Below are 122889 nucleotides of genomic sequence, written 5' to 3'. Positions count from 1 at the left end.
GAGGATAGAAAACCACATCACTATGTCTTTACATACAGATCTTGCTTTTTTTGAATTCATACATCTCATGGACGCATGCCCATTATTATGAATTTTGACACGTCCATCTTCAAGTATTTGTTGCATTCGGTCGTGTCATGTCTTTATCAGTCTTCCTAGTTTTTTACATCTATCCACATTGTGTCGTAAATCTTTCATTCTGTCTATTTGCTCCACATGTCCAAACGAATGTAGCACCCCTTCCTTATAAAATTTTGTCCATAATGCTTGTCTCGGCTTTGCATACAATGCATCTCGATATTTATACGGGCCTGCCACACACTTAACGAGTGGCATGGGAAGTAGCGAGGAAAGGAGGCAGAGACGTAGTGTGGCAACATTACTCGTCATGCTGCACGTCATGCTCCTCGTCGTGCCCACCGCTCCCTATTTTGTCGGTTTTTGAGTGCGAGTCAAAGGACCGGCAATATAAGCACGAGTGGTTAGCCACATAATCGCGCGGTAGCAGTACACATGTGATACACATCAAGCGCTCACATAAGACGCACGCATCATTTTTGTATGACATTGATATAATTAGCTATACTAGCATAGCGCGCACGCTGTCAGTTTCATCGTCCATTGTATAGAAAAACACAGTCCAATATTGCACTATCCCTGGACAGGCACCTGAAGTGTAAGATTGACCACATTGCCTTCAAGAAACAGATGATCCAGTTACGCTGCATTTGTACAAAAAACGCAGGGTGTGGAGGGTAAAATGATGATGACCACTTATCTACAAAGATATAGACATACTCAAAATATTGTTGACACAGCAGCATAACACAATGTTTTTACCTTAGGAAACAAAGCAACTTGTGTAAGAAGTATAAAAATATAATATTTTCATTTTAATTCCTATATATTTTAAGTGATAATTAACAATTTTAACCCAGATTTATAATCACATTATTTTATTGGTAGTACCCATGTTAAATATACCAAAATTCGATTTCCAATGGTTATAAAAAGGGTTTGTACTATATAAAATCATGTTTGATATTAAAACAAGATCAGAAAAAAAAAACATGTGGAACAAAAATTAATATATTTATATTAACAGGTTCATACTGATTTTTTGTTGTTGTGAAATTAAATGTAGGGGCATTGGGATACAAAAATATATCACAATTACAAATTAATATAAAAGTACACAATTAAATCAATATCAAATACTGCGTATAACAATACTGGCTTTATTTATTTTTTTGCTACACTAGTGCCACTGCGTGTAGAACAAGAACTAAAATGAAAAAAAAAAAAAAAAAAACATTGTGATGATTTGGCAAATTTCGCAATTCATTCAACAAGAATGACATAATGGTCTGTAAATAATTTTAAGATGCATCTTTCTTTGGTTAACTTTAAATTTGAAACTTTCTGTAGCCAGAAACAAAGATAATAAAAAGAAAATATTTATTGCACGGAAGATGCAAATTGAAATTTTGCCACCATTTTTTTTCAATCTGACAGCAGTTGCTCATAGACAATTTCATAGATTTCAACGTAATAGGACGAGTATTTACTGAAGACGAGTGATACGAAAATAAACAAGAAACAAGACACCTAAGTTATAAATTCATAATAAACTTCAATTACAATGTTTGTTGAAACATTTAAAAAATTTATCGAACACGGATAAAGCATTATTTTTTTAAAATACAGTTCTTGCGCACAACACGGGGTTCTAGAATGGCGCACTTTGCCAGTATTTTTACAAACATTACTTGACTTCACCAATGGACGAAGTAACAAAATACTATATTTTCAGTAGCGATAATTAATTTACCTATGTTATATGAGTATCACAATTAGCAGTGGTATGTACATTGTTGTCACATTCGGGCGCCATCCAAAACGTCATTGCAACATTTAAAGGGGATTTAAATCCGTGGCTAAAATACATTCTATAGGACATAAATGATAACGAATAAACTGGTAAATAAATACCAACCAAACGCTCATCAAAGTTTCAATAAATATTTTTTTATCTCTGTAATATCATAAACACATCTGTTGAGTGTGAAAGTAATACATAAAATAAAAATAAATTTTTGAAATTTAACCGGACTGCTTTTTATTTATGGTTTGATTTCTGAAAACGACACTAGCCACTGGACCATAAGTCGATTCTGAAATTGATAACTGTATTTTAAATATCACATTTATTTGAAGTGATGATTTTAAATAAGCCCTTTTAACCAAAGTAATGATCAATTAAAATGTATTAATGAAACGTATTAATTCCATTGATGGTGTTGGTTTGTTTAATAATTTCTAAAGACAATTTTAATTACGTAGAATTAATAAAAACAAACGAGCAAAGTGACCATAAATAAATAAAGTTTTGGGTAGAAAACATTATTTACTTATAAACTTGGTCCTGCTGCTAACGGCAAACAAAGCCTGTATATCCAATCCAATAAAAACAATTATATTTGGCCTAATTTTAATAGGGCCGCTTCTGAGTATTCTAAATCAAAGATATTCCATCAATTAATTTATTATTAATTTGTAAGCTAAACTAACTAAATAAATCACTGAAAATACACATTGAATGAAGATTTTCCATCACAAAATATACATGAATTAATTTTAAGCTCAATTCAATGGGAAAATTATTCAAAACATGTGCCATTTTACACGGAACTTAATTAGAAAAAAATGTCCCAAAAATTCAAACAATAAATTAATCATCTTAAATTTTTAAAATCAATCTTAAAATTATGTACATTTGGGTCTTCACGTGGCGCTGAGTTATTTAGAGTTACAACAGTAGTCAACATATGGGAATTTCATTTTTAAAAACTAATATCAGTGTTTTTGCATTGTCTATTAGCTGTGTAACATTCATTTGAAAGTATTTTTTCAGTCACAGATTGAAAAATAATAATTAAATGGCTTCCAATGATGCGAATTTACAAAGTGAATTGACGTATACGTTCATTAGCAGATGTAACTGGATACTAAACGAAAGCTCAGAACAAAAGTGTTTACTCAACAACTTAGTATCAAAAGTGGATCAATCAATGTTTAATCGAATGCGACTAAGAATAAATAAAAACCCAATGTTCTATATATATATATAAAGTACAATGCGTGTTATACTATTATTACACTTTCTAATTGTTTTCATTTCATTCACTTTATCACCACTGCGAATCAGATCCGCGCAATTTACAATGTTTAATATTTCCGACATCTATAGAGGATTACATCCTTCCAGCATAAATTTAGCAATTTGTTAACACTAGGCGAATCTCAGGAGCGGCTGGGACATTCCAGCAATCAGAAACAAAGTATTTTAGAAACACCAAATCAATTATAGGTGCTGCCACGTGGTGGTGAGATTGTTATTAGACTCAATGTTTCGGGCAATTTCCTCGTGGATGCGATGGCTGAGCCACAGCATTTGCAGTTTGGAGTAGGTGTCTCGGCAGAGGACGAGAGGGTTTCCGCGTCGGAGACCCTGGTCTGTTTCTCCGTAGCGGTCGACGTACGGGGGAGGCACGACGCAGCCCTTTGAGGGTGTGGCTAATAAGAGTACTTCACACTCGCGCACTCGAAGAAACACACCTGCCCCGGCGCCGCATACGGCCGCGTGGTACGTGCATGCACCTACCAGACTCTTGTTTAGCTCCATTTGGCAGCAGTAGCTTTGCGAGCAGAGCATCTTCCCGCACACGAGGCACATAGTCGGGTTCCGCGAGTCCTCGCGGTCCGAGTTCGGGCAGATGAACAGCGAAACAGCGTTGATCAGTTCGCTGTAATCGTTGGGGAGGGAGACGAGCGCGCATGGCATTCTCGGCTCCTTGATGATCGTGAGCGCGGACTGTCCGGCCAGGTATTTGCTCACTTCAGGATGAGACGCCCATTTCGAGGCGAGGGTAAAAGTAATAGGATCGTCGAATAAACCCTCAAATGTAGTCGGTAATCCAAGATAAGAGCACATGTTTTCGTAAGTGTCACCGCCCATGACCGTCAAATTATCGGGCGCCTTTTCGTCCGTTAAAAAGTGATAGAATAAACAACAGCCTCTTAAGAAAGCTCGGCACCCTAGTCTTATAACAGTCCAAACTGAGGATTCAACGAGCTCCGAATTATCTAGGTTGGTTCTGACGGATTTGAGAGTAGTTAGCAGGGAGTTAGTTCCCGCGAAACTTTCATCTTCCGTGTCCATAAGGGTGTCCTTGATGCAGATCTCGAAGTTGGAGGTGAGCATGACCTTGACAATGTGGGCCAGGAGGACGAGCTTGAGCACGTGGCGACCTTGGAGTGGGTGAATGGGCACGGGACAAGCGTCACCGTCATTCCCAAACAGCCCGGGGAGTGCCATGGTGAGGGCCAGAGCATATCCCAAGGAGTCCCACTGCAGTAAGCAGGGCTCACTGTGGATATTGAGTCCCAGCAACGGAGCCAGGAGTTGCAGCGCATAGCTACTAACCACCTCTTGTTTGGCTGTGGCAGTTCCGAGGACTCCCATGATCCTGGAGACAAATATACAAACTAATTATTATGCACAAACATTTCCCAATTTTTAAGATAATTTTTCAAAGAAATTGAACTGTCGAGAAAATGGAAGTCTAGGCTTTTACAGAGTTTTTGATCTGTCGTCGGCTGGTGATTACTTTACACATTGTGTAACATTTACAATTCTGCCATCTTTCCGATTCTGTCTAGGTGTACCGGTTTTGAAACCCACGCGAGTTGGTTTCCCATAGAGAATGGAAGAATAGGGAAAACTAGCAATATCTATTCTGCCTTATTAAACAAAATGGCAGCTTTTCTACAAAAATCGTAAAATTAATTGAATATGAGGTAATGTTCTATAAGAAATTTCGATCCATTCGATATAAAGGAAAAAGCAGTAAAAAATATGTTTCAGTATGAAAAATAATATAATCATTTAAAAAGTTTTTTAGGTAAAAACACAGAGTAGATAAATGATACATAAAGGTTGAAATTTAATTTAAAAGGTTGTTTAATTGACATACTGTGTTTGTACTTATGATCATTTACAGTTTTTTTTTAAAATAGCTGCCTTTTTGATTATGAGGGCAGTATTGTTAAAAGGGGTAAGTTTTAACAGATTGAAATAGATTGGTTTCCAAAATAGCCAAATTTTTATTCTCAATATTTAAAAATCAAACTCATTACAAAGAATTCGGCAGTGCAATTCTGAACTCTCTTGCTCGAGAAAGCGTTCAGATTACCAGCCCAGGTCTCATCCCAGACCTGAAGAGCATATTGTTATTGATTGAATAGTATAAATTCCAGTACCTGACGAGGGCTTGCAGGCAGTCCCCGTGGCGGCTGGACAGGTGGCCGAGCAGGGGACGCTCCAAAGCCGCGGCAATCTGCTCCACCGAGTGTAGCGTGTACGCCGCCCCTGCCCAGGCCAGGCTGAGCGCCCGCGGGTCTGCCTTGTCCGCGGCCGTATTCAGGGCGCGACTGTACATGGCCTAGGAAACAGAAATAACAATTTGGCATCACACCCATAGATAGCGTATTTCCTCGCTTATAGCTCTGTTCCCATGCTTTTCTGCATTAGACAGAATATTACAGCGATTGTAAGACCCCACCGGTTATAACTATCTTCATAGTATAATTTTCAGTCGGGAGGTGAAAAAGCCAAAAAAAAAAAAAAAAAAAACTAGCAGCAGAAACTAAAATGATATAAATAAAACCTTTTATATTAATGGTTGGTTGGAAGAAATTGCCATTTGGCAATAAGCTCGCTATTATACAAATATATTTATGTACAAAAAGTTAAATAAATAAAAAATAGAACAGTAAAATATAATAAAATATTGACTTACCATTGAGAATAGTGAAATGAGATCTGTGTGGTCCTCATCAAACACTTTAGTTTTCTGTGCTGGCGTTGGGAAGAGGGATGCAAATTGTTTACCTATATCACCCATTCTGTTCACCAGCTAAAATTAAATTAATTCATTAGAAACACAGAAAAAATATGAAATTATTAAAAATCTAAATTTGTTGCAACAGATAGGGAGAACATTGGACATAGTCAAAACATTGTTCAATCAAATTATTATCTATGAGATAACAGAAAGGTGCTAACATACATACACGTCATAAATGTCGATTGTCACATGTCGGCGACAAAAAATATTGAGTGTCTTTGTAGGTACAGTAAAACCTCGTTTTTACGTTCCTCGATTTTACATTTTCCCGGTTTTTACACCGAAATGTTCACGACCCATTTTTTTTCATACATTCTTATACAAATATTCCCCCAAATAACGTTTTTTACATTTTTCATAGACCCGGTTTTACGCTTAAAAAAAACTCGGAATTCATTTGATGTGTCAAAAACCCCAAAATTATGTCGTAATAATGATGACGCGGCCCGCGCGCCATGCGAATGAAGAATAAAAACAGGTAAACAACTAATAAAGGATAAATTATTGTCTTAACATAAATTCAAAGTAGGTGCAGGGTAAATTGACCTTTTCGTTTAAGTGTTCCTAGTTCCTATAAACCTTTAGGGTTAGTCTTAGTTTTCATTTGAACAAAAACATCGCATTGACTTGTACAAATCATGATACACACAAAGTTTTAATATCATTAAATTGCGATGTTTAAAACGTAACAATAATATTTAAAGTTATAAAAAAGATGGTTTAAAAAGCCGCGAACTATATGACAGTTGTTTTAAGTGATGCCATAGAAAAAAAGTGATACCGTATCAATAAAATTTCCCAACATTTAGGGGAAGAAAATATTTTATGTTATTTTATGCAAATTCAAAATTATATTTTGTTTTTTTTTTTACACATAAAATAATTTTAACATGCAGTTTTTAAATTAAATAAAAAACAGATTACATAATATTGTTTGAAAAAATATGAAAAGATTTTTAGTGAAATCATTGAAAATAGGTAAAAAAAATATTGACGATTTCCACTTATCACCGTTTTAACAATTTTTCTGGAAGTATATGTACACTATAGTGTAGCAAATCAATTTTATTTTTATGTAATTCCTATTTTTTCCATACATTTTTTATTTCCTCAGTTTTACACTTTTTTTCTTGCTCCCTTGAAAAAAGAAAAAGGGGGTTTTACTGTATTTTGATTTGATCACGGAAGGGTCACAGAGGTTCCGAGAGTTGGGCGTATTGTCGTAGAAAACAGGCAGTCGACGCTGTGAAAAAGTTGAATCAGCTTCAAACATGAATGACTTTTGGATTTAACTTTTGAAGATGAACCCCACAGTCGATAAGAAGGCTATCATGATACTCCTTCCGTTTATAGAGACTGGCTTATCAGCTTACGCCTACATTAAAAACAAGTTCAGAACTAGTCTGGAGGCCATTCTGGATCTCAGTATTCAATTGTGGGACATTAAACCATTCCTTTAAACCCTAATTTCAGTGCTACTATAAGTAAAACTGTTAAAAAAATAATCATTCTTTCTTTTCAAGTTGAACATTATGTCATGCAAACAATAAGGTGTCATGGGTCTTAAAAATGACATTTTTGTCAATTGACTCTTTTACTGTCGAGATTTTATCCGCCGAAAAAAAGGTAGATCAATTAGGGTTCTATAGCTAAAAATAAGGTTTATAAACATTTGGACAAACTCAAAATATCACTATAACTAGCTACTTACCAAGTCCACATGACAGGAGAAGTACATAATGTTGTTAGGGGGTTGGGGAGGAGGAGATGCGGTGGTCTCTGGCCGTACATGACAATGTATCTCTGTACAGGATTCCTCGCATTGGTACGTTGGACTCTGCTGAACCTGAATTTCATAAACACTCAATTATGACGATGATACCGTTTTTGTAGCAGAATGATTCTAGAGTGTTTAAAGAAAGGTTTATTTTTTCTCCAATAAATAGTAATGATAGGTACTACTTTATGTTAAAAAAAAAAAGAAGAAAGTTAACATTTTTTCGGGCGGGTGACTCCGGGCGTAGGAGCTGTAGCGTATTTTCATTTAGGGCGGGTGGCTCCTGTCAAAGGAGTTCTAATGGTTGCCAGGGCTCTTGTGCTACAATAACGATGAGATGGCCATGTTGTAATAAAGATTAGAAGAGCTCTCTCAGATAAAAAGACAAAGTGAGATTATTTTATTTTAGTAATGAGGAAGTTCAGTGGTTTTTAAAATATTTGTTGACAGACTATCAAACTAAGACAAAAAAAAAAACAGTTTTTTAATTACTCCTCGCGTGACATCACTATTTCTCTTTGGTGAGAGTGAGTGTCCTGATTGGTGAGTTGGCTTCCCGGAAACCAAAAATCGGTCACAACACTCAATCTAATCTAATCGATTTAGAAGAATTCATTATTTATTTTTTTCATAAATTTTAGAGAAACTTGGCCGTACAATTAAGTGCTCTAATTTTTACTGCACGTAAGAAATCATTTTTTTATATCCAATTTCCCATAGCACTGAACTTCCTGATCACAATCTCTCGCGTCTCTTACCCTGCAGTTGAGCACGGCCTGCAGGCAGACTGCCCACGTGTGGAAGGGCAGAGCGGGGGCCGGGGCATGGGGCGGGGGCTGAAGGGCGGACAGCGACGGCAGCAGCAACAGCACCGTGTTGGAGAGGCACTCGCAGAGCGGGCAGAGGAACTCCTGCTTGTCGATGTTGAAGGACGCCGGTTGGCGCAGGCGGTACGGCCTGTGGAAGAAAAATTGCATTACTAAATTTGAAATCATCAAATCGCAACTTCAATAAAATAGAGTAACTCAAAATAACCTCGATGGCTGGATATTTACACTAAAGTCTAGTACTAACATATCACAACAGAGACGAAGAACATTTTAGATAAGGGAATATAGAAGTCTAGGCATCCACAGGGCTGTCATTGGCTGGTTGAAGTGGCCACTAAACACACTGGTAACATTCACCATTCTGCCTATATGTGAACATCTATATTCCTTTGATTCTTCCACCTGTTAACAATTGCGAAGTTACAGAGCTGAAACCTCTACGTACCTCCTGTTTTCTCTGAGGATGACGTTCTCAAAGTATTTCTTCCAGCAGTGGCCGTGCATTACGTGACCGCATGTGGACACGTGTACTGCGGGCGCCAGCGCGGTCGGCAGGAAGGGAGAGCTGGCGTCCACAGGAGGGACTCCATTACTCCTGCAAGAGAAACAACACTAGTTGTATGGCAGTGTGACAATTAAGGTAATGAACCTTTTTCTTGGCAATGTATCCTACAGGATACATACGATTTATTTTTCTTTCATGAACTAAAACAAGAATTAAACAGCATTCAGTTAAATCGGCATTACAATATTATTAAATCCTAACTGAAAAAAATACCTTTTTTGTTTGGGATTCTGAAGCCTTTTCAACCATCAAATGGGTAAAAAAAAAATAAATTTTTCGTTCTGTCTAGATAAGGGTCGAATCAATCAACCAATTAACAATCACCTTCCCAGGAATTGAGCCCGGGTCATCCAGCATTACTTGATCGCTACGAGGTACACTTATCTCCAGTCGATTTTCCTTTTCAGGATTTTTACCTGAGTAGCCATCGAGCCCAAATACTCGTCCAGGAATGTCGTTCTATTAACACACAGAATGAGGAAGTTCATCATCATCATCATTCCCTTTCCGCACCTAATGGTGCATAGGGCACTGCATTGGTACACTAATCGCAGCGTATCTTGATCATTTTTGTTGGTGCATAGGGCACTGCATTGGTACACTAATCGCAGCGTATCTTGATCATTTTTGTTACATGAAGGTAAGATGATTAGTCTTACGCTTGAGGTACCAGTCCAGGGACTATAAAATATTCTAGTGTGAAAACACCCATTTAAATAAATATTTCACATCAACCGTGTCGGGAATCGAACCCGAGACCCTTTACATGGCAGGCTAACGTGCTGACCATTACACCACGAGGCCGACAAAATAGGGGAAGTTCAGTGGTTTTTAAAAAAAAAATTGTTATTAGATTTTTTTTCAATTTTTATATTTTAGCGCTACGATTTTTAAAAGTTAAGTATTTCTGAAATAATTCTGCGTGGGACGTCAGAGGTTCTTTTCCGGTTATTCTCGATCAGTTCTTCCCATCAGTCCATCCACAGCAAGCAAACCGGAAGTCTTCCATAACTCTCATATCATCATTCAAAGTAGTTCGCTTTCATTAAAATGTTTTTTTTTTCTTCCTTACACTTTCAGGAAACTTTGCCATCCAATTTAATGCTCCAATTTTTATCGCGCGCAAAAAAAATAATATTGCATCAAATTTGCTGAAGTTCCTTATTGTATTCACCCTTCCGAATGCATAGTTCATAGTTCAAATTCACTCCTATAAAATATCTTACATATTGCCAGATCACTAACGATATCGACATTTGAAGAGCAATCAGGCAGCTGAATATGATCACTTTGGAACCAAAATCTTTAACATCATTGAAACTATGTTTAAGAGACAAACACTCTCGCTATTAGAGTATCATGCCTGTGGGTTCCAGTTAGTTTACCTATCTTGCAGGAGTACGCTGGACTGTTGCACGAAGCCGGCCAGCACCAGTGGCGCCCCGTCTAGTCCTACAGCTGTGTCCTCTTGGCACAGGATACACGTGCACATCCTCTCCGCCAGCTCGGGAGTCTCCACCACTTCCATGGCTGCGTCTGGGGCGGCCTCTACCTTGGACGAGGACTGACTGCCTGTGGAGATTATATACATTAGAGGGATTTCAATTTTAAACAAACCGGTTTAATTTTAAATCTATAAAATACACCCTCAGAGTAATAACGCGTGCGCTGCCGCTTATAGAGCCACCCGAATGCAAAAATAAATGAAGTATGATTTTGGTCAAACTCGAAGTTAGTTTGCAGCAAAAAGACGGGCTGCGTTTGAGCAATGGAATGATAATGTGAACTCACTAGTATCAGTCTCCTGGAACAACTTGGCATTCTCCTTCATGAAGCTGTTCTGCATGGCCTGCATCTGCGCCATTATCTTGGCCCGCTTCTGGGCAGCCATCTTGGCTCGCCACTCTCTATCTAGATCTAAAACAAACACAAATTATACAGCACGCTTTAAAATTTAATTTTGGGGTGGTATTCCAAACGTTCTCGCGGCCATTTTATTTAGTATATTCACATACAAAATACACGAGAAAAACTGTTTTCTCAAGCCGCAAGAGCGGTTCAGAATAGCACCCCAAATTATCATGACACACATTTGAATGAATTTGAATTTTTTAAAAACGTTTAACTGAGGTAATGACAATGTATGGAGAAATGCTAATGAGGAAGTTCAGTGCCATGGGAAATTGGGTATGAAAAATATTTCCTTACACCCAGTAAAAATAAGAGCATTCAATTGTACGGCGAAGTTTTTTTAAATATTTTTTTTTTTTTTAATATTTAGGATCTTATGATTTGCTCAAATATTTCAATTTTGGAGTCCATTTTCAATGAGTTGGCATAGTTTGATAGTCCATTATCACATTATAAACAAAACACCAAACTTCCTCATTGGGGGGAATTTTAGAATGACAGCGTATGGAGAAATACGGGATCTGAATATATCGGCTTGAAAAGCAGGAAAATGTATATTGACTAATGTAAAAATGAGATTTTACTAATGGCGTTACCTAGCTACTGTTTTGGACACTGTCTTGCACAATATTATGGTAGAACATCTATTACTTAAAAAGCAATGAAATAACCTTTGGAGGTGTTGGAGCCAGTGTCTTGGGTGTTGTTCAGGGGTGAACTACTGGAAACTACTTCCCCCATAGTATCATCAGCCTCTCCTTCTGCACTTTGCTCCATGGTGGCCATAGATCTAGAACAAGAGGAAAACAATAAACATTTTATTTTTCTTTTGAAGTCAGATATAATATATTTCAGTCTACATTCATTTCGAAGGTTTCAAAAATTAGATACAGGTATTTAAAAATATCTCATCTTTTTCTTAATGTAACAGCACAGTTTGGAAAGAGATTTTTCGTAATTTTTTACTTCAAACAGTCTAGAATAAAAAAACATTTTGGGCTTAGATTGAGTCTATTCACAAACAATTTATTTTTAAAACCACTGAACTTCCTCATTGATTCTATGGACGCATAAAATCTTTGCTGCGTTAGTGTTGACAGTGCTCCGTAAGGACACTGATGATTATTCTCACAAGGTTTCCACTGTATTAATACAGGTCAAAAGCAAAGTTTTCTCTTAACACGATGCGGACCAATTAATCTTACCTGTACTTGTTGAGGGTCCAGGTCAGAAGGTCTTTGTGGGCATCCACGCGGGCGCTCTTGTGCAGCTCCTCCAGGAGAGCTGGAAGTCCAAGCTTGGCCGCACGCTCCGAGAACACGAGGAAGGGATACCGACCGCTGGATTCTTCATTCAGGGCCATGCACATCAGATGAAGTACCTACAGCAACATATTTATTTACATAAACTCAGAGCTTTCATGCTGTTATAAAAAAAACTAACCCACCCCTTTTCTCAAATATTCCCTTTAAACATAACATCACCATTTCCATGCCTAGGGGTGCATGGGAATTCTAATTGCAGTTAATATGGACATTTTTTTTTCACATACAAGGTGCGGTCATCAGTCTTACGCTTCAGGTGCCGGTTTAGGAAAAGAGAAAAATTGCAGTGTAGAACCACCCTTTAAACTAATAGTTCACGTTCATCCTATCAGAACTCAAACCTAGGACCTCAAGCATGGTGGGCGAACACGCCAACCACTACTCTTCAAGTCGGACTTATCTCCACTCAATTTTCATTTTTACTTGAGAGCAGCGGTCGAATCAAAAACGGATTCAGGATTCTGGTTCAATTTAAAACACATAACCGTATTGTCACACACGGGATTATTATTTATTTTTTATATAACTGAATAAAAAAAAACAAAAAACTGTGTAGCAGAGACAAACAAAAAGTAATGGTTAACAAGATTCCAATCCATCTTCATCCCACACGGTGTTAATGACGAAGAGATCTAAGAAAAGCCGGAAGATCTATCCCAAAGAATTTCAAGTTGTGTAACGAATTGACTAATCTACATATTCTGGACCATGGGGATATAAAAACAAAAGTTGCTCTTAGAAGATTTAATAAATAGCAAATTATAATATACATGTGATGAATTGTTCTAATGAATTGTTTTGAAATCTCAGTTATAAATAAATATGGAAACAGAGGAAGACGAGATGAATGCAAGATGGAAGTTTCAAAATTTTCTTTATATGTATCAACTAATAGGCACAATGCTATATTAATGTCTTCTGATTTTCATAAAGTTTTTATTTATTAAAAAAAAAACTTGTTTAGCATTATTTTATTTCCTTCCTCTCCTTCTGTATCCATAATAAATATAAATGTGAAATCTGAAACCTATCTTATTTCTTTTAATTGTTATCTTGTATTTGATTGAAGACTGTATGATTTCCATAATAAATAAATACATATCTAACTAAAACTCTAATAATTGATTTACACACCAATCACTGTACCGATGCTGTCCCGAGTAAGAAGGGTAAGAAGATGAACTAACCTTATGAAGCTGCATCTCGCTGAACGATCTCGCCCGCAGATCGGCACTTCGCACGAGGACCGTCTTCATGACGTGCAGCATCACATCACTCTGCAATAGGTCGGCCAGCATCGTAAAGCCGGGAGTCAACTTCACCAGGTCGGGGGGAGGGCAACACTCCAATTCCCCTGCAAAATGTAACAATTTTAATCGGAAATCTTTATAGAAAGATTATAATAAATATTTTTAATTTTATCACCAGTAACTCATTTCGTAAATATGGGATTACACAACTTCTTATTATTCGTTATAGGCAGGCAGACTGCTGGTATGTCCCGTGTACTGCTTTTTGTCTGCATTCTTCTTCCTTCAAAAAAGCATCCAAACGGTTTTTGAACCGGTTGACCGAAATGGAACTAGGCATGGCAATTTATTACAGTCTAAAACCACCCTGCTGGAAAGGAAGTTTTTCTTGGGATCGAGGTGGAATTGGGGACGATAAAGCTTCCAGTTATGACAGTTTTTTTTTTACTTGTTGAATCTTAGTTTTATTAAAAAATGTGACATGACAACAAAACACTTAACAAAGATTATTCACTATTACCCTTTGTTTGCGCATACCTCCACGCCTATCAAGTAAAAGAGCAATGCAGGGAATTCTAAAAACAAATAGCATAATTATGTTACTACTACGCATTGCTTAATTAATGTAGAATATATTTTTGATTTAATTTTCTTTCAATGGAGCCCTTACCAGCCAGCTTTTTCCTCTTCCTCTGAACCTCTTCACTCTTGGAGAGATCCTCTCGGGTGTAGTGGTAGAAGAACACATTGTACTCCGAGTAAAACTGCGGACGGAGGGTATACACACCGCGGCCCTGACCAGCGACTGGTTTCTTGAACTCAGCAACCTGCCAACAGTACAGACATATTGATGAGTCAATAGTTAAACATAGTTATATAGAAAGCAGCCAGCCCAAAATTTTGAAAAAATGATATATTGGTGAAATCAATCTGTTCTATGTTCAGCTAAAAACACCCAGGCCGATTTCATTCCTCTATCGTTCTTGCTCAAACTATAATGCTTTTTTCTCATCTATTGATATATTTAACATGCCCCTTAATTTATTTAAAAATAAATTAAGACTTATTCTTTCTGGCTGCGATATGCTCCCACTTGCTATTTAATGATGCTTACGCTTACACACACCTGAACACCTACTCCCACACAAATACACCTCTACACTTACTCTCATATAAATACACACAAACACACTTTTTTGTTGTACCACAATTTAATATGTATGATTTTTTATTTAGAAACTTCGCTGATCTGTTTTTAAACTGTATATTTTTGTATTATTAATTCATTGTTGACTGTTTGTTTCTGTAAAATAAATAAATGAAAGTGGATAAATACGAAAGAATTTTAATTTTATAAATTCATTAATTATTATAAATACCTGTAATAAAAAAATATGTTTTAATACAGAATGTCATCTCATACATTCAGAGTTTGTGTAAGGTATCATTCAATATTAGATCTGGCTGTTTTCTACAAAATGCATAATTTATATTAAATTATTTTTAAAGTTATTATAACAAATTAATTGTGTGATTCTTTACAATTAAGTAGACTAATATAAATATAAAATAATATGTTCAATACATAATGATACAACATACATCAGAGTTTTACTAGGGCTGGCTGTTTTCTGCAAAATGCACATCTTAGGTTGTGTGGTCATACAATTTTAAAACTACAAATTTTATTTTTATACTGTACCTCATCAATGACATTCTCCATCCCAGTTTCGTGTAGCTGGTCTTCAGGGAGGGTCTTGTTGAGCTCCGAGTGGCTGAGCGGTCGCACACAGAGCTGTTGGATGATCTCCTTCTTGGTCCTCTCCTCGGCTGTCACCTCTCCTACCCCGGCTACGTGGCGCTCGCCAATAACTAGAATTGAGAAATAACATTTGTAAAAATTAGAATATTTACGAACAAACTTGAATGTTTCACTATAGATTTGAAAATGCTAAAAATACAAAAATTATAAATTCTCTTCATACCTGTAATACACAGTCCTAGAAACTCCTCGACCAAGCTGATGGTTTGCCTCATGGAATCTTCCTCCGGCGCCTTGAGGCTGTTGATTTCAAAGTCAGGGTGAGCCCAGTTTACGAGGTTGAACTTGTTGAGCAGGTGTATGAGGAACTCGTTGCTCTCGATGAGGGAGGCCCCGACTTGAAGGAGGACAATGTCCCGGTCCAGCATCTCGGAGCGGCACTTGACATTGTGGTAGAAGTAGAGCTGGTTGAGGAGGGCGTAGCCGTTACGGCGCCACAGCCCGGCGTGGACTTGCGCTATCATGGCTTGCGTTCTCAGCACCGGTTCTGAGGAAAAGGGAATGATAAAATCAATACAGGTCTGCGGGTGAAATAGAACCCGAAGTGTATTTGGCGAAAATTAAAACTGATTATTTGTGTAATTGCAATATGGTCATGAGGAAGAAAGCTTTGCATTACATTCTAAGCCAACACTACATATTTAACTTTCTGTTTTGGGATTTCAGTTGAGATCTGTACGGACTATGACTGTCTGATTAGGAAGTGTGAAGGCAATCCGTTCGAGGCAGAGTGGCCGGCTGTGGAAAAAGCACGATCTCAAAACCTAGTGTTCGGGCAGCGCCGGAGATTGACAAGTTTTCCACTGCCTGAATCAAATGCTAACCTTAGAGTAGATTTTCTTCGACATTTACTTTCCCTAATGCAGAGACCCAATAGGTATCTTGGATCTCATCTTAGAGAATCAAATATAAGCTTTGGCCCTTTAAACAGCGCAAATCTCAAAGATGATGTGAGAATATTTTTTTAATCCTGTAAAGTTTGACAAAAAAAATCCATCCAATTTGCCAAACACAGTGAAAGACTCAATGAAGGCAGCAGAGTTAAATTAAATTAAAATCGCAGTTAAGGCCGCGATACTACCTAAACGGACTAAGCGCTTTAGGTATTTGACGTACATACTTTTTCGCTCTGGCCAAGTATGACAGTTCAAAGAATTTCACAATTTCAACAAACGTCATCCCACTTCCAAGTCTCACTCTGTACTGAAAAATAAATGATTTTAATTATTTTAGAATTTCGCGACCGCCGTGCCGTGAGCTTACAAATGTTCGTACAAAATGGCTATTTTAACGATTCGAATTATTCCCAAAGTTTAACAGAATTACAGTGAAAATTGAATTACTTTGATGCAGTTTCAATGCATTTAGAGTATTATTTAACTTATTTTGTCTCGGATTATGGAATGATTTTGGAATTAAATGTCTGCAATAGCAACAAAAATGCATATAGAAAAGGCATTTTCGTGTGTTTTTACATAAGTCGCAACATTTATTTCTCATGGGATTTAGAAAATTTTAATTCGAAATTTCAATCAATGTATACCTTAGATATTTACCTATCTGTCTAGAATTGACAATTCAATCATTAGTAATATTCATTCTGATTTGGGTTACGCGAAGTGATGTTTCTGTGACCTGACCCTTAATTTAATTTTAATTTTCCTACAAATACCTGGCTTATATGAAAAAAATCGATACGAACATCCTCAGTCTTTAAAATGGTTTTCGACTTGATGGCTAATTTCAGCAAAAAAAATCCTCTTTAAAAGAAAACGAGAGTGGTTGGTGTGCTCAGCATGTTTGAGGTCCCGGGTTCAATTCCTGTCAGGGTCAATTTGAAATATGTATTAGCTTAACGTGGTTAATACTCCAATTTTTTATTTTGCATGGACCGGAAACCGAAGGGTAAGACTGATTATCTGCCACTATCAGGTGCCAGTCTAGGGACTATGAAATATTCTAGTGTTAAAATATCATTTGAAATAAATATTTCATATCGACCCTAGACCTGTCGCATAGTAGGCAAACGCGCTGACCATTTGACCAAGAGGCTGACATGATATAGCGGAATGTGTACAGGTTACCTATAATCTGCTCGGGAATCTGTCGAGGCATCTGGAACTCGGGGCTGTCGAAGAATAGGCCAAACTTGTGCAGGTGGAGGTGCAGTCCGGCCAGGAATCTGCTCAGCGGAAGGTGTATGGACACGTGGAGGCAGGATACGTCGTACTGTATACAAGTGGCACTGTGGTTGGCTAGTTCTGGGGACAAAACAATTTTATCTATTATTCAATCTCGAGAAAAGAAATAATAAAGATCATCATCATTCCCTTTCCACACCTAATGGTGCATAAGGCATTGTATTGGTACACTGACCGCAGCGTATCTTGATCATTTCCGTTACATGAAGGTAAAAGATGATCAGTCTCAAGCTACAGGTGCCAGTCCAGGGACTATGAAATATTCTAGTGTAAAAACACCTTTTCAAATAAATATTTTATGTCAGCCATGTTGGGAATTGAACCCAAGACCTCTTGCATGGTAGGCAAACGCGCTGACCACTACTTCACGAAAAAAAATAATTTTGATCACTTTTACCAAAGTGGTAATCTTATATTAACTCTTTGGAGTAAAAAAAACCCCTCTTTTATTAATAAAATTTAGTATGTAAAAACGCACTATATCCTGGTATAATTGCGTTTGGAATACCAGCCCTGGTGCAGTAATGTCACGTTACATCAAGTAAAATATGACATGTTTTAAATACAGGTATTTAAAAAAAAAAAATTATCGCAATTATAACAGTTTATTAATATATTTTACATCATTTATAAAAATAATAATTTAATTTAATTTAAGCTTGTTATAGCAAAATACAACCGAATTATTTAAAAAAATAAGAAACATAGTGTAGAATCAAAAGTCACATTTTGAAAATACGCATAAATTGAGAAAAATGTGCCAAGTTACTCTTATCAGCGCTATCTAGCTATAAAACTTTACTTTGTGGTCAAAATGTAACTTTTAACCATAGAAAAACGCTATACAAAACGGGGGTCGGTGTCAAAACGAACATTATTCATCGGATATATTAAGTGTTGACACTAAGCCCCTTTCAACCATCAGAACTTAGCATTTGATGACTTGACAGCGGGTGGCAAATAGAGGATATGGAAAAAGGTTACGAAAAAACGCAATACACAGACCAATCGAGAAAACTGGTGGGAATCAATCCCATGACACTAGTTTCAATGACAGGATTCTGTTGAACTGTGAATCAGTTCAACTCATTATCAAGTGCTGCCAATAAATAACATCAGCGAACCTCGATTATACATACCGTGGACTACAGTTGTCTTGGAAGGAACAGTGGGGTTGACTAGAGGAGGATTGTCATGGAGCTTCTTCAGTGTGGCGCGATAGGCTTTTACCAGAACCACCTTGTCGGAGCCGCACCATTCCAGAGCCAGCGATATCACTGTGGCCAGCTTAATGTGCAGGTTGAAGGCCGTCTCCCATTCTGGTTCGTACTCCATGTGCTGACCAACCTGGTTGTATAAAAGCTTGTTCAGTGTATTTAAGAGCAAACTATCACTAAGAAATTCTTTATTTTATTTATTTAAAATTTAAAGATATTTTTACTGTTTACAATAAATATTGCAAATACAAAATACACTATGACATAAAATAAAAATCCCACGAAGGCATGGCCTGTGTGTATTAAAAAAAAATAGTTAAAGATTACTGGAAGAATACATCAGAAATCAAAAATTAAAAAAATGCTAATATTAAAACATACATATATACATTATTGACCCTGTATCTTCAAGTTTTGAGGTAAATACAGCTGAACTTGGTTGTTACGAGGAAAATGGGACTGACTGATTTTGCTCATTATACCAGAGAGATTTTTTAAAAATCCAATCACCATTGCATATTGTCACTAAGTAAATAAATAAATATAAGTATAGTTCATACGGATAATTTAAAAATAAAACTATTAAAAGACAAATTATAATAAATGCTTACAAACATATCGCTTTCCAAATTTCAAATTGAGATAAATAAACATTCTTATTTTTCCACAATGTTGCCACTGCGGATAGAGAAAACTTTTTACATACTTCCAACATTTTTCGCGCCACGTTCTACTCCACAAATAATTGTCACTTTTTCACGAATTGAGAGACACTTTGTCTTGTTAGTAGACATGTTTATAATTCAAGGGTTAGTTTCTAACTCATCTGACATCACCCACTCATAATATTTATTATGCATTGATCATAGAACTTAAAAAAAAAAAAAAAACTCGGAAACAAGGATGTCATTCATAAATTACAAAAGAAGTTGTAAATTGTAACAAGGTGCGGAGCCGGTACTTACGGAGTTCTCAAAGCTTGGATTTTTTACACACAATTTCTACCATAATATGTGTGAAACTTTGTCAATGTTGTCAGCAAAAACACCAATTAGGTACTTAGACACTTACATAGTGTCATAAACATGATCCGATCCCAGTGCCCGGCGGCATCGGTCCTATGTAAGCCGCTTATTTGGATTTTTTTACTTAGGTTCTTATTTAGAAATTTATGTTTTTAAACGATTGAAGAGTTTTTGCTCAACTGTTGTTAAAATTTTTGTTCGGCAGGTTCGAGAAGAAGCTCATTATAAAAGTGATTGAATGTATGAAGAAAACCGTAAACTAACGTTTCCTCATTATATCCGAGATCCCTCTATTTCTGTGATCGTTATTTATAACCAAGTTTAACTGTATTCTCCAAGAATTTTTGGTAAAGCTCATTTAGGGACAAGCATAAACAATATATACTTACAGGCATATTTACAAAAGTAGAAGATTAATTATAAATTTACAACTCAATCAAAAAAATGATTAGCAACTTTTTTATTTATTTAAAGCTAAAAAAAGTATCAAATATTACATACATGTACATAATAAATATTCTCTGGGTCAACTAAAGAAAAGTATTTTGAAAAAAAAAAAAATTACATGTCCTGTTCTTATATTTTGAAATTGGTACTCAAAACACTTGTGGCAATTCATTGAACTGTTTGAAAGCCATGTGATGCAAGTAAATATTATAAACTTTGTTGACTTCACAGGTCCCATATGAATTTTGTTTCGGGATGTTGAAAATACAAATACAAACAAATACAAAACAAAAAACAACCATTTAAAAATGTTTATTGTTACTGATCTAAAATAATAGTAACACTAATATACATACTTTAATAGTTAACGTGATTTTTAGATGAAAATTTAATTTTTCGTATGGAATAAGAAGTATATTTATGGAGTTTAAACTAATATTTCCTATACACACACTGCAAAGCCGAACATCATAAATCTACTTAGAATGTTCATAATTCCAGCTCTGTGATTTAATACTTTATCCCAGTATGGGTCAATGCCAAAATTGCAAATCTGCATTTTGACTGATTAAAAACAACAAAAAAAACTACGATAAAAACAAACACAAAAGTGTGCAATAATATTAGATGTTTAACTACATTATGAAATTTATTTAGTAAAATTCAAAAATATTTATTAAACCAGTTTTCAACTTTAGAATATGTATCTATCTATAAATGTTGTTTTGCAGATTTGAAATTTTGGCATCGCGCTGAAGATATGTGCATTTTGTTTTGTTATTAGTATAGATGATCACAGATGGCCAATGGAGAAGTCTTTTATCTCTGTTTTCGATACTTACTAATCACACGATGAGGGAGCCAGTTGTTTGATCAGATTAGATTGTTTTGAAATAAAATTGAAAAAAAAAAAACAAAACGAGTAACATACTCTGTTATCGTAAGTTCACAGGGAATTATTTAAATCAGAGACTAGTGATAAATTAAAAAACAATTTATTGGTTTGAATTCAGTGTCATAAAATAATTTTTAAACTCTAAACGGTCTTTGGTAATACGTTTTTACCACTTGCTGAAGAAAAAAATAATCTTAACCATTAATGATATATGAACGCATGCAAGTATTTAAAAAAAATCATTTAAAATTCTCCAGAGTCTCGCCCTATAAAGGTTTAAGAAACATTATAATACAATAGGTTGTCATTTAAACTAATTTTTTTATAAAAAATAAAAACCCGGCGAAACCTTGTTTTTACGTTCCTCAATTTTATGTTTTCACAAATATTCCCCCAATTATCATTTTTTATGTTTTTCATAACCATAAAAATAATTTTAATCCACGTATTCTCTAAATCATTTAAATGATTCAAGAAATGACAAAATAACTTGTTTTACGTTCGAATTAAATTCGGTGCTGCATAGAACCACTTTTGTGAAGCCCCTTGAGGTATCATATTATGAAAATGGCATTGATCAAACAACTGGTTCCAAGCTATCGAAATCCAAAACATGGCATCACTCTGAGCTAGGTGAAGCGAGTGATTCGGAGATGCGGTGCCTAGTTGCGAGCTGATTGTCAAGACATCCGATGGCGGCATTCTAGAATCATCTTGTCGGGTTATACCGTAATCTCTACCTGTCGGACGACCGTGTCCATGCCCTGCATCATGGTGAGGAGGTTGAGGATCAGCGTCAGGCCCTGCAGGAAGCCCTTGCGGAGGGCGTCGGTCCACTCTTCGGGTCTCACGCTCAACAGGTATTTGAGATCGTACAGGATGAACTGGGCACGCTTGAAGGTCATGTTGGACGCGTTGCGCTCAAATTCCAATTTGCCTAGGGAACAAAAACACAGCGATGTATAAATCAAGGTGTGATTCGTATTGATCTATTGTTTCATATACATACAGTAAAATCTCAATTTTATGTTTTCCACTTTTTCCACTGAAATGTTCAGGTCCCATATTTCTCTATGCATTCTTATACAAATATTCCCCCCATCTAGTTTGTCACCACATCATAAAATCCTTATCCACACCCGATGGTGGATAGGGCACTGCATTAGTACACTCGATGCAGTGTAGTATATTAATCATCTAAAGTGAAGGTAAGGTGATCAGTCTTGGTGGCAGTCCAGAAACTACCGAAATACTACAGTTCAAAAAATCTTCAAAGTACCACCCTGTCAGGAATCGAACCCAGGGCCTTAAGAATGGTAGGCGAACGCGTCAACCACTCGATTTACTTATTCAAGATTTTTACCTGCGAGTAGCCATCGAGTCGAAAAGACTCTTTCAGGGTTCAGGATCAATTTCGCCCACCGAACTTTATGTTTTTTGTCATATGCATATAGTAAAACATCATTTTTATGCCGAAATGTTCAGGTTAAATAAATTCATGTGAAGTGTATAAAAAAAAAACAGAAATTACGTACAAAATGTCGTTTGTACCAAAACTGAAGAATATAAGTAGGTAAATAATTATTAAAGGGTAAGCTTTTATTTACAAGAGTCTTGAAAGTGTTTATAATAAAAAAGATGTTATAGACTAATATATTTCTTCTATAATAATATAATCTTGATCCCCAGGAGAAAAAATCCAGTACTTGTCTGTGATCATTTGGACAAACTGAAAATTCTTAAACATTTTGTATTTGCTTCTTTAAACCTTTCTCTTATTTTAGTTGAACTGCATAACTATTATCTGCTAATCTTGATAAATACTCCAGAGAATCAAATCCATAACTTGTCTATCGACATTTGGATCCCAAAATAATTGTTATATAATGACTTTTTTACGGTAAGCATTGTAAGTGATGGTCAATTACCTTGGTTGTTACATTTCCTGGTGCACTCGGACAGGAAGGTATTAAGAAGTATGAAGAGAGCATCTTCATTGGCTATGAGGTGGTGAGCCAGCGTAGGGGCCGTGTAGATCTGTACGGAGAGTGAGGATACAGAGAAGGCGTGGTCGTGGTCATCACTGATGAAGTCTTTCATCACAAAACCTGCCAAGAAAACAATTTTTAAGGTTTGAGTGATACTAAAACAGCATTGATTTAATATTTGTAAGGATACATCAGTCTTAAGACTAAAGGTTTGACATTCCTAGAGGAGTCAAACAGGGATGTGTGATGTCACCATGGCTGCTCAACGTATACATCGATAACTGTATGAAAGAAATTAAAGATTTAACCCTCTGAAACCTGAATTAAAATCTGGCAGTTGTAAAAAATATTTGATATGAGAGGAGTATTTGAAAATGTTTGTTTTTTTCTTCTTCTTATAGTTTAGAACTGCATATTTTGAACATGCATTAGGTTTTAAAAGGTGCTTTTTTATTAGAGTCCTTAAAATATAGCTTGATTAGAATGACAGTTGTCAGCAAAAGTGATGACATAACTTTGTAGTAACGTCTAAGGAGTGATTTATATTGACACATGAAAAATCATTCGTATCTGGCAAGTCAATTAATTTTTTAAATTAATATAAGCCCCTATAATGAATATTTTCATTCATTATTTTCGTTTGGAAAATTAGGTCTTTCGAAAACGATCCTTTCATAAGTTGGTAATAAATTTTGTCGCAGAAGTTCACTAGTAATGCATTCATTTTAATGTTGGTAATGCCACAGGCCACAGATAGAAATATAAGGAGAGTTGACTGTGCATATTATCTTTAACCCTTCCCCCCCTTTACCCACTCCACACTCCAGTTCCAGGCACTGATAGATGAAAGTGAAAACGGATTACATCTTACGTCTCGAATTTCTTTTATTATTTTATGGTTTTCAACCTCATCTAAATTAATTCAATTTATCATGAAAATTATAAATCACAACTTGTAGCTTTTGATAAGTGACAGGACGCCTTAAATGTAAACAAACGACACATAGAAAAAGGAAACTATCTACAATACTCTATAAAATCCATAGACATTGAAGTAAAAAATTTATGACATCACAAAACATCCGAAGAAGTCATATTTGATGACGTCAAGAATTGTTTGTTTTTGGCACCATTCAAATGACTAGAATTTCATCCTTTTTATATCCCTTATTTCTTGACAGATTCGAATAAAAATAGTACCGATCGGCTTGATTTTTTAATTAATTTATTAGCCATGATAATTGCCCATTAAACTGTCAATAGCTAGGTTTTGGAAAGAAACGAAAGTAAGACTAAATATGAGATCAATGTGAATGGGGTCATATTAAAACAGGTAGATTTGTGTAAGTAGGCAAAAGACAGAAAGATTTTGAAAGGAGGAAAAGTGCCGGGAACATGGTGAAAGTGCACTAAAATCCATCTTGTGGACATTGGGAATAAATTGGAATATGATAAAACAACATGCAGTCATTACCGTAGTTCTTGGTAAACACAGTGGCCAGCGCCTTCTTGGTGTCGTAGTCCATGAGCATCCCGCGGATCAGTAAGCGGTGCCAGGCCGTCCGCGCCGCCTTCCACAGCTGGCAGTCGCGCAGCAGCACCCCTTCCGCCACGGGAGCCTCGGGTGGGCGAGGGGCCAGGGCGGCGGTGCTCAGCACTCGGCGGAAGCCTTCCGCGTGCGACACAAATGATTGCATCCTAACGGAAACATGACACTTTAATTATTTACTGATGATTTGGCAGAGTAAAGACGTTGTTTTTGTACAGTTCATCTCCTGTCATGTTTATGGAGGTTGTTGAATAGGGTCTTTTCAGGTTTTAAAATAGTTTTTATTTTCAAATAAGCACAAAATTACGGTGGTAATAGAGTTAATATTTTTTTTGTGTGACGTCGGATAAACTTTCTACAAAGGTTTGAAATATGCAAATTTTGAATTATCCAAAAACAAGACGTTTTGCACCCTATGAGAAAGTCAGGGGATAGGTGAGTACGATAATTTTGTGACATTGTGGAGGACATCACCATCAAGCCGTGAAGTTGACAGGGCCGAACACCGTTTTGGCCCGCAACGCGTAATTCGATGCAACGTCAGCTCGGACAAGTAATTAAACGTGGTGCATCAAAAGAATAAGCACATTTCATCTTGGCATTTCGTGTCGCCCGTCCACCAGCTCCTCGCCAGTGTTCGCTATTGTAAATTCCTTCTGTACAAAATTGTAAGGATGTAACTCGTGTGTATCTACTCAATAAATAACTAAAATTGTAATCCATCTTTCTCAGTTAACCTCAAATCAATTCACACCCATCCATCCATACAAATGGAGTCAACTTCACGGCTTGATGGCGATGTCCTCCACAACATAAATGAATAATCACTTAATTTATTTAGTTTATATTTTCATCTGATTGATAATACTGCACATCTGAGACTTGTTGCATATTTTTTTTAATAAACTATTGTGCGGTCTTAATAACTATGTGATACACCTCGACACACAAACTCTTTTAATTATAGAACATGATAAATACAGTAAAATTGAATATTGAGAAAACTTACCACTGGAGTAGTTTCATAGCAAATATCTGATGGGCCACAACATGTGTGTGAACAACAAGAACCTTTAAACTCCTATTGTTATGCCTCGAGGTGAACCTGAAAAATATTTAAATCGTTTTAACTGTGCTCCGGAATATTTCAAAGAACTATGGATTTCAGATGAACTAGCAGACAGACGTCTTTCGCTTAGATCAGCTACGTCTACGACATAGCCTTAAGGCATGGAATGCTCTTCCAACAGAAGCCAAAACTGTGAGAGTGAAGTTTATGTTTTGAAAAAAACTTAAAACCCATCAGTTCTTTAAATCATTTGAATAAATCTGTAGCATGTGATGACGTTTTACTTAAATTTTAAGTCAAATAAAAATCGATATTCGTAGAATCACTTTGAGGAGCGGCCTCGAGGTTTTATAATTTACAAAATGGGGCTATTTAAGTTATCTATAATAATAATGAATACCGAAGTTTCGTTGAGATTCTTCAAGCGAGAAAAAAAGTCAAGTAGTAGCTTACTTTTCTATTTCAATCTTGAGTTCATTGCAAACTTGAAATGTGGAACATTTGACCACGGCTCTTCCTTCCCGGTCAATATTGGTCACATATTCAATGGCGTCCCTCTGGGTGCACTTTATAACACGGGTCAGAGTTGTTATAACCTACGAAACAAATTTAAATTGAAAGATTATTCAAAGAAATTCAGGAAAAATATATTCAAAGAAATAAAAATATTTAAACCTCAGAGTAATGATGCGCTAGCTATAGAGGGGCCCTATCGTTATTTTGCATAGAAGGAAACCGTTACATATTTTTGGCTAGCGACAACTTCACTCTGCAGATGGCCATTATGTTTTGTTTGACAATAGACGTGGAACGGACACTTTCCTCGATGTGCTTGGCTTTGTTTGTAAATAACTTGAGATATTTACTTGTTACAATAAACAAAAATTGACAATGGTGAATTGCAGTATGTTTAGTGGCAGCAGTAGGAGCGTCAAAGGTGTTCAAGGAGTCAGTTTTCACAGGCAATTGATTTTTATAAATATTTTTATTTGATTTTTGACATTTATTGTCTCGAAATGTGTATTCTACGATTTACTGTTCAAAAGATTGAGTCTGTATAGAGTAGAGGTCAAAGCAGCCAAAAAATTGCCTTCCGGACAGCGCCCGCCTGGAAGACCCTCTAAGCGATGAAAGGATAGTTGGGTACAAACAAATGAAGTATATTTGTCAATACCTGTTCAAAAGTGTGTGTTTCATCATTGTAGAGGACGGTACAAAAGCTGTCGGGTTGTTCTAGTATTCGCAAAGGGTCCTGTTCATTGTCTTTCAATCTGAAATGAAGATATAAGTGAAACATTTTAACCCATGTGTGTAACATTTCAAAAGTAGCATTTCAATTTATAATTGTGACAGTCAATGTAAAGATACTGTAGAATAATCACTATTGTGGGTTGTTTGGACGAAGGTAATAAATATTAAACAAGTAAGCTGACATAGAACGTTTCAACTTATTTCATATTAATTTTGATTTGACCCTTTGTTCGCCGGATATTTTGAGCACAGGTGACATCTCTTAAGACAAGAAAATTTTGCCATTTTTTAAATTGAGGATATATCTTAAATCAGTAAAATTCAAATTATTTGTCCAAAATCATTTTTTTTTAAATACATTGTCTTAAATCAAGATAAGAAAAGAATGAGAAAGTTAAGTGGTTTAAAAAAAATAAATATTTGTTAATAGACATAACTTCCGCGCACGGGAAAAAGGGCTTAAGTCAAAAAAGTAGATTTTTTAGGAAAGCCAATCAAAGTTTTGAGTGTGTCTTAAAATCGAGAACAGCTGTCAAATTATAAGGATTCAACTGTTTTGAGTATTTTTTGTTTTACATACTTAGAAAATTATCCTTAACATTTTGGGTTTTTAAAATTTTGCATTTAATTTTATTTTGACCATTTTATGACTTAAGCCCCTTTTCCCGCCCACGGAAGATATAAGATAAAACAAAGTCAATTTTTTAAAAATATATTGTATTATGAGCATTAGGATTTTTTTAAATGTTGTATTTCTGAAATAACTCCGCGTGTGACGTCAGAGGTTTTCTTCTGCTTATTCTCGATCAGTTCTGCCCATTGGTCCATTGACAGGAAGCAAACAGGAAATCTCCCATAACTGTCTTATCATTGGTTGATTCATATGAAACAGTGACGTTGTTCAAAGTAGTTAGTTGTTTTTTTTTTTTTTTGTACATTTTCAGGAAACTTTGCTGTATGATTAATGCTCTAATCTTTACCGCATGCAAGAAAACATTTATTGTATCCAATTTCCCGTAGGGCTGAAGTTACTCATTAAAGACTCGAGTGGATAAAGGTGTTATGTGACAAAAACGAAAAGCGGAGATATCTGGGCTGCGAGTACAAACGCTATCTTCATCGGTACATATCGAGATGGTACAAAGTAAAATCAATATTTAAAGAATGAAGAAGAAAGTTTAAAGCATCTTCGTCGGTAACCTGTAATTAAATGACGATTTGCACATAATATTATATTTTTCATGCAGAAAACTTAATTTTACTTTGTAGATTCTAAGACAAATGTTAGCTTTCCATTGCAATATTTTAATAATTTTGATACATTCTTAACATTATGGGGTAAGATTAAATTATTGTTCCCATGATATTTCCAAAGAAATAATTTTTTTATGCTTGTATAAGTGAAAGCTAAGATAGATTTTTGATGGTCATTATATTTTAAAGTTACAATAAAATTTATAAAAAAATAAGCAGTTTTTTTTAATCAACAATGTCCTGAGTATGTCCAAATGCTTGTAGAAAGGCTGTATTTCCTCCCTAGGGAGTTATTTAAATCTAACTGGTATAAGAAGAAGCACAAAGATCGAATAAATGCTTTTAGGCGTTGCCCAGTAGGTGAATTGGCTCAGCCGGATGAATCTCACCCACATGATAAAGGTTTTAGCTCTTTTATTTCACAAAAGTCAACAGATGGAAGAGTTGAGAAGGTGTGGATGTTTTTTATACATGGGCAGAATGCCAGCCAATGACAGGTCATAAGCCCTGTAAATGCCTAGACTTTCATATTCCCTTCTCAAAAATGTTTTCCCTCTCTGTTGCAATAAATTTAGTTTTTATTATTCTGGCTCTCAATTATGAGACAGAAAAGCACAAAAAGAGAATATGTATTTTTTTAAAAAAGGAATAAACCGCTAAGCCTCTATTTTGAGGCTTGTCAGCGGGTGGGATAGAGGGGATATGGAAGGAGGTAATTAAAAATACACCACAACACCCAGACTAATTGAGAACAAAAAAAAATATTTTCTCTTGCAACTGGCGGGAATCGAACCCGCGACGCCACTTTCCCAGTTGGCATTCAATTCAGTCGCACAACTGCGCCTATCAAGGATAGTGTGGTATAATAAATCCGTATAATTAATAATGACGCAAACTTGTAATTTTATCAAAATTAATCATATCATGCGAGGGATTCTCTTCAAATACAATGCGGAATAATTAAGAATATTAAAATTAAAGCTAGCTGTTATCAGTTGTCACTATTTGGCCGAATGTTGCTCTACTAATATTCGACCTCGGAGAATTGGTTTATCACACACCTGATTGGTAAAGAATTAAGACTAATTTCAGAGTCATTTTCCTAAGATAACAATTTCTAAATATAACTATTTACACCAATTGTACTGACGGTCGATTATTAATGAGTACAGGCATTTAAAAAATACTATGCAATAAGTGTACAAAGGAATTTTCCAACATTTTTTCTATGGGATTGGTTATTTAAATTAAAAATACAGTGAAACTCCGCGTCCAATTGAATTTGGTATGTTTTAGTACATGTAAAACTCAGTTTTACATTTTGTTCCCCGCAGATAGTCAGGAAAATTTGTAATCCGCACTGAAAGCTGACTTTTATTGCCGCCATTTTCATGTTTTTGACAGCTCAAGAGTCTAAAGTTAGTCGCGATAATTATACCAACTTGTTGGTAAGTTAATTCAATAGACAAAACCTAGAAATCATCAGAGAATTTATTGTGTTTTAGGGACATTTATTGCCGCCATTTTTGATGTTGTAATTTTAAAGATGGTTTATTTACAAAAATGATATTAATAAAATTTGCAATAAAAAAATTGATCAAACATCGCTACATAACTATTTTAATAAAAAATAATTTACCAAATTAACTATTTTCACTAGCCTCCATTTTAACTTTTTTTTTCGGTCCCTTGAAAAACATAACTATGGGGTTTTACTGTATATCTGCGCTGTTTGGGGGTTATGTACTAATATCATAAGACTTTCAAACTTGACAACTCGAATTGACAGATGCCTAATTTTGACTAATTCAGTATACACGATAATGGCACCAACTAAAGAACATTTTGTACAAATTTGGAAGAGGAAAAATGAGTATTATAATAATAAGATTAATAAATTAGTATTATAATTATTATAAGACTTAAAATTAGTATTATAACATAAGATAGGAGAGTTAATGTCATCATTTGAACACCGAGTACAATGTGGACACTAGTGTGTGAAAAAGTTGACTCGTTTGAAATGTCGACCTACTCTTGGCATGGAGATAACACAAAACGTAAACAAAAACAATATAGGTGATGATTTCACTTCAATAATATTTACACAACAATGAAATAATCACAATTAACACATTAGAAGTTATATTTAAACATCAAATTAATATGCATATAAATTTGAAAAATGCTAAATATAGTGTCTTTTAAAAAAAAAAATTATATGGGAGTTGCTTTATTATTTAGCTTGCTTATAAATTATACAAGGTTTTTTCTGGATTTTTCTGCAATTAAATTTCTTTAAATTTATCTGAACTGTTGGGATCAGGAGGGATATACTAATGTGGGCCAATCAAGAACTTTTCAGCATCTGCTCATGTGGAGAGGAAACCACTCAAAACTCTTCAGGAGAAGCCGGCCTGTTGGCAGTAGTCAACAGGCCTTCCGTTCCACTAGAAGAGTGTTCGGCATTTTCTTCCCTACTTTGGTTTATTTTACCAATTGCCTGCACTATATTGACCAAGTATAATACTACCTCTCGTGTGAGTTCTTTATTACCTATCACCGATGGGATGTCGCATAGATCTTCACCCAAGCTTCTGCATAGTTTCTTATTAGGTGAAGGTTTTAAATAAGCTTGAATTAAGCTTTAGGGTATAATTATTATGGATTATTGAAGGCCTCCATGGTGTATTGGTTAAGACGCTTGACTCACACACCCAAGGTTCTAGGTTCGATTCTTGGAGAGAACACATGTTTTTGCGGTTTACTAACAAGCTTATGAACTAACATGGCCTATCGCCGTCAGAATTGGGAAAATAAGATTGAGGGTGACAGACAAATTGACTATATAAACTTGGATGAAATTAAAAAAAAAATGCAAATCAAACATTGGTAAACAAAGAATTAAAAAAAAAAAAAAAATTCATTTGTTAAAACTAAAAAAAATACTGTTTTTGCAATGTGCTGATCTGAAAAGAGGCCAAAAGACCTTTAAAACGGGTCCAGGAAAGTGGGTTGGGTTCAATGTGATTTTTTCTCAAGCCTGGGTTGGGTGTTCTGTGCTGTAATTCACCACTGTAATTGGGCCTCCTGGCCTATTGTGGTGCAAAAATAAGCACAAAAAAATAGTTTATAAAGCGCCATTTTTGTGAAAATCATCTCAAAGGAAAATCCCAATACGTCTTGCATCCACAGAGCGGGTGGGCGGAGGTTCCCATTTTGTTCTGTTAAGTTAACAGATAAAACTGTTAAGTTAACAGATAAAACTGTTAAGTTAACAGACAACCATCCTGTTAAGTTAACAGATAAACGCTGTGGACCGATGTAGTTCACAGGGTTGCCAACCAGAAACAGAGCAGGGCTGGTCAAATAGCCAGAACCACAGTCTTCCTGTGGACTAAAAAAGTTCTGGACTGGCGGCTCAGAGCAGACAGATGTGTCGGCAGGCCTCGGACAAGGTGGTTTGATGACATAAGACGAGTTGCAGGAAGTGGTCGGATGAGGATCACTCAGGACAGAGAGATGTGGAGATCTAAAGGGGATGCGAATGTTCACCATTGGACAGGAGAGTTGATAATGATGATTAGAAGCTAGATGACAACAGGTCTTGCAGCTACAGAGGATATATGCAGTTGGAATTTCAATTTACATATAAAACCTAGATAACCAAACATCTTGCAGCTACACATTGCATGGATGAATAGTATTGGGTGATTTATAAAATACTTTTTTAATTTAGTGGATTTGTTGAACTAGAGTAAGCATAGTACAAGAAACAGAGGACACAGCGGAATTCTAGGTAGTGAAAAATGGGACGAAAAGGCTCGGAAAGCTATGCTGAAAAGGACAGCTTCTGATTTTGACGAGGTTTCTCTCGGTTTTGTAAGTCCTTACCGTAAATCGTTGGGCAGGCCAGGCGAATGGTCTAATGTTAGAAGTTGGTAGCAGTACCCGAGTACTGCAGACAAAGTTTCCCTTGTGCGAGCACTCATATCTTCTGGAAGGCCTTGGGGAGCCTCCTGAGGCAGAGTTCCAACCTGAAAAAAATTGCCAAGATTTTGATAAAATACAATTAACCTTTTTAACTGTTTTTTTTTTTATCACACCCAGGATCAATAAACTTTGATAAAAGAAAACAAAAAAAAAAATTTTTTTTCATTCTGCCAAGGGTTAAAATAAACATTTCACGCCCATTCTGCCAGGAATCGAACCTAGGACCTCGAGAATGATAGGCGAATACGCCAACCACTACACAACGAGGCGAACTTATCTCCACTCGATTTTATTATTCGAATTTTTATCTGAAAGCAGACATCGAGTTGAAATACACGTCCAGGGTTTTTGTTATATTTCACACACGGAACTGTATTCATTACCAATAACTCTCAAATAAAATCCATAAAAAGAAAATTGTATAATTAAGTACATAACTCAAAAAGTGTACAGGAAAACTCACCACATGCAGGTCGCAATAAGGTTCACTCTTCCATGCCTCGACGTCTCCGCAGTCACAGCATCCCCCCCCACTGGATGTTCCCATCTTGTACTTGTGGTTCCGGTGTGAAGAACGCTTGAAGCAGTCCACGCATAAAACACACGTGTTGTCCATACCTGAAATACGGAAAAATTATGCACACGCGCAAAAAATCAAGGAAAAAGATAATGCATTGCCAGCCATCTGTTAAAGAGGATATGCGGTGGGAGAGCAGTTTCACGAAAAGGTATTCGAATAATAGTTTTTCTGTCACTCTTTCCCAGGTGCCTCCCAAAATCCTATGCAAAAAGTCTAAATTGGACAAAATCGAGGTCTTGTTTTCCCGTTTTCCGCACCTCAAAACTGAACGGATTTTGATACTTTTTAAAGAAAGAAAAACAGAAAGAAATTTTCGGTATTTGCATGTTCTTTTAATTTTATTTTTTAAATGGTTATATTTGTATACTGTATGCCCGAAGACGGCAGATAAAAATAGATGCTTTTGATAAACAGGCATTTGAACATAGTTTTTTTTCATTTTCTGTGTCTGGACCTTTAGTTTTACATAATTATTTATTATATTTGTAAAAAATCATTGCTAGTGACAAAATCCAGGGAGAAAATACGTGAATATATTTGTACGAAGAAAAGTGAGACTGCGTTTCCTCTTAAGGGTATTTTGGTGGTCCTAGCTCCTATAAAAGATAATTTAAAAAAAAAAAACCAAACAAGACCACATCAATGGTGAATATTTATAGTGTGTAAAAAAAATTCATTGCTCCAGTGCCATAATCCAGGGAGAAAATACGGGAATATGTTTGTATGAAGAAAAGTCAGACTTCAATCTCTCAAGTGATTTTTTTATTTTTGCAGTTTTGAAAACTTACCGCATTCTCTGCAGCTATACGCCGGCTCTCCCATTTTGAAAACGCGCCCACACACAGAAGGGGGCTTGTCTAGCTGGGCGAGCCTCTGCAGGGCCTCACGGGGCTCCTCCCCGCAGATGAACAACTCCAGGGGCTTAAGGAGAAGAGAAGCGGCTCTTTCCTCATCGAAGGCCCATTCTAAAGAGAGATAAAAATAAAATGTGATATTTATTGCGTTGAATGTAAATTTTAACTGAGACAATTCTTAAACTTCTTCAGAGTGATTGACAAATAGCACACCACTGATTTGAATGCAGAGTCTTTCTGTCGGTTTCAAGCATACTCAAAACAATATGGGGGTATCAGAAGCAAATTTAGAAATCTCCAATGAAGGAGCTACTGATATATTTGTGAAAAACTTTAAAAAAAGAATTGTGAGATTTCTAAGTTTGCGGTGTCAAGTAGTATAATTGAAATCTGTTTTTGCAAGATTTAGAGACGGTTTTGAATTACGCTATTATTTAGGTAGGTAGGTTTTTATGTATGGTTTATTTTGGCCTCAATAACTAATTTTCCGTTTTTGGTGGGGTTTGCTTCAAATACTCTGATATATTTTTGTCATTAATTGAGTTTCAAAAATCAAAATTTTAAAACCATAATTTAAATTTGATTGAACTCTTCTGCTTTTATTGTCCAGTTTTGTATTAAATGTTTACGTCGGATATGTCATTGTGGCATCATATCAATGTAGATTTTTTTTTAAATGATCTCTGGTCCATGAGTCCACAACACTACCCTAAATCTAATTGCCTTTTTTTATTTTTATTATTAATCAAATTAAAAAAAAAAAAAACCTATCATACCTTTATTGGAGAATGGATATAAAGTATGGAGTCCCTATTTCTCAGACATCGAGCTACTGGAAAAAGTCCAAAGATGGGCTACAAAAATCCCTAAATTACTTAAAAGGATGCCACGGTAGATTAAAAGCACTAGGACACTCATCATTGAAAGAACGACTTGATGGAAACTTATAAGATACTCAATAATTACTTTGACAGCCCCCTGTACGAGATGTATCGATGAAATCCTAACACAAATTTACAGGATCACAACTGGAAGCTCTATTGTCCTCGATTCTACCTCAATCTCAAGAAAAACTTGCTAATGGAATAAACTGCCAAGTCTAGTTGCCCATTCCATTTCAGTCAGCCAGTTCAAAAACCGTTTGGATGCTTTTTTGAAGGAAGAAGAATGCAAACATAAAGCAGTAAACGAGATATAGGCGCATCAGCAAAGGCTGCCTGCTTATAATGAATGATAATAATAACAAGTTTCAGTTTCAGCCGAAACTAGAACAGAAGCTGAAACTTGGTTTCAGTTGAAAATCTTATTTCGGTCAGTCACTATTAAACACTAACTTTACATATAAATATATAACATAATAGTCTTTTTTTTATTTCCATTCAATTCAAATCTCATTTGTTTAACTTTATTACACATGCTTTTTTTTCAGGAAAGATTTTGGAGTATATCGAATTTATTTATGTCTCTCTCTAGAAATAGTCCCAATAAGGGGGGGGGGGGCAATAATTGTTGGAACGATGACGATGAATCCATAATAAAAGAAAAACCTATCATCTATTGTACAATGTACGATCTTGGCATTATATTCGATGAAAAATTAAATTTCATTAAACATATACAGAGCATAAGAAATAAAAGCATGAAAACTCTGGGATTTCTGTTGCGAACGATCAGAGATTTTGACTCAGTTTATGTAATGAAAATTTTATATATTGCTTTAGTACGTAGCCAACTTGAATACAACTCGGTTATATGGTCACCATATTATAAAGTACATCTAAATAATATTGAAAGAGTTCAGCATAAATTTTTACGTTTTGTTAATTTTAAATTAAGTATTTCAGTTGAACATATTAATTACTCATACTTCAATAAATATTTAAAATATTAAATTCAATATTTTATTGTTCCGAACTGTTACAACTGATTAACTTGCGAGTTCCGGGCCGGGTTACCCGATTTAATAAACTATTCTATGTAAATGTATCTACAACAAGCTACAGTGCACACTCGCCAATAAGGAGAATTCATACATTTGCAAATGACGTAGATATATTTAACATAACACTTTTGAATTTTAAAAGGCAGTTTATCAATATACTATCTTCAAATTGTAATACCTAAATAATACTATGTTATTACCTAAAGGCCATAAACTTGACAAATTAGAAATTCTCGAAATTAATAGATTAAAAAATAAACCCGACGTAGAATTACTTAATGAACAGATAACACATGTGCATTCTCCATTACTTTACCCATTGTAATATAATTTTACTAATGACTTTTTACCATTTGTTTTTCAGAAATCATTATTTACAAAACCACACTCACGAAGGATGGGACACTAAAAATAAAATAAAATACCTAAACTCATTAAAATAGCATTATATCAATTCATTAGTTAACCCAAAGAAAATTTGTTGATAATGATCCTTAAGATAAAAATAACTTTATTTAATTAACTTACATAGAACTTTGAATTATCTATCCTTATCTCTGTTCTGTATAAATACATTTAACTCTTTAATAAAGATACCAGTCTCGAAGATGTCGCGAAAGCGATGAAACCGGTCACTGGATATTCCAAATTTGTGGATTAAAGTATCACTCGTGTTTTATTAATAAATTATAAAACTATGTTGATTTCAATTGTTTACCGTTTATTGACTTATATATGTACTCGTATTATAAATAAGTATTTTTCTAACTTCTTCTAATTTTAAGATTATTTTAATACACCCTATACGAAAAAATGTACTCCTGTTCTCCACTGCAATCTATGTATGTATTATTATGTATCCTCATATATTTTCTACTAATATGTAAGGATTTTTATTTTTTTTAATTTTATTTTTCTTTCTCTTCTTAATTCATTGTTATTTTTTGCTCCTTTCTTTATGAAAAATTCATTTCTGTCTTCACATTTAAAAATTCACTTCCGTTCTTTCCACTTTTATACTAATATGTAAAGATGATATTTTTGATATTTTTCTTTTTCTTCGAAAAATCATTTATATATTTTTTGCTACTTCTTTGTAAAATACATGTCTGTCTTTATTTGTGTATATATGTAAAAACATGTAAAAGCCTAAAAGGCGTTTAAATAAATAAATAAAATAAAAATAAATAAATGTACTATATAAGTGAACAAATATTTTTTAATTAATAAAAAATTAACGCTCTACGTGAATTGAAACACTATATGGAAAATTCCATGAAAATGTACGACAGAAAAATTGGATCTTGAAAGATGAATGAAAGTTAAAGTTGGTCGATCCAACTAATGGATGGCCGTTGAGGGTACTCAATCAGTGGAGAGGGGAAATATGTAGGAGCGGTGCCAAGGCGGGGGATTTCATTGCCAAAGGTTGGCATTTGAATGATAGTCATCAAATAATTGGGCCAATAGTTGTGCAGTAGTTAACCAAGCAGTGCAATCAATAATAAGCTAATTAAATTTAATCATGTTTTGAGTATGTCCAAATGTTTGCAGACAGGCTGGATTTCACTCTCTAGGGAGTTGAGAAACTAACCGATATAAGAAGTAAAAAAAACTTGGAAAAGTATTTTCTCACGAGCACCAATTCAGTTTCAGCTCTTTGACTTCACAAAAGTGAACAGATGGCAGAGTTGAGGAAATGCGGATGTATAAACAAAGAATGTTACAGTGTGTAAAGGGCCATTTTACCTAGCCAATGACGGGTCTGTCCGGCCTTATGCATATGTTTGTAAACTGTATATGTATATAAAGTGTTTAAATAAATAAATAAAATACAATATGGTACAAGAAGAAAATAATACAACTATTATTTACAAGTAAATGATTTCTCTCTTGCTTATGTATTTTATGTTACATAGTTTGAAAGTGGAGACAGGAAAAAAATAGCGTCACAATATTTATATAGAGATTTAATCATAATAAACATACATATTAATTTCATAATGAGGTCATTACTCTTATCAAAGAGACAAGGAGATAGTGAGGATTAATTAAAATATAATTGATTTTTTAAACAATTAGAGCAAAAAATAAAAGTTCCGATTGAACCATATTTTGTGACACAACAAAATAGTATTTAGTCAATAATTTACTTTATATACCTGTTTTTTTTTCCAATGAATATTTTTATCATCATCATCATCATTCCCTTTCCGCACCTAATAGTGCATAGGGCACAGCATTGGTAAACCAATCGCAGTGTATCTTGATTATTTTTGTTACATGAAGGTAAGATGATCAGTCTTACGCTTCAGGTACTAGTCCAGGGACTACGAAACACCCTTTTAAATAAATATTTCATGTCAACCATGTCGGTAATTGAACCCGAAACCTCTCGCATGGTAGGCAAACGAGCTGACCACTACACCAGGAGCCCGACAAATTTTTATACTTGGAAATAGATGTTACATTATGACCATATTTTTCTCTTTTTTCTACGCAAAGTTTCTACATCTTTAAAAAAATATATGTAAATATTGTGTTGTCTATTTTTAAAATGATTACTATAATTGTACTTACCTGTATTTTTTTTGTAAATGGCCCTTTGGGCGTATTGTAAAATTAAATTTTTAAAAATGAAATAATAAATAAAAAAAATTCTGTCATATATTCTCATTTAAAAACTTATAGCATTGTACATAGCTATCACATACATAATATATCCTCAGTGTACTGATAGATACCCTTTTTATCAGCTTATTGGTCGGTTTCAGAAGAACTTGTGACGCCGTTCAAAGTATTTGGCTTTTATTAAAATCATTTTTATCATTATTTATTTTTCATACATTTTCAAGAAACTTAGCTGTACAATTGAATGCTCTAATTCTAAGGTAAGAACACAATTTTTGTACCCAATTTTCCGTAGGGCTGAACTTCCTCATCGCATAAATAGGAGAGGTGATTAATTACACAAAAATTGTACCCCCCCTAGACCATACAAATGGTATGTTTTTTCTTTAATGAATATTCTGACAAGGGAAAATATTTATTTTTGTGTCGGGCTCACATAACAATGCTTTGGGGGTATCTGCTATATCTAAATTTTTGTAGACAAGGTCTGGATTCAACCCCCCTGGGAGCTGTTTACATTAAAATATTACAACGGATATAAGAACATGTTAGAGAAGGGAATATTGAAGTCTAGGCGTCCATAGGGCTTATGATCTGTCGTTGGCTGGTTTAAGTGATGAATGTTACACAGCGTGTAAAGTAGCGTAAGCCCTGTAGATGCCTAGACTTCTTTATCCCTTTCTCTAACATGTTCTTCGTCGTTGTAATGTTTATATTACTGACAAAAGTAATTTGGATAAAGCAGATACCTCCGAAGCCCCAAAGGAAGAAAAGGACATTGAAATGCGAGTGTTAACATGAAAAAGTAAACAAAGAAAATTATCAAAACAAAGGTGAACTGATTAAAATACGTAGTCTTGAAAAAAATATGTGTCATTTCATATTTTTTCCAGTTTTGTTCATTTTGCCTAAATAACAATGACACAAAAAGCAAAGTGTGTGTTAATTATGACCTCAATAGTTTTGTAAACATTATCTGCCCTAGTTTTCTATTATTAGAAAAAGGAAAAAAAAAACAATTGGACAGTTCTTCACCTGACTACCGACAGTCAGATCTTTTAGCAATGAAATCGCTAAGTACTTGGTAAACAAATGACAAATATTGAGCATTATTTCATCGCTAAACGAATAAAACCTATGGTGGTATACCTAATTAGTGGTTGAAAAACCTGAATAAGGAAACGGAATGGAGAAAAGTCCGCCTCGTAGTGTAGTGATTGGCACGTTTGCCTACCATACTCGGGGTCTTAGATTCGATTTCTGGACCCCGATTACAATGGGAAGTTAACAGAGTTACCTTCTTCGCCACAGTGTGGGACGAAGATGGATTGGCGTAGTTCAGCCCGAAGTCTTAAATGTTTATCGTGTTTATGAAACTAAAAAATACTTCCCTTTCAATGGTTTCGTCAATAAAGGATCCTGGCATTACTTTAGATAGTAAACTCTCCTATCGTGAACACATTGATAATATTGTAAACAAATCTCTCAAACTTCTCGGTTTTATCAATAGAGTGACGGCGGACTTCAAAAATATTAATACCATCAAAACTCTTTATTGCTCACTAGTTCGACCCCATCTAAAATACGCTTCTCCTATTTGGTCTCCATTCTACAGGACTCATATTAACCATATCGAGTCTGTCCAACACCGTTTTCTAAGAAAAGTGGCATGGTTGCTTGGATTACAAAGGGGTAATTATTCCTATTTTGAAATAGAGCAATCTCTTAATCTGTCTTCATGGAGAGACGTAGAACTGAGATGGACCTTATATGCATTTTCAAAATACTTAATGCTTTAAGTGATGTCCCATCTCTGTTGCAATAAATTTCTTTTCATGTTCCCAACCGTGTCACCAGAAGTCAAAATCTGCTATTTATAAAATCTTCTAAGAGCAACTTTGGTTTTTATGCCCGAATGTCCAGAATGTGTAGGTTAGTCAATTCATCACACGACTTGGAATTCTTTGGGATAGGCTTTTCGTAGTTTTCTTCGCGACTAAACAGTGTGGGATGAAGTTGCATTGGCATGGTCATGGCAAAAAAAAACAAAAATATACTTGCACACTTTTGTACAGAAAGTTTGCGGGGTAACTAGAACTAGGTAACTTCAAAATCAGGTTTTTTGGGTTAGCCACTAAAAACACATTTTTGTATCCTCTTCCACGAACGCTCCGTTAACTTCCCAGTGTAATCAGGGCCCTGGGAAGGCCGACATGAAATATTGATAAGAAAGGTGGCTCTAAACTGGAATATTTCATGTTCCTGGGCCTCGATTATGATGGGAGGATAAGGATGTCATACCTTCACCATGACGTCAAAGTTGAAGATAAATTTTTCCCGACCGATTACGAAGATACACAACCGATCCCCCACCATCAAGTTTTGATGCAAGTACATCGGTTTGTATCGAGGGGTTCTAGACCTGTTTATCTACGTATTAAAAGTGACAAAAATTTTGTTCCACCGAGCAATTTTTCCTTTAATTACGATTTATTTTATTTTTAATTGTTATGAGGTTGTCATTTTTTTTCTTAAAAGCCTATTAAACATATGAGAGAAATAGGTAAATTTTGAAGTCTAATTAAATTCCAACATGACTGTCAGTTTTGAAAACAAGCAGCTAGATGCAGTGGCTAGACTGGCTGATGCTGCCCTATTAACATAGCATCTAGCTGTAAAATGTTACCACCGTAAAAAAAAAAAAAATTGTTATTATATTTTTTCCATCTGTTTTACTATCTTCGACCTCCACTTCGAGTCGACCTGGCGGTGTAATGGTCAGCGCGTTTGCTTACAATTCAAGAGGTCTCGAATTCAATTCCCGACATGTTTGATATGAAATATTTATTAAAAAGGGTGTTTTCACACTGAAATATTTCATAGTCCCTGGACTGGTACCTAAAGAGTAAGACTGGTCATGTTACCTTTTTATAATAAAAATGATAAAGATACACTGCGATTGGTATACCAATGCAGTGCCCTATGCACCATTAGGTGCGGAAAGGGAATAATGAATTTACTATCTGTCTGGAAGTACGTATCGAGAGCAGCCTTGTAATCGCTCAGTAGATAAATACAGACGATAGTCAAGTATACTGTCTTGGTAATTGTGAAAAGTTATATAAAATCATATTCGAGCGAGCATTTTTTGCTTGAATTGGGAATTATTGGAGTTTATAATCACTTTGAAGTGGGCACTTTTCATCACAGAAGCCTATTTAAAATATAAATGAGAACTATTTTAAATTTTAATGAGAACTATTTTCAATGTTAATGAGAACTATTTTTAATGTTGAATAATAAATTTTTGGGGTCATTCATTGGTTAGACTCCATCATATGACAAGTAGGTAGAACATACCGAGGTAGATAGTACAGAATTTAAGTATACCGTCTCGATATGTACAGATGAAGATAGCATTCATAATCGCGGCCCAGAACTGGTACTTGAAGCATAAGGCTGATCACTTTACCTTCATATAACAGATGATTGATATATGCTGCATTTAGTGAACCAATTCACCATCTAGTGTGAATGGTGATATGTGCATGATGATATCTTGCAAACATTGGACAGAAAATTTAACATTTTGGAACCCAAAAATTTGAATCGTCTTTCTGTGCCAAGTTTCAGTATTTTAGTAACAAAAAACATTAAAAACATATTGTTAAGTATCCTCGGCACGGGATACTGAGTGAGGGCATAAAATATAATTGTTCATGTTTTAAATAAATACAGGCGGTAGTTTGGTACTTACCTAAGCAGCTTCTGTTGAGTTCTGGTTTGTAGACTCGCGGTACAGTGACACGCCAATAGTCGCGGAAATGGGAAGCGCCCAGCACGCCCTCCGCAAACATCTGCTGCCACAGGCTAACGGCTGCATCAGTGCTCACCGGTAGCACTCCTCGCCTGGAACAGATGACATAATTATACCGGCAGTTTTTTGTGTTTAAAAAAAACAAAATATTAACTAACCGCATCTAATATTTATCAAATATCGCTTGCCTTTAACAATTCTAATAGTGAGATAGCAAATCATGATGCGCATGCAAACATTTGCTTAAAAAAGAGATAAACATATCGTAGGCCTAACTTGTAAAATTTGTAAATCCCAAATTTAGTAAAAATATTGAAAATAAAACTTTTTAGGAAAAAAATAGTAAATAAACATTTTTTCAAGAGAGTAAAAAAGTTTTTACTTCAGTAGTGTAGTTTTTTTTAAAATGAAAAATATGCAACACTGCATGAATACACAAGTTTTACACATACATCGATTATTTGAAGTCCTAACAGAAAAAGCCAAAATAAAATTTTTTGGCTTTGATTTTGAAATTACTCCGCCTGTGATGTCACAGGTTCTCTTCGATGAGTTCTGCTGATTGGTGGGTTGGCTTCCCGTAAACTGGAAATCTATCACAACACTCTATCATTGGTTGTTTCGAAAGCATTAGTAATGTTCTTCAAATAAGTTCATTTTTTCATATATTTTTAAGAAATTTCACCATACAATGAGGAACTTCAGCCCTACGGGAAATGGTATGCAAAAAATGTTTTCTTGCGCGCGATAAAAATTAGAGTATTAAATTGAACGGCAAAGTTTATTAAATATAATAAAAAATATTTTAATAAAAACCCACTACTTTGATTGACGTCACTGGTTCATATGAACCAACCAATGATGTGAGAGTTGGGAAGGATATCCGGTTGGCTTACCGTAAACGAACCAATGGGAAGAACTAACAGAGAACAACCTCTGACGTCACACGCGGAGTTATTTCAGAAATACAAAACTTAGCCATAGAAAAGTGAAACGGAGATAATACCACCTTTGTGAAAAGTGTGAATAATCAAATCTACACAACAGTTGGAACGTTTTTGACTTTGACAAATGATAAACAATGAATCCATTAGTTTTTCATTTTATATTACAAACAATAATCTAATTATGTATTTGAACAGTTTCAATGATTTTTAAAGTAACGTAAGATTTTTTTAGTGCTGTGGGCGTTTTCTGCAAATTATGAAATGCCGTTTTTGTGATCGACACTATTTTCAGAAGGCGATTATAACAGTTTTTTGTATGAAAGTGGTCTGGCTGTTTTTAACAGGACATAAAATTGACCTCACTGCACCCGATAACACAAATATCCTTTTTTTTTTTTAATTGTGGACTGGCTGCTTTCTGCACAACGACGTTCAATTTTAACTTTCCACTAGAATATAGGCCTTGTTCCCGGGTTCTGATATTCTATCACACATAGATAAATAAAATAAAATATAAAGAATACTCACCCAGCCATTATCATGATTTGGTCGGACTCATCGTCCATACTGTCCATATTGTCTTCTAGAGGAATATCGGGAGACTTGGACATAGTGTAGCCAGGGAATTAACCCCAGGTACTATAGTAGAAACTCCCAAGCCTAAAGAAAAAAAAAAACAAAACAATATTAGAACTCGTTGACTCTTGTGTGGCAGTGATGTCACTAGTCTATACAATACAAGACTTGATATATCTTTCTTATTTTTTCAATGTCTCAAAGAATCTTGGGTGTGCGGTGGTTTTTTTTTTTTTTTAATAAAAAAGAAATATTTGCGTTCTTATGATTTACCCAAATATTTAATTTTGAGAGCCATTTTCAACGAGTTGTAAATAACTCACTATTAGAAAATGGAATCAAGTTGGGGTATAGTGGGATTTGAACCACAGACCTTTGGTCCGTGAGTCCGAGACACTAGCCACAGGACCACAACCCAATCGTTTGACTTTGTGAGGAATGTAATAAGAGAACGGATGCAGCAAACTCTTATTTTTTTAATGTGTAGGCACTACACAGCACCGTGCGGATGTTTTTAGGACAGTAAGGGAAAGGTAAACAACTTGTGCTCTTAAAATTTAAGTAAATAATTATTTATCAATATGAAATAGTAATGACCTCGTAAAATCTAAATTATTAGAGTTACTAGACATTTCACCCTGATGCTGCAAAAGCAATTGAAAATTAACACAACTTCCCGTCAAAGGTTAGTCTACTTCTTCATTAAAGTGCACAACCTACTTCCATTGTCTATAAGGGCAATTACTACAGTCACTATAGAATCGCTATTAAGAAATGGACGATGGAGGTGGGATGCGCACGGATTTATGAGTGGATCAGGCCAAATAGGTAAAAAGATGTTTTTATTTACAACAATTTTATTTGTGGGTTTTATGTATTTGATGTTATGATTTAATTATGTTTAATAAGGCATGTTTCAAAATTACAAAAAATGTCTCCCTCTGCACAGGACACCCGAATCAGAATCAGTAAAAAAAAGTAATACATAAATTGTAAAAGAACAAATAAAATAAATTAAAATATTTTTTTTTACACATTTTAAAAATCTCAAATCTTTAATGGAGTTAAAACAATATGCTTAGATTCACATTAAAAGAATTATGTTTTAAATTTTTATTTTTTTGCACCACAACAGGCCAGGAGGCTTAATTAGTGGTGAATCACATCACAGAACACCCAGGCTTGAGAAAATCACATTAAATTTTTGTGTTCTCACCGGGAATCGAACCCGGAACCTTCCGTGAGTGAGTCAAGCGTCTTGACCACTACACCACGAAGGCTGCCATTTATGAGTAATATAATACAATTAATATCAAATAGTAATTGGCAAAACTTTGACTGACATTTTTTCAGTGTAAATATATAAAACCACACGTGACATCATTTGTTTATTAGAAAATAAGCATCTTTGTTGAAATTTAAGTAGGTATACAAAATTAAGGCTCGTTAAAAAAGATAGACGGATGACGTAAAGGAATGATTATAAAATTTTAATTTTAAAATTTACGAATTTTCAAGGTCAAAACTTATTCCTAATTTGAAACCTGTCATAATTTGACTGAACAGCTGTCTATGGTAGGTTATTTGGGAAAAGCTGTCCGGATTGGGAAATAATATTAATGACATTTGTGGCGGATTTATATAAAAATATGACCGATAAAAATGATTAGCTAATTGACACACACACAGGCAAAACACACGTTAGGAAAATATACAAATCATGCTGCCTAACCTGGACCAATAGATTACAAGGCAATCTTGTCACCATATGCGAGCGAAGAATAACAAAGACACGACCGAACAAAGATATCCGAACTGAGGGGAAACAAAATAAGAATAATCACAAAATTCTGTAGAATTCCAGTCTACGGAACTATGAATAAGCGCGTACGGAAAGGCCGCAAGCCAAAAATAAAACTACGTACATGTTTCAGACATAAAATGCCAATTTTATCGCGGAATTCAATACACGGAACTCATTGCGGAGCGTCATTGCTATTCGATTGTTAGAAAATTTAAAACTTAAACACATTTCTGTCACAGCTCAAATTTTGGAAACACACCAAAGGTTAAAAATAAACACTAACAATTGCTTATTTAAAATAAAACTTAGCACGTCTTTTTGTCGTCATTACACTCGATAGGTCAACACTCGAGTCAACATAATTGATTGAAAAAACGCACGGGAATGGGAAAGCGATCGTACCCACTATAACGAAAGCGAAAAATAACAAATCATGCACGGATTCACACTGTTGCATATTAATTAACAGTAAAATCGCAATTGCGTTCAATACAAATACGCGATACCTTCACTTTTCTCTGCCTCAGCCAGGAAGTTGAACTGCGATTCCCCTTTCAGCACAACTGACAAAAACACTTAATTCCGATTACGCGGACCGCGGGTCTGGAGAGCACAACGTTTTCTTCGATTCCAGGAGTCTGTTCAACGTGAAATATCTTAATTTGGCTGCGATCCACGGCAAATTTGACATTTCACGCATCTACCAAACCTTCTCGCGTGATTACAATAACTTCTTCCTAGGTAGCTATGGGCACGGGCCAAGGTTACAGGCCAAAAGGTTAATATTGAATTTTGTTTATTCAATGTCACTCGGTTCTGCAATACAACAGCTGAATTATCTTCCCCGACATTATTTTTATGATAAAAATAAACGCCCGCCCATTATTCTAGAAGCGATCGCGAAATGCGGGGAAGAAAATTTTCTGAACTATGATGGAATAAAATCATAGACACCGATGACAAACATGTCAATGTTGCCATGTTGTTTGTTTATTTTCAATCAAGTACGTACCTATACCAACTACTTTTCTATCCTATCAGTAAATAACTGTTATTTTTCTCTATGATTTTGCGGTAAAATACAAAAACACAAATGCACGTTCGAAAAATAAGCATTTTAACAATTTTAAACGTCAAATTGTGGTCAAATTTTAAACTCAAATATTAATCATGTCTGTAATTGGAGGAACCATTGATTTCACAACTGTTTATATGAAAGATTTTATCCCTAAAACTCTTGAACAGTACCGTATAACAATTATTTTATATAAAATACAAATCATTATGAACAATTATATCAAATACCCACTGACACATTATTTCCAGCCGCTTGCGAGAACCCAATCCTGACGATGATAATTGCATGATAAAAAGAGCATTCGTCGATGAATTGTTAATTGATGAAAAAATAAACTTTAAAGATCCAATCGAACATTTTTGTAAAGACGGCAAAAATTATTATAACAATACTATTGCAAAGGTATAGTAAATTTTAAATTTTGTTTTTTTTTAAAACTATTTTAATCCACAAACATCATAATTATTGAGTGTGCTTTATACCTTTTTAGTTATAGTTTTCTGTTTAGTTGTAGATACAGCTTTCTTTTTGTTTTTCAATCTACTTATACTCGCAAACAAAAATTACAGATTAAAAAAAATATATGTTTTGGTGATTAAGTTTACTTTAATTAAAACATACTCTAATTATGTTTTAGTGCACAAATGTGTCAATTTTCCATTACAAAAAACGTTTATATCTTCTTTCTTCCTAGCTTATCGAAACACCCCTTTTTATTTTTTTTCCCACGTGGAAGATTTAACTTAAATGGCGACCTTTTTTTTCACCACAAGTGATTTGCTTTACAGTGAGATCATAATAGTTCAATGGTATTTTCCTCCTTAATGTTATCATTCACAACAATTATTGAGACTGCCCGTTGTGGTGCAAAAAAAAGAAAAAATGTATTTGTATTATTTCAGTTGAAAGAAAATGAAAAATGTGTGGGTGAAAAATATTTCCAAAAACCACTCGATATCCAAGCAGTTCAATATCGCAAAGATGATAAGGTCAAATCCAAATACCAACTTGATTACTGCAAGCGAGGTGAGTTTAAAGTGAATCATTTATTGATTTAAGGAATTATACACCTTACAAGAGCTTTACAAATGTATATTTATAAAGGTGGACATAGATGGAAAACCTTATTAAGAAGTTTAGATATTTACAGGACTAATGACCTCTTTACACCTCACTTAATCTATGTTCGCTACCTAGGAGGAGCATATAGTATTTACAAAATCTTTCCAGGCCTCTCTATCTGCGGTCAACTCCCGTGTATTCTCGCAAGTCAGGTTTGCTTTCCGTGACTCATGGTTAGATTGAAAGAAAATTACATTTTCCTCTTACCATCCCCAAACTTGTAATTTTGAGATGTCTGATTGGACGATCAATTTATTAAAAAAAACTGAATTTTTCTCTACAGATTTCTGCTATGGAAGATCAGTGATTGACACAAAAGATTTCAATGTAAAACTAAAGGAAGACGTTGTGATTCCCGATACATCTACCCAATTTTCTTTCCGAAATCCTGCATCCGTTGCACTAAGGGGAATTGAGAGAACTAAATCTATGAGGCCCGTCATTGATAACACATTGAAAAGTAATACTGTGTCATAATTTTCTCAATTATAGTTTATGAATATCTCGACAGATACAAAGAATTCGTTTGGAAAAAACCAAGCTGTTTCTTAATGTGATGAAAATTTTAGCTCATTACCTATAATTTTGCTTAAAATCATTTTTTTTTTTTACTTCATCGATATTTTCTCAATGAATCTTTAGTTCATTGCATTTGTAAGTTCATTATAACTCTCACTCGCTTACCTTCAACTGTCCCTGTTGCTACCAGCTTTTCGGGACTCCTCATTTTTTCTTGCCATACATCCAAATTAGGATAAAATTCCATTCCGGCATGTTGCAAGGTCTTTTGCTTATTGGTAGTTCCTGGAAGATGGAGACGTTTGTGCGTTTTGCAGTCCATGGAATGTGTAGCATACATCTCTAGTACGGCATTGCTATTATTAATATTTGTCCCAATTCAACACGCAGGACTTTAATCCCACATAGTTTAGGTATGTGTCTACTTTATGTAAATAAATTAATCATTTGCAAATAAATGAAATTATTGGTTTCAGATAAGACTGCTGAAATTTTAAGTACGACATGTGGAATGTCTAACTACGAAGTGGGCCATGGGGTACTAGGGAGGGCTATATTGGAGGCCAAGCCCTATGGGCCAGACCAAGAGTCCCCCGAATGCTGTAGGTGGGGAGAACCATTCGAAGGAGGATATGTATATAGAATCAGATGAATAGTTTTATAATGAACAATAATAAAGCATTTTAAACAGTTGTTTTTTCTCTTGAGTTGATTTTTATCATCATTTGTAATAATTAGATTAACAGATTATACAGATGTGGTATAATCATATTATAGTTTCAAATATTAAATTTTTTACCACTTAACACTACTTGAAATCACCATAGGATTGTAATCCAATACCGGGTGTTTTTTTCTTGACAAAGGAACTGGTTATTTTGAAAATTTATGCATATTTCAATTATTGGTAATAGAAATTTGCAAATTACATTGTGTGAGAAGGACAGAATGACCGAAAATACCAAACATTTATAAAATAATTAAATGAACAAAAGAAATAAAAAAATACCACATCAATTTATACATAATACATATAAAATATAAAAAATAATTCTGGATTAAATATTGCAGTTAAATTATCGTCTTTTACATGTGAAACTAAGCACCTATTCAATTAAAAAAAAAATTAAAAAATGTTAAAAAAAAAAAAAAACAAGAATAGAGATAAATTTGACAGTTTATTTTCAAATGTGATGTTATAATATTGTAAGATGATCATTTTAAATTAATTGTAAAAGCATAACAATTATATTTTTTTCTTATTTTTTTTAAAATTCATAAGATGAATTTCGTCACAACTTACCGTGGGGATTTCATCTGGCCAGATTGTAAATCAATTGATTCTAATTCGTAAGTACAATGTTATATTATAAAATCAAGAGTTCTAAGGAAAACCCATAAAATTAAGAATATCTTAATTCTATGTGAAAACCCTATTAAAAAAAAAAACAATGCTCGGTAAATACTTCTTTGATAGTTAATGTGATAAAAAATAATCAAAATTTATATAATACCATTTGATAGCCCGCATTGCCCATCCCTCTGGAAAATTCTCGATACGTACAGAATTCTTCCCAAGATTATTGCTGTTTTAAAGGTACTATACAGCAATGGTCATGTGAGAATCGAAAGTTCTTTGACTGATTGGTTCAGGGTCTCCACTGGAGTGAGGCAAGGCTGCGTCCTCGCACAGTTCTTATTCATCATATTGATGGATTTTGTATTACTTAAATCAATACCACCTGATCCAGGTGTAGAAGTGAACTCCCCAATAAAATTGTGCGACTTGGAGTATGCAGACAATGTGGTTCTTCTCGAAAAGTCTATTGGTGATCTACAGGAAATTGTTGTCAGACTGCAGGAAAACTCCACTGGTCTAGTTCTTAATATTAATATCAAAAAGACATCAGCCTCTTTATAATAATGGGCAGAGGATCTATAAAGTTGACAGATTTATATACTTGGGAGTTCATATAATGATGATGGCTATAAGCACAAAGAGCTCGAAACCTGCCTAGGAATTGTTGGGGTGCTGTCGGAACTCTTCCTATACTTGGTCAAAATGTAATGCCGATTATTCTATGCTTGTATTTGAAATTTATTTATTTATAAACCTTTACAGATTACATTCATTCGTTCATAATGCAGGTACTACTTCTTTTTGCGGTGCCTTATCAGGCCCCCCCAATGTTGGCGATCACTACAGCGAAAGCATCTCGATCCTATGCTACTCCGAGGCCAGGACAACTGCTTGTTAGATGTACTCGCCATAGTGATTCCTGGGAAAAGATGACCAGAGTGGTTTACCGTTGCCTTCTCTGGTGGATTTTTCTGATGGGGTTTACCTTTCCTTAGCTGGTCGGTTCTGGTTTGGAGGTGCCAGAAACTCGCCTTTCATCCTCTCGTTATTTCCTGTGATCACACCGTTATAAGTGTGATTCCATTGCCCGGGGTTTGCGGTGTGGACGGTAACGAGTTGGACTAGTCAGTAGGGTTGCCGGGAGAATACAACTGGGCATTCGCATCACTATGTGGGTACAAATCCTGAATCCTTACACCTCCAAACACCAAACTTGAATTTAAGGTATAAGGTGGTTTGATTTCATAACTAACATTGAAGACAGGTGCTGTGGCGCAGTTGGTAAGACAGCCAGTTGAAAGAAAAAAATCCAAGAAAGATTTTTTCTCAATTGGTATTGTGGTATATTTTTCATAACTTCCTTCCATAACCTATTTCCCACCTGCTCACAAGCCTCTAAAGAAGAGGCTTAGTGGGTTATTCTTTTTTTAAAAATCCAATAACGGACACAGCAGCCTCCTATAACAAGCGTTTTGAGGGTGAGGCGGTGGACCTGGTTTGGGCGCGTGCCTTAACCCAAGCTGCCTCTCCTTCACTTCTTCAGGTCACCGCCGTCCTGGAGGACCATCAATTATGATATTTCGTCTTTATTCGGCGGAACTGAGAGACGCAGGATGTTAGTGATGTCCACATGCTCCACTTAGGAGCGGATGTGGAAAAGAAGAAGAAGAAATTGAAAAGCAATGTACACACGCTTTAGGACCATAGGACCTGACATCTTCTGTTTTTCTTAAATACCTATATTTAGTCATCATCATTCATCATTCCTTATCCACACCTAATGGTGCATAGGGCACTGCATGGTACACCAATTACAGCATATCTTGTTCATATTTTTTTTTTGTTACGTGAAGGTAAGATAATTTTTCAAATAAATATTTAATTTCAAGCATGTTGGGAGTCAAACCTGAGCCCTCTTGCATGGTGGGCAAACGCGCTGACCGTTACACCACGAGGCCGTGTACTAATACCCATATTAAAAATATTTTTACAATAATTGCAAAATTATACAGAAATATTCAGACAGTCCTCCTCCTTTACTAGCTAGCGACATTCATTCCACTGCTGGACATAGGCCTCTTCTAAATTTTTCCAATATTTTCTGTCTTTGGCAATTTATCAAAGCTAAAAAATCATAGGAATCTAAAAAAAACACGTTTTACATTGGATGATTCCTGTAAATACATAGTTAGTTCAGATAACAGAGTAAAATTGAAATTAATAAATAAATTTGTTTTCCAGGCATCATACGAAAAAAGGTTTACCCAGTGATAAAGGTGGTGAAGTTGGTGTCCAGTGTACCAATGAGGCGTGCGAATGCATTCTATCTAACAATGCAAAGAGAGGCCATGACGAGGAACAGAGTGATGCAGAGGAGGAAGAAGATTGGAGTCGTATTGGTCCTATGGGACCGTTGATAGATGCTAAACTATTTCCTGCTAAAGTAAGTTACTTCACAATTCTTGCGCAATGAGGTTTTCTGGGTTCCGACATTTCGGATCACATTACAGCGTCTAGGTTTCAGGCGTTTGTTAACCCTTTGTACAAATAGTTGGTTTGTTTCCCTGATGGTACAAATATGTCCAGGTGTAGAATGACTCATATATTATAATTTATTTATGGACTTATTTAACAATGGCAAATACATTTCTTTGTGATATATATATACAGGTACAATTGAAATAAAACACAACTAAAGAAAATCAAAACTAGGATAAAAAGTTAAATAATAATTACTACCTCAAGACAAGATCTCTTATATATCAATGCATTTGATGTAACTAATCACTCTCGGTACATATTTCATCATTTTTACACTAAAGTCTTCCAAAAACGACTCTTGGGGATTCAGTTTCACATGATAAAGGTTTCAGCTCTTTTACTTCACAAAAGTCAATAGATGGAAAAGTTGAAGAAATGTGGATGTTTGAACACAGGCAAAATTATGAATGTTACACAGTGTGTGAAGTGGCCACCTAAACCAGCCAATGACAGATCAGAAGCCCTGCAAATGCCTAGACTTCCATATTCCCATCTCAAAATGTTTTCCCTCTCTGTTGCAACAAATTTACACTGTATTTTATGTACCAATGCAATCCCCTTTGCACCATAGGCTGGGAATAAGAGCATGGCGATGTAGTTGTTTGTAAATTTCTTTAATATGTAAATACAAATTTTGAAAACTTTATTATAATCCTGATAACTCAGCAAGTTTTTTTTTCCTAGTACTTTGTTCTTCATAAAGTGTATTTATTTCAGCATTTAACCACAGGAGAGCCTACATTGGAAACCTTTTCAGCTACAGATAAAGATCAACTTAAATCCACTTATCAGAAAGATTACACTGAAGCAGGTATTATTACATATATATAAAAAAAGTAATACATTGTTTTTTTCATTATTCAAAAAAAAAAAGATTAATCCGCTAAGCCTCTATTTAGAGGTTTGTCAGCATGTGGGAAAGAGGGAATATTGAAGGAGGTTATGAAAACTACACCACAGCACCCAGACCAATTGAGGAAAAAATCTTTCTTAAATTTTTTTCTTGCAATTGGCGGGAATTGAGCCTGCGACGCCAATTTCACAGTTGGCCGTCTAACCAACTGCGTCACGGCGCCTGTCATGTGAACCGAGTTGTGGTTCAGTGGCCAGTATCAGAGGTCCGTGGTTCAAACCCCACTCTACCTCAACTTATTGGTTCCCGTTTTCTAATACAACTTGTTTAAAAAGAGAAAAAGAAATGTACAAATAAATACATGTTAAATATATATATATATATATATATATATATATATATATATATATATATATATATATATATATATATATATATATATATATAATATATATATATGTATGACTGGATTTTAGATTTTTTTGTTTTTTTGTTTTAATTTTTTTCACACTTAATTTTTCAAAAGCTTTATCATTTAATTGTTATTATATTTTATTTAAAAAAAAATAATAACAATTAAATGAAATGTGAACCCCTGAGCTCCTAGCACGAGACAGTTTGAGGGCATTCTATATACATTGCAACAATATCAACAAATTAAGAATTTATAACTTTTGCCATTTCTAATTTACTGCGTTATCTTTATTTTTTATCTTTATACCTAAGTATGTTAAATATAATGCATCGCATAGTATTATAATAAAGGGTGTTCTTTAAATCCTGTCACATTCAAAACCACGATGATCAGTCAAGAAGACATATTAGCATATTAAAAATATATTAAAAAAACAAATGGTTATCTTACTTTTGCAAGAGGAATGCGAGGGGAGCGCGGCCGCGCAGTTTTCCGCGTATCAGACTCCCACCTCCCCCCTCCTCGTTTCTCTCCTGCAGAAGTGAGCACCCATTTGCTTATTTGATATTTTATTTTTATAAATTTTATTCATTCTAAAAAAATTATTTTAATGTGCCAATAATGTCTTCTTGCTCATACTGATCATTGTGGTTTCAGATGTGATAAGGTTTAGTGAAAACCCTGTATAGTACGAAGTATAAAACAACTGTGTAATATTGTTTTTGTATTATTTCATAATTTTGTAATAGAACACAACTATGTGTTATTTTGTATTATTAATCTAGCGCCGCATACATTTTTGGTTACCAATAATGGTATGCATTTAAATAATTTTAAAAATAAATTATTTTCCACCAAAATCACACATTCACTATGGTAATGATTAAATACATTTTCAGTAACTCGTGTAAAACATTGGCCTTGGTTTTTTTACAGGACCTCGACTCACATGTTTTATATATTTATGATTCATATCATTAATATTTGTAAGCTTTCACACTTATAGGTTACACAGACAGGGTGATGTGATGAGACAGCTTATAACCGAGTTGGACAGTTAAAATTTTTACAATAATAGACTAATTTTAATTACTCAAAGAAGTACATTAAGTTCCTATAATTTTTCATAAAAAGGTTCATCATTTCCCTATTCCTACCCAGTCGTGCATAAGGCACTGCATCGGCACTCCAATCATAGCGTATCTAGATTATTTTTGTTACATGGAAGGTACGTTTATCAGTCTTACGCCTAAGGTACTGGTCCGTGGACAGGGAATTGTTGCAGTGCTTAACCACCTCAAATATTTCACTTCGATCCTGCCAGGACCTCAGGAATGGTAGGCGAATGCGCCAAACACTATACTATGAGGCTGATTTTCCTTATTCAGGATTTTTACTGAGAGTAGCCATCGAGTGGAAAACACTCGTCCAAGATTCTGGTTCTATTTCACACAAATAACTATATTCTTCATCCGCCTGGACAAGGAATAAAAATACATATTTATAAAAAGTACATGATTATACCTCTACGCAAACAGCGCACTAAATTCGGTGAACGCGCATTTGCGGTCGCAGGCCCTACAGCATGGAATGCTCTCCCAGCAGAGGTGCGAAACTGTGAGAGTGAAGTGATGTTTCGGAAAAAACTTAAAACTCACTTGTTATCTAAATCATTTGAATAAGTCCTTAACATGTGGTGACAAAGTTCATTGTTTTTCTTAAATTAAAAAGTTAAAATTAAATTTATATCTTTATACAATAACTTTGTAAAGTGGCCTTGAGGTATTATATTACGAAAATGGCGCTATATAAGTTATCTTTAATAATAATAATAATAATGATAAAAAAAATAAAAAAAACAAATAGTCCCTATAATCAATCAGAAGAAATGTAACAAAATTATGAAATTTACTTGAGTGACCTGACTAGCTTGAAATAAACATTAATAGTGTAGCATGTACAATTTTAAAATGATTGAACATTTAGAGATATTATTAGTACAAATGGTGTATTTATTTTTTTACTGAGAATTATAACTGATCTTCACAACATGACCGCATGATATTACATTTCATAAGCTGTAGATAAGCAACCTGCCCTGATGAAGTCACCACAAGCAGAGTACCCCAGTTCTAGGTCCGCAGCTAACATTTGCCACCCCCCTATAAGAGTGTTTGATCGCTCTTGCACTAAAAGTTACATTCCCAAAGTTATAAATGAAGCTGAATTTAAACTTGGTGAGTACTGTAAATATTAGTAAAACTAATGAAATTAAAATTTCAAATAAAAAAATAAACTAACATTAATAACAATGTAATTATTGTAAACCCATAACCCGGATTCAATGTTTCAATTCAAATGGCTTCATATAGTTAAATAATGAATACTACAGAAATTATTATTTAAAATAAGATAAATAAATTGATATTTTAATTTCTAGAGGGCGGTTCTGGCGGAGCTCCAGCAATCTCACCGTTTGGTAAGACAGAGTATACAGAATTTATTTCCCGGCTGGGAGGAAGAATTATGGCGGAGAAAATAATCAAACCCATTAAGAAAAAGAAGTTTTGGTGAAAAAGTGCACATTGTTGATATAATACGATATTTGTTATTAATTTATTTAATTAAGAAAATTATACAGCAAACATGACTGAAATGTTAAGGAAATAAACATTTTTAAAAACATACTGATTTTATACCACTTTATAAGAACTTTATAGAAAACCACAGTAAGCTCATTCAAAGAAGTCGGACTGTTGATAGACACCAGTTGGCCTTCCGTTTCACTTGAGAATGAATAGTAATGTGACAAAGACGGCCAAGAAAGATGTGGCATAATCAGATCAGAAAATCAAGCTCCTTATTAACAAATGAACATTGGTCAATTTAATTTCCTTTTCTTTTGGTTTTATAGTAGGGTTTTGGATTATTAGTAGTAATTTGCACTTAATTTTTCGAAAAATCACTTGCAAATGAAAATCAAATATTACAAATTAATGTTTGATTGCTCGGGGTAAAATAATGTGCTGTTATAGTATCGAACGAAGCACGGTGGCACACTAAAAAATATATCGTTTCACCTGGAAAATTCTCAAACAAAACAATTTAATTAGTTTTCTCAATACCATGCGAGCAACCAGCGGGTATAAGCTAGAAAAATTGTAGAAGAGTTAAATTATGTTTAAAAAGGTTATAATGAAACCAGCTTACAATTTTGAAGTATATATTATTAAAAAATTCAGACATTGACTAGAAAGGACTAGACAGCTTATTTACTGTTAACACTATCAATTAAAGTTGTAACAGAAAGATAGTGAATAAATTTTTAACACATACATTTTTCTGTAAAATTTCATACAGTATAACATACACCAACGATTAAAAAATAAATGAAATAGGTTCTGTAATACATTAATATTTTTTCATAGTTTTTCTTAAAATAGTTTATACTTTAATATTTATGAGTTTTACGACAATTTTTTATAGTTTGAGGGTGTTACCACATTAATGCGGCCGAAGTCGATCGATATGAGACCAGATGATGTCGATCGACAGTTCTTACTTACACCAAATCGATCTGCCCTATAATTTTATTTTTATCGATCGACGTCAGTTGGGTGAGTGTGGTAGCCCACCCCCTCTCGCGCTGTCCCAATTGGTTAATCGGTTGTCAATCGATGGCTGATCAATTGCTGATCGAAGATTGTCAATATCCGTCGATCAGCCAACGCCACCACTCCAATCGATCCACGCTGATGGATGACATTGAACGACATACATCGGGTGAATGTGGTATCACATGATTTAAAAAGATTGATTCATAAATAAATTCCACTAAACATTTGTTTTGTTTTTATTTTGAAGGGTTGGCGCGTTTGCCTACTATTTTTGAGGCCCCAGGTCAAATTCCTGGCAGGGTGGAGTGAAATATTGTTTTTAAACTGATAGATTTTATTGTTATGGACTTGACACCTGAAGCGTAACACTGATCACCTCATCTTCATGTAAACTATGATCGAACTACGCTGCATTTGGTTTTTAAATGCAGTACCCTATGCACCACTGGGTGCAGAAAGGGGGATGATGATGGTGAATTGTTTTAAAACAAAGTATCCTTTAAAAGTAGGTATTCAATAAACATTTCCACATTTTTGCACATCACAATAACTAATTATGGCTTGTCCACCACATACCGCACACCGCATGCTGAGGACTTAAGTTTCCTTGGCGGACGTAACTTAGTACAATATAGTACATTTTTTGTGCTGTTAGGTAAAATTTCTTCTATATCAAATAATATTTTTACAAGTTGAGACATGTTTACTCTGATAAACAAATACTTGTAGCAGAAATCATTTACGAACCAACCCAATAGATTCTCAGTTATGAACATAAAACTGTGTTTGCATATTGCCATGTATTAATATTACTAAATACCAGTCACATTGATAAAAGATTTATATTACAACTAATTTTGAACACAAACATTGGCAACAAGGCACATTAAGAGAAAGAGATACATCGATGTAACAATACATAATATTATACATATCAAAATATACGATATCCGGTGGGATAACTAAAAAGTTTTGCATAGTCACAGGAGAACAAGGCACTACTGTCCTGTCCCAGCTTCAGACCTATTTGGAGGACAGGACAATGGACCGAGATATTGTCCTAGAGATAGACAGGCAGGCTATCTCTGCAGGACAATAGCTTACATCCCCCCACTCGTTTTTAACACGCTGCCTTGTCGTGCATACATTTTTTAAGCTATCCGCATTTTATTTACAGTCGAATTGTCTATTGTACTATCCTCGTGTGAACTTTGCTTTAGGATAGCAAAGAATTGATTACAAATCTATATTTTAAAGCAGAGATTTAAAGTCTCAAAAAATGCGAGAATTAAGGTGGAAAAAAACAATAAATCTCAGAAATTGTGTATCTCACAAAGTGACAATAATAAATAATACCTTTTTGATTGTAGAAATGCAAAACTTAATCCCTTGAATTATTGGTTCGACAAATAAGCAGTAGGTACAAAAAACAAAAACGTATTTGTTCATGCATTACTTATATTTTCAAATTTAAATTTAAATTTTAGAGTACAAAAGGCACTTAGAATTTAAAAGCTTTTGTGATTTACATACTGTAAAAGCTATTTAATGAAGAAATAAATAATACACAGTTGAAATTTTGGAAATTTAAGGAACAATTGGCTATTATAAAAGGAATCATCAGCTTGAAATTTTTCTTTCACGAGTTAGGGATCTCTTGAACCATAATGTGATTTGTCATAATGAGGAAGTTCAGTAGTATTTTTTTATTTGTTAATAGACTATCAAACTAAAGCAATCATTTTGTAATTACTCCGCCTGTGATGTCACAAGTTCTCTTCGTTGAGTTACCTGATTGGTGAGTTGGCTTTACATAAAACGGAAATCTATCACAATCCTCTATCATAAGTTGATTTGTTAGATCTCGTGACGTAGTTCAAAGTAGTTCACTTTCATTAATTTTTTCATATATTTTTGGGAAACTTTGCCATACAATTAAATGCTATAAATTTTACGGCGCGAAAGAAAATATTTATAATAAATTTAGATGTTCCGCTAACAATCAATGCTCTCTACAAAAAAACCTGCATCACCTTGGGTGGTATTCCAAACGCTCTCGCGGCCGTTTTATCTCGCGTATTTACATACAAAATACACGAGAAAAACTGCTTTCTCGTGCCGCGAGAGCGGTTCAGAATAGCACCCCGGGTTTGTACAGATTGCATTTTAATAACGGCATCCACCGCTAGATGACAGCACCGCTTTCTAAGATAAAAAATTTGGAGACCCCTGTTTTAGGATATTAAAAATTGACAACTTTTCGGGTTTTTTATGCATTAATTGATAAGATAACATAGATTTTATCCTCTGGGCAAGAAAATTTATACCCGTAATAAATATTTTAAAAGTTGAAACAAAATTATTTTGGCAAGATAATTAAACAATCTATAAGTTGTAAATAATATTTTGTTTAAAGCATTAGTTTTAATTACATTAAAATGATTACAGAAATGTGTACATGACATTCATAAATATATTCAAAAATTCTAAAAGTACAATACAATATCTTAAAAAATAATATTTTATTTACAATATTCAATGTTTAATCTAAATACAGTAGTAACATATTTGATGTATAAGGCACTTATACAATTAAGGCGAAAATTAGTTTAATTAAAGACGATAAACTTACAAATAAAATAAATAAGGAAGAAGAAATCGCGCGAAGGCCACTTAGTTCTATGAATAGTAAGCATAAACGGAAGGTCACATATTCACTGGCACTATGTTATGGCAGTCACATTCAGTCTTTAACTATTTGTTCTTCGTTTGTACACTTGAAATGAGTTCTCTTCTTTTATATACAGGGGTCGGTCTCCCAGAAGGTGTTGTCGCGCTCACAATATCCGATACTTTGGTGTTGTCGAGCGTCTCCGCATCAGGAATATGTCTGGTTTGGTGCCGCGAATCTGTGTACCGCCGTTTCGTGTATTTCTTCTTTTCGTCGATCGCCTGTTGCGATATCGTTTCTACTTTGGGAATAGGCTTGGGAGATTCCGGTTTGCTCAAATGCAGCAGCCTTTCGAAATCGGCCGTTTTCGACCGTAAGACCGCCCCACCGATGCTCGAAATGCTCGGAGTGTATTTGGCTTCTCGCTCCTGGTGCTTGGACGGGGAGGAGCCGGTGAAATCGACTCTGCGTTGGCCTGGCGATGTAACTGTCGATACAGAAGAAGCGCTGTGGCTTTTGGGTAGTTCTACAACTTTCGTTGTTGGTTTTTGTCCGATGTTTGACTGCATTTCGTACGAGATTTCCCTTTTATACATTTCCATTTGTTTTTGTTGGATTTCTCCTGTCGATGTAAGGGTGACTTTTTGCAAAATCGGGGCATCTTTTTGCTGTTTTTGGGTGCTGGGTTTCCCTGGTAGGGACATGCGGGCAGTGAATTGTTCGTAGTCATTTGGGGGGCTGGTGGGGCTGGTCGGGGGGGTGGAGGCCCACGAGGGTGGGGAGGAGAACAGGCCCCCGTCCCCGGCACTGCTGCTGGATGGAGTGAGGTTGCGCGGAGGGCTCGACAGGGTGGCAGAGGAGCCTACTGCCGAGTCGTACCCCGCCGGGTTTGAGCTGCCCACGTGGGAGAGAGACAGTGTCCCAGTGATCGGCTGCGATGCAATCGAGCTGTCACTGCCACTTATTGATCTATAAAGGTAAAGAAAAATATTATATCTAATAGTGAGTCTAGGCTTAAACCTCAGGATTGTAATGAAAAGATTTTCAAACGTCAGTAGCTCATCTCAAAGGGTACCACTTAATAATTTGACGCAATAAAAGTTTCTCATCTTGATTGTTTATCGTTTTACAACACTATGATGACAAACACATGTTTAATATGATCGTAAATGAATTAAGCAAAACAAAACAAGTAAGCTAAACATTTTTGTAATCAAACATAACACTTTCAAATGTAGTTGTCGCTAAAGTCCTTTGGAACCTTGCAAAGTGCAAAACAAATGACAAACTGAAACTCAACTCCTATTGACTGACTTTAAAGTTTGACGTTTGGCCATGTGACTACGGATAAACTAATATTCCAATGTGCATGCGCGAGTTTATTATCGCGGTTCTTTCCTATTGCGAAGTTGCTTAAGGACTGTTAATCGACGTTGATAAACATCTGCTCAGTTGTTCAGTGGTTAAGCTACAGATTGATGTAGAATCTCAATGTTAATTGTCTTGAATTCTTCTTTCAATTTTTGTTAGGTCAGGTATTGCATGTTGGAGTATTTTACGCCAATTTCTTCATAAGACATAAAATCCAATTTTATAATCAGATGCCAAAATTCCTGATTTCATTCGATTGTATAATTTTTACCAATCTGAAGATACCTGTTAAAGGGTGATTTTGAGATTGTTTTTAGTATTACCTCTGTCTTCGCCTGGGCGGTACAGTAGGTTGGCCACCAGCTCCGCTCTCTTCGATGTATGGGATGTCAGGGTCGTCCAGGGCGAGAGAGAGAGGGAGGCGGAGGGAGGCTGTGATGACGGGAGCTTCACTCGACGACGAGCGCCGTCGATGCCCATAGCCCTGAAACATTCCATAAATTTAGAAAAATCTCTTAAAATACACAAGGTCTGCATATGACTATTGATGTATGGAGTTCTTACATAACCCCCCCTACCGGTGATGTGTAGTTAGTACACATTGCATCTAATAAATTGAGATTTTCGGGATTGAGAAATTGAGAGAAATACCTCTGTTATGCATTTCTGTTGTGTCAATTGAAAAAAAATAATTTAAATAATACATACTTATTGGGCAGAGAAAAAGCATTAAATAGGGAGATAAATCATCTATACAATCAAGCTTACCAATGTGTCGCATTGTCGAGGAATGAAGTAAAATAGTATCGAATATATGATTATCTCAAACACTTTTTATGTCTTACTCTCAATGCTGTAGATATATTGGCGAGCGGGAAAGACAATTTCAAGCGTGACACAGGCCAGCCTGTACCACTGCCACAAAACACTTAGTTGGTCTTGGAGCTTGGCGAAGGGTGGACTGGTTGCTCGCGCTGTGAGCGTTAGCAAATGAATTTTATGTTTTCTGCAATTACATTTCAAATATGTATTATATCTTTTGATTTCAAACATAGTTTATTGAAGCAATTGCCTATGAATGTTCAATTATTTAGATTTTAAATCCCTCATTTTTGTACATGAAGGGTTCATTATTATTGATTTTGCCGTGGGTGATTTTCATATAAATTTGTATGGAGTGAACCAACCTTAGCTTTTAAAAATTTAGTTTGTTAATACATCTAAGATTGAGGTATTTTGAGCATCATGTAAAACGCCCTCACTGCCTGGGCCCGGATTACAATGGGAAGTTAACAGAGTTATCTTCGACTGTCTATAAAGAAAAACCGAGATTTGTGTACAAAAATGAGTAAATTTGCATGAACATTTAAAGTATCTTCGTCGGTAACCTATATTAGAACATATTTAGAAGAAAAAATTGTCTGCATATTCTGCTTTTCATACAGAAAACTTAATTTTACTTTGTAGATGAAATTGAAGATTTAAGGTTAACTTTCAATTGTAAAAGGGCCCTGTTCCCACATTTATACACTGTCCCAGTTACTTAAGGACCTATGTAGGTTTGGAGGTCGAGATCAAACTATAGATGAGAAAACACATGGCTCTCACTTATTAGCCCAGTTAGAAGGCAAGATTTGAATGATGGGGCCGTGTCAAAATATATTAGCATAGAATTATAATATACCAGAAGACGTTAGAATCAAGTTTGCATACATCGCACTGTGTCCAAAAATTGCCAAACGCCCAACCCCCCCTGCACGACATTCCACCTTGCGTGAAGTGGTCGCGTAATGTTGCCAAACCGCGAACAATATATTATCATAACACAAATATGAGATAATTTTCGGTTTTAATATGTTATATTTTACCACAAAAATATATTTCACTGACTGGACTATAGAAAAAACCGGTGCTTTTATTAGGCAAACGTAAAAAAAAACATAAAATAATCATTTAGTAATTAAGTAAAATTAATACAGTTTAATATTATACTAAGGATTATTAATAGAAAGACGGGTAAAAAAAACGACTACCCTGGCAATATTGACAAAATGTCCACCTTGTTTTATTTAACAATCTGACAGCCGATAAAATAATATAATTCTTAAATAACATTATTTGTGAATTCGCTACTTAAACATGATATGTGATCCCACTCATTTCCTTTTAATCCCAGCAGTTTTTTGACACTTAAAAACGACAACGGCGTAATCGAATTAAAATTGGTAGTTACATACTAAGCGACGTCTACAGAGTAACCAATGGCCATAACGTAAAACTACTAATTTTGAGTAGTTTAGTCAGCTTCAATTTGATGTGCGTCCGCGGTTTATGGACTATTTTAATTATATGTATATTAAGGTTATCACAGGGAAACCGAAATATTGTGGTGTAAACCACCTTGCTCAATCACAGATGTTTATGTGGCTAAAAATTCCTGAGCGATTATGATGATACATTATTATTTTAATGCCAAACGCCACGCGACCGCGATTTAGCGCATGATAAATTGTGTACAAATAATTAGAACCTTATACAAAAAAAAACTTTATTAACAGTTTTGGAGTATTTTCCATCTTTAATTAATACAATTATTTATCGGTGCCTAGTAATATTTAAATACGATTTAAACGTCGAGAATATATGCCGCGAAACGTAAATATTTTGAATAATGACATTTAATATTAGATGTTGCCAAGCATCAGGTTAAAGTGTGGCAGTATTAAAAAATATAATGATCCCGATTGCTAAAACGATCGCGTCGGAAATTACTGAAAATGGCGGCCATTGTGATTGACTGGGTCAACTGGGATACCAATCAAAACATTAACCCTTACATTGTAAAATAAGTGACAAAAGTACAGTTTAAAACAAACACACGTCAAAATTAAAGCAATTACGAAACATCACATTGAGTAACACCACTTAAAAGCTGTTTTTTATTAATTAAGTCAAATAAAAGTATTGGAAAAAAAGTTGATTTAAGTAACCCAAATACAATAAGTGCAAAATAATCTTAATTTAAGTATTGAAATGAAGAAACTAAATAAATTTATATTAAAAAAGAATTTAAAATAAGGAGAAATCATTCGATTCTTTGAATATTAAACAAAAAATATTTTCTCAAGGAAAGCAAACGTTCATAATAATGAACACAATCACAAACCATGTGTGCTATTTCCCCTTACAAATTTAAAAACATTTTTGTAGTTACTTTACGGAGGGAGAAAATTAAAAAAAAGTTCATCAAGGCTGGATTTCACTCCATAGGAAGTTATCAAGCCTTGTCTACAAACATTTGGACATACTAAAAAATATTATCAATCAGGAATTAGTCCCACTTTATTGACCAACTCATTTCCTTCCTATACAATAAATCTCTTCCATCTGACTCCGAGAGAAAACTTAAAAAAAGATCGCGAGTCATTCATTTGATTCAAGAGTTGCCAGTGCTAGTGCAACTTGAATGTGACCAGAGAGTAAAAAAATAGGGAAATATCACTTTTTCTTTTATAATTTTAAATAATAAGGGCCTGAAATAACGTCGAGTAAAAAACATTTTTTTTGTACTTATTAGTAGCATGAAAACCATTCTTAAATTAACTTGTACTTTTAAATTCCCGCAAATATGGTTCATTGCATTTGCCACGCCCCTAATACGTCACAGTTTGGTTAAATTAGTAACTTTGTGACTTTTAAATTGAAATAGAACATCGTCACGAATCTTGACGTCACAATGACGAACTTCAGCCCTACAGGAAATTAGATACAAAAATGTTTTCTTACGCTCGGTAAAAATTTGAGCATTTAATCACACGGGAAGTTTCTTGAAAATGTACAAATTTTTTTCAAAAATAAAAACGAACTACTTTGAACGATGTCACAAGTCCATATGAATCAACTAATGATATTCTTATTGTGCTGTGGAAAATATCCGGTTTGCTTACCATCAACGGACCAATCGGCAGAACTGACCGAGAAGAAGCGGAAGAGAACTTGAGACGTGACACGCGGAGTAATTTCAGAAATACAAAACTTTAAAAAATCATAGCGCTAATAATATGACACGTAAAAATTTAAAAAAAAATTTCGTGCTCAGTTTGGTCTATTAATAAAAAAAAAAACAATGAACTTCTTCATTGTCAATACCAAACATGTCGCGTTTTTGAGAAGACATATTTTTTAACAATCTTATTTTAAAAGCTATGTACGAGTATATTTATATTGATTTTGAAAACACAATCAAGTTTTCTAAATCAATTTTACGTATTTTCATCGTAACTCACGAGACAGAACTATATTTTTTATTCTATCTGAACACAGGTCATGTTAAGTGATTATTATTGAAGCGACGTCACACAACATATATATGAATGTGTGAAGAAAGTTATGAACCTGAACTTACATCGTTGGTGTCGCTGCTGTCCAGCGAGTCTGATCTCCCCTTTCCCGAGGAGTACTTGGAAGAGGAGTACACTACGCCGGCATTCTGGTCGTCTTGGTGGAGGCCCTGACTTCCGCGTAACCTACTAACAAAGTGTTAAGATAACATATTTATTTTGTTTATTTATTTGAACGCTTTACATACATACATATATACAGTTTATATACATACGAGCTGAACCCGGCAATGCTTTGCTATGGCTAGATTTGAGTATATATTCGTTTATAAATTAAATGAACACAATCGAAAGTTTGATATCAATTATTGTATTTACTCCAAATTAGATATTATGTACGTATACATTATTATTTTTGTGTTACGGTTTACATAAATTGAGAGGATAGGGATAATCGTATGTCTATGTCAATAAATTATTCGTCCCAACTCAACACAGGACCTTGGTCCTATTGGGCCTGCCACACACTCGACGAGTGGAATGGGGAGTAGTGTGGCAACATTACTCCCCATGCCGCACGTCATGCTCCTCGTCGTGCCCACCGCTCCCTATTTTGTCGGTTTTTGAGCGCGAGTCAAAGGACCGGCAATATGAGCGCGAGTGGTTGGCCACATAATCGCGAGGTCGCATTACGCATGTATTACGCATCGAGCGCTTACACAAGACACGCGGCATTTTTTAATGATGTATATTTCTTTGTATAACATTGATATAATTAACTATACTAAAAACGGATAGCGCGCACGCTGTCACAGTTTCATCGTCCATTGTATAGAAAGACAAATGACAAGTGCGGAGTGTCGAGATTAATTGCGCGAGTAGAGCAGTGTGTGGGCGGAGAGGGCAACATCGGGCGAGAGGGCGGCAGCGCGAGGAGCATGAGCATGAGTAGCGCAAGGAGCATAGATAGTGTGGCGAGTGGTCAAGCAGTTCAAACCGTAATTCGTGGATTTTCGCCATGGCAACCGCTGACTTGTGAGAAGGTGCATTGTCTTGGTGAAACATTTTTTTTCTTTCTCAAAATGTGGGCGTTTTTCCGCAATTTCTGTCTTTAACTTATCAAATGATGCGTAGTATGCTCCAGGAATAATTTTTTTAGGTAATCGATAAAAATAACCCCATAACTTTCTCAAAAAACTGTCGACATCACTTTTCCAGCCAAAGGAACAGATTTTGCCTTTTTTGGGGCCGATTCCACCTTTGCAGTCCGCTGTTCGAACTGATTTTTTGATTTTGGAGTAGCATGGTGAATCCAAGTTTCATGTACCGTAATTAATCGAGGCCAACCATTTGGTGAACTTGGGCGATGTTATTTTCAGTGGTTGCAGATTTTGGCCGTCCCAAACGTTCATTGTCATCCAAGCTGGTATGTCCACGTTTAAATTCAGCTGCCCAAAATTTTACTGTGGTATACGATGAAGCAGAGTCTCCCGTACACAATGTCTCTATTTTTACAAAAACTCTTATAGAAACTCACTCTAACGACTGTCAAAAAATTACTACGCGTCCAAAACGGCCGAAAATTTTATGGGTATCTTTCAACGCATGCGCAAACACATTCCCCAATTTTAGTTGACAAGTGCTGTCATCTTCATGTTGAGGTTGATAACATTTCAGACAACCCTCGTACAGCGCGACGCGTTTTGTCTTGTTAGGACATTAGTAAACTAATCTAAATATGTATTTATGAAGTATCAAAGATGGTTTCACAAAGAAACTATAATTGATTGATCACAATTGAGATGGAGGAATTTTAATTTCAGCACTGACAAAATGGGCGTTTATTAAAGTACCTTGTAATGATGGTCATAGTGGAAGAAAGTGATCCACTACTGCTATCCTGCCTTTGTTCTTCTCTCCAGCGTTTTTTACTGCTAGATCTAGCTTCCCTTCCTCCTCGTTCTCTCTCCCTTTGTCTGGTGAAGTAAAATTTCCATATTAGTATTATTTTTCAAAATAAAGTCAAAGAACTTACAAATTATGTATATTTAAACAAAAGCATTTTGCTCTATTGGAGAAATAACATCACCAATTTCAACGATTGAAAAATCTTCAGAGCTTCCTACTCAAAATCCCGAACCATTATCTTGAGAGCTTAATAGACAAACGCAATAATATAATTGAATTGAAAAAAAATAAAATTAATTACTGTAACTACGTAACTTCAAAATCAGCATTGTGGCAATTGTTTTTTATTTAATAATTTATTATTAAATAAAAAACAATTATAAGAAAAAGCATTTTGTAATAAATCGGAGATGAGTCACTAATACATTTAAAAGTTTACCAATCTGACGTATGTGGTATATAAGAGAACCGAATATACGGTTGTCTCAAACAATATTTACGTCTCACTCTCGATGCCATAGCTATATTCGCGAACGAGAGAGACAAATTCACGCGTCACGCAGGCCAGTACTAAAGTAACCTGTACCACTGTTACAGTATGCCAGTTTTGTGAAGTTGCTTTCGGACCTTTGCTAGGGCCGGTTTCTCTGTTCTCGCTGCGAACGTCAGCCAGTGGCTTTTTTATGTTTTTAGCGATCAGATTAAAAATATTATCGCTTTTGACTTCAACTATACATGACAAGCAATGACTCATTAATTTTCCATTTTTCAGATTTAAAACCTCTCATTATTTGCTTGTGCATTGAATACACAGCAATTCGCAGTGCAAGAGTAAGAAGAAAAGAAAGTAACATAAATATTGCGCCATATATAACGGCTATGATGATTATCATTGAGTATGAAGAACCTGTAGATTCCACTTCTACTGTAGCTAAATAAAGTAAAGTTTCAACAAATGATTAAAGATGATTTTCGTATGTTTTTGGAATTGCGTTTGTACCTGAAGGTCATGCCAACATTAGGCCCTCCCATAGCTGCAGTCTGGTGAAGGCACTCCTCTCTACTCCACACACGGCGTTGTGAAGGGGGACTGCCCTGGCTGTCACTATCTGCTCCTCCACTCTGACCACCTTCCATCAGCCTGTCGACATCCAAAAATGATGGCTTTAAAAGTTTGATGATGACATTTTAAAATCTCTGGTCAAGTCAGATCCTCAGATAACCATTAAGGAATTATTGCTGAGGCTCAAATCCCCATGGTCAACTGAGCAGTTACATTTATAACTATATATTGGAAAAGAAAATTTGGTAGAAAATGGTTATGTAGGCGATCTTGTTCCTTTCTCCCACTCTATGGATACAGATAGGAGCTTCTTGCTAATATCCGTGGCCCTGTTCTAGGTCCTGTCGAATATTAAGGCTTTTAAAAAGTTGTGTAATCATTCCGGAAAATTGATCATGAGATTCATGGACTCACTCGTTGTTCCTCATGGTGGTAGCCAGGAGTCTCCCAAGTAAGGCGTCCAGTACGGCAGGTTGTGTGGTGGCCAACTGCAGACAGGCCTCGTGTCGGAGTTCAGCGTCAGCCGTAAACATGTTGTCCCTGAGCTCGATGAGGGACCGAATTACGTTGATCACGTCTATTCTGTCTTCTGCTCTTTCTGCACTGGAAATATAAAAAACATTGGTTAGTTTTAAATTATTATTTTATATCAACATAAGAATACTGTTTTAAAGATCGCTGTCTAAATTTGAATACAACATAAGTTACTAAATGACAAGTTTTCAGGAGACAATAAAAACTTCATAAATCAGTAATTTTGGGTAGAACATTTTTTTGTAAATCAATATTTTATTTTTACATGGTTTTTGAGTGTTTTGTTCAAACAAATGTAAAATACTGTACTACTGACCACTCACTGACTTATGCTGTATTCCAAAGGAAATACAATTTCTCAGAAAAACGCATTAGGCCCGTTGTTACAACCGTTTTTGCAACGAATGTGTACCCGTTTTTTCAGAACCTTTGTTAACCGTTTTCGAAACGGGTGTGTACCCGTTTTTACAGAACTTTTGTTAACAACCGTTTTTGTAATGTACAGTTTTGTATGGGCTTGTATAAATGAAAGGATCGTCAACAAGGACCCGTTTTCGCGATATAAAAGCGGACGTTATTAACGGGACTTATTAGAAACATGTGTTTTATCTCTTTTCTGTCGACAATTTATTCGTTAAAATCAATGCTCCGCAACCGGTATGCCTTGAGCCGATTCAGTAGTGATGAAGTCAAATAAGACAATATTCTAACTTTTGCAACCAATGCAATAAATTTTATAGAAGCACTGTCTATGAGTATGTTTTCTCTTAACGTTTGAGGCTCGTCTACTTTCCGCCTAACCGATATTTATGGTCTCCAAATTCAACCTAATGTACATTAAAATAAATGTGTTTTTTGCTTGCAGCATGTGTAGTCTGAAGAAGTGGGACTAAATTAATAGATTAAAGACGTTATATGCATTGCACATTTGCAAAAAAACTGTACTTTGGATAAGGGAGCAAACGTTTACCTAACCTGCAAAATTGCCTCTACCTCCATCATCCATTTTTTAACAGTCTTATTAAATATTTTATCGTGACTTACCATCGTAATAGAAAAAGGAACCATGTTTAAAAAAAATAATTGAAAAGGCTTTTCAGAAGGCGGGAAAGAGAGAATGTGGAAGGAAGTAACAAAAAATACACCACAAGACCAAGACTAGTAAAAATCCTTCTTGGATTTTTTCCTGTAATTGGAGGGAATTTTTAACTTGCGACGCCAGTTTCACAGTTGGCTGACTAACAAACTGCACCACAGCATCTGACTAAAGATTTTGATTGCATAATACAAACTCGTTATGAGTTTGTGTTTGTTTGAGTTGTCTTTGTGTTGCGGATCTTGTAATTCTACTAGTTTGTGGTGTGAGCATGAGTGTTTTTGAATGCGAAAGTCAGAATTGTTTCGGTGTCATACGTTGTAATTATTTATATTGATTACCTCATTTCTTTCCCCGCACTTCCGGGTTTGATGCAGTGGAGAATATTCGGAGCAAACACTGTGGCCAAATTATTTGTGTCCATTTTGTTTCCAGTTACATATTCTCCTGTAAAAGAATTAAAAAATATAAATCATTGTAAATATCAAGTGGTACAAAAACATGGAAAAAAAACCACATGGGAATTTTAAATAATTCTTTAATTGGAAGGGAAAAAAAAACATCTTAATTCGAAGATTTTTTAAATTTTTATTTTTTTATTAATTAATTTTATAAAAAGTTCATGTTTTTGTAAAATTCTAAACAAATCTACTTTTACACGTGTAGTAAATGTTATCACTGCAACTCTCCAAAAAAAGAGACGAACTCTTGTCCTTGGAGAGTAACTTACACTGTTTTAATTGTCTATTTATAGGAGTTTTATTAATTTTAAATATGAGCACATGAAAAAGAAAAATATAGGATATATTATGAAAAAACATAAAACAATAATACATTCATACTGATTAAACTTTAATGTTGTTTTTACACGTGTTCAAAAAATTTCTTCAGATTAACTTTAAGTTTATTTATTGATTTATTATTTTTAATAGTTTTTAATTCATTGGGAAGATTGTTATAATTTTTTACACCTTTGAAGACAAAGCTATTTTGACCATGACTTGTGTGGAATTTAGGAATTTTAATATTATGTTGGTATCTGAGTGACTTATTCATTTCAAATTCTTTTATTTTTTCTTCTTTATAAATTTGTATAATATAATTTATTTTATAAAGAGTGTCTACTGTATGAACCTTATATATTTTATTTAGACTTTCCGTATTGAATGTTAAGGGTTTCTTTAGAATTACTTTAATAATTAATCTTTGTACTATTTTAAGAGGGTTTAATATATTGGCATATGCACCACCCCATCCTAAAATACCATATTGTAACAAATATTGTACAATTGAGTAATAAGCTATTTTTAAAATTGATTTAAAACATATTCCTTAATCTAATAAATATGTATGTCCATTTTCTAATTCGTTTAACTAGTTCATTAATATTGTCTTTCCATTTTAAGTTTTGGTCTATGTATACACCAAGATACGTATTTAATTTTATCTGTTGTATCAAGTACTGAACATGTAAGATCGCAGTTAGTTTTGTTAGAATTCCTTTGGTAAATAATTATTTTTACTACTGAATCTAAATTTGTTTTGTTAATAAAAAATGGGATGATTTTTGTCTTTTCCGTATTTAAAGATAATATATTTTTGTAAAACCATAATTTCAATTTATTTAGAAGGAAACATATATTTTAGTTTTAACCACGTCCTGTGGTTCCCACAGGCTTCGTTGTGACCAACTTCATTAGACATGTAGGGGCTAAACAAGTTTTCATATTATAAACAAATGAAGGTGGAAGTTTACAATGTTTTTAAAAAAGTGGGTTGAAGCTAAAAATAACAAGAAAGTTAAGTTTAAAAAATCATCGTCATCATCATCGTCATCATCATCCCCCTTTCTGCACCCGGGGGTGCTATTCCGAATCTTCTCGCGGGGGTGTGGAAGAAATAAATAAGTGTGGCCATTATACAAGCAAAGTGTCATCACATTAAAAAAATAAAATTCCCCAAATTAACTACTTTCTAGGGGGTAGAAAAGATTCGAAATACCACTCCAGGTAGCTTCAAACTTCCTTAATACTTAATTCACATTTAAATCAAATTGTGTTTATTTATATGAAGTTCTTACCGGAAGGTTCTTGTTTGTCATCACAATTATCGGCTACCTCCCCGAGGAAGAAAAGGAGAGCCTTCAGGGTATCCTGATGGGCAGAGGGAAGAAGTAATACTAAGAGTTGGAGTGCTTCTTGTTGCAACCGTCTGTTCCTTATTTCTGAAATATCATTCATTCATACATGAATTATTGGGCAAAGCGTGTCGTCGCCGTTCAGGCAAGGAGCTGGGAGGTAAAAAAAAACTAAATAGTAATTGCATTAAACTTGTTAAAAATAAATTTACTTTCTTAAAACTATAAGAAATATAATTAGCCTAAAAGAACTTGTAAAAATATATTACGCAATAAGTCAATCAGTTTTGGAATATGGAATAATTGGATGGGGATGTACAAATGACACATTGATCAAAAAAATAATCATTGCACAAAAAGCTTTAATAAACAATATTTTAAGAGTCCTAATCAGAACGAGCTCCCTCGGTATATTCGTAAATCTTAATGTAACATCTGTAAAACAACTTTATGTAAAAGCTCTGTTACTGTACGCACACAAACATTATTATCTACCTTCCATAACTCATTTCACAAATACAAGAGTCTCCACCCTGATGCTGCAAAAACAATAAAAAAAGAATACAACCTTCGGTCAAAGAGGATTAGCCTACTACTAGGTTAAAATGTACAATCTACTTCCATTGTCCATAAGGACGATTAGTAAGTACTCACAATATAAAATTGATATTGAGAAATGGATAATGAAGGTAGGTTGCGCACGGATCGATGAGTGGATCAAGCCAAATAGGTAAAAATTTGTGTCCTGAATATGAAATTTTGCCTACAAGTCTATATAAATTTGTTATGTTTTTTAGGATTATTTTAGTTTATATTGCTTATTATGTTTACGATATAATTAGGTTAATTACGTTTTTATTTTCTTATTATATTAACTATGTTAAATAACTAATTTAAGGCATGTTTCACTTATTGTAAAAAGGTTTCCCTCGGCACGGGACAACTCAGTGATTATTCTATATAACAAAAAATATACAAACATTGTACATATATAAATAAACTAGCGGACCCGACAGATGTTGTCCTGCCCGAACGTTGGCTTGCCTGCTATCATCTTGGAAAAATACTTTTCATCTAGGTACTTGTTTGCGATTAAATTCCAAAACTAAAAATTGTTGATATTCAAAAAATATTTAATTAAAGTAGGTACTGTTTATGGTTGAATTCCAAAACATAAAATAAATATTTTTTCAAATATGGCATTCTTTTTGCAAACGTCAAACTCCGGTCGTCTCACCAACAAAGTGGTGTACTTATGTAGGAATACGATTTTTTTAAATGTATTGAATTTAATATTATTTTAGTGTTACCAAAAATCTAATAAAAATAAATAAATGGGTAGAAATTACAAGGAATTTGAGGAAAGAATCTGTTTGAGATTCACAAAAAATAAATGCTGTTTGTAAACATTCAAAAACAAACTTTTTTTATACACAAAAAAACAACATCTTTCCATTTTTTTGCAAATGCATTCTCCTTTAATGCAACCCCGGTAGATCGATGAATAAAACATTTATGCTCCTAACTTTTTTTTACATATTCGATTAAAGATTTTAATATCTACGAAGACGCACAGCGCAAAAATCTATATTTCTCTGGATCTTGCACGTAAATCGGTTAGGCCGTTTAGGAGGAGATCGGTGACATCACACGTACAGAAGAATTATATATATAAAGATAAATAAATTACATAAAGCTAGGAAGATGGCGGGCAGATTTTAGACTCACTTTGCGTTTGCAGGAATGCTTGGTAGAGGTCCCGACACAACAGCGGGTCGGGAAGGTCTCTGAGGAATTCCTTGAGTAGGGTGGCCACGTCGTGGGGGCACGTGTCTACCTCCAGAGGGCCCTCCTTACCGCAGTCCCATTCCTCGCGTAACTGAAAACACCCTATTTGTAAGTCTCAAAATCACTTCCTTAGCTCTGCTGAGATGTCAGGGGCATATGGTATTAGAATATTAGGGGTTTTGCGGGTATTGGACTGTTGGTATAATATCAATAAATTATGGTTTTAGCACAGAATCGGATTATTCTGCCGTGCAGAGCCCAAACCGCTGTAACTCTCATTTTGTAGTTTATTTATTAATTATATTATACATACATTTGTTAGGGACAGAGAAACAGTTTATAGCGACACAATCAGGAACGACCCATGTCTGTGAACTTGCTCCGACTCGCTAGAAAATCTGTGTTGAGTCGGGGCACTTGTAATGCATTCATAACTACATTCACACACATATATACATATTTATTCGCACATACGTATTTGTATTATATTTTATACATATATATTAAGTTTATACACATCATTGATACTTTATACATTATTACATTTTACATTTATAAATACATATTAATCATTTACCAGTTAGCCCACATTTGATCGCAGAAATCCTTTCCCGTTCGAGCAAACCAGTTACTCAAACCAGATTTGAATTTCGAAAATGACTCAGATTCCTTTGTTACCTGATCTAGTAAATTAATAATTCTTGGACCTACCACAGAGAAATGTCTCTTAGCCAAAGTTGTTATACTTTTTGTAACGTAGTAATTTACTTTTGAGGAATATCTTGTTATTATTTCCTGTTGTGTTTTTTGTTTACTACTTGTGATCCAAAAGTTGATCAGACATGACCTATAATAGATTTGTCTAATTGAAAGGACTTTGGCCTCTTTAAACAATAAATCCGATGAAAAGGTAGGAGGATATTTAAATATTATTTTTAGTATGTTTTTTGGGTTATCATGAGCGGTCTGTAGATGGTCTGAACACAACCACCCCATCCTATTATGCCATATGTTGCCACTGATTGAAAAAGTGCGAAATACACCAAACGAAGAGTGCTGAGGTCTAACACATTTCTTGGGTTGTAAAATACATAAATAAGTTTTCTTAATCTATCAGTTGTTGTATCTATATGAGATTTCCAGCGAGGATGTTGGTCAATGACTACTCCCAAATATTTGATATAGTTATTTATTTCATTTCATTTATTGATTTTTTAGTTACATTTATTACAGATTTATTTAACAGAAAAGAGAAAAAAAAAGTCATGTAAAATGGACATACATATTACAATTTCGAAATTGCCTTCGTAAGAGAAATCCCACTGTCATGAAATATATCGACATTCTAGGCGATACGATTGAATAACACGATTGCTATACTTACCGGCATAACCATTGGCAGCTTGGTTCTGCATCGTGGTCGGTAGAACAACCTGTGTTGCCTTTGTCGAAGATGTCAGGGACAAATAGACCGAATTCATTCAGAATATCGGAATTATGTATGCGACCACCAATGAGTTGAAAAAAGTGATCACCCAAATGAATATCCCTTCTTACCAATAATGATTGGTACGAGTAGCCCAGCATTCCTAGTAAGAAGTCAGTCGGGAAAAGCCACGGGTAATATCCATACTCCCTGAGATACAGAGCAGGGTACGATATGACAAAACATTTAGAGACATAGAAGAACAATTTGTTTCGTTTACTCCATTGTATAATATTTTGAATGTCGAACTGGAGTTTTAAACAGTCTAAAGGAGTTTGTATTGATTCGTAATTGTCATTTAAGAGGAGTTTGTATTGATTCGTAATTGTCTTTAAGTGTATCAAACTCTTCTTTCACAACAACTGGAAGGTTGTAAATGAAATACGTAACTACACTGTACTTACAGTAACCCGGCAGTAAATAAAATACATCGGGCTTAAGAATGAGACTGCCGACTTTGTAGAGTGTCGTCTCTATCGCAGGAGTTCGGTATTTGTATGCATGTACGACAAAGACGGCGTCCTGCAAATCCACAGTTTTCCGATTACGCCGGCAGTCTCTTTCTTAAGTACGATGTACTTTATTTAATGCCGGCTACTGTGCTTATTTTTTCAATGAATAGTATATTTCATTATTCTATGTCCGCTCCCCAGTCGGAGCATATGGTGTCCACAAAGATCCTCCAAGCATCTCTGTCGGTTGCCAGCTCATGTGCATCCTCCCAAGTCAGGTTCGCGTCCCGTAGTTCTGACATGAATTGTCAGCAGTGGACGTCCAGGACGTCGAGATGCCTTGTTGACGTCGAGAGCTTGGCGTCGAGAACCTGATGCCCCGCAAGCGCGGTTAAAGCTCTCAGGAGGCATCCGCAGCACATGGCCAAGCCAACCGTATCGCCTCCGTTTGATGATAGTTGTTACCGGAGTTTGCTGCTTCCGTTCTCTTATTACTTCATTCCTCACAAAGTCAAACCAGACGACAAGACCAGACAAATAAAAATATATATAAAAAACCACTAAATTCCGTCTGAGTTTTCTTTTATCGTGTAGGTATCAAATCCAAGTTAGATAAATTAACTAATTAATTAGTCTGCATTATGTTCGTTCATTTTTTTTTTTTTTTACTACATAAAATAAAGTAATCTGCTGATTAAATACTTAACTTCATTATCAATGCATAGATGGCGCTTCCAACTCGCTTGTGGATGGGTTCTTGATTCGTAGCATATATACAAAAACCAAAAATGTTACTTGGTGTGGATATTCGCTAAATAAGCGTAATGGGGAATGTTGTAGTACCTACATAAAGTGGCCACTTAACCCAGCCAATGACAGGTCATAAGCCCTGTAAACGCTCGAATATCCATAATCCTGAATCTTGAATTTGAAAAAATTCTACCTCATCTCTGTAGGGATATAAATAAAAAAATGTTCGTTCAAGTGAAAGTGTAATATTGGGAAGAAAAAAATAGTTAAAATTTACTTTAAAGTTCTAATCTAATCAGAAATTTGACAGTACACAAGTATAGGTCTAGTAAGCGCTTGATTGTTTGAATCAAAACGAATTATTTTGGTGAGAGGAGTTTTTCCAACATTCTTCGCAGCTAATTAATATCCCAGACGGTGCGTTGTAAATTGTAAATGATGATCCGACAATGCAGCCATGTTTTGTATCAGTCCAGCGCGCAGCGTTGTTTACAATCTGAAAAGGTTACGGTTCAAGCCTGGCGTCTCCATAATATATATTGCCGTATGGATTTCAGAATATATTCGGCGTTGACGCCGTGCCAAGCGGCCTCTCCGTGCCAAGAGAGACCGGTGCCGAAGAGAGACGGTAGTCAAGGAATTTCCCACAACACGGGGAAACTACACGACGGAAAAGATAATAGTTATAATACAATACGGCAGTATTCCTATGTGCGTTTACATCAGGCGCGTGCGGTTAATACTATCAGTAGGGATGCTGACAAAAATCATGCTTTTATTTAAGTGGGTGTGATAGATACAGGGTGTTCTTTAAACCTTGTCACATCTGAAACCACGATGATAAGTATGGGCAAGAAGACATATTGGCATATTAAAAAAAATATTTAGAACGAAGAAAATTTGTAAAAATAAAATATTAAAAAGAACAATTTTTTATTTTTTAAAATTTTTTCATTAAAATTTTTCTGTTTTCTTACAATAAACATAATACATATTAATAGTAAAATAGTAAACAAAAAATCCCACAAAGGCATGGCCTGTTCGTGGGTAGGTAAACAAGAAAATATTAATGAATTTTTGCTCCTATAATAAACAATGGACAGTTAGAAAGAAAAAAATATAATATTCTGTAAAAGATAATATGGTATTTTGTTTTTATAGTAATTAAAAAAGGAAATAAAAAATATTTTAAAAAAGCACAAAAATATTCCTTATAAGGGCAACAAAATAAATCATAGAAAAAAAGAGTTCATATCTCCAGGATAGAGCATGTTTTTTAAAAGAAAAAAAATTTTGAAAGTTTGGAATCAATGAAATATTATCAGTAAAAAAAGAATTAAAAATTTTTGGGCCTATAAAATATGCATGTCTCTGTGCGAGCCTCGTTTTACAATGTGGTATTTCTAACACACGATTCCTTCTTTGACTTGATCTATTTGAATTACCAAATGGTTGCTTACTTCTGCAGGGGAGAAGCGAGGGGGGCGCGGACGCGTGGTTAACGGTGTGTCAAACTCTCCCCTCCCCCATCCCCCCTCCTCGTTTCTCTCCTGCAGAATTTAGCAACCATTTGTTTTTTTAAATATTTTATTTTGTAAAATTTTATTCGTTCTAAAAAAATATTTTAATGTGCCAATATGTCTTCTTGCTCATACTGATCATCGTGGTTTCGGATGTGACAGGGTTCAAAGAACACCCTGTATAAGTAGCAGGCGCGTGCGGTGACTTTTATCATTTGGGATGCTGCCAAAAATTCAGGTTGTACTGTTAGTAGATATTTATTTATTTGGGAAAAACAACAGTTTTTACATATAATTCATATAGAAAATAAGGTTACACTGTAACTTAAATTTAAAAAACCGGCAATAACCATTTTCCACGACTATGTAAGTTAAAAAAAAAAAAAAAATATTTTTGCACTACAACAGGCCAGGAGGCCCAATTACAGCGGTGAATTACATCACAGTAGGTGAGAAAAGGAAATAAACATTACAACACCTAAAACAAGACCCGAGATAGCCGTTCTTAGATTTAGGCCAAATGTCAATAATATAAATCTAAAACTATGAACCTAAAGCGCGTGCGCAAAAATTCGAACGTTTACTATAGGAACTACACGCAACTCGACAAGCAGCATCCCGCGTACACAACTAATACTATCAAGGACAAGATACCTAGATATTCAGAACGTACGTTGGTATAGGAAATACGCATACGTAGCTAGTAGCTAGGTATGTACGTATACTGAAAATATTAGTTGAATCGCGTACACCCGAACGTTCTCAGTGAGAATTTTAGGAATAGGTACATATTTGTAGATTTTATTTCGTATTTGTAATGGTTTTTTTTTTGTAAAATACATATGAAATAGTTTCAAAGGATGCGCCGCATCCACATTATCTATGTAGATACCTAATTAAAATAAATATAGCAAAGAATAACTTTTGTAAAGTGCGCTTGAGGTATTATACTGTGAAAATGATCCTATGTAAGTTTTCCATTATAATCTCTCTCTCTCTCTCCGATGGCGCTACAGTCCATATCGAGCTTTTGCTTCCTGCAACTTTTGCCTCCAACTCTGTCTGTCCTCAGCCACCGTTTTCTAATTTGCCACCTGGAAGAACTGCGCTGCATCCTTTCTCACTTTATCCTTCCATCTCAGCCGGGGTCTTCTCACTGATCTCCTTCCACCCGGGTGTCCGCTCATTAATCCTTTAGGAACACGTGAATCAGGCATTTGCTGTACTTGTCCGGCCCATCTTAATCTGAGCAACTTCATATGTGCCAAGATGCTGGTATATGTCGTACAGTTTTTCGTTATGCCAAATGCGCCACTGATTATTCACTTTCACTGGTCCGCAGATTCTTCCGAGTACTTTTTGTTCAAAAGTGTCCAGCATCTCAGCCATCTTTACTGTCAGTGTAAGAGCTTCACATTCATATGCCAATACAGTACGTATAATTGTTGTGTACCTGGTAATCTTGGTTTTTCTGTGGACGTTACGTGATTTAAACACTGGCAGCAGAGAAAAGTATGTTTTTTTAGCTGCTGTGATTCTTTTTCTGATTTCTGCTGGATCCTCATTGTTCTCTGTCATACTGGAGCCCAGGTAGGTAAATTACTCGATCACTTTGAAGGAGCAATTATCTGTGTATTGGACACAGCCTCTTGTTCCGTGCGATGGGTTTCTGCTCTGTGTAATCATTTTGTTTTCTCAACATTAATTTGCAGTCCTACATCTCGCGCAGCTGTTTCCAAGGGATCAGACACCTCATAATGGCTGTTATTGATCTCCCGACAATGTTGATATCATCCGCATATCCAACAAGTTGGCTACTCTGATAACAAATATTGGAGCTTGTGTCTATGAGAGTTCTTCTTATGACATGTTTGAGCACAATATAAAAAAGAGATGGGGCCAGGCCGTCTCCCTGTTTTAATCCCTAGGATACTGCAAATTCTTCCGTTAGTTCCCCGTCTATTTCGACCTGACATCTTGAGCTTGATATGGTTGATTTGACAAGTCGAATAATAATTAATAGTTTATGATACATAAATTAACGGAGCACAGGAGCAGGTGCGTCTAGCTGTGAAGCAGTTCATTCGGACAGTACCTAAAACTCAAGTTGTTCTAAAGTTTATATTAAATTTCAACAACACTGCATTTAAAACTTTGTGCTATACGTTATTTAAGTCGTTTTTTCTTTGCATTACTCAAGTTGGATGCTCTTATCGCCGTGAGTCTAGTAGAACAAAACGACAACGCTATGAACTTTAATGCGCGTGCGCGGAAATTCTGTCATTTGTAATAAGGCTGGATTCAAAATGAAGAGTAGTAGTAGTAGTAGTAGCAGATTCCAGCGTATCAAACGAATACTATCAAGGCCAAGGTTTCTTGATGTAGAAAATACGCGTACGTATTTAGGTATGTATACCGAAAATATTGTTTGAAATAATTGTAAATTGCGTGCGCTCGAACATTTTCTGCGATAGTTTTAGGAATATTTTTAGATGTTTTTTTCAAATGCATAATTTTCAATAATAAAATACACTTCTTATTTTCAAATATTCAAGGGATGCGCCGCCTCCACAGTATGTATGTATAGTTTGTATGTGCAACCACATTTTGCATTCGACTTTTCGGCGGCAATTTTTTACTTTTAAGCATGTTTAAGTTTTGATAGATGAGTGCTTTCAAAAAATTAAATCGTCGATGAATTCAACTATAAACAACTGAATCACTTAAAATTACATTAAAAATTAGATTAAAAAAATATATAAAAAAGATAAAATGAAAGATATTTTACGTAATTATTATAGGCGTGCTCTGTAAATTTGTTGAAGATATTAATCTAAATATGATAACTCCATTTAATAATATATGAATTTGTATAATTTTTTTTAGCACTAAAGTTCGCTTGAATTATCGAACCTTTTACATTTACTTTTGATATGACAAGCATAGATATATCTGTGGCTTGGGTCTATAAGGGCCAATGTCGTAAATCATAACATTACGGCAGAGTAATTTTACAACTATTTTGTGACATTATAATAAACTGTTTGACGTGTTTAAAACTATTTTCAATAAAAAACACTACCACATAGCGCACCTTTAGGACGAAAACGACTCAACTAAAAAAGCAACTTTTTGGGAAAATGCAAAAGAAGAATGTAAATTGTGACACCTCCGTATTCTTTCGTCGATTGTTTCGTATTCTTCGAAGTAAGCACCAAATTTTGATTTAAAGATTATACCGAAGGCTTTCAACTATGAATCCATAAAAAAGCATAGTGAAAATAAATAATTTTATGTTTAAATAAGACATTTATTTAATGAGCCATTATTAGATTGAAAAAAAAACAAACAAAACCACTTTGATGAATAAGATAATGGCATAATTTTTATTAGGTCAGATCACACATTTTTTTATTTATTTATGAAATGACATAAACGTAAATAAGTCATTAAGATTATCGATAGTTTAAATAATAAAATGACATTAACTTAAATAAGTCACTAAGATTATCGGTAAGTCGGAACGAAACAATCGCAAAGCTAAATTGGTCGTTTTAATATTAAAAAATAAAGTAAACATTCCATTTGTATTAGAATAAAATCGACTCAACCTGCCTTCGGTCACTATATGTTTGTTTGCGTTGCGTCCTTCACACAGCAATGTAAACACAACACCAATTGCGTCGCTTCCGTACTGACACGGAATTTAATTCTGTGATTCTCTGAGTAACAAAGAGACCGATGTAACGGTTTTGTCGTTTTTTAAATGCAGAAAGATGGACAGTGTTTATTGAAGTCGTTTTATGATCTTAACCCATTTTAAGCTTTTTTGAGTTAAGTCGATTTCGTCCTAAAGGTACGAAATGTGCATTCAAAATAGCAAACATCACGATACTAAGTTAAATAAAGCTATAAAATGTTGTGGTAAACAAATACTTTAGAAATAAATACTTTATGGCGACTTTCATGGAAATCGAACTCCCTACTTCTCAAAGCGGACAAAAGATTATTAAATACAACGTGTAAACAAGTTAAAGAAATGTAATACTTAAGTCGAGGTTGATAAATATGTCGCTACACGTCAGAACAGACATTGTATAACGATAGATAAATGTATGTAATAATAAGTAGAGGGAAATTGACATATTTGTGCAGACGAGGTCAAACTACGAGTATAATTTTATTCGCGTTAACGTTATAAGATCTTCGGTGTGCAATTTCTGACAGTTAAATGTCAAAATTACGAAGTTTATGCAATTAAATAGCCAAAATAACCATGCCTGTGAGTCGTTTGATTGCAAAACATGCCACGCCATTTCAAGAAGGGCTGATTCTTCGAAATAAATTCAGAACGAATTGGTAATATATTAAAAAAAATGAATTGCACCGACAATGTTTAAAGCTAGGAGTGGAAAAAACGAAAACATTGAAAGATTGGTTAAAGACTGGATTAAAAAAAGATTTTTTTAAATTATTAATAAAATATATGATAATGAACAAGATATAATACTTTATATATTATATTAGTTATAAAAAAACTAATTTAGGACGGTACATAAAAAGAAAACATTTTTGTGACAATATGTAATATCAGTTAATACAATCCGAAATAGTAAGAAAATATAATATTAGAAACATATATACACTAATATTAATGTTATATACTATTTTCATAAATGATGTTAATAACTATCACTATCAAAAATATTTAAGCAATATTTTTAATTTGCAACAGTTTTAGATTTGCTATTCGACTTTTAGTTTTTTAGTTCATCGGACAGATTATTAAATTAGGAATGGCCAACATTTTCCAGAGACTTTTTGCCATACTTCGTTGAGCGAAATTTAGATTAATACATAAATATTTTTTGAGTTTCGTGTATTTTTATTTGACACTTTTTATACATATACAATATATATACATATAAGGGCGGGCATATTGCCTTAAGGCAATTTCTTCCTACCTACCCAAACCGTTCAGTTTGAGAAAATTATAAATACATGGACATATTGAATCTTACAATTTTATACAAAAATTAAAAACAAAGATTAACAAAATAAAAATATATTTAAAAAAATAACACTATACTATGAAGAAAGGAGAGGGGATGGGAAGGAAAGAAGAATGATAAAGGAACAATTGAAATATTTAGATAGTGACATTTCAATCTTGACTTAAATGTAAATGAAGAAGGGGAGTCTCTAACATTAGTGGGTAGATTATTCCACAATCAAGCGGCTACTACTGTGAAAGAGGAGGCAAGAAAATTAGAGCGATGACAGGGTATTAAAAGGGTTCTCTCGTTACTAGAACGAAGAGATAGTCCGTGTTGTGCAAGAGGTTGGATGAGCTCTCTCAGATAAACAGGCGAAGTGGGATTATTTAAAATATTGTGAAAAAGTGATAGAATGTGAATGTTTCTTCTATGCCTGATACTGAGCCAGTGTAGTTGCGTGCGATACTCGGTTATGTGGTCAAGTATTGTATTGTGGTTGTGAATATCATGAGTAATGTGTATTTTAAAATGCGTGAGCAGAAAAGTTTATGATATTCAAAATAGTGATTAATTTATTACTATTTTTTTTTTCATAAATATTGTGTGTTCGTACTAATAAGCGTAAACCTATCTACGATATAATATATAGTAAACAAAATAACTTAAATTAATTAAATATGATTCCTAAATGCTTCACCCCTGCGCTTTCAATATTCCTCGAAAATAGGAAAACATAATGTGTCATTAATTTTGAAGATGTTTTTTAAATTGACCTAAATTTACTGTCTTATATTTCACTTAAAGATTCTTCTCATCGTTTCTTTGAATCCCTTAAAATAATTATGCGTATATTTATGTTTTTCCTTTTTTTAAAAAAAATGTTATTACTATTTTATTTTATTTTTACATCTGAGCATGTTTTTCATTCTTTATTTCTATTCTTAATTTTTAATTACTCTTACAAATTTTCTTCATTTTTAATATTATTTCCATTTATAAATACTCACTACAAACTACAAACTTTAAAATATATTTTTTTCACTTAAATTTTCATTTTTAAACAACTTTCATTTATGTTTTTCTTTTTCCTTCTCTTTTTTATACTTTCATAATTAACCTTACATATAATTGCTTTTTAATATGGAAACTTTATTGGTCCATTAGAATTAAGTCTAATTGTGTAAAATATTAAACTTTGTAATTGTACTGTATGTTTCCTGAATAAAAGCAAATAAAAAAATAAAAAAATAATATTATCATATGTACTTACATTACATAAACCAAACTCACTTATATTCACACACATTACTTATACTCACAAAATACTTACATATAAATATCTACATACAACACACGCAGCAAGAAGCTACCTAGAACCAAGTTCAATAACTTTTTAATGATTAATATATCTACATCATTTCCTTTCCGCATCTAATGGTGCATAGGGCACTGCATTGGTACACCAATCGCAGCGTATCTTGTTCATTTTTTTGTTACATGATAGTAAAATGATCAGTCTTACGCTTCAGGTACCAGTCCAGGGACCATTATATATTCTAGTGTGAAAACAACAACAACAACAAACCATCATGGCGTTTCCCCGTAGGGGTAGGCAGAGAGGATAAAACGCCATATCACTCTATCTTTGCATACAGACCTCGCTTCCTCTAGATTCATTCATCTTCTCATGCACGCACGCCGATTATTCCTACTTTTGACATGTCCATATTAAAGTATTTGATGGACTTGATCGTGCCATGTCTTTCTCGGTCTTCCTCGTTTTCTGCATCCATGAACACTCGCATCGTAGATCCTTTTAGCCGTTCTTTTGCTGTCCATTCGCTCAACATGTCCAAACCAACGCAGCATCCCTTTCTTGATTCTGTCGATAATGGTTGTCTCAGCTTTACACATTTCACGGATCTCGACATTTGTGCACCTATCGTACATCGTTTTACCACACATTTGTCCGAGGGATCGCATTTCGACAGCATTTAACCTACTTTCATCATCAAAACTCTCTTTCAAATAAATGTTTCATGTCTACCATATCGGGAATCAAACCCGAGACCTCTTGAATGGTAGGAAAACGCACTGACCATCACACCACGAACCCGACAAATACATAGGAGACTATTATTATCGTTAATTAATCCAAAATAATGTATTTTTAATGTACATAAATACGTTTTATTTTTTGGCATTTTTTATATTTTATAAACGGCGATGAGAATGTGAGTAAAAAAAATCGATAATGGATATACAGGGTGTTTTTTAAACCCTGTCACATCCGAAACCACGATGATCAGTATGAGCAAGAAGACATATTGGCACATTAAAATATTTTTTTAATGCAAATATTTTTTACAAAAATAAAATATCAAAAAAAACAATTGGTTGCCTGCTTCTGCAGGGGAGAAACTAGAAGGGGGGAGGGGGGGGGGGGAGTCTGATACACTGTCAAGCACGCGGCCACGCCCCCCCGCTTCTCCCCTGCAGAAGTCAGCAACCATTTGTTTTTTTAAATATTTTATTTTTTTAAATTTTCTTCATTCTAAATATTTTTTTAATATGCTAACATGTCTTCTTGCCCATACTAATCATCGTGGTTTCGGATGTGACAGGGTTTAAAGAACACCCTGTATAACTGATAGATGTAATATATAATTTTTAATATAATTTATAGCGATGTTTTTACTCAACCGTATCTCTTCGGATATCGACGTCTTTCCTGTGACTGCAAGAAAGTTCAGAGAGTATTGCTACCTTTTATTCTAATTACTGGGTATTTTTATTTCAACACGTTTTACGTTCAGATTCTATTGTCGATTTTCCTCGTGTTACACATCAAATAAATCAATTAAAAAAACGAACTTCTATAGAAGCACTGTGCTCATGAAAGTTAGAATAAATTGTAAAACTTTACAAGTATTAAGTTATTTTGTCAATATTTCATGTAAGATTAATGTCCGTATTCAAGAGACGAAACTCAAGGCGAGGAAAGCTGTCCCCACCTTCAAGGTATTCTGCCTTTGAATACGGACATAAATCAATAAAACACTCAAAGCTCCTGAAAATTGTGTTCTTCTAGTTGCCTATAATGACAATGGCAGGCGCTTTGCGCCGAATACACCTTATAATAATCGTCCAGTTTTTTACTAAGCCTTTTTTAAACAACAAATTTAGAGATAATGAGAAAAAAAGTATCGTAATGGTCACTTGAAATCTAATATAATTGATTTATGTGTGAACTTTATATATTTGTAGAACTCCATATTATAATTTTAATATGAAAATCAAACACTGATTTGAGTCTACTTAAAATCGTTTATTAATATTAAAATTGAATTTGAAATGTTTCAACAAGTAATGTTTAGTGATGGTGTGCATTGGCAAAATGTCAGTTTTATTCGTAGGATGTTTAGAATAGCTATCTGATAGACGAACATTATAATTGATCATTGAGGTATATAATACATTACAAACATTGAAAGGATTGAAAATGTTTAACGAAAATTTTTTAAATACCTAAATTATAAAAAAAATGAAACGCTTTGCACTTACAGCCAATCTGCTAAATAAAATGGATTTTTACCCTCGAAAATAGACGCACTATATCTGAATTATGCTTTTTATATAAATTATTAAATAATAAAGTAGACTCTTTTAACCTTAATGTCCCCTTTCGCGTGACAATAAATAGGTATTTATTCCATCTGCCAGTCTGTAGCACTAACTATGCACAACACTATTTCCTCTATTGTTCTTGCTCAAACTATAATGCTTTTTATTCATCTATTGATATATTTTATATGCCCCTTAATTTATTTAAAAATAAATTAAGACTCGTTCTTTCTAGCTGCGATACGCTTCCACCGAGCAACCATTTTCATTTTTTGATATTTTATTTTAAAAAAAAATATTTGCATTAAAAATTTATTTTAATGTGCCAATACGTCTTCTTGCTCATACTGATCATCGTAGTTTCGGATGTGACAGGGTTTCAAGAACACCCTCTATATTGACAAAGACTTGGTAATAAAAGTGTAGCATTCTCGTGATTGCTGCGTGAGTTGCGTGTTACTTATGCAACAAAATATTTTAATCTGTAAAATACATAACATGTATAAAAATCTATAAATAAAAGAGATAAAAAATGAGAAAAAATAAGCAGGTATCAATTCTCGTTTGTAGATCGTGGAGTGTTGCCAGGTAGCTGATTTTCAAGAATTAAACCAAACACCTTGTAATGGCTTTTTAAGTGACGTGTTAAAAGCCCAATTTTAACACAAGGAATTCTCGGCTCATAGGATTTATTCTTAGGAATACCGCGGCCGTAATAAAACCGTTGTTTCATTTCGACATTGACATTGCTGACGTCACGAGAAATTAGCCAAATGTCCCGAAAACCTGACATTCCGGGAATTTCGAGAAACCCGTGAAAATACACGATGCGGAAAATAGGATAGTCAAATGCAATTGTAGCAGCTTTAAGAGCCACTGATTAATAAGATGAGAGGTGCGTTCAAATACATATCGGGGTTTTTGTTTGGGTCTGTTAATATAATATGACGCGAGGAATTTACTAACATCATAAACGCGGGAAATGAACCGTCAAAATGTTAAAATGGCGGACATCCTCTCTTTTACTTTGCCTTTTACCAATATACTAATTACTTCAGCCTGCAACAAGCTGAGGCACAAATAAAATAACGTTTTAAATATCAAACCAAGCGTGCACTTAAATAACTATGTTTATATCACAAAGTATTTAACGTGAAATAAAAAAAAAAAATGAAATACAAGAAAAATAACGTAAACTTCTTTGGACCTCTACAATAATTTCTCAACATATTGGGGAATTTTATCCGAGTAGGAAATAAATGAATATATGAATAGTTCTGTACAGGGTTTTTGACATATTGTCATAACAGTGAGTAAAGATTATCATAAAACAATATATATTTACACACAATACGTACACCGTGAAATATCAATTATTCTGTCTATATTTAAACATTTATATTTCTTTTGTCGAACAGGAACTCTGGACGAGTATTTTCAACTAGATGGCTACTCTCAGGTAAAAAACCCGAAAAAGGAAATTTAGTGAAGATAAGTCCGCCTTGTAATATAGTGGTTAGAGTGTTCACCTACTACGCTTGAGGTCCTAGGTTTGATTCTTGCTAGGGTGGATGCAACAAAAATGATCTATATCCAGAAATCGAAGAACCAATGCTGCCTTTTGTATCACTGGGCGCAGATAGAAAAACGATGGTGATATTTTACTAAGATATTATAATACGTTTATGGGCACGCACTCACACGCTGCATTTTAGCCGCTTGCAACACCAAAACCAGCCAATGACAGGTCATGAGACCTGTTAATGCCCAGCATTACATATTCCCTTCTCAAAAATGTTTTCCCTCTCTGTTGCAATACATTTTGATACATACTAAAATATGTTATACGTAACTTTTATGGGGAACAGGAAATCAAAATGACATAAGTAGACTACAAAGACAGCAAAATAAATTATTAAAGTTAGTGTGCGACCTCCCTTATCTAACAACAGCTAAAGAACTTTTTAAACAAACTAAAGAATTAAATATAGCTGAATTCTTTCAACTAAAAGTCTTTTTTTTCGATAAATTAGCCACTGATGTAATTGTAGATAAAAAACTAAAACTTGAAAAGAATTGTAGTAAACATGGACACAATACGAGAATATCAGAACAATATTATAAACTTATTTGATTTAAATTATTTATTGACAATTTTTGATGGAATTCCATTGTTATGATGTAACCTATATTTACATATAAGTTATTAATTAAAAATTCTTGGTAGGAAATTTGAAAGGGATAGTGAGGTTACTTACTGACAGCATAATAAATGTAAACAACGAATGTCTCGAACAAGTAGCAGAATTTGTGTATCTGGAAAACATATTTTCAAGAGATGGAAGAGTAGAAAAAGATGTTGAAAGGAGAGTGAATGCGGGCAACAAAACGAACGGAGCACTAAGCACAGTAATGGCTAATAAGAATATGTCAATCGAAGCTAAACTGGCAGTGCACAACGGAGTTTTAGTCTCAACACTTATGTATAGAAGGGAAACATGGAACTGGCAGAGAAAGGATGAAAGCCGAGTGAACGTGGTTGAAATGCGATCTCTTAGACGAATGTGTGGGAAATCAATGTATGACAGGGTTAAAAATGATGAAATCAGGCGAAAGAGTAAATCTAAGTCAAGTATAATTGATAAGATTAAGAAAAGGTCTCTGAGATGGTTCGGTCACGTAGAACGAATGGACGACGAAAGCATGGTAAAACAAGTATATATGGCGAAAATGAACGGTAACGTTAGACGAGGGCGACCAAGGAAGACGTGGCATGATCAGATAAACCAAAATCTTAAGTCTGGTCATGTCAAAAGCAGACAGAACCGAAGGGCATGTATGACAAGATGTATGAATGTGGAAGAAGCTAGGAATGTATGCCAGGATAGACGTGTGTGGCGGTCCATTCTCACTGCCTACCCCTACGGGGAAATGGCGTGATGGTAGTAGTAGTAGTAGTAGTAGTAGTAGTAGTAGTAGTAGTAGTAGTAGTAGTAGTAGTAGTAGTAGTAGTAGTAGTAGTAGTAGTAGTAGTAGTAGTAGTAGTAGTAGTAGTAGTAGTAGTAGTAGTAGTAGTAGTAGTAGTAGTAGTAGTAGTAGTAGTAGTAGTAGTAGTAGTGGTACGCTTCCACTTGTTTGTTTGACCAATTAGCGCTTTCACCCTCTAATGGGCATCTTTAGACTGGTAAATATTATACAGTGTAAGGATAATTTATATGAAACTAACTATTATCTTAAGCGACTTAAATTATTGAAACATGTGTTGGCGGTGGACTGTAAGAGAGGATTCTATTTCATGAAAAACATTTATTGTTTTATTACAATGTACAGGGTCTAACTAAGGGGGCTAATAAGGGTGGGTTTTTAAATTCTATCTGCTGATTTGTTAAAATTCTATCGCTATTATTTTTTATCCTATTTATTTCTAAAATTTCTAATCTATCTAACTTTTGACCTTTATGACCTACATGTAAAATTTGTATGTCCTTTTGATTCGTCAAAATTATGTTTCAACTCATTTTAATGTGATGCATAGTTTGATATTTCGTTATTATGTGAAGCTAGATGTTCTTTAAGTCTATATTTAATTGCTCTCCCGCTTTGTCCTGTATATGAACCAGGACACGTACATATTAATTCATATCTTCCTCAGTTAAAAATATTATCATGAACAGAAGAATATGAATTTAAAAAAGAAAAAAAAATGGAAAATGAATGGAATCCGTGAGGGTTTAAAATATATATTTTTTTTAAAATCAAAAATTATCTGGCATTAATACCAAAGTTTCACAATATCCCATTGATTTGAACATTCTTGGTAAAAACCGAGCAGCGAAAATTCGTCTACGCCAAGTCATATTATAGAAAATAAGCTATACCATACATCATGTCTTTTAATCTGTAGATTTAATAACATGTATATATATTATTAATAATACCAACGTTCTCTATGCCATGCCGTTCTGATAATCCCACACGAATTATTGCATCTGAATAAAGATGGCACCATTGCCAAAGAAGAGACAAAACGCTTATAAATTAATATCGTGAATTCATACCTACGTAGAATCTATATTTTGATTTGTGAATTATTAAATAGGATAGGCGTATCATAAAACTAATTTGATTTCGTCTGCAATCAAAAACGTTTTAAAAACCAAGTATTATATTGACACTGCTTGTCCTCGAGTGATTTAATTAATTTATTGGTAAAATGTAGTAAAGAAAATTAAGATGTTATGAAATTTGAATGAATCATAGATAACAACAAAATTACTTTCCGTTGTTCTATTAATAATGAGGAAGTTCAGTGGTATTACTATATTTTTTTTATTTGTTGATGGACTTTCAAACTAAGCCACAAATATTTATTTGTTTATGTTATTAACATATTTATATTATCAGCGATACGGTTTTTTTCAAAGTTCTGTAACTTTTAAATTACTCCGCGTGTGACGTCTCAAGTTCTCTTCGACGAGTTTTGCCGGTGAAGTGGACTCCCGTAAACCAGGAATCTTTCACAACACTCGTCGGTTGATTCGGAAGAACTAGATACGTCGTTCAAAGTAGTTTGTTTTAAAAAAATATATTTTTAATGATTTTTTCATACATTTTCAAGAAATTTTGCAGTACAATTTAATGCTCTATTTTTTACCGCAAGCAAGAAAACATTTTTCATTTCCAATTTCCCGTAGCACTGAACTTTCTCAGTCCCGAATACAATAGGAAGTTATAGTTATATTTGATTGTTATTAAAAATCTAATTTTATGTGCGCGTAAATGTGTAAAAAAATCTGTACCCGGAGGCAGACGGATGCAAATCCAGAATTGGATGAAACGAGATTTCGATTTTCGTATCTAGTTTATGATCATGTCCATTGATTTTGAAGAAATGTTCGTTTTAAAATGAAAGAACCAATGTATTAAGATACTGAAAATACAAATTAATGTTCTAAATTATTAGAAAACACTTTTAAAGAGAGAAAGAGATTCTTTAGGCTATTTTTATACATTTGACGTTAGGATTTGCATCCGTCTGCCTCTGAGGTACAGAAATTAAGTATCTTCTTTAGTAATATATAATCAATTCAAAATGTTTTAAAAATAGTTGGATGAACGTACAATTTTTAACACGGAAAAAAAACTACAAAGAAAATTGCAGATAACTCTCTTAAATTTCCATTGTAATACGGGACCTGGGGAGATGTTCCAAACGCTCTCGCGGCCGTAGAAAAAGATTTTATCTCGTTTTATCATTGCTTTTTATGGTTTTATTGTTTTAAAGATATAATAGTTCATTTAGTTATATTTCTTCTCTGGTTTCCGTTACTGTTTTTACTAATTATGTTATGGTAAAAGGCATAAATGAAGAAAAAAAAACTAAACTAAAAAAAAGTAAACATTCCGCATTCCATTCAATGATACATAGGTTAATTAACGTTCCACTTGATGATACTCATTTTAAAAAAGAACTTAATACAATAAAACAGATTGCTAATAATAATGAACATAATGAGAACTTAATTGATAAAATATAGAATTTAAAGCAACAACGCAAACTTATAAATAAATATTTATATTATACTCCCACAATAAATAAAGCAAACCCAACTAAACAACGAAGGAGGATTCTTTTTATAAATGTCAATTTTTCTAAAGAATGATCTAATTCCCTACCATCTAACATTAAACCTGCATTCTACAAAACTAATAATTTGTGAACATTGGTAAAAAATTACAAAGACAAAGTTCATAAATATAATAAATTGGCATATATTAATTAAATTGTAATGATTGCGATTCAATCTTCATTGGAAAAACTAAATGAAACTTTAATATTATAGAAAAAGAACAAAGGTGCCTAAATAATAATATTTTTTTCTGAATCTGCAATCCATCTAATAGAAAATAAGAATACTTTCAATAAAGACACTGAATTTAAAAATTCTTCATGTTGAAAATCAAATATTAAAATTAGAAATCTCAGAAATTAATAAAGCGTTTCATAATAAGAAAACAATAATAAATAATTAAAAAAACAATATTTCTTTTAGCCCACTCTTGTCTAGTTTCGAACGTATCCATCTCATATTACCATCCTTTCAAGACAAAAAGACTTGATTTATTAATTTAGTTGACAGCATACTGATAAAATAAAATAGGAAATAATTCATTACTTAAAAATATCTTGAGAAAGAAGCTTGTTTAGCTTTGAAACCGGTCGGTGGAAAAAAATAAATCAATGGTTAAAAACAAAGTTACTTTATCAACAATATTTTGAGTTTGTTAAAATTTTTGTAGACAAGGACTGGATTCAACTCCCTGGGGAGCTGTTAACATAATTACAACAAAGATAAAGAACATTTTAGAGAAGGTAATATAGAAGTCTAGGCATCTACAGGGCTTATGACCTGTCTATAACATTACAAACATCAACAGATGAAAGAATTGAAGGAATATAGATTTTCAAATATGGACAGAATGGTGAATGTTACACAGTGTGTAAAGTGGCCCATGACAGGTTATAAGCCCTGTAGATGCCTAGACTTCTATATTACCTTCTCTAAAATGTTCTTTATCTCTGTTGTAATATGTTAAAGTTGTTTTATTAAAAAAAACAAACCTTCATTTTTTAGATATGACTTCTATCAGATCATTTTAGTCGGGGGCAGTGTCGAGTTTATAAATTTCTTCTGGAAAAACTGTTTGCTGATTACATATAACGCGCGAGTAAGGTCATCAAATGTAAATGTAAATGTAAAATGGAACGGCAGTTTGAATAATTCAATTCAAATAAATAGATGCCTCTCACAGATGACCGAAATAATCGGCTAGAAAATCCAAAACATTAAGTCGCAACTGTCATTTTTCCCGCTCACCGCCACCCGCGACTGCAGCACACCCACGCGAGCTTTTCACGAACTAAATAGTTCAAACGTTTCGCTAAGATCTGTCTACAAAAGTTGGATTAAATTAATAATCGTCAAATGGAATAATAAACATAATATATTAACATTTATGCATTAAATTTGTTTGGGTCAGACCGTCAGACCTAGTCCACCATCGCTGTGTTGCCAGCGTAAATAAGGTAGGTACTATTTAACGACCAAATCGTGGATTAGGTGCGTCACGATTTGGCAACATGGCGAATCGTTTAATAACCAATTTTACAATCGACAAGCAAGGTGAGATGAGGCGGTGAACGTTTGTGTAAATAATTATGCTAAAACGAAAATATAAAGATGAGCAACAGGTTAAGAAATTCTGATTTTAGCAAGGACCAACCCTGATTACAAATGTTAGTTAATGATTAATACTTATTATATTAAGTCCTGCTCAATTGAAAGCATACAACTCGTCAGCAGGTTCTTATATGTTGCTTCGAATTTTCATACTTAACCTACATTAATCATAATTTCATTTAAAAAACATTACATATCATACCATATTATATTACGTTAATAAAGATTAAAAACTATCATTAAAATAAAATACTTTTTTCTATTGGCTATAATTTGAGCACACGCCTCACTCCTGTAAGTATTTAACTGACTATTTTTAATATTGTCTGGTAATATGTTAAATGTTTTAGGTATACTGTATTGCAGTGTCCTTTTGCCATATTTATTACAATATCTAGGAACAGCTAGTCCTTCCATACTAGTAAACATGGTGTTGTTATCATATACCAATTTGTGTTTATACTCGGAGTGCGACGCATGCTGACAAATGAAGTTGTTCCAAAGTAGAGCCGTAACAGATAATTTATTTACAGATTTATACATTAACTAGCGAATCCGTCAGACGTTGTCCTGCCCAAACGGTGCGCGTTGGCTTGCCTGCTATTAGCTTGGAAAAATATTTTTAATTGATAAGTAGGTACCTAGGTACTTGTTTGTGATTAAATTTCAAAACTAAAAATAGTTAATAAATACTGAATTTAAGTAGGTACTTTTTTTATGGTTGAATTCCAAAACATAAAATAAATATTTTTTCAAATATCGCATTCTTTTTGCAAACGTCAAACTCCGGTCTTCTCACCAACAGAGGGGTGTACATATCTAGGAATGCGATTTTCAAAAATGTATGGAATGTCAGTTAATATTATTTGAGTATTACCAAAAATCCAGTAAAAGGAAAAAAATGGAAAGAAATTATAATAAATGTAAGGAAAGAATCTGATTGGGATCCATCGAAAGCAAATGTTGTTTGTAAACATTCAAAAACAAACTTTTTTCATGCACAAAAAAACAGCATCCTTCCATTTTTTTTGTACGCGCATTCTCGTCGAATGCAACCCTGGTAGATCTACGAATAACATATTTATGCTCCTTACTTCTATTTTACATATTAGATTGAAGATTTTTATATCTACGAACACGCGCAGCGCAAAGATCTATTTTTCTCTGAAAACCGCACGTAAATCGGTTAAGCCGTTTAGGAGGAGTTCGGTGACATCACACGCACAGAGGAATTATATATATAAAGACTAGCGGACCCGACAGACGTTGTCCTGCCGGAACGTTGGCTTACCTGCTATAAGCTTGTATTTTTTAAAATTGATAAGTAGGTAAATTATTAATATTATTGTACAAATAAAATTATTAATATTCTAATATTGAATCTAAGTAGGTACCTAGGTACTTGTTTATGGTTGAATTCCAAAACATTAAATTATTAATTTTTAAATACAGAGTTCTTTTTCCAAGTGTCAAACTCGGCTCTTCTCAGCAACAGGGGTGCACTTTATTCATGAATGCGATTTTCAAAAATGTATGGAATGTCAGTTAATATTATTTGAGTATTACCAAAAATCCAGTAAAAGGAAAAAAATGGAAAGAAATTATAATAAATGTAAGGAAAGAATCTGATTGGGATCCATCGAAAGCAAATGTTGTTTGTAAACATTCAAAAACAAACTTTTTTCATGCACAAAAAAACAGCATCCTTCCATTTTTTTTGTACGCGCATTCTCGTCGAATGGAACCCTGGTAGATCTACGAATAACATATTTATGCTCCTTACTTCTATTTTACATATTAGATTGAAGATTTTTATATCTACGAACACGCGCAGCGCAAAGATCTATTTTTCTCTGAAAACCGCACGTAAATCGGTTAAGCCGTTTAGGAGGAGTTCGGTGACATCACACGTACAGAGGAATTATATATATATATAAAGATGATATTGAAATATTGTGTCTCTGGCGGTATACATCTTTATGTAGTAGCAATTTGACCATAGAATCACTCACTTATGTATAAGTACTGGAGTGAAAAATCCAAAAATCCTTACCTGGCGTACTCTCTTCTTCGACGCCGACACCCTGAAGAGGCCTAGCGTGCGCAGACCGTGCCGCCGCAGGTGCTCCAAACAGCCTCCAACCAGGGCCGGCACGCGGGCTGCGCCCCGAGGGCACAGGTCCTCGGGAGCCTCCAGTTCGGACTCGGAGCTGGCCAGCCGGTCGCGGGAGGCTAGGCTCTCGCAGGAACCGCTCTGGAATGAGAAAACCTACATAATAAGAAAGGATATTTACTAAAAAAACTGGTTTCAAGGGAAGATCAGAAGTTCAAAGTTTTGATATTTACGAAGAGTGCCTTTCAAAACAAAGAAAAACTCTTGTACTTTTATAACAATGAAAAATATATCATTACCATTCCCTTTCCGCACCTAATGGTGCACAGGGCACTGCATTGGTAAACCAATCACAACATATCTTGATCTTTTTTTGTTACATAAAGGTAAGATGATCAGTCTTTCGCTTTAGGTACCAGTCCAGGGTCTATGAAATATTCTCGTATGAAAACACCTTTTTAAATAATTATTTCACATCAACCATATCGAGAATCGAACCCGAAATCTCTTGCATGGTAGGCAAACGCGCTGAACATTACACCACGAGGCTGACAAAACTATAAAATAATATAAATAATATTTGAGGGCGAATATAAATCAAATTAATCATGTTTATAAGGTTATTTTTTAGTTGATATGTGTCTTGTATTTTTTAGTTCCATGAAAAAGTTTTTTAAAAGTACATTTTAAAAATATTTTTTTTGTTAATGTTAACTTAAGTCTTTGATTTAAAAGTAATGTATCTTTTTTACAACTATTTTAGAAAATTGCAAAAATAACCAATACAGAAAATATCATTTTGATACTCTTTTTTTAAAAAAAAACAACAAAATTGGTCGATTTTAGTTAGGTATAATCAGTCCGACGTGGAGTTGTCTCTTTCGCAAAATATATCGGGAAGGCATCTGCGAGAGAGTTGCAAAAAAACTATGTCCCAATATCTATTCATCAAATTTCTTTGATACAGTCTAAATAAAAATTTAAATTTTTCTATGTGTAGGCCAGTTGCTCCAAGTATAGACAAAACGAGTTTCATAAAAAAAAACAAAACCATGGTCATCATTTTACTATTTGCACCCAGTGATGCATAGGGCACTGCATTGGTGTTCTTATCACAGCCTATCGAGATAATTTTTGAAGGTAAGATTGTCAATATTACGGTCATGAAGTCAAGTGAAACACAGTGTTCAAATACCTATTCATCAAAATTGTCTGGCACCTAGTATCCTCTTTTTCAGGAAAGCAAGTATGCACCACCGCATTGGACCGATTTAAGATATTGTCCACAACTATTTTCAGTATTTAAAAATTAAATAAAAATTAAATTAAAAACGTAATCTAATTAACCTAATTGTCGTCGTAAGCAATATAAACCAAAATAATTATAAAAAACATAATAAATTCATATAGACTTGTAGACAAAATTTCTTAATCAGGACACAAATTTTTACCTATTTGGCTTGATCCACTCATCGATCCGTGCGCAACCCACCCCCACTATCCATTTTTTGATAGCAATTTTATATTGTGAGTACTTACTTATTGTCATTATGGACAATGTAAGTAGATTGTATACTTTAACCGAGTAGTAGGCCAATTCTCTTTGACCGAAAATTGTATTAATTTTCAATTGTTTTTGCAGCATCAGGGTGGAGTAACTAGTAACTCTTGTATTTGTAACGGAAGGTAGAGAATAATGTTTGTGTGCGTACAGTAACAGAGCTTTTACATAAAGTTGTTTTATAGATGTAACATTAAGATTTACGAATACACCGAGGGAGCTAGATTTGATTAGGATTCTTAAGATAATTTTTATTTAAGCTGTTTGTGCAATGGTTATTTGTTTGATCAATGTGTCATTTGCATATACCCATCCAATTATTCCATATTCCAAAACTGATTGAATTATTGCGTAATATATTTTTACAAGTTCTTTTAGGCTAATTATATTTCTTATAGTTTTAAAAAGAAAATTTGTTTTTTTAGTTTATTTTTAACGAATTTGGAATATCCAGTGACCCGTTTCATCGCTTTTACGACATCTTCGAGACTGGTATCTTTATTAAGGAGTTCAATGTATTTATACAAAACAGGTAGGATAGAACATTTAAAATTATATGAAAGTAAATTAAATAAAGTTATTTTTATCTTAAGGATCATTACCAAAATTTTCTCGGGTTAACTAAAGATAAAAAAGTCCTAAAGATAAGAATAACTTTATTTAATTTATTTTCATATAATTTTTAATTCTCTATCTTTACCTCTGTTTTGTAAAACTACACCCTCCTTAATAAAGATACTCGAAGATGTCGCGAAAGCAATAAAATCGGTCACTGGATATTAAAAATTTATGGATTAAAGTATCACTCGTCTTTTATTTATATAATAAAATAGAATGAACTTCCATCAAGAATTTTCACTAACAAACTTAAATATTTTTAACATGTTCGATTTGATTATTTCATTTTAAATTTCCGTCTACATAAATACCTAAATGTTTCTGTAAAATAAATAATACAAAATAGTGAAATAAATAAACGTATTATTTAAATAGCTAAGCTTTTTGTGAGTAATTATGGTCATGCGCACTGAAAGGGTTTCTTACGACACCTGCTTGGACGGAAAATAACCTAGATCCCATAAATCAGTCCGGTGCGTTTTGAAGAACAGTTCTGGCTGTAGGGACTCGTTCGGCCGATGCAGAAATAGAAACGCTTCCCGTATGACGTCATAGCCCTAAGAATGACGTCCGAGCGACGTCAGAGGAGATGGAGGCGTCCCTTTGAACGGTGTTGCAACAGAATAAAGCTAATCTTGAACGGGTAAAGTTTCAAGCAGAATTGGGACAGACGCTGTTTAAAATCGATAGTTAACTAAGGTGAATTTCGAGGAAAAAGTCGATACATAAAAAGGTTCGTATTTAATTATTTCAAAGTAACAAAGCAGTAACAGTTACAGTCCCTAAATGTTTGAAAAGACAAGTATATGAATCGTGCATATTGCCGGGGACAACATACGGACTAGAAACCATGTTATAACTCTAGTCTAAACTGACTCAGTTTACCCTGAAGATGGCTCCTGCAATGGTAGCCCAAACGTCGGAACAAATCCAACACACACGGTATCACCCAAAAAAGAGACAGATTGTTCACATATTATATTTGTTGAAATTTATTGCAACAAAAAAGGATGTCGACTCATTTACAGGGCTTGTGACCTGTTATTGGCTGGTTTGAGTGGCCACATTACACAGCGTGTAACATTCCCATTGTGCCATGTTAGAATATCCACATTTGCTCATCTCTTCCATTTGTTGACTTATGTATATAGGCAAAATGGTAAATGTAATTATTATTATTATTCTTAGAGGTGGGGGTCAGTGCTACGTTTAAAGCTCCTGACGTCACTGCGACCTGTAAAGATCTATTGTGACGGGTCCCCGTGAATAGTTCTCGCCCTCCAAGCCCCGTAGTTCAATCACAAATAATTATCGACGTGCCAACAAGCGACGTGATAACAATTTCTTACCATGGTTGTTTATCGTATTCACGATCACAATGGAACATCTGTGAACACCTAATATTAAATGTCAAAATATTTACGTTTCGCGACGTATAATCCTGCTGCGCAATCACATATTTGAATTTCACATGTGTAAATATGGAAAATATTCCAAAACTGCGATTTTTATTTACTTATTTATTATTTATCATGCTATTTATTGCATTTTGCCGGCGGTTGGCAAGCCAAATGTCAAGAAAAACAGTCGCCATAGTAATTGTAATTTAATTTTTACTTTTTTGGTTTAGATACTCCTTACTATTTTGCAAATCCAATATATTGTATTATTTTTTATAGTATTTTTTATTTTTTATATTTTCGCCAACGAACTGTATTTATTTACGAGGAAAACAAAAAACAAACCGACACGAGCGTTTACTTAAAGATTACGCACGCGTTGACTTTTAAGAATGTTCATAATTGTTCATTGTGATCGCTCAAATGCTTAGCATGTTTTTAAGCACGTCGATAGTTATTATTTGTGATTTAGCTACATATCTATAAAGAACCCGGCTGTGTGGAAGGCGAGAGTTCTCATTTTGCTAAATCTTCCCCTCCGAGGGAATTTATAAACTGTGAATAATTGTTTACCTCGGTAGACGTATATTACTTGTATTACTATAAAATTGAAGCTGCGCGTATTTATAATAAAAGACGAATAATTATAATTAGTTATTATTATTTTATTTAGAATAGGAGAAGAACAGTGTTTCATCAGGACAACGCCAGGCCGCACACATCTTTGATGACGCGCCAGAAGCTCCGGGAGCTCGGGTGGGAAGTTCTTATGCATCCACCCTATAGTTCGGACCTGACACCAAGTGACTATTATCTGTTCCTGTCTATTGCCAACGCGCTTGGGGGTACAAATTAGGCCTTAACGGAGGCCCGTGAAAATTGGTTGTCCGAGTTTTTTGCCAATAGGGAAAAGGGCTTCTATGAGAAAGGCATTATAAAGTTGAATTCCCGTTGACAATAAGTTATTGAACAGAACGGCGCATATTTGACTTAAATCGGATGACTGCAACACTTTTTATAATGCATTGAAATACAGCGAAAAATACGAAATTACTTTTTCCCCAATCTATTATGAAAATTAAAAAATGGACATGTAAGTACGTTTTTAAAAATTTTCCAGTTGCCAACTAGTGTTATAGCTATGGTAACGAGTTACAAAAGAATAATTAACTTAAACATATGTTTTATTTGTGAATGCAGTTAACTGGTAGAATTCCATGTTAAAATTTGATAAGGTATCCAAAATAAAATGTTATTATTGGATTAAATTCTGCTGTTTAACGAAACGCTTTAAATTATACACTCTTGTATATATTTTAAAGATAAAAGTGGAATTAAATCCAATAATAGTATTTTATTTCTGATACGTTACCTAGTGTAATGGTCAGCGCGTTTGCCTACAGTGCAAGAGGTCTTGGGTTTGATTCCCGACATGGTTGATATAAAATATTTATTTAAAATGGTGTTCTCACACTAGAATATTTAACGGACTCGTATCTGAAGCGTAAGACTAATAATCTTATGTACATGAAACAAAAATCATCAAGATACGCTGCGATCGGTGTACTCATGCAAAGACCCATGTACCATTAGGTGCGGAAAGGGAATGATGATAATGATGATATATCGTGATTTGATATCTCTTTTTTTCTAATTGTCGAGGACTACGCAATTTTTGCTTTACTTTGAAATATGTATCTAGTATCGTCATCGTAAAAAACCTGATATTCTGATCTTCCAAAACAGATTCAAACCGCAATTCCAACACAAGTTGGCAAATTACAAAACATAATGACCCATAAACCGACTAATAAAATAAACAGTTTGTAAAACGCAATAAAACATATCTACACTTTTTTTCTTGTCGAATAACAAACGTAATCCGCAAAAAGACAAAATATTTTGACAGAACTAGTTCGAAATGTATGGGTGACTATTCATAATAATAATTATTAATATTAATCTGTGGGGCGCCTAAATGTGGCGGTCGGTGTTGCCCGCGTTAAAAATGAGAATTCCTGAAATATTTCCCTCGATAACAAATGAGAAAACGCGCCGCGGCGCTAGGCTGTTTATTTGTTTTTCTCTTTTGATCCCAGTCGATTTATAGCGGTAAGTAGTTTGATTTTTCGTTAGGATTATAAGTTTTGAAGGCGACCGTTGAAAGCGACTTATCACATTTACCTAAAGAGCGATTTCTATAGAAATGACTCGATTATAAAGCCGTATCTACACGAAACTGACATTTAAGGGATTTGGATTCCCAAGTTTTACATAATGAAGAACGAGAAATTGAAATAAGATCATTTTATTGTACTCCGAAGTTTCTGAAAAATGTATGAGAAAATTAGTAAAAAGGATTTTTTACTCAAATTAATTACTTTAAACGACGTCACTTGTTCTCCGAAATCAACCAGTATTTTGATATATTTCCGGTTACCGCGTAGCCAACCCATCAATCAGATCAACTCACCTTATAGAACTTGAGATTTAAGCGACACAGACCGAGTAATTGCAAAATGACAAAAATTAAAAAAGTCATAGCGCAGAAACCACGATACATAAAACAATTTTTTTATAAGTTTGATAATCTATTAAAAAATATTTAAAAAAGCCACTGAATTTCCTCATTTCGTGTTTTTTTTTTTTTATAATTAATTATAATAATAGGCACGTGTTAGATTTTTTTTTTTAAGAATAACAAATTACTAGTAAGACTAACGTAGACGAACACAAAACACAAAAACATGACTGAGCTAGTAATCCTTCATAATTTACTGTCCATGCGAGTTACAAAAGCATTTTTTTTAATGAAGGAAAAACTTAAATAAAATACAAACTAATAGATAAAAACTCTAAAATATAAACAAAATAAAGGTAAAAGACTTTGAAAACGCTTAGTGAGTTAGGATATCAATGCTTCTCGCTGTGGCTTTGAATAACTTGTTTTATGAGTGTTTAGACAGTATTTTGATAAAAAGCAAGGAAATCATACAATTCTGTCATTTTGAAACGTGGTTTTTATAAAAAAAACGCCATTAAACCGCCCGTTTCTGTGATGTTATGATAATTAAGTAATATCTAACTACTACGAATATTACCACGATTTTTTAAAGATTCTTCAAGTAAACCTTTACACACAAGGAAAAAATATATGTCGCATATTTAGGTATATTAGATAATTTTAAATGAAATATTTTGTCCATCCGGATGTCCAAAAATAGCAAATATCAAGTACCAAGGTACTGTCTTAGGACACAAATATATCAAACATTCATTTGAAAGAAAGAGACGTAATCTTATTAGGTTACTAAGCAAGACACAAATATAATTTTTATGATTTGAGAAGAGACGGATTAACTGAGGGTTATCTAAGGCAGTGCTCCGCAACCTTTTCTCACCTACGACACACCAAAATTATTCCTAGAATGACGCGGCACACCAAAAGCTAAGATATATAGGTATTAAATTGATACAAAATTTTACAATAATTTTTAGTTTTTTATTTGAAAGGTATACATACATATAACCATAACATATTTTTTTTAGGAAATTTTAAAATTTTACCGCAGTTTTGGAACGTTTCCAGGGGAGAAATTTTCAAAACTCAGTCAAACCAATTAAAAAATAGCTATAAAACCAGTTAAAAATAGAAGCTAACTAAACTAATGTCTGCGCTTGTTTCAATGAACACAAAAGTTTTATATTTGGCTCGATTTTTGACAGCGCAACCCGAAGTTCTTGGTCAAGACCTTTTAAGCATGACCGCTTATTATTTTTGATTAATACAAGCGTTGAAAAACTTTGCTCACATAAATATGTTGTCGAAAATGGAAGTAGTGTTAAGATTGTTTTGTCGGAAATGCGAGGATATTCAGACGAGTATACGTGAACTGAGCCGCTCAGTGTTGCCACCTTGTCATTTACATTTAAAATCTACAGAAAATCCCGTCAGATTCCGTCAAAACTTACTTGTATTTCCGCTAGATGTCCCGCCAGATTTCATCACTCAACATAAACCACATTATATTATACTATAATAATTATTATTATTCTATACTAAAATGTCAAAATACATTGAATTTGACCGCGGCACACATATATCCAGCTCACGGCACACCAGTGTGCCACGGCACACCGGTTGCGGAGCACTGATCTAAGGTAACCTAAGGTTACCACACAGGGACTCAAGGGAGGTTTCACATGCAGTATGTTAAATGTAAAAAAAAAAACTAAATAAATATAAGATAAAATAATAATTTTTAAATATTTATGAAAAAGAATATAATTAAAAAAATTGCGTAACTAAACTATAATTCCTTTTCACCGGCACATTAAGCATCTTAAAATTTAGATTTAACTTAGATTCATTGGTACTCATAAAAAGATGAATTATTTAAGTTTAACTTGTTGCAATGATTAAAATATATTGATTGATTTGGTGTTTATTTTGTAGAACTCCATATTTAAACTTATAATTATAAATCAAACACTGATTTGAGTCTACTGAACACTTTATTTTATTTTTACAAATATAAACATATAAAAATAAAAACTTCGTGACAATTGTTTCGCCTTATTAGGGCATTTTCAAACGAATGTGAAGATTATTTGGATTGAATGTCCTTATATAGTTATATAATTCAAGGTACTTAAGTAGAAAATAAAAATAATCTTATTCAGAACACATAAGATCCTTTAAAAATAAAAAACAAGATTCTCAATTTGCCAATCACTTAATTGAAAATAATCATAAAATTCATATCTCAAATAAACCAATCCCATTACACGTTGAAAGCAAAGGGCGTAAACTTAATATACTTGAACAATTAGAAATTAATAAATATCTAAATAATCCTTATTTTAAAATAATAAATGAACAAACCAACCTAATATCTTCACCACTATTAAACATATTTAAATAGACTGTTATTCTTCACTTTGTTCCTTTTTGTACACGCTTATATGACGCGTAGTTAATAGATGAGTCATGTTACGATTGCATTAATATATATTGATAAGAAATTCTTAAAAATAGAAATATTGTATGATAATACATTTATGTTTATATAAATTCCCTCATAATATTTCAATCATGTTTTAAAATTAAAATGAACAGCAACCTGTTATAGTATTTTTGATATTTTTTTCGACAGCAATTATCTAAATTTACAAAACTATAAGGCTTCATTAATTACCTCACAATACATACTTGTATGTCAATAAATACTTACTTTGTTATATTTTCCCCGAAATTCAAATATAAATACCTAAATTCCCCATTATCTATTAAACACTTAGCCTCACCCTTAACCATTAGTTTTTCCCTCAATTGCGATTAATGTACATGCTATAGTTCATAAGATTATTTAAATTTTCTACTTAAGTACCTTGAATTATATAACTATATAAGGACATTCAATCCAAATAATCTTCACATTCGTTTGAAAATGCCCTAATAAGGCGAAACAATTGTCACGAAGTTTTTATTTTTATATGTTTATATTTGTAAAAATAAAATAAAGTGTTCAGTAGACTCAAATCAGTGTTTGATTTATAATTATAAGATTAAAATATATAATATATCGTTGGTGTTTAGTAGAAAAGGCGAATTAACCAATTTTTACCGGATAAGCATTTTTAACTCGGGTTTTTAATTTTTATTTTTAATCGGGTTGTGGTCCTGTGGCTAGTGTCTCGGACTCACGGACCAAAGTTCTGTGGATCGAATCCCACTCTACCCCAACTTGATTCCATTTTCTAATAGTGAGTTTATTTGTAACTCGTTGAAAATGGCCCTCAAAATGAAATATTGGGGTAAATCATAAGAACGCCAATATTTCTTTTATATAAAAAAAAAACTTTCCGATTATTCTTTGAGCTACTGTATGCAAATATGTTCATTTTCACGAGTTGATAGTTTAGGCATATTACTTGCCTTTGAATATTTAAAAAAGATGTATATATTGTAATATGTGGAAGGAGATCGCATTTCAACCGCGTTCACCCGACTTTCATCCTTCCTCTGCTAGTTCCATGTTCACTTCTATACATAAGTGTTGGGACTAAAACTCCGTTGTGCACTGCCAGTTAAACTTCGATTGACATATTTTTATTAGCAATTACTGTGCTTAGTGCGCCGTTCATTTTGTTGTCCGCATTCATTTAATAAATGTACTCAAATCTAGCAATTGCAAAGCATTGCAGAGTTCAGCTCGTTTAAAATAAAAACCTTTTTGTTTTATCTAAGAGGAAATGGTTTTTGGAGCTTAGAGTAGGTACTTTATTCACTCACAGCGAAGAAATAAATTTTATAGCCAGGAAAAAATCTTCCTAGCAACCAGTTTCAATTTCGATCGGAGTTTGAAAGTGTTCCCGCCAGCACGGGTGCGCGTGAACGGAGGAATTTGATTGGACACATTCCCAGAAGATCCGATAATAGACAGCCACAGCACCACCGCTGACAATACACTACAAGGTGTATCTTGGTGTATCTCGCTAACTAACCGCTACAACATTCTATTTGCGGCGCAAACTTAATGTCAAAACCAACTCATTCTTTTTCTGAATTGATAAAAGTGGTCGGGCGGAGGCCAGTCCCTCTTGGAAAGCATTGTAGCGTCCATTCGATCTGATGTTGGACAAGGCGCTCAGATTTCGTTTTTTTTCCTAAAAATAATTGTAGAGTGAACTAATGACGTATATTTAAAAGGATATGTCTTAATGTCAAAACCAACTCATTTTTTTCTGAATTGATAAAAGTGGTCGGGCGGAGGCCAGTCCCTCCTGAAAAGCATTGTAGCGTTCATTCGATCTGATGTTGGACAAGACGCTCAGATTTGGTTTTTTCCCTAAAAATAATTGTAAAGTGGACTAATCACGTATATTTAAATGGATACGTTACAAATGCGTAATATATAAAATTACTTAAAATTAATACAACTTTCGGTCAAAGAGGATTGGCCTACTACTCGGTTGAAGTGTACAATCTACTTCCATTGTTCATAAGGATAATAAGTAAGTACTCTCAATATAAAATTGCTATTAAGAAATGGATAGTAGAGGTGGGTTGCGCACGGATCGATGAGTGGCCAAATGGGTAAAAAAATGTTTTCTAATTATGAAAGTTTGTCTGCAAGTTTACAAAAATTTATTATGTTTTTTATAATTATTTTAGTTAATATTGCTTATTTTGTTTATGATATAATTAGGTTAATTATATTGATTACGTTTTTATTTTCTTATTATGTTAACTATGTTAAATAACTAATTTAAGGCATGTTTAAGGAAACATTATTCTGCATAAAAAAAATAATTCAAAATTGTAAAAGTATAAATTAATGAATAAATAAATATAGCATTTCAATTTGTGAATATTTTTTTTTATCCTCTAACGGACATTTGTCACGATCAGAAGCGAAAAATGTCGTCGTATGTGATTTTAAATTTACCAAATGTTATTATATATTTGTATATAATCACTTACCGACTTTTCTATGTCTACCGGTTTTGAGACGTACCCGTCTATTCGTCAGGTGACCAAAACTAACACGACATGTATTTTAATAAGCACATGCACTGATTAGGAAAAACGTGCACTGATTAGATTGTGAAAATATTTTATGCTGTTTGAGAAATACTCGTAGTTGAAAAAAGAGAGGGGATGGAAGGAGGAGCTTGAGTGTAATAGGTTTAGGGTGACCATTATAATGGACATCGTATAACGGGCTATATTGAAAGGTTGTTTGATTATTGGGAGACATAGAAAAGTCGGTAAGTTGTTATATACAAATATTTAATAACATTTAGTAAAATGTTTGACCACAAAGTTTTCTTTGTCTTGCCTGAAAATTTGTTTTTTTTAAAACATACTGTACTTTCATAGTCATCATCATTCCCTTCCGCACCTAATGGTGTATAGGACGCTGTGTTAGTACATCAATCGTAGTTTATTTTGAACATTTTTGTTACACGAAGTTAACTTGAACGTCCGCTTTGTACTATTCTCAAGGAGTTTTGGGAAAAAACTCATTTAAGGCCCACACAAAACTGAAAAGATTAAGTTATATATTTACCTCGTCTCCTACCCGGTCCAGAAGAGAGGAGAAGCTACTCCGGGAGCCTCGAGCACTCTCCCTTCTCAGGGCACCGTCTCTTCTGGAGGCGTCAGCGCACTGGGATAGAGGGATCCCAAACACCAGGCCTCCTGCACTATCTGAAAACAATTATTTAATTCTCAATATGGAACGAAAAAAAATCATTTAGGGGAAGATTACGAAACGTTATAGGTATAGAAAGTAGTATTCTTATATATTAAACAACAATATGTCCACACATAAATTACTCTTCTTCCATTCTTTTTTATGTAATGAAGAAGAAATTAAAAAAATACAAATTCTTAAAAATAAGGCGATGAGGATTATACTAAAAAGAAATATCTATTCTAATGTAGAAATAATGCATAAAGAAATTGGCTTGCTCACAGTAAAGCAACAAATTAAATATAATGTGGCAATTTTTATACATAAAATAATTAAGGGGACGAATAAAATAAAAACAATAATAAAATTTGACCAACAATGTCATACATATGAAACAAGGGATAAAAAAAGATAAGATTACCAATGAGAAGAAAAACGGAATCTCAAAACTCATTGTACAAGGGATTGAAGCTGTACAATGAGCCACCTGAAGAAATGGAGGAAATATAAAAAATCGAAATATTTAAAATTAATTTGAAAAAATATGTTATTGAGAAATTTTGATAAAAAAATTGTAATATTATTAAAAGTTTGTATTAGTTCTTAAGATGTTATGAACTAAAAAGCATAAATAAATAAATGAAACCATTATACAGATATTATGAAATTAACATTGACAAATAATGGAGAGACGATAGAGACTGTAATCCGGTTGTATAAAGGCGAGTTGTAAATGAATAAATTTACATCTAAATTTGTTGCAACAGAGAGGAAAAACATTTTTGAGAAGGTTTTCCCCCCCATGATAAAGGCTTCAGCTCTTTTACTTCACAAAAGTCAACAGATAGAAGAGTTGAGGCAACGTGGATGTTCGAACATAGGCAGAGTGGTGAATATTACACAATGTGTAAAGTGGCCACTTAAACCAGCCAATGACAAGTCAAAAGCCCCGTAAATGCCTAGACTTCCATATTACATTCTCAAAAATGTATTCCCTCTAATGCAACAAATTTAGATCTAAATAACTCCCTAGGGAGGAAATCCAGCCTGTCTGCAAACATTTTGACATACACATAACGTTGAATAAATTTACGTATTACCCTTCTTTCACCCAGAAGTGCATAGGGCACTACAGTAGTAATCTAAATTAAGCGTAGTTTGATTATCTGTAACTTCAAATAAGAAGGTAATCAGTCTTATAAATGCGGTCAGACTTTTCATCATACAAACGTATTCTCTCCTGGAATTATCAACTCTTCCCTCTGTACAAATTTAGATCTTATTAATTCCCTAGGGAGGAAATCCAGCCTGTCTGCAAACATTTGGACATTTTTTTTTTTTTTAATATTTTTATTTAAGAAGGTAAACATGAACAGAAAATATAAAATGAAAAATAATTAAACCCATAAACAGCGAAACCGGATAATCAGCAGGTTTCTTACTTTTAGTTTACAAAGAAAAAAGTTAAAGAAATTGTATAAACATGGAGTATGTCTACCAAATCTGGAGTCCCTATTTTAAAAAAGATATGAAGTTGCTGGTTCAGGGCCGGTTGCATCAAAGTTGGTATAAATTTAGTTTAAAGTTAAATATTTAAACTTAGTTAAGGCTCAAAATCTGGTAACTGAAAAATTCCGTTGCATCAACATTATTTTAGTTAAGTTAAAGTTAAGAATGTTGCCACTGTAAAGGTTCAAGTTTCACCCTAAAAATTGTTAGGATTTTTGCGCAGGCACGTACTTGTTTATTTACATGTAGCAATACACGTGCCCTGCGACGCGTCTTTGGGCACAAACCTTTAAATTTCGTTCCGATTTTCAGTGTGTGCGAAAGGGCGAAGCAACACTGCGCATTCGGAGAAGAAAATAACAAATGGGACATCGTCCTTTTTGAACTAGATAAAAAATTAAAAGAGCAAAAGCTAAAACAAAATGAAGAACTTTTTACACTAGAAGTAGAGCAAAACGAGGACATTTTTCGGGCAACTATGGCAGCCTTAAATGCCCAGAAAGAATTAGCTGAGCTCAATTAAACTCTATTTAAAAATAAATAAACAGCATTTCAATACAGTCATGATTTAGGTTTATTTTACACTACGCCGCTGATGATCAAGTCCTGTGTTTTAAAAAATAATTAACAATTAAAAATTCAAATAATTATTAGATCTTTACTTTTTTGACATTCGAAATATTGCGATAAAGTCGGACTCTTCCCACAAAAAATGGCCCGTTCGTGGTTTGAACAGTTTTTTTTTCGGTTTAGAATATACTCGATGATAAATTCGTCATCGGAAGACGAAAAATCAGATAAAATTGACATTTTGTGCAACTTTTCACAAATCGATCAATAGATTTCCACACTCACGACGCTTTTTTGACAGATGGCAGATCGCATTTAACTTTAAACGGTCCCCTGGCGGCCGGTCAAATAAAAGTAACTTTTTTGTTAATATTTAGTGAACTTTTTTTTATGCAACGCATTTTGACATAAAATAAACTTTTATTTGACTTTAGCCCTGACTTTAACTTAACTTTTGTCGATGCAACCGGCCCTCAGAGAAGAGCAACTAAAATGGTAGTTTCTCTAAAAAATAAATGATGTGAGGGCCGCTTAAGGAAGCTCGGGTTTAGTTCACTGGAAAAGCGGAGGCAGCGTGGTGACTTGATTGAAACGTTCAAAATCTTAATTGAGCAATATAATGTACCCAAGTTGAAATCAATGTTCACTATGAATGAAAACCGCCATCTCAGAGGTCATTCATTGCAACTAAACACTGCCTTCTTCTCATCCAACCCCAGGAAGAACTTCCCGACAAACCGAGTTGTGGAGAAATGGAATGCCCTTTCCGAGAAAGTGATTGGTGCTAGTTCAGTTAATGTCCTCAAAATCGCTTCGCCTAGATGCACACATCAATTAATAATGTTTAATAACCATGTACACTTGATAAACACGCATCAGCTTAATAGCTGCAAGTATATTATTATTAATGATAATTATTATTATTATGAACTAAAAGCATACGTAAATAAAAATCAATATAAAGCCTTGTTTCATATTAGCCATTGAATTATTTTTTTTCTTAAAAGTTCAGTCAACATTTTTTTTTAAGATCTGCTTAGGAATCTTATTGAAATTTTTTTGAAAATGGGAAGTTCAGTGTCTTTTTTAATATTTTTATATTTGTTAATAGACTTTTTAACTAAGCCATTTTTTTTTACATATCGTATTATCAGCGCTATGATTTTTTTGAAGTTTTGTATTTCTGAAATAACTCCGCGTGTGACGTCAGAGGTTGTTCACTGTTAGTTCTCCCCATTGGTCCGTTTACGGTAAGCTAACCGGATATCCTTCACAGCTGTCACACCATTAGTTGGTTCATATGAACCAGTGACGTCAATCAAAGTAGTGCGTTCTTATTAAAATATTTTTTATTATTTTTTTGTACATTTTCGAGAAATTTTGCATAACAATTTTATGCTCTAATTTTTACCGCGCGTAACAAATCATTTTTTGTATACAATTTCCCGTAGGGCTGAAGTTCCTCATTGTATAAGAAAATGTTCTTCGGCCAAGCCTGTTTAAAAACCTCGGTACTGACAAGCCTTCACGTTGTGCTAGCCTTGTATTTTTGTTATTTGTCTTTTGTTTCTTTTAAATAAACATAAGTGATAAAACAGAGTATTGAAAAAATAAAGCACAATTTCATAGCAATGAAAAACATATTAATAGTAAAAATAGTAAACAAAAAAATTCCACAAACGCATAGCCTGTTCGTGGGTATACAAGAAAATGTTAATGAATTTTTGCTCCTATAATAAATAATGGACAGTTATAATATTTTTGTGTAACATAAGAAAGAAAAAATAAAATATTCTGTAAAATATAATATGGTATTTTTTTTGTAGTAATTAAAAAAGAAATAAAAAATATTTAAAAAAAAACACAAAAATATCCCTTAAAGGGCAACAAAATATATCACAGAAAAAAACAGTTTATATCTTTAGTTTGAATCCAGGATAGTGCATGTTTTTTAAAAAAGGAAAATTTTGTAAGTTTGGAATCAATGAAATATTATCAGTAAGAAAAGAATGTAAAATTTTTGGGCCTATAAAATATGCATGTCTTTGTGCGAGCCTCGTTTTACAATGTGATATTTCTAACACACGATTCCTTCTTTGACTTGATCTATTTGAATTACTTGTAAATAAATTTTGGTTCTTAAATATATATTTTAAACATGTGTAAATATGTATATATCTTTTCTGGTAGGTACTATCAAACCGATATCTAGATACAAATTTGAGCCATAGAATAGCATTTACGGACAGGCACCCTGCTTTTTAAAAAATGCTCAGAACATCGTAATATTTTTTATATGCCCTGTCTGATTAACACGACAGAGGAAAACTGTTTTGCGAGCTAGTTTGAAGGAAGTAGAAAAATGAAAGAAAATTCTAGAAAGATCATGTTACCACGTGACTAGAGCAAAAGATTCTCACATAAGAGTATGTAGGATGGCATAATTACATTAGTCACGAGAGTTGAATGTTTGCTATTTCTAAGTTTTAGCGTCAGAATACAGATTTTGTAGCGTCCTTCGGGTATTATATTACGATAACGCGCAGTAAAACTTATTCACAACAATTACAATAATTAACAAATTACAACAGGAAGAGAGAAAACTATGAACGTAGTCATGAAGAAAGCAGCCAGCCATAGAAAAGTAAATATGAGATTTGAGTATGTCCAAATGCTTGCAGACTGGCTGGATTTCCTCCCTAGGGAGTTATTCATATTTAAATTTATTTCAACAGAGAGGGAAAACATTTTTGAAAGTCAACAGATGGAAGAGTTGAGGAAATGTGGAAGTTCAAACATGAGCAGAATGGTGAAAGTTACACAGTGTGTAAAGTGGCCACTTAAATCAGCCAATGACAGGTCATAAGCCCTGTAAATGCCTAGACTTCCATATTCCCTTCTCAAAAATGTTTTCCCTCTCTGTTGAAATTAATTAAAAAACAAATATGAGATAATAACACTTTTATAAAAAGAGTGAATGATAAAATCTACACAACAGTTGGAATGTTTTTGACTTTGACAAATGATAAAAAATGAATACATTAGTTTTTTTAATATTACAAACAAGAATCTAATTATGTATTTAACCAGTTTTAATAATTTTTAAAGTACCGTAAGATTTTTCTAGTGTTGTGGGCGTTTTCTGCTAATAAAGAAATGCCGTTTTTGTGATTATTATTACCGTTTTCAGAAGGTAATTTTTACAGTTTATTTGTATAAAAGCGGTCTTATTGTTTTGAGCAAAACATAGAATTGACCTAACAGATGGAAGAATTGAAGAAATATGGATGTTCAAACATAGGCAAAATGGTGAATGTACACAGTGTGTAAAGTAGTCACTCAAACCAGCCATAGACAGGTCATAAGTTCCGTTAATGCCTAGACTTCTCCATCTCTGTTGTAATTTGTTAATCTTAATGACTCCTTAGGGGGTGAAATCTAGTCTTTTGTATAAAAATTTTTTGACAAACTCAAAATATTGCAATGAAACCAACTGGTCCGAGAAGAAGTTTAAAAATTGGAAAATGTTTTCAGGCGTTGCCTAGTATGTGAAATAATTCAACCAGAAACCAAAGTTCCCGTATACCAATGGAAAGTTACACCATCTTTTTTACGTTAATCCGAAAGATACTAAAAATAACAAAATCAGTTCAGTTTTGAGGTGCGGAAAACGGGACAACGCAACGTCGATTTTGCCTATTTTAGTTAGGCACCTTTTAAGGTATGATATGCAGCTGTCTTTTTCGCACAGTATCTGGGAGGTATCTACAAGACAGTGACAGAAAAACAATGTTCAAATACCTTTTTATCAAAATTCCCTTTCACCGCATTCCTCACAATTTATGTAATCCGAAGCACAAAAATAATAATGTGAAACTATGTATCTTATCTACCAGGGGCGAATCGTCAAAGTAAGCGATTATGCACAGCTTACCATTATATTTGACTTTAAATAATAATAAATTATAGTAACCATGTTTATGGGAAAAAAATTAAGTAATTGTCATTTATTATAAATCACCGTTTATATCTTTCTACAAAAAAATATCTATGAAGCGCGCCCAGCCCATTCTTACTGAACGATGAAACTAGCCGATTACCTCAGCTTATTCTTCCATACAAAAAAGTACACTGTATTCTTCGTCTTTAACCCAAGTCGGCTTTTTTAGTACTAAAACAAACTTGCAGATTACAAATGTTTTTAGAAGATTCTCTATTTGGAAACTAGTATTTCGAACATTTTTTCCGAAGGACTATTTTTCTTTGATGGGATACCGTTGACATATTATGTATCACATAGGACAAGTGGCGTTCCCAGTGGCCGTTTTAGGCATTATTCATTTTAAAAGAAATCGGCCAGTGCTCAAGTCTTGACAGTACTGTCAATGACAGATCATAATATAAATATCTGCGGAATGTCATTGTGGTATTTGTTAATAAACTTTTATGCAAGTATTGTATTAAAATAGTGTAGAATAAAACTACGTTTAATAATAATTGTTATTTGAGTTGATTTTCACAGAATTACAAAAAAATAGTCATTTATAATTACATTACTTACTTACATATTTTAACTAAATACAATAATTGATATCAAACTTTTGATTGTGTTTATTGAATATATAATACCCGAGTTTAGCAATATATAGGTTTATCTCGTTTTTATAAAAATTAATAGTCAAGCCGTAACCAGCTGTCAAAAATAAATATTTCAGTTACGTAACTAAGAAGGCAATTAATTAGGTATAAAAAAACATGATTAAATACTTAAATATAGAAAAATCATGAAGCAAAATGTCAGTATTATTTATCGACACATAAAAGTCGAGATAATTATCGCAAATTTGTATGTTAAATTACCAGTAAAAGTTGGCGCCTAATTTTATTGAACCGTAAAAATAGAATAATATTTTAAGTAAGTCACGATATTATTTATATAAAAATGTAGCCGTTATATTTAAAGTTTTTATTAGAAAGTTCACTGGCTTTAATATTTTTTTTAGATTCATATTTGTAAATTGGCAGGCTCTTTGCCAAAATGTAATTTCTTTCAACCAACCAATAAAGGGTTTTTATTTATTTGAGAAAAAAGAAACTAAATAAATAATAAAACAAGACCAGCGGTGCTATTCTGAACCGCTCTCGTAGCCGTAGAAAACACTTTTATCTCGTGTATTCACATACAAAATACACGAGATAATATCTACGGCCGCGAGAGCGTTTGGAATATCAACCCAGAGCTATATCGAAAAGTAGTCTTGCAGTTCCATATACGAAGACACTGAAGCTTTATAGGATTGTATTACGATAGGTTACCTTAAGATATGATTGCTAACTCTTTCAAAAATAAATTACCTATTAAATTAAAAGAGCTGCTTCTAAGAACCATCTGAAGAAGTCAGCTGGAAGAGGTCCTAAAAAATAATAATTGCTTTAAAGTTGTTTTTTGTTTTATTTACTTTTTTAACTTTCATTTATTTTTTTTAGTTTTTTCATATGTAACACTTTTTTAATTTTAGTTTAAGTTTGTTCAATTACGTTGATTAATTAATTTTTTTTATTTTTTATTTGAAATTTTTTTATAAACCCTTACGGATTACGTGCGGATTACACTGATTTAACAAAATATTTTTTCTTTTTAAAATTCTTAACATGTTTAATGAGGATCTTCAGCTTCAGAAGGATCTTCAGAAATTGGATACAAAAAATATTTTTTTGCGCGCGGTAAAAATTAGAGCATTAAATTGTACTGCAAAGTTTCTTGAAAATATACGAATTAAAAAAAAAAATATTTTAATAAAATCGCACTACTTTGATCGACGTCACTGGTTCATATGAACCTACCGATGATATGAGACCTGTGAAGGATATCCGGTTGGCTTACCGTAAACGAACCAATTGGAAGAACTAACAAATAACAGCCTCTGACGTCACACGCGGAGTAATTTCAGAAATACAAAACTTTAAAAAATCATAGCGCTGATAATACGATATGTAAATTTTTTTTTTTTTTTTTTGGCTTAGTTTAATTGTCTATTTACAAATAAAAAATAAAAAAAGACACCGAACTTCCTCATTACAGGTAACCCAAGAAAATACTACCCAATAACCCAATAATTTTCATACAAATACATATCGATTTTATTTTACACTGTCTCGATACATATATACCGACGAAGATACCGTTTGTAATTGTCTCCCTAAAGTCGTTCAAGTTTATCAAACGACTAACAGCTCAAAACAGTTATGGAAAAGTTAGCGTAATGTAGAATAAATAATAATAACGCTGAAACGAGTTAAAGAGATTTTCACACGTAAATAGACTGTAAGAAATTATCGTAGTAAAATTAAATTTCCGAAAAGCGCATTATTTTTTATCGTGACACTGAATGAGTGAATTACACAATTTGTAAGTTTTCAAGGCCTTCCTAAGTAGGGTACTTTTGTAACAAAATTTTAAGTGCACCCAAACAATTGTAGAAATGAAATTGACAGTTATTTCTACATATATGCATAGACAGATAAATCAAATGATGGGAGAATTTAAGAAATACGGACATAAATTATGATTCTCAAACGAATTCAAGAAGTATTTAAATAAAACTTTTATCTTTCGGGATCATATGAACGTCATTTAGTCCTTGGTTCAAAATAAATACCATTAATTTGAATTATGCATATGTGCCATACATGCAGATGCTTGATATTGTCAGATTTTATCTACTAAATTAATTGACCGAAACGTAATTAATTACAGACAGGGTCTGGCATAGAAAACATGGGTAAATCGAGGTATAACTTTTTGGTACGCATTAAACGGTTACAAAATCTACCATCGTAATAATAATTATAGTAATATCTGTTTATTAATTAAGAAGAAGAAAATGAATTACCTGTATAAACAATAGGTGAGGTTAGATAAGGTCAGACAGTAATGTGAGCTAGTTAATGTGAGTTAGCAAAGTACATTTAGGTTAGCAAATTATGTGAAATTATGTATAATAAGCATTTATTTTATCTTTAAGTGTTAGGATCAGGAACTTCTCTAGCATTTGCTCTAGTGAAGAGGAAACCACTTGAAGCTCTTCAGATGAAGCCGGCTTATCGACAGTCATCGACAGGCCTTCCGTTTTAGTAGAAGAGTGTTCGGCATTTCAAGTCCTGCTTTGGTTTATTTTACCAATGTCCTGCATTAACTTAACCACGTAAGATACTACTTTTCGTGTGAGTTCTTTATGAAGTATCACCGATACCATGTCGTTCTAGTCTTCGCCTTAAGGTACATATAACTAGGTAAAGAAACTTAGCAGGCCAGGTTAGATCAAATCACCAAACTAGATGACGTTAGTTTAGTAAGCTAGGTTATGTTAATTAGCAAGTTAGGTTAAGTCAAGTAACTGCTAACTAACTGAGTACTATTTATTCGGTTAGAAAGCCAAATGAAGGCAGCAGTGCAATTTTGAGGGCTTTCTCCACCTCCGAGAGCAGTGGTCTTCAACCTGTGAGTCGCAAACAAAGTAGAAGCAAAGACTTTAGGTCCTATACTACATTCTATGTAAATTAATTAAAGTGAAAGGGCTGTGCCTGTCTATATTTTAACTGTTTGTCGAATTGTGATGCTCTTTTTGAGCGCAAGTAGTTTGTTAGTTCACATAGGTAAGATGAAGCGAATAGCACTAATAATTTTAAAGCTTCCCTTTTCAGATCTGGATTATCTTCTTTTCTCTTCACCCAAATTACGTCAATCTTTTGCGAATTAAATTCCATTTTAAAAACGCCGTCCGCAGCAAGTTATTTAATTTTCAAAGATCTTACTGCTGATGGTCCGTTGCGCCGGCTCCTACCTTGCATTTGAATTCTAGATTCATAATAATTTTATGGTCTCAATAAAATGAACATATAATACGTTGTCGTTGAAATCGAGGACATACAGTAAAGTAGTTAAATAAAATGAAGGCTCTGAGGGGTCGTCCGATTTTTTTACGTAGCCGCATATTTAAAAAGGTTGAAAAACACTTCTTTAGAGAGCGTTTAGAATAGCATTGTAGGTTAGCAAGTTACAAAAGGTTAAATTAGCAAGCTAAATGAGATTCGGTTACATGGTACGCTGCGCGCCCGTCTGATGGCGCCTCGTCCACGGCTCAAAATATTCTACTCTCTGAGATCTATCACGCAATATTTAAGATTATTTTTTATAAGGTTTCCTCGACAATTGGCAACTTGGTGTGACTTTAAAAAAGTTCTGATTTAATTGCCATAAAACATTTAAAAAGCGATTTCCGTTCGAGCTTTATTGAGATGTATCGTTTTGCCATAAGACGGGCGCGCTAGGGAGGTTAGATTAGCAAACAAAAGTCCTCAAAATAAAGCTTGATTAAATTGACAGCTGCCAAACTAATGTTAATAGTGATGGGAAATTACTGATTTCTGATCTACCGATCATATCGATTTTATCAGTTTTTTCTTACAAACATGAAACTCTGTTTCCGAAAATTGATATAAACACGCAAAAACAAATCTATTATAGTGTGTTTTAGACAATTATTCACAAAAATAAGACATTTTTCATGAACAACATAAAATAAATTGTTTTTTTATTCGATCAATTTTTCGCATCTCTAACGTTTTTGTAAAATGATGTTACCTGGTAAAAGCGTCGTTAATAATTAGGTTAATTTTAGTTTTTTTTAGTTTTAAAGCTGATTTTATACATTAATGTTGATTTATATGACAAGCATTATTTAAAAAAAAAAGTTAACATGCCAGATACGAATGAATTTTCATGTGTCAATATAAATCAATCCTTAGACGTTACTACAAAGTTATGTCGTCACTTTTGCTGACAACTGTCATTCTAACCAAGCTATATTTTATGGACTATATGTGATGTTAGATTGGCAAGCTGAAAGATATTACTTTAAAAGCGTTTATGCGTGCAACAGAACTTAAAATTAAATTGGTTAAAACTGCGTCTAGTCTATTCTAGAACACCCATTGTTTTAGTAAGAAAACCCCTTTAGGTGTCATGCGTGGGCAAATTCGCGGATCGTAATTCCGTCCCGCGAGGTCATTTGTCAACTCTCATCTGATGGCCAACACATGGGGCAGAATAAATAAATAGATAAATAAAGAAGTGCTAAGAGTTGTTGCTCCGCTGGCCATTTGATTGATGCCTCGCGGCGACTTCTCCGTAGGCGGAGAATTCCAAATAGCCCCGGTACTAGGTACACTAACACACCCGCTGCTATTCCGACCCACAAACAAGGCGGCCTACGCAGGGTTGTCAACCCTCTCAGAACCCCGGGATTCTCTCCGAAACGTGCGATCCATTTTTTAAATCTCCCGACTTCCGGAACACAGTTTAAATCTTCCAGAATCGATTGCTATATCAAGACGATAAGGATAAGATCGGTTGGTTAGACGGTCAACTGGTGTCGCGTGTTCGATTACCGCCAGTTACAAAAAAAAAATCCAAGAAATATTTTTTCTCAATTGGCCTGTGTATTTTTCAAGATAATTTTCTTTCATGTCGTATTTTTTCCACACACTGAAAAGCCTATGCCTATAAAATAGAGGCTTACCGGGTTATCCCTATATAAAAAAAAATGTGCTGGACGTTGTGTTGGGTAGATTAAAAAAAAATGTTAAGATGAACGTGGGAAAAAAAGCATTTATTAATCAATTCCTATCGCATATTCCGCAGTTAATCGTGTTTTTAATACAGTAAATAAACTTAAGTAAAAAAATTGTAATCGGCTGAATAAAAATTGATAAAGTCAGAATACAGATGTGCACTTACTTAAACCATAGCTCAATGATACTTTTGTGGCCATTAGATTTATGGACACTCGGAAAATAAAATACCAGATCCACATACCATCCACCAACCTAACAAGTCACCAACTGCTGCGAAACGGAAACCAAAATCAGACTCTCCGTTCAGCTGGTACCAAATGTGTGTCTCGACATAGCTATCGACATAACATAAACAAACTTAAATTAAATTCACGTTTATTAACACGGTTAGATTTGATCAGTATTATCCACATTTCTCTTTATTGCATTCGAACCACTGTTATAGTCAATTAAGTTATAAAATCAATAATAAAATTACGTCTTATATGCAAGCGAACCTTTTATTTTAATACACGCCACCCATATAACAAAATGTCTGGTAATTCCAATTTCAATATAATTATCATTACACGAAAATAATTAACTATATATTAAATACTACAACTTAAAAAAATAAACGTAGTTTTTTATTTCGTTTTTCATTATTTAATTAAGTATTATTATTGATATATTACAACAGAGATGAAGAACATTAAAGATAAGGTAATATAGAAGTCTAGGCATCTACAGGGCTTATGACCTGTCAATGGCTGGTTAAGTGGCCACTGTGTAACATTCGCCATTCTGCCCATATTTAAACATCTATATTCCTTCAATTCTTTCATCTGTTGATGTTTGTCAAGTAAAGGGTTGAAACCTTTATTTATGCGGGTGAGATTCATCTAATTGAATTATTTCACCTACATACTAGGCAACGCCTGGAAATGTTATTTTTTCAATTTCTATACTTCTTCATGGACCAGGTGGATTTATCAACAATATTTTGAGTTTGTCCAAATTTAGTAGACAAGGACTGGATTCAACTCCCTGGGAGCTGAAGTATTATTAAATACATTCTGTCATAAATAAAAACAAATGTTCAATATTAATTAAAATATAAAAAATCACTTTCCGCACCTAATAGTGTATAGAGCACTGCATTGTTACTCCAACCGCAGCGTATCTTAATTTTTTTTTATTACATGAAGGTAAGATGATAAATCTAGTGCTAGTGTAAAAACCACATTTTTAAAGTAATATTTCATGTCTAACATGTCGGGAATAAAACCCGAGACCTCTTGCATGGTAACCAACTATGCTTTACTTAAGTGTTAATAAATATGTTCTGTCATTATTTAAGTTTTAAAAAAAAATGTAGGAGAGTTAAAAGTGTTTCTAATAAATAAATGTTTCTATACTATATGTGAATATTTGGAATATGCAATAGAATAAATTAAAATGTATTAAATATGAATAATGTAAGCAATAGGCATCATAATTTTGTATAATTTTTAACTGTTTGAGTTTTCTCGACTTTTCTATCTATTTTAAATTTTTCAATTTTAAATTTTAATCTTTTAAAATAATTTTAATTGTTGTATTTTTTATTTGGTTTTGGTTAGACTGTACAAAATTGCCAGTGGTAAAAAGTCCGCCATTCAACCCCCCCTCTCCGGTGATGTGTAGCTAGTACACATTGCGTCTAATAACTATAATATCTTTATAAATATAATAAATATTGGGTTTAGATTTCCAGTATTCCTCCATTACACATTTACGTATCGACTGAAATAATTTGTTGTTAAATAATAAGTACGTACTCATTAGGCACAAAAAAGGCGTTTTATCGGAAATCGGGGATAAATTATACTCACAGTATAACCAATGTTTCGCATTGTTGCGTATGAAAAAAAGAGGAGAGAATTTACGCCCGTTGCGCAGTCAGTCACGCGGTCCAGTACTAGCTACTTAGTAGCTTCCGGGAAGTTTGCACGGGTGCACGTTTCGCCCGAGTCGTTAGCGATACCTAATGGTTTTTTCATGTTTTCAGCAGTCAGATTTGAAATATTATCATCTTTGAATTAAATTACCGTTAATTAAAGCCATTCCCTCAATTTACTATTTTGCTCAATGTTTGTTTTTGTAAATTTATTGATAATTTTAAGTTGCCAGAATTTCACTCGTCCATGCATTTTGTAGCCGCAAGACGATTAGTAATCTAGCTTCAATATGTAAATGTTATCAACTATCAAATATCCTAATTTAGTAAAAGGTCTAGAATTCCAACCGTCCATGCGCTCAGTAGCTGCAAGACTTGTTGTTATCTAACTTCAATTTTTATAAATTTGTTTTTTTTTTTTTAAATTTTAATATCATTAAATCTCTAAACTTTGTTGTCAAATAAACAATAAAAAATATAAATAGGGGCTAGATTTTTTATTGTCTATGCGCTCTGTAGCTGCAAGACGTGGTGGGATACTCATTTATTGTACAGCGCCCGTGAGGTGGTTTTCACAAAAAAACGGCGCTATATAAATGTATCATCATCATCGTTCCCTTTCCGCAACTAATGGTGCATAGGGCACAGCATTGGTACTCCAATCGCAGCGTATCTTGATCAAATTTGTTACATGAAGGTAAGATGATCGACACATTATTATTAATTTATTCAAATATATATTTATTCCCTATAAATATTCAATTTTCCCTTTTTAAATCTCTTATTTTTTTTTATGTGTAGTGACTACACAACACTAACGCCCGGGTGTTTTTAGGACAGTAAAGGAAAGGTTGACCATGTATGCCTTTGTTATAATTTTTTGTATGTATGCCATTGAATATTTATTATAAAAAGATTTATTATTAACAAACACATTTTTGATATTAGGTTGTCGTTTATTTTTACCTCCCGGATTTTCGGTCGAGTTGGCAACCCTAGGTCCACGTGATGTTTGGACGTTGAATTTGAGGTGTATTCATTTTTTGTCACCACGGCGCTTACAGATGTCGGCGGTTGCGAGAATGCTCCAAATGTTTAATCCTAAATCCGTACTACACAGCTGTGTTTACCAAACCAAACTGGCAACCATTTTTTTGTATGACAATACAGGTGTAGCACCTTTTAACATTGCGTCCTTTGAATTACGTACTAAACATTAGAGTGGTCCGATGATTTACGAAGTTTTTTTTTTTAGACATCAAAGTAAAAGGGATCTAAAAAGTTGCATTTTTGATCACATTTAACGTAAAAATTATTTAAAAAAATATTCCATACTACTTTTGGCCCTCAACCGAGGTTTGAAGTTTATAACTGTTTGATCATTTTGTTAA

At 34.0% G+C, this 122889-nt stretch overlaps 4 protein-coding genes across 7 annotated transcripts; 2 read left to right on the top strand and 2 right to left on the bottom strand.

Annotated features, from left to right (window-relative positions):
• Positions 1–1237: 1237 nt before the first annotated feature.
• Ubr1 (Ubr1 ubiquitin ligase) lies at positions 1238–46435 on the bottom strand. 2 transcript variants are annotated; one of them, XM_088233488.1, is made up of 28 exons: positions 45996–46435; positions 43638–43769; positions 42103–42254; positions 33707–33883; positions 32802–32956; positions 32240–32382; positions 27015–27111; positions 26294–26436; positions 25781–25876; positions 24697–24920; positions 23163–23342; positions 21975–22171; positions 18790–18997; positions 17534–17710; positions 15613–15936; positions 15330–15499; positions 14298–14454; positions 13565–13731; positions 12258–12433; positions 11724–11842; positions 10933–11058; positions 10527–10713; positions 9022–9171; positions 8505–8703; positions 7681–7815; positions 5862–5978; positions 5323–5504; positions 1238–4529 (listed from the first exon to the last, which is right to left on the bottom strand). In XM_088233488.1, the coding sequence occupies exons 2-28, from the start codon at positions 43718–43720 to the stop codon at positions 3365–3367; spliced, it is 5406 nt and encodes a 1801-aa protein (XP_088089614.1). In that variant the 5' UTR covers positions 43721–43769; positions 45996–46435; the 3' UTR covers positions 1238–3364. The 2 variants fall into 2 exon arrangements, with proteins under 2 accessions (XP_088089614.1, XP_088089615.1); XM_088233489.1 differs by having other exon boundaries at positions 45418–46424.
• On the top strand, positions 44445–48891 carry LOC148276985 (uncharacterized). 3 transcript variants are annotated; one of them, XM_088233491.1, is made up of 5 exons: positions 44445–44513; positions 46816–46969; positions 47470–47593; positions 47973–48149; positions 48685–48891. In XM_088233491.1, the coding sequence occupies exons 1-5, from the start codon at positions 44467–44469 to the stop codon at positions 48858–48860; spliced, it is 678 nt and encodes a 225-aa protein (XP_088089617.1). In that variant the 5' UTR covers positions 44445–44466; the 3' UTR covers positions 48861–48891. The 3 variants fall into 3 exon arrangements, with proteins under 3 accessions (XP_088089617.1, XP_088089616.1, XP_088089618.1); XM_088233490.1 differs by lacking the exon at positions 44445–44513 and adding an exon at positions 46596–46733; XM_088233492.1 differs by lacking the exons at positions 44445–44513; positions 47973–48149 and adding an exon at positions 46596–46733.
• Positions 48892–49377: 486 nt separating this feature from the next.
• Positions 49378–56034, top strand: LOC148276984 (uncharacterized). The gene is made up of 5 exons (XM_088233493.1): positions 49378–49558; positions 51810–52011; positions 52827–52920; positions 55456–55614; positions 55818–56034. The coding sequence occupies exons 1-5, from the start codon at positions 49491–49493 to the stop codon at positions 55949–55951; spliced, it is 657 nt and encodes a 218-aa protein (XP_088089619.1). The 5' UTR covers positions 49378–49490; the 3' UTR covers positions 55952–56034.
• Positions 56035–58905: 2871 nt separating this feature from the next.
• Positions 58906–107879, bottom strand: LOC148276983 (uncharacterized; the record flags this gene model as incomplete). The annotated part of the gene is made up of 11 exons (XM_088233487.1): positions 58906–60634; positions 61360–61520; positions 65442–65565; positions 67230–67352; positions 68285–68425; positions 68762–68950; positions 70319–70424; positions 72058–72201; positions 73843–73993; positions 96026–96226; positions 107740–107879. Coding segments are annotated over 11 exons (2366 nt in total), but the record flags the coding sequence as incomplete, so codon positions are not given.
• Between the last annotated feature and the right edge of the window lie 15010 nt (positions 107880–122889).

This window comes from Micrasema longulum, unplaced genomic scaffold, assembly GCF_059751315.1.
Source record: "Micrasema longulum isolate JH-2025_06_02 unplaced genomic scaffold, ASM5975131v1 h1tg001112l, whole genome shotgun sequence".
NCBI classification, from domain to species: Eukaryota; Metazoa; Arthropoda; class Insecta; order Trichoptera; family Brachycentridae; genus Micrasema; species Micrasema longulum.
This window is presented reverse-complemented; position numbering and strand designations above follow the sequence as displayed.

Excerpts from the sequence above, each read along its gene's own strand:
- Ubr1 (XM_088233488.1), bottom strand. The coding sequence starts at position 43,720 with ATGTCCAAGTCTCCCGATATTCCTCTAGAAGACAATATGGACAGTATG. Across the intron at positions 14,455-15,329 it reads TGGAGAATGTCATTGATGAG|GTTGCTGAGTTCAAGAAACC; the intron begins GTACAGTATAAA and ends TACTGTTGGCAG. Across the intron at positions 5,505-5,861 it reads TCATTTCACTATTCTCAATG|GCCATGTACAGTCGCGCCCT; the intron begins GTAAGTCAATAT and ends TCTGTTTCCTAG.
- LOC148276985 (XM_088233490.1), top strand. The coding sequence starts at position 46,660 with ATGTCTGTAATTGGAGGAACCATTGATTTCACAACTGTTTATATGAAA. Across the intron at positions 46,734-46,815 it reads ATCCCTAAAACTCTTGAACA|CCGCTTGCGAGAACCCAATC; the intron begins GTACCGTATAAC and ends CATTATTTCCAG. Across the intron at positions 47,594-47,972 it reads ACTTGATTACTGCAAGCGAG|ATTTCTGCTATGGAAGATCA; the intron begins GTGAGTTTAAAG and ends TTTTCTCTACAG.
- LOC148276984 (XM_088233493.1), top strand. The coding sequence starts at position 49,491 with ATGAATTTCGTCACAACTTACCGTGGGGATTTCATCTGGCCAGATTGT. Across the intron at positions 52,921-55,455 it reads GAAAGATTACACTGAAGCAG|CTGTAGATAAGCAACCTGCC; the intron begins GTATTATTACAT and ends ACATTTCATAAG. Across the intron at positions 55,615-55,817 it reads TGAAGCTGAATTTAAACTTG|AGGGCGGTTCTGGCGGAGCT; the intron begins GTGAGTACTGTA and ends TTTAATTTCTAG.